This window comes from Miniopterus natalensis, chromosome 1 (assembly GCF_054644295.1).
Source record: "Miniopterus natalensis isolate mMinNat1 chromosome 1, mMinNat1.hap1, whole genome shotgun sequence".
Lineage (NCBI taxonomy): Eukaryota > Metazoa > Chordata > Mammalia > Chiroptera > Miniopteridae > Miniopterus > Miniopterus natalensis.
Genome location: NC_142081.1, coordinates 7,186,024 through 7,330,202, shown reverse-complemented (window position 1 = coordinate 7,330,202; position 144,179 = coordinate 7,186,024). Strand labels below are relative to the sequence as shown.

The 144,179-nt window shown below is 48.2% G+C and overlaps 2 protein-coding genes and 1 pseudogene across 9 annotated transcripts in view; 1 reads left to right on the top strand and 2 right to left on the bottom strand.

The window, feature by feature from the left end:
* Positions 1–41,574, bottom strand: part of DICER1 (dicer 1, ribonuclease III) — a 67,851-nt gene extending 26,277 nt beyond the window's left edge. Inside the window, exons 1-12 of one of the 8 annotated variants that reach the window (XM_087818403.1) lie at positions 41,554–41,574; positions 20,998–21,061; positions 19,972–20,072; positions 15,501–15,663; positions 14,534–14,664; positions 13,117–13,251; positions 12,537–12,697; positions 10,537–10,705; positions 8,843–9,315; positions 2,704–2,836; positions 1,301–1,543; positions 559–713 (exon numbers count right to left, since the gene is read on the bottom strand). In XM_087818403.1, the coding sequence (XP_087674529.1) occupies positions 559–713; positions 1,301–1,543; positions 2,704–2,836; positions 8,843–9,315; positions 10,537–10,705; positions 12,537–12,697; positions 13,117–13,251; positions 14,534–14,664; positions 15,501–15,663; positions 19,972–20,025 (1,817 nt within the window). In that variant the 5' untranslated portion in view covers positions 20,026–20,072; positions 20,998–21,061; positions 41,554–41,574. Of the gene's footprint in view, positions 1–558; positions 714–1,300; positions 1,544–2,703; positions 2,837–8,842; positions 9,316–10,536; positions 10,706–12,536; positions 12,698–13,116; positions 13,252–14,533; positions 14,665–15,500; positions 15,664–16,294; positions 16,483–19,971; positions 20,073–20,997; positions 21,062–41,396; positions 41,497–41,553 lie in introns of those variants that run through there. The other 7 variants (XM_087818387.1, XM_087818397.1, XM_087818383.1 and 4 more) reach the window with 7 other exon arrangements.
* Positions 41,575–60,765: 19,191 nt separating this feature from the next.
* On the bottom strand, positions 60,766–143,810 carry CLMN (calmin). The gene is made up of 14 exons (XM_087818380.1): positions 143,718–143,810; positions 93,168–93,229; positions 87,874–87,969; positions 85,664–85,747; positions 81,804–81,896; positions 79,828–80,018; positions 77,765–77,958; positions 76,830–76,912; positions 72,627–74,255; positions 68,303–68,484; positions 63,967–64,027; positions 63,308–63,378; positions 62,823–62,919; positions 60,766–61,329 (listed from the first exon to the last, which is right to left on the bottom strand). The coding sequence occupies exons 1-14, from the start codon at positions 143,797–143,799 to the stop codon at positions 61,165–61,167; spliced, it is 3,090 nt and encodes a 1,029-aa protein (XP_087674506.1). The 5' UTR covers positions 143,800–143,810; the 3' UTR covers positions 60,766–61,164.
* On the top strand, positions 92,186–92,823 carry LOC148094008 (cytochrome c oxidase subunit 7A2, mitochondrial pseudogene; annotated as a pseudogene).
* Positions 143,811–144,179: the final 369 nt, after the last annotated feature.

Below are 144,179 nucleotides of genomic sequence, written 5' to 3'. Positions count from 1 at the left end.
AGGAGACTAGAGGTGACCAGAACAACAGGTAACCCCGTGATCTCGGATGGAATTCTTTCCCTACAGAACATTCTCGTGAACCTGACTAGGTCTCTCTGGGCAAACGGTACATGGGACTTCTTTGTAGTATTCTTGCGACATGTTAAAGTTTAAAATTGTTTCCAAATAAAAAGTTAAAAAGGGAGATCTTATGCTGGCTGCTCCTGTACTTTGCCTCTGCATGAACATATCCAGGTATGTACCTGCTCTTCTTAGTTCTCAGAAATGCCACTACCAACTCAGGACAAAGTAAATTAGAACAGACTCAGAAATACAAGTAACTCATCATAATCCTAAATTGCTGCTGATGCAAATTTCAGTATCTCCCAACATTTGAGGCATAAAACATTTCAGAATTCAGAAAAAAATTAAATTTATTTCTCTTATCAAAATATTACAAGCAATAAACAGAAAGATTGGTGATTATTTGCAAAAAGGAAACAACAATGCAATACTTATAGGTTTAGACTTAAATCTTGCAATGCTCAGGTTTTCCATGCACATTAGCTTGTACTGTACCTATTGATGTGTCCAATGGCCGTGTTGATTGTGACCCGTGGGCCGCCATCATCGGGCCTCAACACGTAGGGTGGGAAAACGTCATCATCATCCACGACAGGCTCGATATCAGTCTCACTGGTATCAACTGACTTGGAACATTTGTTTCTCAAGATCTGAACATTTTAAAAGCAGAATCTGTGATGAGAACAAATGCCTTCTTTGCCCCATGTGTGCTATGTACCTCTGAACCTATAGAAAAAGTTCCCTTGACATGAAACCTTTCTCTTCCAAACACACTTCCATCCTCCAAAGTCACCTGCTGCAGGAAAATTTCTCCCAATGCACTCCTCCCAGAATCGACCATGGAGACACTCATCATACAGGTACAAGGGTTTACAGTGTACCTGTACCTACACACACATGATTACCAATCTCTCATTAGTATAGGAGCTATGTCATCACTCTCAAATCACTCCACCACTCAACAATCAGCTGTCGCTACACTGTCCACACTAACAGCAGCGCATACTTTCCAGGCATTCTTCCTCAGTGATCCATATACAACCATTTTCACTATTCTATTGTAAGCTTTCAAACACTTTATAAAATGCCGCTGGCTCTATAATTATGTTCAACTTTCTTATCATGTACACACTGCACACACCTACTGCGGCCATTCTCTGTAGATCGACCAGTTTTTATCTATTTCTATGCACGTAAGAAATAAGTTCACGGTCCCGTGTTACCTTTTGGATCTTACCTTTTCGATAGCTTTGTATGTTTTAAGGTCCTCTTCGAAGCTTCTTATTCTGTCCGTATCTGCTAACATTATGTAATTGGAGATCGGTGCCCTTGCTCTTCCCTTAGACTGAACATAGGACCGATACTCTGTGGGCAAATCAAAGCGGACCACCAAGTTGCATTTTGGTATATCAACACCCTCTTCCACAATACTTGTTGCAATAAGCAGGTTGGTCTCATGTGCTCGAAATTTCCTAAGTACCTGAAAAAAAGCCACCAAAAAAAAAAAAAAAAAAAGAAATTCTAAAAAAATTTTCAAAAACACTTCTGACACATGAACCCTAAACACACTAATTTTAAGGCCAGGCTGAGGAAGAGGGCGTCGAGCCGAGCCTGCGCTGCATGAGCGCGCAAGCAAGAAATGGCTTAAGGGCAGTTTTTCACTGAGTGTGACCTGAAAACCAAAGTGCCTTTCAAGTTTATGGAAATCTGTACAAATCACAGAGAGCCTTCTGGCTGAAGGCGCTGGCTTCTTAGTTAATGACCACAAAAGAATCCAGCCAACAGTGACCAAATGAATGCACCTCCCGAGTCCTGCTGACACTCTGACCCTCCACAGTGGTATCTTGTCTGTGAGGCTGTGCCAACATTCCTCAAAAGTTGCCAAAATTCACTAAAACCCCTAAATCAGCTGGAATTAAAAATTACAAGCAAGGAAATCAGAACTAATTAAAAAATAAAAATTTTTTTCTTCCTAGATTTAAAATAACCATTTCCCAATCCAGGATACACTGAACAATAAAGTAAATTGGGTTTTAGACAGATCAGACTCTGGCTATCGGACTCCCCAAACTAGGAATAGTATCAAAAAGCTATGACATACAAAAAGGCATCAATGTGAATTATTCTGCTACTTTTAAGTTAAATAACAAACTTTAAATAAAAAGATTACACTCATGAGCCAGAACACAACATTAGGCTTTCAAATCTTTACAATGCTATTTCCTGTATTAAAATCTTAAAAAACATGAAAAAAAATTAAGCCAAAACCTTTGCTGAAAACATAACAAAACCCGTTGTAGGAAAAACTTCCAATTGTTGCTTCCGAGTCATCCAGAGTCAACAGGAGTCGTGGTCACACATGCCGTTCTTTTATGAAACGTGGTTGTGTGCCATCCGATAAAAGAAAGCGATATGGTTGACAGCAATTAAGACACAAAATTGATTTACCAGACAGCAATTCTAATCCTGAACTTAAGTCACTACACGGTGCCTCGGAGGAGACAGCTACTCTAGCTGTGTTCAAGTATTCTATACGCACGAAAATGCCGAGGAACCATGAAGAAAGGGAGTTCCTGTGGGCTGAGTGTGTTCGCATGTGTTCTGAAAATGTCACTGTGCAGCTATTTTAGCTTGAGTTACCTCTTCCTGCTTTCTGAACTCTGCCTCCATCTGTTTGGTGCGGGGCTGGTTCTTGCCGATGCCGTGTCCAGTTATGAAATTGCTGCTGATGTATGCCAGCTCTGGATCCTGTTTGCCAGCTTCCTTTATCAATCTAAGGAAATTACATACATTTTGAGGTTAAGCATTGGTGAGGGGAAAAAATGTAGACCTTGTTTGTAAGGTCTCCCTTAAAATGGAAATGCATGTATTTTTTGCCAATATTCCTAACAGCATGGTCTTGGTAATTTTCCCCCAAGTAGCTTAAACAGAAATCACGGCCACTCTCACCGGGTAGATCTGTGGGCCCAATACCTGTACCACCAACTACAGGACTGGCTGATTTCTACTGATGAACAGCGTGGTCACAGTGCCTCAAACCTTTTCATTTGGCAATGATCACTTAATAGAAATGTGGCCCAGGAGGGGACAGAGCCGAGCCAGGCAGAGAGGCAGGAATTCTTCCTCCACCTCAGCTTCAGGCCACACACCCCTCTCTCAGCCTAGGCACAACCTGGGGCAACAGCCAAGCCCTTGTCTCTGTGGCCACACTCACAAAGAGAAAGCACACATGCCTTACACCAAGGGAGAAACTCCACAGCAAAGGAAACCTGAAGTCCAGTTTTGCAGGGAAAGGAGCCTGGTCAGTTCTTTAGCCTCACCCCAGCACCCCGTACCACTGAGGGCAGAGCTCCAAGAAAGAAACGTCTGCATCTATGGTGGGCACCTCCATTCCCAACAGCTTCCTGTCCCCAGGCACTGACCGCAGCTCTGCACACAGATACTGGACTTGGGCACAGCCATGCCAGAGCCCCCATCCATCCCCTGATGAAAGAGCAACACCCCGGAGCTCTCCCGGCCTGCCCCCTTCCTGCCTGCTCCTCTGCATTAACCCACAGTGCTCGTCACCCAGGGCTGGCCTTCTAGCTAAGAAATGGAAGAGCTGCGGCAGAGATCACGTTACGCGTACAGAAGGTGAACAGTTAGTGCTGCCATTACAGTTATTTTGGAAATACCCACGTTCAAACACTCAGCACAGAGGATAAATGGTTCCACACCTGACGTAAGTGATCCCATATGGTTCCTCTGAAGTCATACAACATAGCACAAATTCCTAATAGAAAATTGCATTTTTAAGTCAAACCATTCTTTTTTTTTTTCTTTTCTAAATACATGAAACAGACTAATATCAAAGAGCTAAAAGAAGCTTTGAGTGGGCATCTAAAATATCCTTCTGCCTCCAAATCAGCACAACCCTGGCATGTCCAGGTTAGTCTGAGAGCCTGCCTACAATTCAAGTACTTATGTTCAGAATCAGAACCTTCTTAATATATCCCCAGCTTTTAGTTATTACAACATCTGTAACAGAAAACAGTGCCACATGCAAATAGCATGCCCCCAAATCTAAAATATGAACTATCTTAGAAATAATATGCACTTCCAAATTTTAGTTTATGTAAGTAAGCATTGATTTGAATGCAACAGAGGTTAAAACAATGCATTTCAAGTTACTCCTAATTAGGCAAGAAATGTATTTTACTTTGCCAAAATGATCAGTCTGGCCAACTTCAATTAGCTAGAGATGGAAGCACTAATGGTAAATTTATTTCTCCATAATGAAACTCACATCAGCACTGCAGAGAACAGAGGAGACAACATGCACATTAATAAGCAAAATCTCCTGTGAGCAATAATTAAAGGCTCTATACTAGGCTGACAACATTGAGAGAAAAAACTTATTCCCTCTCATCTAAGTTGAAGGGATGCCAAGTCATGTGCCCAAGACAGAGCTGCAGGCTTCCAGAGAAATGACACAGGTCTGCTGCTGCAGGAAGCGTACCAGTGAGCAAGACAAATGGCCTGGAGATTTCAGGGGACCAGAGAACTGGAAGATATAGTCTCACTTGTTTCTTTTGCCTCTTACACAGAGTTTGAGTGTTGTCCCACAAGCAGGCTGTGGATAAACTACAATGTCCTCCAGTGCACAGAGCTTCTCAATCTGGAATGATCTAGTTATTGTTTTTTCTAATTTCAAATCCAACAGAAACCAATATTTTTATAAAATTCCATGAAAAGTAACTACGAACAAAATGAAACTTAAAAATCATTACTGTTGTATTATATTCTGCAGTCGTTACTTATGTCCAAACGAAGAGTTTCTGGATGCTTCCCCTCCACCTCTGCACCTAATTTACCATAGCTGGCACTGACCCCGGTCGCACTGTGTGGAGATGCATACTGCCTACCCAATTACACTGGAAGCAGCATGGCCCCAAACCGGAGCTACACAGGCGAGATTTCAAAAACTAGTGGATGTCCTACTGAAAACTGTGATTTGACTCAATGTGCTAATTTACATACAGCCGTAAGGGGAAAATCCAAAGATATAAACCCATCATCTGAAATGTCTGCCAGGTACTGAAGTATCTATCAACAATACCTTTAATAATATCCTTGTTCCTTATATTTTATTATCAATGTGAGAAAATCAAATGTAACTGTATGATTGTACCAAAAAAGCCACCACTGACAGTTATAACCCACCAATACTGTATTCCCCAAGTGCCTGCACAAAGACCATGAGGAATTAGCACCTACTGTGTGTCAGGTGAGAACAGCAGCCATTTTTACATCCAATGTCCAATAAGAGAGGGAGCTACTGCTACCATTTTATAGATGAAGACGCTGAGGCTTGAAAAAGTTAAATAACTTTCACAAAATATACCTCTAAAAAGTGGGTAAAAATGGAAGGAATGAGAGCTCCTGGGAGGAATGACTGTTCTATAGCTAAGAGCCGGGCATCCTGCAGCACCAGAAAACAACGTTCTCATAACTCAAGAAGGAAGAGCATCAAAGTAACACAGGAGCTAACCCCAAAGATGTGGGACCACGTGGGCAACAAAATCAATAACCTCAATTTAGGTTACAGCCCAAAGTATAATCTAAACAAACATGAGTCCATACTGATAAAAGAACATGGTTCAATAAATACAAGTAGGTACCTAGGAAGGAGACAGTTCCAGTAAGACACAGATAAGCCCCTTTCCAGGAATGAAGCTAAATCCTGCCCGCGCCGGATAAACTAGACTTGGTCACTTGCTTCCAGAGAACAAGGGCGAAAGGGCAAAAGAGTAACCTGGGAGGAGAAACTGGCAAACACAGGCAAACCACGTGATCGAGTCTGCAGCGCCCATGATGCCTGACGCTGACGCCATGGACCGATACAAGGCAACCCCCACTCTCCACGGTGCTCTCCACATCCTAACACCCAGCCGAACGCTGAGAAAACGCCAAATTCAAACTGAGAGGCATCCTACAAAACACCTGGCTGGACTCCTCAAGACAGCCGCCGTCATCAAAAATCAAAACCAAGGGAAGACTGAAAAACTGTAACAGACAGAGATTAGGGAGAGCTAATGAGTAAATGCAATTTGGTACCTTGGATTGAAAAGGGGATGTCAATGGGAAAACTGGTGAAATTCAAATTAAGCCTGGCATTTAGTTCCTAGTAACACACCAGTGTCAGTTTCTGGGTTATGACAAATGCACCATGATAATATAAGTTGTTAATAATATAAGAGGAGAAACCTGGGGAGGGATACAGGGGAACTCTGCACTATCTTCACAACTTTTCTGTAAACAAAACATTATTAGGAAAATGCAGGGGGCACAGGGCGGGGTGGATGTGAACCCAGGTTTGTCCAATGTCACATAATATCAGTAAGTTACACAGTGAAAAGAGCACTAGACTTAGAGAATGAAAGCCATTTCCTGCACTTAATATCAGTGCTATTTTGAGAGAGTCACATACTGAGTTTCAGTTTCCTCATCTGTAAACACATCTACTACCTTTCATGAAGCACTGTGAAACTGAAAAATACATGTATATACAGATAAATTATAAACCATAAAGCCCTATATGCCTAAGGCAAAAGGAAGTTATAAACCTAAGACTGTACACACACCTATTTTGCATGCAGAAGTTACTGTGATTTATTTTTTAATTAGGAGAGGAGAAAATTGCCCGTGTATCACAATGGCTTATACTCCCATGAAGCTATTCACTGAAAAGGGGGCTTTTCCTTCCATTAAGTTGATGGAAGGCAAGAAACTGGATTTCAGGAAGTTTTCCTAAGCTTATTAAAAAGCCAGCTGGAACAAGAACCCTATTGTGCATTTAATTAGCTGCCCATAAAGTCAGCCCTCAAATCGCTCTTGATCCATCAGCCACCACGAAATGCCGGCCACACTTTATGAGGGTTGATCACAATTAATCTGATCCTCAAAGTCAATAGGAACTGACTGATTTTTGATACACCTTTCAGGGTAATCCTCCTGCAATGAAAACTGGTGCATCTCTACATTTAAAAACACATGTACAGAAGGGTGGCAAGGAAGAAAATAAACCCTCATTTCTTCTCTCAAAATGTAATTCTTAAACCATCCTGGAAGGGGGTGGGAGTATGTCTGCAACCAGGCTTAGAGCCGGGCCAACAGTAAACTCTCCTGACCGCTGACTGCCTTTCCGAACAGCCATCCTCTGGGGCCTGGCTCCTGGCAGCCTTCCCACTCCAAAGCACGGGGCCAGTGTTCCGTGACGCCCAGGGGCACCAGGATTGCAGAAAGAACTGGCGAGGAGGAGGCAGAATGGCAGGAGTCCTGAATTGTCTCTGTCACTGACTAGCAATTTAACTCAGAGCAAATCACTTTTCCTCCTGAGGCCCTTTCTCTTTCTTACAAAAATAAGTGGGTTGGATTAGGTAGTCAGCGAAGTCCCTTCCCAATCTTAAACTCCTGGTTTCAGTGTAATTCACTACCTAACATTACTTTACTCTGTGTTCATCTCGAGGATCAGGCCCAATGACTATGAAAATTACCAGACTGAAAACCACCAGACGGCGGCCCCAGGGTCCAATTTCTCGTTACTCAAGTAAGTTTTCAAAAATCCCAAACCAGTCAGAAGCGGTTTAGAAAAAAAAAAAAAATCCTAAATTACCTCAGGAAACAAAGCTTAATTTCTCCTCAGAGATCACTACTTGCAGAAAAGGCTCTTAGGGATCAACTCTGGCCAATTAATGGATCTCACAGAAAAGTAGATTGTCTGAAGCACAAAATAAGAACCACTTTTTTGGCCCTTACAAATAACAAAGCATCTACGCACAAACCAAAAGCACTAGCCATTAGGTGACCATCTGACACAACCTGAAGTCCAGCTCCTTGGCGGGTCTGTGTCCAGGGAAGATGAGCTGCTACTGGAGGAGGAGAGGGATGCGAATCCAGAGCCTCACATGGATTCACTGTCACCTTTGCCAATATTCTCCAAATGCTTCTCTAATACTTAATCTCTCCTGATTCGGGAAATTTTAATATATAATCTATGAATCAATCCAAATTGTGAATCCAGTTGTTCTAAACTTTTTCCACTACAAACCTGAATCAACACTTAAGGGGGAAAAAAAAGCTAACACAAAAAAATAAGTCACGATAATACACAGAGATAAAACTTACTCAAAGAGCCCAGCTGGCGTGGCTCATTGGTTGAGCATCGACCTATGATCCTGGAGATCCAGGTTGATTCCGGGTCAGGGCACATGCCTGGGTTGCAGGCTCGATCCCCAGCAGGGGGCGTGCAGGAGGCAGCCCATCAATGACTCTCTCACCATTGACGTTTCTCTCTCCCTCTCCCTTCCTCTCTCTGAAATCAATAAAAATATATTTTTTTAAAAAGAAATATGATTGACAGAACTATTAAAAAAAAAAATTTACCCAAAGATTACAGAAAGCTTGCTGCAAAGCGTTTAACACACCTAACACATGGCCACGGAGCAATGGCTGGAGTGAATCTAACTGAACATGAAACACGGAATGCTTCCCTTCAACCTGCCTTTTCCATACCTGCTCCATGTTAGATGGGCTAGGACAGGTCAGCACCGTTTGAGAAGCCTCAGCCACGTAAAAACCCGGCCTCCTGGGAGAGCAGCTGCGCGCACACCCTCCCTGTCCGCCGCAGGGCCCCGCGCACGAGCAGCACTGCCACGGAGCCACAGGAGGGCCCTCCATCACCTCGCAGCACCACAGCTGCCTTGCTCCACTGCGGGGAGAATGTTAACCTTACAGTTACCTGTTTAAGACAACTGCCGTGTATCTTCTTTCCACAAAAATTATGCCGCACAAAATATTGGTAAACGGAGACGGGAAGTTCGCCTCCGGCTTCTCCTTCTCTTCGATCTCCTCATCTTCCTCCTCCTCCTCCGAGTCGCTCCAAGACACATAGTTGTCCTGGTTCCTGTTATTGTACCACTCGACGCTTTCGAACTGCTGTCGCTCGTAGGGTTTGTATTTGCGCAGGATCTCAAGCAGTTTTATCACTTTGGGAGTTACAAATTTCAGGTCAAGTGAGGCAGGTGAGAAGTGCTCTTCACATAGTGCATGTATTTTCCGTAGGAAAGTGTCTGTAAACAATAGAAACTTCCTGTGCAGCTCCTCTTGTTCGTGTTTGATGTATTTCTGCAGTTCTCTTACCATCATTCCAGCTACTTTATCTGCACACCAGGGTCCCAGAACTACCAATACCGCACGACAGTCTGACAGTATCTACAAAAGAATGTAAAGAGCCAAATGCTACACAATAATCAGGTAGCACTTTCCTACAGGATTTAACTGGGGTTTAAGTTGTCTTCAATCTGCCCCTTCAAAATTAGTTTATCCCAGAGATTAATATAAACACTGAGGTTATTACCCTAAGGATGGGGGCAGGGGCCAGTGGTCTTTTCAGGCTCTACTTTTTCATATACATATGTCAAGAATCTTTCGTTTTCCCCAGCAAGGATGATCACATAATAGAAATTCAAAGATGCAATTGTATAAGAATAATAAAACTTAATTTTAGATCTCTGATTAGTTCGGACAACTGAGTCATTTATTTCCAGGTAACTATGCAAGCAATTCAACAGCAGGGTCATTTTATTTTCACTATCAAAGAGCAAGACAATTTCCCTTTCATTTCATGCCCAGAGAACCACACCTTACAACCCTAGCTCAGAGCAGAGTGGAGATCACAGCGAGTGACTGAGGAATCTTCTGCAGGAGAGTAAAAGACAGACTGAAAATTCAAGGGCTGAGGAGAGTCTGGGCATTGCTGCCTCAGAAACAATCAGCAAGAGAGAAATTCAGATGGCAGATGCAATACAGTGTTGGCACCCACGAATGGTTGCCAAGTCCCGGAACAATGGTTCTCAAGTCTTAATGCATCAGGGTAACTGGATGGCTTGTCACTCTCAGCCAGCTGGACCCACCCCCAGCTTTACACTCAGCAGGTCAAAGGAGAGCCCATAATCTGCATGTCTAACAAGTTCCAGGGGGTGCCGATGCTATTGGTCTGAGGTCCACACTTTGAGAACCACTATCCTAAGGAATCCTTCTCAAAGCTGGATCCCACTCAGGGATGACTCGTCATATCCAGTTACACAAGGAAACGGCACAAGAATTTGTTTAGCCAAAGGGTCTGAGCAGGAACTAACTCATCCAACCAAGAAAAAAAAACTGGACTCACTCCTTTTATTCAAATAGCCATGACATGAATCCTAAGTCATCTCTTAAATCAGGGAGACCTATACTTAACAGAAATGTCTGTCAGGTAGTTGTAAACTCAACCTACTATATGTTCAATGAAAAATGTCCAAAGACATAAGAAGGTAGGGCCTTAAGTTAAAATGCATAGAAAACAGCCTCGCTAGAAGCATATTTTCATTTCAATACTAAAAATAAACAGAAGCCTTTTATTATACTTCCTATACTTACTTTGTGTATGCTTACCTGTTTAGAAATTAAAGTCGAATCTCGTTCTTTTGAATGTACAGATATGTTACAGTCATTGACAAAATTAAGTGCTTCTTCTAACTCCATCAGCAGTCGTTCATAAAGCCCACTTCTGTCCATAAATGGTCCGCAGTCTACCACAATCTCATATGGCTGAGTAGTGTATCTTTAACATCAGAAACAACAGCTGTCACTACTGCAATCAATTCACTACTGCATTATGATCCACTACATATCTAACCAAGCAGGAAAAGTCTGTGTTCAGTTTATACGCCCACTCGGGGTAACAGGCAGGCTCAGGAGCCTTCCTGAAGTGGTCCTCGCTTGTGTCTACAATGCGTGTCTGCCTGTTAGGGCTAAGGAATGACTACAGAAAGCTGACAAAGAATTCTGTAAATTCATTATTATCCCAGGTCTTTTATTTTGTTTTTTAGGTTCAGACTTTTATCTTTTGCCCCCTTAGGAATAATGTTGGTCAAAACACTCAAGAAACTCAATAATGATTACTTTCCAGAAGCAGAAATCAGGAATGGGGAGTAGGAGATGGGGGGAAGTACTGTCATTAAATTGATCCATTTCCATACTATTGGAAACGTACAGCATCTGCAAATGTCAACTTCATTTTTAACACCTCCTGACACAGGGAAAGCTCCCCACAACTTTGTCAATTACAATATTGTTCCTTGGATCTGTCATAAAATGACAACTAGAACAGCATGTAACATTCTCAAAGCACATACAACAATTAAGGAAAAGAAATACAGTAGTGACATATTTAAAGACTACAGGTTTCATCATTGTCAACCAGAATCCGTACTTAACCAAAGAGCCACACTGAGAGAACTAGGTAATGCCAAATCCAACAGATGCCCTATCAATTTTACTTAAATGCCCAAATACCTCTACTTTTCTTGAAGACTTCAGTAGTACAGGCTACCAATCTAGTCCAGGTGGAATAAAGGCAAGTTGACTGCTACATCAAAGATCGCTCTGGCTCAGGGAAGTAAAAAATAACGTCCCAAAGGTTGAGATCCGTATTTCATGTGGCATTTGGATACCCAAGTTCCCATAACCTGAAAATTTAGCTTTTCTTCTCATTCTACAAAGAGAACTTTCCCAAAAGTCTACTAAATGACAGGCACACTGCAAGGTGTTTTCTAGGTGTCGATGTAATTAATCATTGAAGAAGCCCCTGAAACCACTGTCAGTGTCATTTTACAGGTGCAGGAACAGTGAATGACTCACTTGAAGTCACAAAGTTTACAATTAGTGGAGCCAATATTCAAAATCCATGTCTGATTTAAATTCATAACCTGAGAAATCAATGTTTTCTATTTATTATAACTGTTATAAGAGCCACCACTTGGTAATCTTTAGCCTTGTTAAAGACTATATCTGAGAAGAATATAAAGGTATTTTACTATGAACTGAATTAGTTACATTTTAAAACCTAATTTATAAAGGCTCCCATCCATGAACTTATCAAAAAGTGTGTGTGTTTTAATGAAACTAAAAATACCAACCTCCATCAAAGAGACAAAGCTAGAAATCACAAACATCTTTCTCAGAAATTCACCTCATTTTCAAAACTACAGGGTGTTTCCAGTTACTTTAAAGCATATTGTAAAATACTGAATTTTCTGAATAATGTTCTTTCAAACCATCAGATGGGACATTTAGGTCAGAAAAACAAAGCACACACAGACAGAAAGGACACAAGTTTACTGCCCATGTTCCCAATCCCTGTCAGTAGCAGCAAATATGAAGGGCCAATCGTTACGCAGAAACACCTCAATCTGCCACTCTCTCTGGAAACAAGGTTAAATCCCTGCATTAGCATGTAACTGTCCTGATAAAGAGCTGCTAGTCTTGCTCTTTCCGTTTAACAGCCACTGGTTTCTCCTAAGCAGGTACTATCTGCAAGGCACTGCAGATACCGAAGGCTTAGAATCAGTTCCAGCTAGTCTGGCCATACCAAATCCATAGGAAGTGCATACCTGTCTAAGACCACCAAGTCAGTTGCAGTTTCAGCATTACTCTTAAGAATTTTCTCCAGTTTCTGAATCTTTTCTTCTAATTCCTCTGGATCACATTTCCCATTTAAAATGGAAGCAGTTAGTCCCAAGATACGAGGGCATGATGGACAACTTTCACAGAGCTAACATGGTAAAAGATACTGACAGTAAGAAATTCATTTTGCAAGGCCAAACCAAAAGAGACACTGCCATATTAAAACATGTCAAAAAGACTGACAAATATTACTTACAGAAACTAAAATATTACTTACAGAATTAAGGAATAAAAATTATGGTAGCTTGTTTAAAAGCTGTTTATTAAAAGGCAGATTTGTTATGTTTAAAATTTTCTTACAGAGTTAGATTTATTATAGTTTTAGTATAGCTTATTATTATAGAGTACAGATGTAAATGAATGTTAATTCAATACTCATTCATTCATTCATACACTGAAACCAAGTTCTCAAAATTGGTAACTAATATCACTGTTTTGGTATGTAAGAACACTGCTTTTACTCAATAATTTGACCTGGATTATTAAGACTGATATATAAAAACTTACCTTCATAATTTCTCGGTAGGGGTGGTCTAGGATTGCAAGATGACACTCATCAAACACCAAAAGGTTAATGTCTGACAGTGACAAGTAGCCATTTTTCAAAACAATCAAGGCGACATAGCAAGTCATAATGAGAACCTAAAATAAAACCTGACATCAGTACAAACAAGTGTACCATCACCTGCATGAATACACTCACATGAAAGGAGATTATGGAGCCACTGTATTATAGGTGCGAACTAAGAAATCCATTAGTCAAAATTAAAACAAAAATTCTGAATGTATAAGCTCATACTTGAGAAACAAGAAGTAGAATCAGAAAAACATAAAACAGACTATGAGAAAAAATTCTTGACAATGGGGACCATGTTTTCATGGTAAATCTCTTAAATCTACTTCAGGTTTTCAGGTTCCTACAGCCATATTTTGACTGATGAGATCTGTCAATTTAATCAAATCACAAAACAATTCACACTGTTTTTTCCCCATTGAACTGACAAGGTTTTCTGGAAGATGACAAACTAAATGTTGTGATTTTTTTAAATTTAATTTTTTCCATCACCATTTATCCCCCCATACCCTCTTCTACCTCCCCCCACTCCCCCCACCCCCACAATCTCCACACTGTTGTCCGTGTCCATGAGTTCTCTTTTTTGCTCAATCCCTCCACACCCCCTGCCCCCCCACCCCACCCACCACCACTGGAACTGTCAGCATGCTCTCTATGAGTCTCTCTATTTTGCTTATTAGTTCAGTCTGTTCATTAGATTCCACATGTGAGTGAGATCACGTGGTACTTGTCTTTCTCTGACTAGCGTATTTCACTTAGCATAATGCTCTCCAGGTCCATCCATGCTGTTGCAAAGGGTAAAATTTTCATCTTTTTTTACAGCCATTAAATGTTCTTTTTATAGCTTATCATTCTGTGGACATTTAAGTGCTTTTTTTAATGCGACTTAACCCAGTACACACTAGCAGACTGTATGTAGACTGTTAAAGGTTAGTTAGGAAGCAGCTCTTAACCACTTCAGATCCACCAAAAGGCCCTCAACACATGCTGGCTGCAGGGATCCGTTAAGTGAGAGGAAGTCTCGTCAAACATCCAAAGAACTCAACCAAGAAATGTCTCCACTTTTAAGACATTTAACTCGAGTACATTTTCTGAAAGCACGTTATCTCCAAGTTGGAAACAGGTAGTTGGAATTTTGCTTTTCAAGCAAGTAAATCACACTATGAAGTAAGAGCAACAGAAATGAGATCCACAGTGAGAAAGAGTGCACGGGGCTCATTTCTGGGCGACAAAGCACAGGAAAGTAGAGTTTTCAAGTCCACCTCAGACAACCAAGGCTACAGGTCATCTTATAAACCAAGTCAAGGACTTGTAGGGATTTATAGAGTGAAACTTCTCTACAAGTCTTACCTGGTGCTTAGTAAACTCTTGGTTCCATTTCTCTTTTGTCCAAGATGCATTTACTTCTAGGTCTGAGTACTCCCCAACCTTGAGATCTGAATGAGTTCTGACAGCTGACACTTGCTGAGCAACCTGGTTTGCTGATCAGAAATAGAAACTCCATGTAAATATGAGAAGTTGGCTCTAGTTGGTTCTCTGGACTAATGATTAAGACAGTTAAGGAAATCCTTATTATTATGTATTATACCTAACCACCTATTATTTAGATATTTCCAAAATGCACTTATTAGACTCACCACCCTGTCTCTGCTACTCACTTCGGAGAACCTTGTACTACCTTCCTTCTTTATAGCTGATTTTCTCCCAACCTAAAAATACAACTTCCTGTTTTGGTCAATAAAGTCAGATCATTTCACCAAGAAACACTACAGACTAACACGTATTTTATAGCACATAGAACTTTACACGCTGAGATCATCTAAAAAAGGAGGGGACTGACATGGTTGTATTGGTACCCTAGCAGCTCAGGTTCACATTTTATACCTTTCATTTTAATATAATCCCAAACCTAAAAAGCAGTATTTTTAACTAGTAAGAAACACGACTTTCTTTCTACAACTGGTATACCAAAATCATAAATCAAAGTTACCTATCTCATAATCAAGCAACTTTTGACATATTTTGTGAAGCTAAAACATCAAGAACAAAATAACTAACACACCTTAGACTATGTTCCAATAGTAATCCATTCAAAAGATATGCAGAATCAGAATTCAATGCAATTACATTTAAAAGAAAAGCCAGTTTTACACCTAACATTTAAAAGAAATACTACAGAGTTAAGAAATAAGCAGCTCTGCGCTCAGAGCTTCAACAAGCACCTTATTCTCTATATTTTCAATAATCTAGCCTAATGTCCACAGAGAATATCTCATCCAGTTTCCTTCATGTGATTTGAAAAAATAATTTTTATTACCCGAGTTGACCAAGAACACCGTCCTTTTCCCATGTCTGTTGAAGTCTCCCCTGATCTGATAGGACAGCTCTTTAGTGAGTAGTACTGCAATAAACGTCTTCCCTGAGCCAGTGTTCAAACAGACTATGGTATTACGATCCAGAGCTGCTTCGAGCAGTTCAACCTGGAAATACAGTGGAAAAAAAGATTATACACTTCTTATCTGAGTACAAAGTTAGAAAATGGGGCTTTCTTTTAATTCAGGAAATTCCACTGTTTTCTAAAATCTTCCTCCACTAAGCTTGCCAAAAAACATACTTTCTGCATCTGTCTATATGAATAATAACCAGAGGCATTAAAATGCCTGTTATATAGAGCTGTGCTGTGTAAACATATATTGAAACTCATTTACAATTTCCTTAAAAAAGATTTTTGCATGGACAGAGTACTTCTCTAGAATTATATGAATGACTATATTTATAATAACCGAGGTTCTGCCAGTTCATAGTTGTTCAACCAACCTCAATTCCTACCCCGCTCATGAGGACAGACACATCCAAATGGATATTAAGGAACAGTGAGGTTTTCACTGGGGGGAAATAATAAGGAACTTCACAAATAAAACCATCAAACCAATTACCCAGCAGATGTTAGAAAAGAAAAGGATTATTAACAACAAAGGTATTTGGAATGAGAAAATTAATCAGAAGAGGAAAGCTTGAAAAGGTAAATGAGTTTTATTAAGTTGTGTCAACTATATGCTAATTTATTCCGTTTTAGTAAAAATGCTCCAGTATTAGTGTTCTCATTAGTACCTGATATTTTCTTGGCGTATAAATGTTATCATGAATTGCTTCTTGTTGCCATGGCAGTCCAAAGAAAGGACCCATTGGTGAGGAAGCAGGGGTCATGAGCTGCAGGCCTGCCATGCTGAGGGGTTGCAAAGCAGGGCTTTTCATTCATCCAGTGTTTCTTTCATTGCATTCTGCTCTAGCACAGCTGACTACAAAAGGGAAAAAGAAGACCATTACACAACCATGCGGGGTTAAAACAAAGCAAGCACGGAAACGAGAGACGCCAGAACATCACTCCCACGGGCCTTTCAAACTCTTCCTATAACTGGTTTAGCTTTTTCTTGATCTAAGAGGATTGTTTTAAAAGTCAAGCCTCCTATTCTCTCCACCCAGCAAGCCTATCCCTAGAAACTTGTCTAAAAGAATTAGACAATTGTACAAACATCTGAGTACATGGACGTTTATTGCTGCATTATTACTAAGAACAAGAAATAACTTTAAATGTATTAATAAAAATTTAGCTAAGCAAATTGTGGTATGGCTATAATGAAATGCGTTGAATCCACTATGATAATACACATCTATATTTATTGACAGAGAACCATGTCCTTAATATGTATAATGTGACGCTTTTAAAATATATGTATATATAAAACATGTCAGTGTATATATAAATATATTACAAATGTTGTTTGTGAAGTCTGTGATGCTATTATTGATACAATGAGGCAATGTGGCACTTAGCATTGTGCCTGGACAGAGGAAAGATTCGCATGAATGCCAGCAGTTAATCATTTCATCTAAAGACCAAAACAGAGGTCTTTTTCTCAACTAACAACCTAGTAGAGATGATCAACTATTTAAATAAGTATCTTTAAAATTATACATATCCTAGGTAAGTTAAAACAGAGCACATAATTTTGTGAAATGATAGTTTTTCATGGTATCTAAGCACTCATGTGCATTTCATATCTTCTTTCCAAAGATAAATTTGGTGTGTGAAACAACAAAATAAAAATTGAGTCTTTCTAAAATTCCTAACCTGCAGATAAGAGGGTTAGGGTTTCAAATCTCTATGTCAAAGTCCAGCATCAGCTTTCCTACTGTCAGCAGAATTTACTTGCCCGTAGAAGTGCATTTTCTCCCTTGTACTGCGCTTTGGAGTGTTCACTGTTTTTACTCTATGAAACTGAAAAGAAAGAATATAGCTCTTTGTTCCTTGGCAACAAAAACTTTGAATCTCCTGACATATGAAATTTATGACCCTGGTACAACACAGTGACTTCAGTTGCTGCGTCTAATCTAACAAGAAGTCTCGAATGTGGTCCTTTTTTACACACAGGCACAACAAAATTCTGATTGCAGAGATTACTTCAGCTGACCAGAATTCACCATCCTGCTAATATAAGTGCAATCTGGAGCGAGTGGAACAGAGGCATATGGCTGCAGGAGCCAAGGACCTCAGCAAGGCACGCACCATCTGTGGACCAGACAGTACAGCCCTTCTCATTACCTTCTCGGAGGAAGACGGCCAGCAAAGTACCCCGGAGAACATTATGAAAACTGCCAAGTCATTATTTTCCCGGGATCAAAGCAACACTCTGCTCCTTCTTCACTGAACCAGAGCCCCAACAGCCATTCCCTTCACCCACACTAAGCGCTCACTTTTCTCAATTCTGCAGGTCCACAGGATGCACACCCTCAGGTTCACCATTCAAGCTTTTTACTCAACACAGCTGCCAAGAATCCAAAGTGAAGAGAGATCCAACAGATCACTCTGAAGGCCAAGGCTGAGATCCGCAGGTACCTCCCACCCGGCTGCATGCGTGGGATCCCTCTACACTGCTCTTTCCTTACTACAGGCTGCTTCCTGTCTCAGATTACGTATCCTTAAGCCTGACACCTCACTCTGCACCCAAACCAATTTACAGACATGGTAGAAAGTATCAGGAAATCAGTCTAAATCCTGGTGGAGGGTGGGGGAAAAAGAGAACAGGGCAACAGTGTAAAACTCCAAATACACCTTCCTCCACCACGTCCTGCCAGGAATCAGCAGGACCCCCGCCTCCCTACCACTGTCACGTCACCATTTCTTCTCATATAGATGACAACAGCACTTATAATAATTAATAACTCCAAAAAAGTGTACAAAAACAAATGAGAAGAATGTTCTATTATTTTTAAAGGGAGGTCTGTATTCTTCAAAAATATATCATAAAATACAAAAAACACACACAAAAACACCACACACAAAAAACTATGAAAATGTTCCAGATTAAAGAAGACTACCAAATGACATGACAACTAAATGCAGAAACTAATCTCAGACTGGATCCTGTATGGCAGAACAGGGCCAATAAGTACATCACTGAGTCCACTGAAAAACTGCAGAGAGCAGCACTGTTAAACTCACTGACGCTGATAACCGCAATGTGACTATGGGCTCTGTAAGAGAATATCCTTGTTCGTAGGAAATACTCACTGAAGTATTTAGTGGTAAAGGGCAATGATATATGCAACTTATTCTCAAATGACTCAGAAAGAGAAACCATGTATATGTAGAGCGAGTGTGTGTGCAACTGATAAAGCAAATGGGACAAAATGGGTAAAGCACATATTCTTTGTTCTATTCTTACCTTGCAACTTTTCTGTAAGGTTGAAATTATTTTTAAATAAAGAGTTGTAAAAAGTAAATAAATTGACCAACTAGACCAGGATTTCCTTGAGGACAGGAGCTGTACATCTCACACACCCCTGTGTTACCACTGTACCAAACCATACCTGGGCCAGGGCAAACAAACAACAGAATGAAAACAATGTCCCCTGAGTGGCATAAAAACCTTCCAGCAGCCTTCCTCTCTGCTTTCCTAATTGGGACCATACCGCATATATTCAGGGACACCTACACACACCTCATTCTTTCACTTGCACACGTGCTCCATGAGAACAAGATGTACGGTCTCATTCTCCGCAGCTCTTAAATTTCCTGGTACACGTACCACATACAGTTAAATAAGTAAATGTCCTATGAACTGAATCAGAGATTCATGAATGTCCACATAGTAACGTATAGAACAGAATCATAGGCAGCTCAAAAACTATTTCTATTTGGTTTGGAAATCCACACCCACCCAGTCCTCCTGGCCTTGAAGGGTGCAGCCAGAGGAAGATTTGCAAGGAAATGGAGGACAGCAACTTAACCCTCCCAGTTACAGTTTCCAGAAGGTTATAACATTTACATGAGTTTTCATTCCTTTAGCATAGAGTGGCTGGGCCCAGTAATATACCTCCTATTTAGGGAAAGCAGATCCAAGATTTAAAAATTCAACAGGTAATCCAATAATGTGAAAACAGAAAGACCTATAATTTTGCCAATTTTTTCTTCTTTTGGCATGTTGAAATACATTTTTTTTTCCCCTCACTTGCCTTAATGAAATGCTCTGAGTCCCTGCTGGTAAGTAAAAGTGCTACAGTTCATAGATGAACTGACTACAGTTAACTGCTTTAGCAGCGCCAACAGTACCTCCATCCACATGACTGTGTTTCAATCATAGATTTTAAATTTCTGGTCAATTTACTCTCATGAAATTGGTGAGGTTGTTTCATAGCTTCCATATATTATTCACTTAGAAACAACTTAGTACAACACACAAATAAACTCTTTTCCACTTTCCACACAGGATAAATCACTGATTTACCGTGTTAATGTTTGAGATCTCTGTGTTGCTGTTGTCTGAACTGCATTTTGACATTGTGATAGCAGTTTATTGGAAAATCACAGCATGCCCATGCTTCTGCTCTAAAAATAAATGCAAAAATAGCCAATTTTAAGATTCCTGTACTGAAAGTGAATATAAACACATGTATAAGAGCGTCTTATTGACATGAAGAGTTGAATAAAGAGCAGTAGTTTTGTATTAAAATTTAAACAAAAGACATTTGAGTTACTTTTGGATATTAAGTTACCCTAAGACAAAGAACAAGAGCAGGAATAATAGCAGGCCTCATTCCAAGAGATGTGGGGGAAAGAAAAAAGTTCAAGAAAAGGTTCTAAAATAATACAAGGAAATGAAACAAAGTAAATAAATTCTAAAGATAGCGACTAGGAAAATGGAAAAATAAAAGGGTAAGTGTGTGTTACTTCCTAAATCCACATACACAGAAGAAATAATAAAGGTCACCAGAAGAGGTAACTTGGCTGAAAAATCCAAATCACCTAGTAAATAGGTCTTCAATACGTGTATAAAATGTTATCAGCAATTTCAATTTCTCAAAATGAAAATAAAAACACAAACTCAAAGAACAGTTAAATCAATACTATAAACTCTTATAGAATTCATTTATGAATAAAAGAATTCAGGAACACAGTTCACCAATGTTAATATTGTAGAGAAATTTAAATTTAGGGGTGGCTCTACTAAGAGAGATTATAAATCGAAAACTAAGGAAGCACAAAATATTGAGATGAAAGCTTAATTTAATCAACAAATGTTGACTCTATTAGATCTGACACCGGATTTCATGAACTTACAATGCCTCTACTAGCACAATCAGGAAGAACTAACTGGCAATGGTCTTCTTTCCCTTATCTAAGTCCAGCCTAGCTGTTTAAAGAACATTCCTGTGGAGGTTAAACCTCATTTCATACACAAATTTACTTTGCTAGAAAGTTAACAAAGCAGGATGGGGAAACCTTAACACTATTTAAGAATGTACATATTTACCTCAAAATGCTGATTCTAAGTTCTTTCAGTTTCCAAGTCTGTATTAATTCATACCCTAGGTAACCTAAAAGCAATCAGAGAGAATATTTTAGAACATAAAACTCATTTTTAAAAACCAACTTTAAGAAATTTCCTACTTAACAAAATTTTCTTATTCAACTTATCAGAATAAGATCCCTGATAAAATAATTTAGTTATCTATGGGAGTCAAGAAAATAGTACATGCCTGAAAGAGTTCCCCTTTAAAATTTGAATTTATTACGTTCTAATACAATCAAAAATTTTAAAAAGCTGTTAGTATAATCCGACATAAGGGAGAATCTTTGGTAGTAAATTACATTACCTCCCGTAAAATCTGGCTTTAAAAACACAACACTGTGGTAAATTGGTGTCACGCTTTACACAAGCATCCAGGCATCCACCTCCCTACCTCCCTACCTCCCAGTTTGTCAGTTCCTGCTTTCTACAGCTACCTCACGCTTTGACTTATAATTCCACTAAATAGTGCCACCTGATAAAATGCAAATTTGGTACACCAGCACCACTCTCCCCCTCTTTTCTAGTTCATATTCACTTTTTTTCTAAAAGCACCATAACTAAAGTAACAAGCTGATAATCCTTTAAAATTCATTGCAGCCCCACTATTACTGCCGAGTTAATGCAAATTATTTCCCTAGACAATTCTGTATAGATACATTAGAAAGCTAACATGCCAAATACAATGAGAACTTATTTTATGTTCATAATACAGAGCCAATAGGTCACGTTTTCTGATTTTGAGGATCATGACTTAAATTACAAACATGCAAACTCCTGTTTGATAGGCCCCTTTGTTGCACATACCAGACACTGTCAAGTTTTAGTATAAACCAACAAACTTAATCCACATTAGCATCTAATCCAGTATATGGCTGCAGCCTTTCACACAAAGGCTAAGTCTCTCATCTGAAGTCTAAAGGCACAGAGCTTCCTGGTGTCCATTTTCAAAACTGGTAACAGAGAAGTTCCACTCATTCATTTTCTTGTAATGTGTCACAGATCCTGATACTATTAACTTTAGAAATTTTAATGTCCAGATTGTATTCCTACTCTGGTGAAGCCCAAATGCACAGCTACCATAAAGTCTCATAGTGAACACAACCAAAGAAAAAAACACGACCACTGATATTAAAACACGGCGAAAAGTACTTCGGTAAACTAACAGATAAAACTAAAAATGCTTGAAGAGCTTTTAGTTCCTAGTAACTGACCAGAAAAGCAATTCTGAGATGTTCTAAAATAAAATTACAGAGGAGAGAGAGAGAGAACAGTTAGCCTGTTAACAGCTCTGAGCCAGCTCTAACAAAGACTGCTCACACTCCTTGGCCTATGGTGGAATTTCGGCTTAATTTCCAGTGGCTATTGCCCAGATTATTCTAAAGAGAGAACAGTCAGGCACCTCAAACCCCAGGAACCTCAGCTTATTTATACCTGAGCTTTCCGAACTTGCCCACAACCTACACAAGGCACCCTGGACTCTGCGCCTACCCCAGAAGTAGCCCCACTTCGCCGTCTCCTGTCCTCTTTGTCTACCGCCAGCGGGAATTCTTTCAGACCGGCTCACATCTCCCTCCCCTCCCTGATGTGTAAAGATGCTTGCAAAGCTCTGGGATGACGAACTTGCTGCCTTCCCACCCAGCCTCGCTGCTGGGGGTCTGTTTAGGTTCCATGCCCCAAGACCAGTCTTCTTTTCTGCTAGCCATGGCCTAATAAACGCTTTCTTTCAAAGACTTTCAGCCTTCCAGGAAGTTAAATTTTTTTGTTTACCATAACAATATGCTATAGCATCCAAGGCATTATTTTAATTCCAACCAAGCCTAAATTACTACAGGCACCCATGGCTCTGGATATAAAGTGACATCTTTATATGGTTGCTTCTATGGTTGTTGGTATAAGGGCAAAACTAAAAATAAGAGGCTTAATTCTCCCAGTTAAAAATAAACTTAAGGGACTCCTTCCTCATCCGTTTTTTTTACAGAATTATTTCTTAGTTCTTTTCAAATGTATGTGAATCTTAAACTTCCAGCTCTTCTCACTCATCAGGAGTGTTTCCTTAAGGACTGAGAGCCATCTCTGAAATGAAATCAAGAGAGATAACGAGCACCCTGGCGGGGCTCCGGTGGCTGCAGCGCTGCCGGAGCACCAGAAGGCTGCAGGTTCGACCCCTGGTCAGGGTGTGTAAGGGATGCAACCAACTGCCGTCTCTCCCACATCAACGTTTCTCTCTCCCTCTCTTTCTCTCCTTCCTCTCTCTCTAAAATCAATAAACATGTCCTCCAATGAGGATTTAAAAGAAAGATTATACACAATCTTCACGTTTCCTAGAGAGAGATGAGCTTAACTGGGTGCACCTGACTCCAAACTGCAACACCTACCTCCAGTGATATAGACAAGAAATTAGCGATGTATCTTGACAGCATGGATGTAATGGGTTGCAACCACAGTCTTTTTGATCTCTTCAGTGCCTAACCTGTGATGCACATCACATTCTGGTTCAACGTTTACATAATAATAAAGCTGTTTTCTTTCCTTCTACCTTGTGGAGAGATTTTCTGGGTTGTAAGGAGATTTTGTTTCTAATTCTATTTCCCCAACATCAGCTTTTAAAAAAATAAAGTCCAGTTCTCAAATAGTATATGCATGCCAAATAACAACATTCCATTTTGTGGAATTAAATTAGAGAAATCCTAAAATATGCTGCCCAACTATACTAGGGAAAGGAGTTTTAAAAAAGAAGAGGGAGCTAAGTGGGCAAACAGCCTTATTAAAAAGAAATCTGCACACAGAAGGGATCCAAGTTGTTTAAAAACAACTCCCTCTAACCTCCCTTCTATATTAAAGTTAGAAAAGAGTCTCAACTGTTTGTTTTTGTGGTTCTTTTAATGTTTTTTTTAATTGTCTTTAGCGAGAGAGGAAGGGAAAGAGAGAGAGAAACACCGATTAAAGAGAAGCATCAATGAGCTGCCTTCTGTATGCCCTCTGCTGGGGATCGAGCCCGCAACCCAAGCCTGTGCCCTGACTGGGAACTAAACCCAGATCGCCTGGATCCTAGGTCGAAGCTCAACTGCTGAGCCATGCCCGGCCAGGCCTTTTTTATTTTTTAACGTATTTTTTATTTAAAGTCATTTGAATGCCAGCAAGGGGTCCAGTGTCAGGAAAAGCAAGGTTATCAGACTCCACTACCTCTCTGGAAGGTTGTTTCCCTGCCTACAAGATAGGAACCCCTGACTATTGTGAGGATCAAGTCAGATCAAGCATTACATATGAAGCTTGGTTGACAAAAAGTGTTTACAACACAGAAAATGCTCACTAAATGGTCATTTTTAAAAACCACACTATCTTTACCTAGAATCATGTTTTCAAACAATTCTTAAAACTGTAAGGAATTTCTTTAAAAAAACCTAAAATGTTTTATTAATCCTGAAATTCAGTAGAGAAAATGTATTCTCATATAAATTTAAACTATACAAGGTTTTATACAGTATTTTACCTGACGAACATGAAAACCCCAAACTCCAAACCACCTAGTCATTATAAATTTACAGGATAAAAATCAAATTTAAATCACAAACTATAGTATATAATGTAAAATAAAGTTAAATAGCTTTGTATCCACTAGTTTACTTTAAAAGAAAAAAAAGTACTACATGCTATTCCTGTTGGTTCTACGGACATCACTGAAAATATTACTTCCTTAGCTGTTTCTTAGGCAATAAAATGGTGCAGATGGGCAAGAAATCATCATCATCAAAATGCACAAGTTTTGAAAACAGAAAATGTAAGAAAAAACAAAAAGATAAGAAATATCCAAAATTTCCATAGCATACAAAATAAGTAATTCAAGGATTTATTAACTGCCATTTGGTGAATATGGATTATGAAAAGACTAAGGTCTAATCAAAGACTGAGACCAAAGAGGAGAGAAAAGGGACACAAACTTCAGGGATTTAAACACCAATATCTTTAGATACTTAATTACACAAATATTTCCATCATTACTTGTCATATCTGTCATTATTAATTAGAACTCCTTGCATATTAATTTAGCCGACAACATTAACAACATTCATACAGAAACGCTCCCTTCAACATTACCAATTACAACAGTGAGAAGTGCCCCTTCCACCCCCACCCCAAATCTAAGCATCTGGCAGTGACTGAGGGATGGGATTGGTAGGCCATGGTTCATCTTACACGATGCAGTTCAACAGGGCCATTAAAAATAGTGAGTTTATAATGAACAAAAATGCTTATGTTCTGGCATCCAATAAAAAAAGCAGAACGTTTTTATTTACAGTAAGATCATGATTATGTCTTCAAGTTAAAAACTAAAAAGAAGAAAAGGGAGGGAAGGGGGAATGGAGAGAAAATATTCACTCAGAAGTTGAGGTTGTGATTACTACCAGGAGTAATTTCTTTTCCTTAAAACTTCTCTGCATTTTAAAATTCCCTCCAATTTGAACATTTTATTACTTTTAGAATTGGAAAATAAACTTTCAAACTGAGAATGATTTGTATAAAGACAATAGTTTAGAGATATATGGTTCTGTTTTAGGTACTAGAAAAGAAAAACTCCCTTCTGAAGCCATTAATTGTGGTAAATTTTACCCCCGTTTCTATAACTTAAACCACAAATGCAATAGCCTTCTTTTCTTGCGCTGCTCTATGAACCAAACAAATTTATGGGTTTCTCTAAATCTATAACATAAATATGTTATGTTTACATTGCAACATAATTATGCCTAAAATTAGATTTGTCCAAAATTGAAGTTGAATGCAGGTCAAATACCATTTTAACAAATTCCAACCATCAAAATTTCCTTATAAAAAGTATCTCTAGGCTGCCAGCCAATGGCCCACTTACTTGGAATACTTCTGAAAAAGACAACACTCCAACTCATCAAAATGGCAGATACCTGCCCGTCCCCTTCAAGTTACCTATAATGACATTTACCCTGCAGTTTTGTTTCAAGAGAAGTAAATAATTAACACGGCACTAGCTCTCAAGGTGAGTTTTAAGGTTAATGTTTGATTCCAAGTTTCTGTACTTGACTCAATAAAAACATTTGTTCTACAAGTGCTAGAATTTTACTCAACTCATGACACCTTCTGCCTATCTTTTACACCACTTAAGAACACCTATGAGGAAAAGGGGCCACAATTTTCTATGTCAAGTGATTTTAACACATTATAACATGGACATTTTATTTATTTATTTATTTATTCATTTATTTATTTTGAAAGAGAAAGAGGAAGGGAGAGGGAGAGAGAGAAACATGGATATGAGAGCAAAACATCGATTGGCTGCCTCCTGTATGCTCCCTACCAGAGATCGAGCCCACAACCTGGGCATGCGCCCTGACCTGGAATCGAACCAGCAACCTTTCTGTGCACAGGACGACGCCCAACCAACTGAGCCACACTGGCCAGGGCAACATGCACATTTTAATACTAAAGAGAGGTCCGGTCCTGAAACAAAATGAGCCTAAGAGACTAGTGAGTATGATGGATGTTTAATCAACGTTGAGTTAGGAAAGAAAACAACTTAAAAGTTCCAGAGCATGTTGTCACTGCTGCGCGCAACACGAGCGCCCACTCATGTTACCTGCTTCCCCTAGAACACCATGGCACGTGCATCCCAACCTTCCCAGGTGAGCTTCTCCTTCTGGGGCCCACCCCTCACCACCACTCCCAAGCTTTCCCTTAAACTTCTACAATTTGACCCCCTCTCTCCCAGTGGACATGTGCTACCCATATCACCCAATTCAGGGCGTCATCCTACCTTCTGTTCCTTAGTAGGTGTTTTGCTATTGCTAGCCCTCCACCCCAAAACCGTTAAATCTTTGAAACGAAAGATAATCTCACATCCTACACAAAATTCAAGGAAAGCTGGAAATATCTGTAAATATATTTTCATTAATTAATTCTATGTTGAGAATAAACTTTATTTATCTAGCCTTAAATTAACATGTATTTTTGTAGGTCAAAGAAAATTTCAGTTGAGATACTGCCTGCTTTTTAAAGACTTTAACTCAAATTATTTTAATAAGTTTAATGCCCCCATCCTTGCCCCCTCCCCTACAAAGAAAAGTTCGGGCTGACCTGGAAGTACCAAAGCTAGAGAGGCATCAACTTATACAACGGCAAACCTGACATCCCACAGCCCCATTCATCCTCCCGGCCCAGACCTTGTGGGTTAACGCCCAATCACTGCAAAATGTCTCCTACATTCATGCAACCTGACCTGACACTAACCTTAACAACGGCTCAGCAACAATTTAAAGCTCTACAGTTTCAAGTACAACTGGGAAAACCCAAAGACTCAAATAATATTTCTCATTAATTTTTCATTTTAGAAACTGTTTTTTATTAGGTTTAAAATCCAGATAAAACTCTACTCAATGTTAGATGTGTAGAAAGAATGACAGGAAAAAAAAGAATCACCATTTTTAACCGTCACATTAGTAAAATTGAGGCAAGAATCATTAATGGGTGCTAAAACTACTGGGTGGTGGTAACAGAAGAATATTTACATCACCTCAAAATAACTCTGCACAGGTTACCTCTTTGACATAGAAACTGAAATTTTTTACTGAAAAAACCTGCCAGATACCACTTTAACTTAACCCAAATGACAAAGTTAACATCACCAATATTGGGACCAACTGAGAACATGCACCTCCTAATGTAAGGAACTGAGAAATATCATTTACATAGAATTCCTGCTAAAAGTACAAAACCTGAATCTAATCATGAGGAAACATGAAAACCAAATCTGAGATTCATTTTACAAAACTGGTTGTGCTCTTCAAGATGTCAGTATCAATAAAATATAAAAGCTAAGAAACTATCAGGTTAAAAGAGTAGAGACATGACAACTAAACACAATGTATATTCCTGGGTTGATTCTTGTATTAGGAACGGAAAACTGCATAAAGGACATCACTGGGATGAAGGGGGATCAGAAAACACTACCTCAAAATACATCACTTTGGCACAAGGATTAGTCTGAGCTGAATGAAGGCAAGACAGAAACAGCAGACACAGGCGGAATGCCCTGCCTCCCCCTCTCTGCCTAAAAGCGGGCCATAAACGTCCCTTTGTGAAGCTGTCCCCTTCTTGCCACTCCAGTACCAGGAAGAGATGACTCTTATCACCACAGGCCCCAGGGACTAGAATCTGCACAAACAAACCTTACTGAAATAGCCTTTCCCCTCCCCTCCTTCCCTCACAGATTTACCTCGCCACCATTTACCAGCCCTAGAAGCGCCAACTTCTCCTTTGGCTTGTCGCTCTCTAGTTTATCACTCTTTACTCTTTATTAATGACAGGTGAGCCCTCAAGCCTAACCACTGCTTTGGGTTTTCACTTCTTCCTATGACTCTCCTGCAGGCATGAAAAAGAAACCTCTTCTCTAGCTAGCCTGTCCTTTGTCAGTTTAATTCAGTCCCCAGCCACTGAACTGGAACACAGACGGGAAGTTTTTCCCCCTCCCTTATAGGAAGACTGGTGAAATTTAAATATTATCAATGTTAAACTCTCTGAATTTAATAACTGTACTGGGATTATGTAAGAGAATATTCTTGTTCTTAGACAACATACCTTGAGCATTCAGCAGTGAAGCGCATCAGGCCTGGAATGCAAATGCACCAAACTGTTAACTACTGGTAAACCTGGGGAGCTCTAGTCCTACAATTCTGCAAGTTTGAAATATTTTAAAACTCTGCAAGTTTGAAATAACATTAAAACCAAAATTCTCCTCAATATTGATAAATCAGTATTTGGCTATCAGTAGAACACAGAAAAATAGAACTTATCCCATTTCATTTCTGAGTAGTATAGAAAGTAATATTTAAGGTGGTTTTCCTCACTTAAAAACCTTTGTTTTACCTCCTGCCCCTTAAATTATTCACTCATTCAACAACTATTTACTGAGCAAGACATCCCTAATACAAGTTTGTACTGTGGAGAAGGTGAGACCTGAACTGGAGATGTTTTATGGACTGAGCAGTAACAGCACAAGTCAGGAAGGGGATAGGAGGACACCCTGGGGACTAGACACCCTGCAGGCCAGGGTGAAGGAATGAGGGGCAGCAGCGCCCAGGGCCCTCGTCCAGAGCGGCGGGGCAATGAGGCTGGAAAGACGAGCAGGAGCGGACGGAAAAGGGCCTCCCGTACGCCCTGTGGGGATGTGAACCTCGGCCTGTCCACACAAGCAAGACTCTGGCCGTGTCTTTCTACTCTCGGTACACACCAAGGGTTCTTGCCTACTGACTTCAGGCCAAGGACAACTGCCTCTGTGTCCAAGGCTCACAGACAAGGACACCTAAACACAACAGAGACTCCTGAACTTGAACTCTTTCCTTCTGAGCAGACATCGCTTTTCCTGTTACAAACATTACCTCTCCTCATACTGGTTTGCCTGAAACTGTCTCTGTGGGCGTGCTGAAAGTCCCCTGTCCTACCACCCACCCACCTACCCCCACCCTGAAAGAACCAAGACAGCTCGAGGCCCCATCTCTAGCTCGGATTCTCTATCCTTGCCTGCCTGTCGCACGTTTCCACCTGCAGAGCCACACTTAGCTGCCAAGGGAACTTTTGGCTGTTCCAAAAATTAAATTAATCTAAAAAGAAAGATGAAGATTTGCTACCGCTAAATACAATAAAAAATTTTTTTAAACCCTCCATTACAGGAACTCAGGAATTCTGGAAGAAAAGCAGCAGCAGCAGCAGAATAACGCAGCCTCCTAAACTAGCAACTCTTATTTCACTCAACAGTGTTACAATTAAACCCAATATATTACAGAACAAATGCAGATGAGAGCAGGAAAGACGCATTGGGCTCAGAGTCAGAGTGGTGCTTGAATCCATTCTTTACCTGTAAGACCTGGGGCTAATGGCCTCACCTCTCAGTCTCAGCCTCATTTCTATAATGGGATCTACAAAGGTGTCCGCACCAGGCTCCTCTTGCTCCCCTACATAATCCACAGCACATACATTTAATTCATTAGCCAAGTCAAACGTGCAAATCACTAAAAAAAATACATAAGCTGATTGGTGTGAAAAAGAACTGCATGTATTAGAGGGAGGAAGTTGGGGCCATTTGAATATTGACTGTCCCCCTCTCAAAATGTTTTTAAGACAATTCTATTTTATACTCTATTTATTTTTATTTTTACTATTACTTAAAAACAATCCTTCAAAGAACAACAAAACATATGTTAAATTATAATTCACTGGTTGGATTAATCCAAAGTGAATTTTGGTCAAAGATTAGAAATTTAGCTTCCAATCTAATTACAGATTTCACATACCAATCAATAGCTTCTTTTAAAAAAATTTACTGATTTGAGAGAGAGAGAGGGACAGAGATCGATTTGTTGTTCCACTTATTTATGCATTCATTGGTTGAGTTTTGTATGTTCCCTGACCGGGGATCAAACCCGCAACCTTGGTGTATCAGGACAATACTCCAACCAACTGAGCTACCAAGAGCTTCTGAATATTACTTTTCAGGTAACTAACTTTGTCCACATAAATCACACTTGTGCCTAACTTCTAAGAATATAAAAAACCTAACTGAAATACCACTGTCTTTCCACACACAACAAAGTATTCTTTATATTACCTAATGATCTCTTAAAAAGTTGTAATTTTCCAAATGGAGCAAAGTTTTATCTGGCTATTTTTATTTTTAGTATCAATTACTTCTTAGTGGTCACTCAAGGAAATACTTGAGATGAAGTGGACAAATTTCTTGAAAAAACACAATTTACCAAAGTTAACATCTGAAGAAACAGAAAATCTGAAGAGGCCTATACCTTTTAAAGAAAATGGATTATTAAAAACCCCAAGACCAGAGGGCTTCACTGGTGATTCTGCTAAATATTTAAAGAATAACTCCAATCTTAAAAACAAACTCTTCAGGACAGAAATAAGAGAAACTACTTCCCAATCATTTCTATGAGACCAGCACAGTCCTGACACCAAAACCTAATAAGGAGAGTAAAATTACGAACCTATCTCTCAAACGAAAAACAAAATTCCTAAACAAAATCCTAGCAAACTGAATCCAGAAATATAAAAAAGGAAAATATATCATGACCAGTTGTGGTTTGTCACAAGCATTCAAAGATGGCTTATAATTAAAAATAAATAAAAATCAATTGATTTATTAGGACTTAATATAAAGCTACTGTAATCAGTGTGTGTACTGGCACAAAAATAGACAATGAAATAGAATATGGAAACAGACCCACATACAGTATATATGTGTATAAATATATATGTGTATATATATATATATATGGTTACTTAATAACAAAAACAAAACTGTAGGTACAGCAGAGAAAAGAATGGTGTTTCCAAATAAAAGCTAGGTTGTGTATCCAGTTAGAAAAGTGAATCTTTACTCCTGCCTCACATCACACACAAAAATGAATGCCAGTTAGACTGTATACTAAATGTATACAAAATCAAACAATAAAGTTATTAGGAAAAAACAAAGGCAGATACCTTCATGTCCTTGGGATGAGCAGACATTTCTTAGACAAAATATAAAAAGCACTAATCAAAAGGAAAAAAATCGACAAACTGTACTACATTAAAACTAGAATTTAGGTTCATTAAATGACCTAAGAGAGTGAAAAGCAAGACAGAGCAGGCTACAAACAACTCCCACGAATCAACAAGCAAAAGGCAGACAGGCAAACCGAGTGGGCAAAAGGACTTCACTGCACCGTAAATCAAAATGGTCAATAACCTTCATAAGCAATTAGAGTAAAACAGATTAAATGACAATGAGCTACGACCACACACCCCTTAGAACAGCAACGGCGAAGAGGACAGGCCCCAAGTTCGGGGAAGACGAGGAGCCTAGAGAGCTTTCTCACGCCCTCAGGCCGCTGGCAGAGCTGCAAACTGGGAGTATCCGCTACTGCTGAGCACACGCACCCCTACAGCCCAAGTCAGTCCATTCCTAAGCGTATACTCAACTGAAAGATGTATACAGTCAGCAAAAAAACATGCACAAGAAGGTTCAGGACTGCACTTTCATAATAAAGCTGAACACAAGCCCAATGTCCATCAACAGTGTGGCAGGCAAGGAAATACTGCCATATTCATAGGACAGAATACCAGATGATGCAACATGGAAGGAATCTCACTAAAAATGTTAAGTGAAAGAAACCCAACACAAAAGCCCAACGCAAAATCATACTGTATGCTTTCCACTACATAAAGGGAAAAATAAGAATAGGTACTTAAGCCAGTATGCGGGTAGTGCCTGGCAGGGGGTATTGGGAGGAGCATATAAAATTCTGGGCATATTTGTTCCTTGAGCTGGGCACTGGTTACAGGTGTGGTGTGTTCACTGTATATCTTTGTGATTTATGCACTTGTTTACTGAAATATATTTAATTTAAAGTTTATTTTTAAAGAGAACAAAGCAATCCTTCATTTACCACAGTGTGTATAAAATACCAAAAGCTCCCAGAGTAAGAGCGGAAGGGAGAGAACTTACCTTTATTGAGCAATTAAATTCCACTATTTGGTTTAATATTATCCTCAAAACAACACTAAGTATCATCTCCACTTCACAGGGACTTGGAATGACTGATCAAAAGCCACTTGACTAATAACAAGAGAGGTGGAATTCTACTTAAAATTGTGTCTGCTTCCAAACTTTTATTTCCACAATGTACAATACACCATAGTATCAAAAGAGATACCTATTTACACTGATTTGCTAGTCAAAGAAACTGTATTTGGATATGTTCCTTTTGATATCCCCAAGGGGTTGAAAAAGAGTGGACCCAACTTCAGATAAAAGCAGCAAAATAACTGAGTATTTTATGTTAACTGAATCTGCATAAGCATCTAAGTAAGTATTGCTTCAAATGTAAAGCCTTAGCAACCAAAATCAGTCCCATGCACTTATATTTCTCTTGGCCTTTCCAGCCAGGAAACACAGGTGCTCAATAAATGCACAATAACTGACTATACATCTCACCACTTCTTCTAGTATCTTTATTCCATTCGGCTGAAGACTAAACATGACTTACTGTCTGACAGAAACACTGCATGACTTCTCTAGTGAAATAAAAAGTTCTACTGTAAGAGAGATTATCATAAAGGGGGTTCAGACATAGTAAAACAAACTAGACAAGTTAATTTTATAGAAACTACAATGTACTGTGTAACTTTTTCTTCGCTAGTAAAAACAACACAGTAAGCATTTTGCCAGAGCATTTGCTGTTTAGGCAAGACAGATTTCATATGTGTATGTATGTATGTGTATTGTCTGTATGTGTGTGTCTATGCTAAAGAGGCTTTAAGAAAATTATTATTTTCCTACTCTTGGCCAAAGTACAGACCTGCTCATATGTTAAAAAAACACTCCCAGAATCCCCTAACGTTCAACAACAGGAAAAGCTAGAGGTTTACAAAGACTGAGTGCAAAACAATATTCAGGGTGGGGCAGAAGGGGGTTTACAGTTGTATGGAAAATAATACAATAATTAATAAATAATACAAAAAATAAACTCTGTGTCTCAAGTATTCTCAACTGTAAACCTACTTTTGCTCCACCTTATATAACAATGGAAACTTTTTACAAACATATCCCAAAAGAAGAACACTGTTTGACAATGCCTCATATTTCACATATTTTATTGAAGAAGTGTTGGAAACCAAAGGCACATATTACATAAGCAGTAAAGAGTTACTCCTTTTAAGACACTAATACAGTAGTAGCACATGGAAATTACTGCTTGCCTACTTCCAGTTCAATTTACATACTACATTTAAATGCCTAATTTAGGTTGTTCTATTACTTGTCCTTACTTTTCTATTAACAAAATTCTGCGTTTTCCTTAAAACACCCAAAATAGTGTTTGGTATAAAATTAACAAATCACTTGAGTTCATTACATTTAACAGGTACATATAAAGATTTAGAAATTGGAGTTTTTTTCCTAATGTTTAGCTATACAATACTGTCAGAAAGGTTAATTAATCTCAGTACAGTGTGATATACAAAATAAAAGCTTTAAAAATTAAAATACCAGGGTGCCTATTGGACACCTTTCTTCTCATTAACAGTACCAGAGGCCTCTCAATAGGTTACTTGGACTTCACCCTACTGATCAGATAGAAGACATTAAACGGTTTTTCAGATTCTCATCTGTTAACAAGCACTTACTAAGCTGTACCAGATGGAGAGAGAGATGAAAAGACTCAACCGTCTCTGAAAGACTCTGCCATCCATTCAAAGCAAAAAATGACTTCATCTACTTTTTAAGACTAATTCCCAAGGTTTTCGCCTTACATTTCCTGCTCAGAACATCTCACAATTCCATCATGTCCTTTCTTTTGGTTACTATACACAAAACTTAATGCTCAGTAAATGCAGTCTCTTTTTCATGTCTGGTATTTAGTACAGAATCTCAGCTTGAAATAGAGAGGTACCTGAATTACAGGGGTGCTTCGAAGATTACTGACTATAAGATATTCTGGAGACTTGTGAATATTCTAATTTTATACTGAGAAAATTAAAACTAAGTCTAGAAAGGCCAACATGACCTTCCCTTAACACACAGCTAGTTATTTAGAAGTAAAAGCAGACTGGAACACAGGTTTCTTTACCACTTGTTATTTTACAGTTCATTCAGTTCCACCAATCATGTGGAACTCATGCCTCAATTATTCAGAATCCTGTTTTTCCTGAGTTAACCTATTACTTGTCATTACATGTGCAGACATAGCCTAAATGAAGTGTCTATGGATAGTGTTCCGCGGGAGTCCCTGTACGTCCTATAATTTTATGTAAGATCACAAATATGTACATTTTTCTGGGGATAAGATTCATATTTTTCATCAAATCAGTAGGCTCCAAAGAGTAAAAACCATTGGCCCACATCAAGTACATGTGACACATATAAAAAGTTTATGCTGGTTTGAAACACAGATTCATGGATGATGTATTTATTCATGCAGAACAGAAGAAGAATGGCTATTTAGGAAAAGCTAGCAATATTTCAGTCACTATTACACTTGCTAGCACTGAAACAGGTAAACCATTTGGTACAGTACAGGCAATTCTCAATACAGATAATCTGTCTGTAAAGTGCTGCTCTCAAGCCCTCTTTTCTTTTTCATTTTCCATTATAAATACAGACATACATGTCAATATCAATAATTTTAGGGGAAAAACATAATATAATCTCATTAAGAACACAGAATGATTTTCTCTAACATATACACTTAAATAAAAAATATCAACTAAATTTTATTAAATGGTAGTTATGTGCCAGAAATCAGCTAAGAGTTTAAGAAACTCATTTTCTCACAACTCAAGAAACAGACACTATTATTATGACCGGTTTACCAATGAGGAAGCTGAGGCTCAGAGAGGTTGCTATATGCCCATGTTTCTCAACCATAAGCCAGAGGAATCTGAATTTGAACCCTGGTCTCTCTGACACCAAAGGCTTGATCTTAAACATCCATATAATACTATAATAAAATTTTAATACTTAATTTTGCAAAGTGGGAAAGGCTTAAAATGCCATTAATCACAGTTACCCATGAATGATGGTTGTGTAGCAGAATGTATATGGGAGAGGCCACTTGAAACTTTGGGATCATCATGTTAATCTTACCCTCCCTAGGCTGTTACCAACAGAAGGAAGACAGAAATCCTGGAATCTCAAAATATCAGATAAGTTACCCGGGCGGTGTGGTTCAGTGGTTGAGCATCGACCTGGGATCCAGGAGATTGCGGTTTGATTCCTGGTCAGGGCACATGCCCAGGTTGTGGGCTGGATCCCCAGTTGGGGGTGTGCAGGAGGCAGCCAGTTAATGACTCTCTCGTCGTCGATGTTTCTCTCTCTCCCTCTCCTTCCCTCTCTCTGAAATCAATAAATATATTTAAAATACATATATATATATATATATATATCTCATATAAGTCTACTGCCCTTCTCTTCCCTTTCAAATAGGGCTACTGATTTAACTCCATAATCAAAGAAGCTTCCACATCAGTTCAAGATCAGTTTTCAAACTGAGATCCTTCCCTCACTGTGCTTTGCTGACACATTCTAATCCCCCAAAGAATTTCCAAATGTGTTTTTAAAATCCTTCCTTTACTACACACATTGAGCTGTGACATAAAAAAGAACCATCACAACTAGGAGGGTTCATCCACGTCAACGATGAGAAGCCTACAATACCAGTAAAACTCCCAATTTTTATAGCAATTTCCTTCTTTGAAGTTCTTAACACTTCTCTCCGTCCACAATGCACCTCACAGATGGAGAAGAACCAGGCAGCCTGATTCGTCCAAAATCAGAACAGTAATAATATATTTTTTAAAAACTTTTTGTTGATTTTTAAAGAGAGAGGAAGGGAGAGAGAAACATCGATGTGAGAGTGAAACATGGGTTGGAGCCTCCTGCACACCCCCTACTGGGGATCAATCCCGCAACCAGGGGAATGTGCCCTGACCAGGAATCAGGCCGGCAACCCCTCGCTGCACTGGACAACGACCAACCAACTGAGCCACGCCTGCCACTGCAGTAGTAATCTTTTTAAAAGCTTAATATACAAGCAGTGTTATTCTGCATAAAACTGTATTAGCTTCTAAGTACTTCAAAAAGTAATATAAACTAACTTATTCCCTAAACAAATCTGAGCACTTTCTATATGCCAGGCACTGTTTTAGTCCATGCTTACTATTCTATAAACCTTAACACAGGCATTTAATGTCACTACGGGTCTCAAAAATTAAAACACTAGCCAGGCCAGGCATGGCTGAGCGGTTGAGCGTCGACCTAGGATCCAGGCGACTGGGGTTCGATTCCCGGTCAGGGCACATGCCCAGGTTGTGGGCTCGATCAATGACTCTCTCATCATTGATGTTTCTATCTCTCTCTCTCTCCAGTTCCTTTCCTCTCTCTGAAATCAATAAAGATACATTAAAAAAAAAAAAAAAATCAAAACACTAAGGCCAAAATTTAAGTATTTCCTGTCTTATTTCTAGTAAGTCTTATAGACATCCTCAGACAATGCATTCTTGTGGCATCTTCTTAGTCATTTATTTAAATGATGCTGAGCTATCCTTGCCCTAAGAAACTTCACATATTAACGGAGAACCAACAATTCACTGACAATTTTAGATAAATAGGAAAGCCATTTTGTACTCAGAATTTGTTTTAAAAAAGCATTCTTACATTACTGAAAATTTCAATTTCACCAGCCAGACGTCAAAAATATAGCTGACCCTCCAAAAATGTAACAAGGGCCCACTTACACGCGGATTCAATAAATACCTGTAGTGTTTTCAACCCACAGCTGCAGAGGGCCAGTATATATAGGGAACTTGAGCACCCAAGGATTTTGGTATTCGGGGGGTGGGCATGGGGGGAAGCCTGGAATCAATCCTGCACCAGTAGTGAGGGACAACCCAAGTTTTTAGAAAGTCAAAAGTTATATATGGATTTTCGACTTGGGGATCGGGGGGGGTTAGCGCCCCTTAACCCCCACGTTTTTCAAGAAGCAACTGTAACACTGACCATATACCACCACACAAGCAGCCCTACTTTTTAGGCCAACACACATTCCTAAAGACTGACAGAAGATTTTGGAAAATCCTCACTGCCTATACTGTCCAGAAATGAGTTCCTTTGTGAATAGATTGCCATTCAGCATCTGTCAAAAGCCTGAATGAGACAATTGGTATTTCAGGGAAATGACCTGAAAGATAAATTAACTGAACTCTAATTAATCAAATCACCAGAATAATGTACATCTGTATTACTAAGCTTTTCTACTATGCCTGAGGCTTTTCTCTAGTTTCTCTAAATGGCATGTGAAAAATGTTTCGCTATCAGTTTTAAAACATTTTGTCTACATATTACTAATGTAATTTTATGTAAGAATTTAAACAATACATATACAAGAGGAAAGTCAGCTTCTCCTGGTTAATTGGTATACTTCCTTTCATTAATCAATGCCAACTGTAATTAGTACTGTTTCCTCTTTTGCTTTGATTAATAATTTAAATTCTTAAAAAAATCTTTACTTACATGCAGATGCTGAGCTATCTTTGCCCTAAGCTTCTCATCTAATTCCCTCCAGTCCCCTCCACCATGTACCCCTCAACCTTCACCATTTTTAGTCCTTTTCAAACACCTATTGGTGTAATACCATTTCAAATTCTGTCTCAAAGAAGACAAATAACAGAACATATACATCCACTGGACTTTTAGAATGAGCTAAACTCTTGAATGTTAAAAAAAGTAGAACATAAAGTAAACAAGACAAATCACTTGGCTCCAACTTACTATTTACACAAGTTAAATAGGACTTTTCCAGGAGCACAACCTAGCTCCACGAATAAACTCAGTTGTTTGAGTATCTACTTGCCAGACACTGATAGGAACTAAGGTCATAAAAATGAGTCAAACCTGGCCCTCAAGGAGATTAAAGTCTTTTCTTGACAGAGGAACTGTTTGTAGGAAAGTGTAACTGTCAGGAACAGCCCTGAGAAAACTCATATTGCAATACATTCTGAGTCCAGTGTTTTGATGATCAAGAAACAATCTGGCCCTATCTGAGTAGCTCAGTTGGTTTAGTGTCAATCCTGTACGCTGAAAGGTCACAGGTTCAATTCCAGGTTAGGGCACATAACTGGATTGTGGGTTTGATCCCAGGTTAGGGTGCATATGAAAGGCAACTAATCAATGTATCTCTCACACTGATGTTTCTCTCCCCCCCCCCCCCCACCCACTTCTGGGCATATACCCAAAAGAAATGAAAGCAGGGACTCAAACAGGTATTTGTACACCTATGCTTGCAGCAGAATTCTTCACAAAGCCAAATGGCAGAAGCAACCCAGGTGTCCCCCTACGGATGAATGGATGAATGCAGTGTGCCCATACACAATGAAGTATTATTCATCCTTAAAAGGAAGGAAATCCTGGCCCATGCTACAACATAAATGAACCCTGAAGAAGTGTAAGTGAAACCCAATAGTCACAAAGAACAAATATTGCATGATCCCACTTACATGAGGTTCCAAGAGTAGTCACACTCACAGAGAACACAGACTGATGAGTGCCTGGGGCTGGAAGAAGGGTGGACTGGGGGTCAGTGTTTAATGGGCACAAAGTTTCAGCTGAGGAAGGGGAAAAGCTCTGGAGACGGATGGTGCTGACGGTTGCAAAACAGTGAGTGTACTTAATGCCACACAACTGCACGCTTAAACATGGTTAAAATGATAAATTTTGTTATGTATATTTTGCCACAAAAAAAGAAAAAAAAATCTGAAATATTCAGATGAGAGGTCACCTGAACATTTAAGGTTACAGTGTTTCCTTCATTCAACAAGTATTAACTTACCCACATGTTATACAGGTTTTTCCTCTCAAATCCACTTAGAACAGCACCACAATGCAATGAAAAGAGCACATGTGCAAGGGCTCTGAAATCAAACCATGACAGTCCTGGCTACGCCCCCTCCAGACTCATAACTCCGGGCAATCATCCCTGAGTCTTCGTTCCGTGCATGTAAAATAAGGACAGTGTCTCAGGGTTGCAGTGAGGGTTAAGTGAGAATGTGTATAAAAGCACCTGAAACATCCTGGCACATGACAAGGAGGCACTTCTTACTCATAAAGAGTCCCCTTCTCTCCTGTGCCAAAAGTAATGACCACAGGATGTTAAGGTCACAAGTGGGAGAGAGAATGTCCATTAAATATCTACCTTCTCAAATGAAACAAGCATCTCACATGTCAGACAGCAGCAGGGAAGAAATACCTCGATGTCATAAAAGTCATCCTTCCTAGAAGGTAGCACTGCACAAAATGTGCTACCCAATACACAGCACCACAAAAATCACTACCAAATTAAACTAAGATCACGAGCCACATCGAAATAAAATGCCTTCTAAAACCAAGATGAGAAGACGCCGCAATGACAAAATCACCTCGCTCTTCAGTTCATACAGCGCCATAAGCATACCGTAGACCTCAACCTTTAACGGCGCGGTGCTGGCATAAAAAGCCAGCCCTTACTAAAATAAGCGAAAGGAAGAGAAAGTCCTTTCCCCACATGCAGCTCTCTAGCTTTAAAGACAGCACTTGGCAAAATAAACGGATTATTCCAGAACCTAGCTCCTGCAGGCATCAGTAATACTAAAATTACCACTCACTAGCCACCACCTCCAGAATCCTGTCCAGCCGTCCACCCTGCGATAAATCACTGGAGCTCTCGGTGAAGACGGGTATTTTCACTTAGAAGCTTTAATGTTTATATCAACGCATCTCTCCATGTAGCCTTTTATTAAAGCACACGAAGAATACGCGATTTCCAAGTTACCCCACTTCTGCCCTTTTCCATTCACTGAGCGCGCTGCGCTTGAAGAACAAGCCGCAGGAAGACAGGCGAGCATCAGGGTCGTCCAGATGCAGAAAATTCAAAGGCAGCAGCACCCTCAAGCAGCACACGCTCCGGAGTGATGCTCTGGGGTCACACGAGTGTTTTTACACCGCGCTGGCTGCGAGAACACGGGGACTTCCGCGGCTCAGTACCGCAGGCCTTTCCCCAAAAAACCTCCGAGCCCGGGAGCGAGGCCGCCCGCTCAGGTCCGTTCCCGCAAACCTCCAGGCTCCCGGCGCCGCAGGAGGCCGCGGGCCAGGCCGCCGGGCGGCTCGGCTCCGCCAGACAACCTACGTGAATCTCATGTGCGAACTTAAAACGTACACTGATTTCCCGAAGACCGGACACCCTGCAGAAAGGCTCCTCGGCGGGGCTCAGAAGTTCCAGCACAAAAACACCCGAGGGGAGGGGCGGAAAGATGGCCTCGGCCACCCGCCCCCTGGGACCCAGACCTGGTCACCTGCCAATAAACACGAACAATCCGCCCAACCCGCCCCCGCGGGCCCCCGCGGCCCGGCTTCCTTCCCGCCCGGCCCTGCCCAGTGTCCACGGAGGCCCGGCCGTGGCCGCCGCCACCGCAAGTCCCCGGGATGCTCCCGAGGCTCCGCGGCGGGTCCCGCACCCCTCGGCGCGCGTCGCCGGCCCTGTCAAGCCCCCGCTCCCCGCGGGCCCGGCGAGCGCCGAGGCGCCCCCGTCCCCGTCCCTCAAAAGCCGCGACTCCGCGGGGCGCAGGGCCGGGCGGGCGCGGAGCCCCGCAGGCCGCGCCATCTGCCCGCGCCGTCCCCGCCCCGCGGGCCAGGCCGGAGCGCGGGCCCAGGGCAGGGGCGCCCACGCGGGCCGGGCGCGGAGGCGGAGGCGGGCGCGGGGCCGGGCGGGGCCGCTCCCCGCCCCGGACACAAAGCGGCTCCGCGGAGCCCGCCTCACCTGCAGCACGGGGCGCCGCGGGCCTTCGCCAACCATCGGCCCCTCTCCGGCGCGTGCGTCACAGCCCAGGCCTCCCGGTGCCGCCCGGCGCCGCCGCCGCCGCCATTTCCTCCCGCTCGCCGTCGCCTCGTCCCCGCTGTCAGGTTACTCCATTCACCTGGGCCTGCAGCAGCCCGCGCGACGCGCGCCTCCGCCTCGACCCCTCCCGCCGGCGCCTGCGGAGACTGCGCAGCGCCCGGCTCGCCCGCAGCCCGCGCACGGCCCGCGGCAACGGCGCACGGCCGCTTGGAGAATCCCACCGGCGCCCACGCCGCCCCGCCCGCTCCCCACGCCGCGCTCGCCCCGCGCCCGCATGAGAGCGAGCCTGTGATTGGACAGCGCGCGCGGTGAAAGGTTAATCCCGGCGCCTCAGCCACTCAGGAGCCGGGAGACGGCGGCGCGGCGGCGGAGGCCGAGGAGGCGTTTGCGGCCCAGCGCCGGCGGGCCCGGGACTCGCGCCGCCGCCCCGCGCCTGGGCGGCCTCGTGCGTGGGCCGCGCCGGGGCTGCGGGCGCTCGCTCAGCGGGGCGGGACCTAGGGGCGCTGGGCGTTCGCCCGCCTCCCTTGTTGCCCTTTCTGGCACCCCCGGCCCCTGAAAGTGGCCCCGTCCCATGCTCGGCGCCCCTCTTCCACTTCCCTCCGTGTTTAAAGGACCTTCCCACTCGGCCGCTTGAGCCCCGCGTCCCCGCGCATTTGGGAGGACAACAGACCCCGCGTCCCACCCCCAGCCCGGGAACGGGGACCCCCACATCCTGAGCTGGGGACAGCGGCCCCACTTATGTAAATTGTTCCTCCGCACTGGCTGCTACCCGCTTCCATACCTCGGAGCTGCGAGTTAGTGTGGAGGCCGAGGGACTGGCTTCAGGAAAATCCTATTCGTTTATCACAACATGTAGACGTCTCTTCCCCAGGACCCACCCGATGAGTTTACCCGAGACGAGGCGTGGTACCAGCAGCCATGCTCCTGCCCAAGAGGAAGCACCTACTGTGTGCTGCGCGCAGGGCGCAGCGCAGAGGCCTTGCCGAGCTCTTACACCAGTCCCAGCAACTGGGACGTGCCGGTCGGAACTCAGATGAGCGTGTTCTATACCAAGAGAGAATGCAAAACGTCTTCCAGTAATTTTTTATATTTTTTGCATGCTGAAGTGGTAATCTTTTTGATACATTGGAATAAATATTAGTTTCATTTGTGTCTTTCAAAATGGGAGTGCTAGAAGAATTGTATAGGAGAATTCATAGGGCTTGCATTATAGTGCTATCGGGCAGGCTGGTGTAGCCTGTGATCTTTATGTGAACCCTGTGGGGTAGACGCTGTAATTGCCCCACCCCCAGGCCCTGTCTATTAAGGTGAACAAAATAGCCTCCAGCAAGTAAACAGCCAACAGGTGAATGAGGGAGACTTGAACCCAGCTCTTCTGGCTTTGAGGCTGGTACGCCCATTCACTACTGTGCGCAAATTTGGATCCTATAGTTACTGTAAATTCACCTAAATGTAGAATGTTCAGGGGTAAAAGGAGGAAAGAGTCCAAATGCTCTTGGCAGACTTCCCTAAAAGTAATGTTTCTTATATGGCAAGCACTGTGGGCAGTAGACCCCCTGGTGATATATGGAAAGGCTTTGGGGAGATAATCCCTTATGGGAAGGAGGGCATCTCAGGGTGGGGATAGCCACGGGGGTCCACCAGCGGAGGGGAATTGGTGGGCGGGTAAAACTTTCAGCCCCTCCTGTGTCCTCTCAATCTGTCACAACTAGCTGGGCTTCTCCGTCAGCTGGTTTGTCTGATTTTCATCAATTTTTTTTTTTAATTTTTAAATAAGTAGTATGTATACAGGGTGTCCCCCCAAAAGGTATACGCGCTGTAAGAGCTGATAGCTCCGTTTTGAAAATGAAATGTATTTTAATAAAGTTGCCTTTATAATTATTTAAAGTGTGTGTATACATTTTTTGGGACACACTATATATGGTTCATCTATCAGAAAGCATTAAAAGGTATACGGTAAAAAGAATCTCTCCCCCACGCCTGTCTCGGTGCCCAAACGTGTAACCACTATTCTCATTCTTCTAGAGAATTTTTTTATGCCTGTAGAAGTCAAGACGTTCCCCAATTTACAAAAATAGAAGTATGACATACACAATTATTACATCTTGCTTTTTATTGCTTATTATATCAAGAAGATATGTCTATAGCAATATATACAGAGCTCCTCACTACTTTTTTCAATTCCCATAACATTTTATTACAGGGATATGCCATAATTTATTTAACCAATACTCTATTGGTGAACCTTTAGACTTCCCAGTCTTTTGCAATTAAGCATTGATCTATTTGGAACTGATTCAGTATATGGGGTGAGGTATGGATCCAAGTTAATACTTTTTCCAGATGGCTACACAGTTTGCCATTTATTGCCCATTTGTTGAAGAGTTCCCTTCTAGACTCTATTTTGTCCCAGTGGTGTATCTATCCATCCTCTAGTTGCTGGTTTGTTTTAAATCTGGAGACAAAAATCTTGTAAGGAATAGTGTTTCATACTTGGTTCAGATCACTAAAAATCTTAGCGCTAATATTTCAGCCATATTAAGCAACAGTACCATGTGGTATGCATTTTCTGCGGGTTAATTTTTATTTCCCCTTGACCCTGACTATATTCCACAATTTGTTTTGTTTTATTTTATTTAGAACAAGCCAGGATATAAATATCCCTTTGTTTAAGATTCTCTGTTTGCAAGCAACAGAAACAAACCTGAAGTAGCTCACCCAAAAGGGAAGAATTTATCATTAGGATGTAAGGGTTTCTCGCAAAAGCCAGGAGCAGGAATGCAGCTACATCTTAGCAAAGGACTAGAACCAGGAGTTGGAAAGCTTCCAGGAACCCAAAAGAGATTGTGTGTCCTTCTGTGATTTTTTTTCTATGTACCTGCATCATTTGTGTATCCCTCTCTACCAATTTGTTCTCTCTGCTTTTCTGCCTACAGAGGAGAATATAGCCACACCCCCATATTCAGCTAGGAAGTCAGGCCAGTGTGGGGGTCAGAGTAAGAGCCCAAACAAGGAAGGGAGGGCAGCCTGCAGAGTCCGGTGGCTGATTATGTAGGGGGGACCACCCAAAGAAAAGCTGTGTTGAAGACAAAGGAGCCAGACTTTCGCTGTTGGAGAAGGGGTCACAAGGGCAGTAATGAGAAAAGCAAGGCCTGTGTGATTGGATTGGAATTAGAGGTATTGATGGGAAGTCAAGGTTTTCAATATCTATAGCTATAAAAATAAGTATGAATGTACTTTAAGTGCCATATAGAGGACCCTCAAACATCTTACTGTGTCAGAAAGTATGAAATGCTCAAGGAATGATGGTGACATTTCAAAAAGACAAAGCACTCATCTTGAAGGGGCTCCTACTGGCCAAATTTGGAGCCATTTGAGCATCAAAATAAATTATAATAGGAGAATATAGCCCACATAATAAAGTATAATCCACAAGTCCACACTGATTTTTTTTAATGAGTAAATGAGAAGAGACAGCTGTTACCCAGAGTAGAACGCAGCCAAGAATTTGGAGGGATAATGGAATTAAAAATCACCCAGTGCCCCAGCCAGGTGTGGCTTAGCGGTTGGGCATCGACCTAGGATCCAGGAGATCGAGGTTCGATTCCTGATCAGGGCACATGCCCGGGTTGTGGGCTCTGATCCCCAGTTGGGGGCGTGCAGGAGGCAGCCGATCAATGACCACTCTCTCATCATTGATGTTTCAGCTCTCTCCCTCTCCCTCCTTCTCTCTGAAATCAATAAAGATATGTTTAAAAAAAAAAAAAAATCACCAGTTGGCAATCATCAGAATAAAATGAAGGAGAAAAAAAAAAGCAGTCAGGGACATTCAGAACATTTTTCACTTTCCCGGGTCAGATCAGACCTCTCTTGACTTGAGTAAAATTAACTCAGTATTTCTTGGCATTTCCTCTTTGGGGGAAACTTTTAATACCATCGTGTCATTGGCCCTCCCATCAGTCCTGAATTCCTGAGGCTCGTCTCACTTAGAACTAAAGAACCCTGACCTTCAGACGACGTGGTATTTACCAGGAAAAGTCACCTAAAACCACGTTCTGCTCTTCCCAGGCCCCTGAATAGCTCTCCGACAGAGTTTCAGTGTCTTTTCACTCCTACAGGGGAAAAGAAAACAGAAAGATTACAGTCTTGTGGTAACCGTATCAGTGTTTCACTATGTGACTGATTTTCCACCTCGATTGGACTAAAGCAATTTTCCAGTATCTTAGTATCAGCTTTTTTTTATTTGGAAAAATAAATACTGCAATCTTAATTTATATTGAATTGTTATTCAGGAAATAACATTCAGGCAGCTTTAGTACTTCTACTAAACGAATCTAAAGAAACTTGGAATTACAACATCAAGTTTGTCCAGATTTTTAAAAAAATAGTTACACAGAACTACTATAGACTTTAAAATTGATTTTAAGTAGCCTTATCATCCATTCCCTCTCTCTTCACCACATTCACCAACCTGTTTTCCTAGACAAATGAAACTTCCTCTAGTTTTCTCTCTTAGTTCTCATGCTCCAGATTTTCTTTCAGGCGATTCTCTGACGTCTCGCCCATGTGATAAGAGCTAAGCAAGTGAGATAAGGCAACTGCCAGGAGAGCTCCCTGCTACGGTCTGAATGTTTGTGTCCCCCCAAAATGCATATGTTGAAATCCGAAGGTGATGGTCTTCTGAGGTGGAGCTTTGGGGAGGTGATTAGGTCGTGAGGGTGGAGCCCTCGTGAATGGGATTAGCGCCCTTATGAAAGGAATGCCCGAAAGCTTGATTTCGCCTTCTGCAATTATAAAGATGTAACTCCAAAAGGAAAAATCACAAATGGTATTATTTCCAGCATGGAGAGAGGCTGGGGGCAAGGTGTGTGTTTGCTGTGGGGAAATGAGAGGGCAGGGAATAGAGGAAACAAAGATAAATTCTTTAGGTGGAGGGCTTTCTAGACTCACCCACCCCCACCCCCCAGCCCTGTAAAAAAAACCCACATCTGTAGAAACCATCTCTGCATGTCCCTAAGACTAGTCTTAGGTCTTCCCACCTTTGCTCTTGATTGACTGATGGCCTTAACTGTGTGTTGCTGTGGATGTCAGCAGTGGACCGGAGGGAAGGGGCAGAGAGTAGAAACAGGATGGGGTCAGGGTTCGAGACTAGGGCACCCATAAGCTGGACTCGGTAAGGTTTCCAGGATCCAAAAGAGATTGGCGGGTCCGGGCTTGGTCCAAGAACACTCAGTCTGTTGGGTAGGACCCAGTAGCAGATGAGGTTCTCAGAGAGCATCATGACGTCACCCAATTTTGCAGTTCGTGATAGGATGACAACTAAGTGAGGATATTTGGATAATAGTTTTGGGCTCCAAGGAATAAGCTAGAAAAGGCTGAGCAAACTATCCAACTTTTAGCCTAACCAGCAGGATTCAGGGCTGCTCTTGAATCTTTGCCTAGAGAACTAAGGGGCAACCAAGAACTTGGGTAGAAGCCCGGAACCGGAGTTTGGGCAAACAAGGCTGGAGAATGGAGGAAAATAGCAAACTGGTGGTCGAACAAGGGCTATTTGACCAACCGCCAAGCCTCAAGCATCACCAGTTACAGCAGCTCGGGCAGGTCCCCCAGTGCCCCCTCCACAGAGCGGTGGCTTCCCCAGTTACCAGTCTTGCACTTGTGGGGGAGGAAAATTAATTTTCCTTTTACCTGCTCCATTCTTGGCTGGGACCCCTGTAATAAAAGACAGATTAGCAAGAGGGAAGCAAATATTTCATTAACACGTGTAGCCCCCATCACGTGGGAGAAACCTGACTCCAAAGCAGCTCCAAATGGGGGCTTAGAATCCCCGCTCCGTGCACCTTCCACACGGAGCGATGCACTTGCAAGGCCCGGACAGGCCCAAGGAAAGCAGCTTCGGGCTCCCGGGCCCGGCCGGGTGGGCCTGCGGGAGGAAGCTCATGGGATGACGTTTGCGGGCAGATTCTCGGGGCTGGGAAGAATGTCTTCTTTCCTCCTGGGATGAGGAGGGTACCCTCCACAGGAGAGTTTTATCTCCTGCTTTCAAAACGAAAAAGTCAGAGTGTTTTCCTTATGCCTGTTTTTTCTGAAGTGCCTGTAGTTCAAAACAATTAGGCCAAAGTGCCATCTTTTGGGGTGATCCAGTGTAGGTGGCTTCCCCAGAGCTGGCTTCTGCAGTATAGCAGTCAGGAGTACCTAGCACCTAGCACCCAGCATCCTCCCCGGGGGGGTTCATGTACCTGTGATGAGATACCTCACCATGAACGGCTTCCCCAGCACCTAGAGGACAGGCTTCCAGCGAGTCCCCGAGCGTGACACCACAGCAACTGCTCTGCAGCCCAGTAAGGACACCCTCGGACAGTTTCTGGATCTCAGCTCTGGGCCTTCCTTAAACCTGCAATTTCGATAGTCCTTCGAGTTCCCTTGTCTTCTTACTAGTCAACCCGCCGCGGCACCGGTGCCTGTTGTGCTTAATCATTTCATTCTTCAGAGGAAAGCCTTCCCTGCAGGCTCCCCTGTGGTTTCTGTTCTCCTTGAACCCTGGCTGGTACAGAGAGTGGACCGCAGAGGCTGGGCACGTCCTAAAACGCAGAGGCTGGGGTGCGGTCACGCAAAGTCAGTGCTGCCACCCTGTCCCCATTCGTCTGAGCCTGTCTGTGGGGTCCTTAAACTAGGCCCACAGACCCACAGAAGCCTTGGAGTGGAATTCAGGGTGTTCATTCGTCAGGGTGAGAAAAGATTACATCTTTGCTCCGACGAGCCTCTAACTGAAATTCAGCATTTCCTTCAATTATGAGTGTCAGGTGATGGCCACGGCGGGGTGAACAGTGCCTGCGACTTTGCCACTGGAAGGAATCGCAGATATTTTCATATCACATCAGTCATGGATAGCTTGACATTTTGTTTACACTCATTTTGACTTTGAAGTTTAGTTATTAGACTTGCTGTCACAGTCATTACTAATGTGGTAAGAAGCACAATGCCAACCATTTCACAACTTTATTTTTTCAATCCTCACCCGAGGATATTTTTTCCATTGCTTTTCAGAGAGAGTGGAAGGGAGGGAGAGAGAGAGAAACATGGACGTGAGAGACACATCAACTGGACCAGGGCCAGGGATCGAACCTGCAACCGAGCTACACACCCTTGGCCCGAATCAAACCTGAGACCCTTAGTCCTCGGGCTGATGCTCTAACTGCTAAGCCACACCAGCCAGGGCACGATTATTTTTTTAACGTAAATATTTTTGAGACTGAGACTTCTGAGAAGCAGTTTCACGAGGCTGACAAAGGGGCCCATGGCATAAGACAGGCTGAGGGCCCCTGCTCTATAATGAGAGAAGTTTTACCCAGGCACGTGGGGATCCAGCTAATCGTTTAATTTCTCAGCAGCCCTTGTAGGGAACATGGCCAGGTTTGGCCAATGAGATGTGAAAAGAAATGTGTGAACTTCTGGGTCAGATCCTCAAAAGTAAAGGAAGATTTCTCCCTTCGTCTCTTCTCCCTTTCCCGGGGCTGGAATAAAGACTCGGGGGGGGGGGGGACTGGAGTCATTTTAGACAACATGGTAGAAGCTGCATGTTGAAGACGCCGGAGCTACTTGGTAGAAAGGACTGGGAATCCCAATACTCTGGAGCCTCAACTCTCAGGTGAGAAACATGACCTTGTATCCTGTTTAAATCACTGGCATTTGGGGTTTTATACTGGTAGCTAAATCAATATCCTAGTACAGAAAGTCTGTAGAGTCTGAAGAAATTCTAAACACTATTAGAAACTGGATCCAAATTGTTTGGGGGGAAACCTGCCGTCTTGGATGAATTTATTTAGCTGAGAAAAGTGCTCTGGAGCGGGAGCATGCAGGGGGCTTACCTTGGGCTGCCTCTGGGCAGGAAGCTGGCCCTTGTTTTTTGTGGATTCCCGCGTGTCTCAGTGTCTGTTAAGGGCTCATTCTACTCACCCTTGGCTGGGTCACTGAGCAGTTTCCAAGTGCGATGCATGTTGTTTCCCACCCACCCATCCATTGACCCACCCACTCATTTATTCCTTCTTCACCAAAGGGCTTTGGTGCACTGGCCATGCTCTAAGAGCCCGCTGGAGGCTGGGGGCATAATAGTAAGTGGTCCGAGTGTCTGACTTTGGAGACGGGGTAACCAAGGCGCGGTGATATCCTCATGCTTTATGGGGCAACACTGAATCGACTAAGTTACAGAGGCTCTGATTGGAGGGCTAATTATCATAAATGCAATACGTGTTTTCTAGCGATCTCTCATATTTTGCTTCATATAAAGAAATCCAATTCTAGAAGCTTCCTAAAAATTACCTAGGAAGGCGAGTACCTGAAAAAAAAAATCACAAAAATGACAATTTTTTGAGATATGTAAGAATAGTAGCAATAGTAATAATAATACTAAATAACGTGAACACATTTCACGTGTCGTGTCCTGGGCCAGCAGGTGGGATCACAATCGCGTGCCTGAGTACTGCTTCTCTGGATGCCCCGTCCTGGTGAAAGATGTCACCCCGGCCCAGTTAGTGGCCGGTGCTGGCCATTCCAAAGGCGAATCGGAACTCCCTCTTGTGACTCTGTCTCCTGTTTACACGGTCCTTGTCCTCTGTTTCTCTCCGACCTCGTTAGGAGGGCCTCCTAACCAGCCTCGCGGGCCCCGCGCCCGGCCTGCTGCCACCCCGGCCGCTCTGCTCCCTGAAGACGGTTCTCTTGTTTCCGCGCTGCTCCCGAGCTCCCCGTGGCTCCCCGGCGTCTGCACACTTTCCGCCCTGGCATTCACGGTCCTGCAGACGCTGTCCCTGCTTATGGAACCTGTCGCCCAGCCATCTCCCTAAGCTCTGCGGCCCCGGGCTGCCCTGTTTCCTAAGCCCGCGGTGAAATTTCACCCCTGTGCAGTTGTCCTTGCTGTTCCTCTCGCCTGAAATGCCCTTCCTCCCTGGCTGTGCCCTAACAAGTCCTCTCTTTCTTCTGTGTTTCTCTCCTCCTTTGTGAAGTCACCCCGGCCTGAGGCCTGGTTCCCCACCCCTCCTGCCCCTCCGCATGTCTTTCTTCTCTCCACTCTCAAGGCATATTGCAAATACCTCTATTCTAGCATTTGTCACGGGCACGGTTTTTACCTGCGTGACCTTGTCATCACTAGGCAGTGGTTGTTGGAGGGTCCTCCCGCTGTGCCAGGCTTAGTGGCTGTAAGTGAATGACCATCAGAGAACAGTCACCTCTGACCATGACCTTTCCCTGTCTTCAAATGCTGGTCAGCCCGGGATGAGTGAGACCCTCGTGGCCTCTCCTTACCTTGCCTTTGGATTTCTCTATCCACGCCCCCAACACTTTCCAAAAGTCCTTTCCCCCTTGTCACTAATTTCATCCCACTCGATGCTTGTGGCTCTAGGTAAAGCAGAATAAATAACTCCTTTCACACCGAATGCCTCAGCCCCCTGAGTCAGCACGGGGTCAGCCCATCAGCAAATGTCAGGCTGGGCCTGGGGCTGCCTTAAAACCGTTCACCTAGGAGGTCCCTAGGGCAGTATCCTCATGTTAATTATGTTAATAATTATGTAATTAATTATATCCCTCGGAGTCTAGCCAAATGCTCCAAGTACATCACTTACAAAATTCCAAAATTAAATTCATTATGAAAGTGAACCAAGATCCATAAAGTACAAAACCCAGAGACAGCCAATTCAAAGTATTTACAGTAGATGGAGCTATATATTTCACTGTGATCCACTACGAATTTCATATATCGTGAAATTTCTAACGTTTTGGCAGTTACTCATTGTATTTTTTTGCTTAACTATATTAAAAGCCATGGGACTCACTTGACCTGTTTATCATTGTTAGCTCTTATTAAAAAAATGTTAAAAGTTTCCTTAAAAATTGTACTGCAGTTAAAATCACTTGGTACAAATAACGGACTTTTTTTTTTAATTGACTCTTTTAGAGAGAGAGGAAGGAAGAGGGAGAGAGAAACATTGATCGGTTGCCTCCCACATGAACCCTGCTTGGGGACTGAACCCACAACCTGGGCATATGCCCTGACCAGGAATCAAACCAGCAACCCTTCAGTGCATGGGACGGTGCCCGACCAACTGAGCCACACCGGCCAGGGCCAAATAATAGACACTGTGAAAAGCCAGAGATAAACCCTAAGGTAAACTCTGGGCTTTGGGTGGTAATGTTCATCAGTTGTAACCAACGTCCCACTCCGATGGGGGACGCTGATCGTGGGGGAGGCTGTGCGTGTCTGGGGCAGAGGATATACGGGAAATCTGTATACTTTCCTCTTACTTTTGCCATGAACCTAAAATTGCTCTTAAAAAACAGTCTTAAAAAAAGAGCCAGAGATACAATGGCATCTTCAAGCCCCCAGTACACGAATTCATTCTGTTCCTTTGTGTCAAATCTCAGTAGCTGAGACATCGCTGCCCGGGGCCAGAGAGAATAGTGCGCCCGTCTAGAACACCAAGGCTGCTGGGACACTTCAAGGGTCATGGTGGTGGCGCAAAAATATCTGCCAATGAGGGACGCCGGGTAGGAGGGGCTCGAGTTCCGTAAAATAATAATTGGAGCTTTAAGGCTCTGTGTAAGAGGCAGGCAAGAACACGCTTCTAATACCGTGGACATCTGTCCTTGGGTTATTTCCTGGGTATTTCCAGACAGTGGCTCATTTCGAACCTCAGCATGGGTGTTACATCCACTTCGCATTTGAAGAAATGGAGGCCTGGGGGAGTGGAGACTCACCTGAGGTCCCAGATCTTAAGCCGAATGCAGGTGGCAAAGGGAGCTCTCGTGTCCGTTTTTCTGTTAGCCCTGTCCGGGGGCCACCGTGGATCCCGGGCCCCGAGTCACGCGCTCTCGGCCATTCTGGGGGCACAGAAGGCAGGCCGATGGGATGGTTATCATTCTCCTCTGCTGGGCAGCACATGAATGAATTCATTTTTTCCTACCTTAACCTTCTCAAGGGCAGGATGGGGCCACAAGTTTTACGGGATGCTGTGAGTTTTATGATCCTGCAGTGGGTCTCCAGCCTAGGGCCTGGGAGAGCGCTCAAGAAGCGGTGGCCATGCTGCATACACACCGCCTTCCTCTCGAGCCACCCCGAGCTCCTTCGGGGGACAGACTGTATCTCATTCCCGTATCTGTCCCCAACCCCTCGCCCACGTGCCCAGTAGGTCTTCCGCACTGTGTAATGCACAAGCTGGCTACCTCTGGCCCAGCCTAGCAGCAGGTGTCACCCAGGTTGCTAGCTGCCTGTCCTGCCTACATCCCCCCCACTATCGGTAATTCTCTTAGCACAGTGTTCACTCTAAGGACGCCTCTCCTGGTTGCCTAGCAGCTGTGGTCGGTGACATCGCCAGGGCAGTGAGCCAAAAGATGAAGTGTCCTGTGGTCCCTCTGGAAGTCTTAAAGGCAGGGGCGGCCCAGTCCTGCCTCTCCTTCCATTCTCAGCACAGTGCATGGATGTGTGGTTTGGATGGACAGACGCCAAACTGCTGAACCAACCCAGATTTGATGGCCTCCCTCTTAAGAGACAAAAATAAAACTTTGTGTTCAAGCCATTGCTCTTGTGGGTTTTTCTGTCGGAGGCAGCTGAAAGTAATCCTAAATGTTAGTGCAATTAATGGAAAGAAGTGTGTCACCCCATCTTCACATTTGAGTTTTTTATAGCATAACCACCCTGACCAAAATAAAACCATGGCAACCAGGGTTACCTGGCAACAGTACTGTTTATCGGGACAAAGGAAAGATAATGTCATTTCTGGTTCGCAGAGACACAAACACACATGGAAATAAAAATTATCAATGAGATGGACAGTTCATGAAATTTATGCTTAAAAATTTTCTTAAGAATACATGTAATTTTACAAGACCATTCATCATAGCACCAATCCTAAAATTCCTTAATAGAAAACAGTCAACAAATACTCCAGTTAATTTCCCACAGGTATAAATTATGCAAATAGTCATTAATATCTTCATTTACAATCATCAATAAATAAGAGTGTACATTCGTACAATTTTTTACAAAGATCCCTTTATACAAAGCTACAGCTATGTATATACTAAGTAGACAAAATAACCCTTGTACTACAAAATAACATTTCACTTTTTCCAATAGTTTTCTTAGAGCTCTCAATAAAAATTGTCATACATTTTCCATTCAGTCCTGCCATGGCATTTAAAGGAACTGTAGCATTAAATCTGATAAACATGCTACTGACCTTGAAAAAATAAACACTTATCACCATCCAATACAAAATGCTCTGAACAAACTCCTGTTTCCAGGTTTAATAATTTGTCCTTTCGAGGTACAGTAGGGGACAATGATTTTTCCTCTTTTACGTCTTTGGCTGATATTACCAGCACCAATGCAAGTGATGCAGGCAGCTATCTTATGGTGTAATTTCAAGGGCAAAGGGCTGGTCTCTTTTCAGGGTACCCCTCCCCACCAGGTACCACGCCCACCCCAGGGACATTCCACACCAACGTGCCAGCCTTTGGCTCAGGGATCTAATGGCAGAATGCAAAGGGCCTCTAATTCCAGAGGACTTCCTGTGTCAAAGTATTTTGAGTCTGCTTGGGGGAGGGGAACAAGATGGGTGAAGTAGGCAGGTCTAGTAGATTATAGCTATTTATTCCTGCAGCTGAACTTCTCAATTGGAAAGAAATCCCCTGGGAAAACACCCCTGATGCTGACTTATGGAGACGAGTTTAGTTCTAGGAGCCCTAGGAAGAAAAAATCTCCCACATTCTACTCCAGATTTTCATTCCCACACTTTTAACAAACTACCTTTTACTTTACCCAACCTTTGTAGGCACCTTTCTCAGGACCAAAAGCAGGAAGCAATGCTCCAAGCTTTGGGATTTGCTTGCCAGTACAGAGGTACACTTATTTTAAACAAATAGGCCACTTGCTGAGATTTTATAAAAATAATCTAACTTGCTAACCTTTGGATTTTTAAAATCTAGGACTTTTCAAAAGAGGTCTTCCAGCATCCAGCCCAGGGAGGTAAATGAATTATTCAAGGTGTCACCACAGGTGGAGCCACAGCTAGGACATGGGCTCCTGGTATCCAAGGCAGCTTGTCCTACTTTGGAACAAAGTCGACTCTCCTGGAGGTTACAGACACTCCGTGTTTCCTTTAAAAAAGTGTTTCAAACCTTGCAGGACACTTAGGAACACAAACATTTTGGGGCTGTCCTTTCTCACAGCATAATTTGCAGAGAATACGCTCATATTGGCTTTTGGTGGGATGAACAGAAGTGGTAGCTGTTGCAAAGGGTATAAACCCATCAAAAGATTTTTGTTTGTTTTTACAACCATGCAAAACTCAAGACCTTTAAACTGAAAGGGAAAATTATGATCCCCATCTCAGACCAACCAATTACGACTTCATCCAAGTAACGCGTGTGTTCTCCATCCCACTTTAGCTGTGCTCTGCCAGACCAAGGGAGCCAACGTTCTCTGAAAGAGGCCTACCTTCCTACTCCGAGAACACGTGTCAGTGGCGGAGAGGTGACTGGCAGGTGGGGTGGGGGGCAGGAGGCAGAATTAACAGAAATCTTCCATGTTAAACACGGAGATCGTACTACTAAAGGTCCCTTTGAGGCATTTGGTTACCAATTTGCAACGTTAGGCTAAAACACGAATTTGGGGCTGCCTCAGTCATTTTTATGTGAGTATGAAGGGGATATTTAAGTAGTTTTGAATGGAGCTGGGGATCAAGGTGTGCAGACCCTGGGGAAGGGGACAAGGGATGCAAGGTGGGAGCCGCAATGTGACTGACGAAGTCTGCCCCCTTCCCGACTCGGAGAATTTCCACCCACCGTTTGCCAAGTAGGCCAAAGCCGCCAAGAATCAGAATGTGATTTGGGCGTAACTTTATTTCCTCCACGGTGGAGTCTCAGGGGAAAAGCAGCGTCTGAAAGCGAGCCCTAGGCTCCCAGCCCTGTGGCCTTAATCTTTTTCCTTCCTGTGTTTCGTGTCCTCTGGAGCGGCCACCTCCCACGATTGTTGTAAGGGTCCGGTGAGTTAATGGGCGCACAATGGCTGCGGCTTCCTCTTGTAAAAGGGACGAGCTGGACTTGAGGCAGAGCAGCTGGCCAGCCGAGGGTGGGTCGGAGAGAGGTGAGGGGCCCCGGGGAACTGAACGTTGAGAAAGGAGGGATGAACCAGGGGCCACTGAGCATTTTACGGCGGCGTCTCGAGCCTGCAAGGAAGCTATAATTCATTCAACAAATCTGTACTGAGTGTCTGCTCCACACAGATGCTCAGGGAGGCTGATCTGCCCACGATCAATCCAGATATCTGGTGACAGAGCTGAGACACAAACCTAGATCTGACTGATCTCCAAGCCTGCCCTCTTTCCCACAAAACCTCCCAGAGGAGGAGGGAGTGACTTGTCTAAAAAACTGGGTTCAGTAAAGAGAGCCCTGCTAGGTGACAGCTAGACTTGATGTCTGAGTGTCAGGGGTTTTTAAAAGTTAGCTGTGGTCTGGCTGGTGTGGCTCAGTGGTTGAGCATCAACCCACACACCAAGAGGTTGCGGGTTTGATTCCAGTCAGGGGTTGGGGCACATGCCCAAGTTGCGGGCTTGATCCCCAGCGCAGGGCATGCAGCAGGCAGCCGATCGATGTTTCTCTTTCATCGATGTCTCTCTCTCTCTCTCTCTCTAAAATCAAGAAAAACATATTTAAAAAACATATTTTTTTTAAAAAGTGGACAATTAAGTTGTTTCCATCTTAAAAAAAAAAAAAAAGCTGTGGGACCAGGGCCGAGATGGCTGCTTTGTGTGTGTATCTAAAAACCATGTGGTCGAACAGCACAAAATACTGGTTGTCTTTTCCCCATAAACAAGAATGTCTTCTGTCTGGCTGAAGCCACAGCCCGGGCTGGGCAGAGCTGCTGCCCTGATGTTTTCTCAGGATTCTCAGCACACACTGTAAACACAGTCGGCCTTCCCAGCACCGAGGGCTCCGGCAGCCCCAGAAGTCGGAGCCACCCCAGGGCTGCTGGCCTCCGCCAACGGGGAGACGCAGGAGCGCTGAGTCTTCCGGCCTGTGCCCCCCGCTCCCCCACGCCTGGTCCCGGGCATGACAGCGGGGAAGTGACAAGACCTGCAGATCACTGTGTCAGGGCACAGAGGGCCGGGGGCTCACGAGGGTCCCGAGGACATGGTCTGCATGTGATGGAAATGGAAGCTTCAGGGGGAACTCAGACGAAGCCGGTGCTTCTCACGCATTGGGCTCCCCTCCCCGGCAGCTGCCGAATGACTTTCATTCAAGAAAGTGCCCGATGAGAGGCAGAGTGGGGCAGATCTGGGGGTCAGCGCCAGCGGAGGCTGCCCGGCTTCTTGGCTGCTTCACGCCGCTAACTGCTAAGGCGAGCCCCCCACAGCGCCTTCAGCAAATGAGACCGATGTCGCCCATGCCAGCTCTCAGCTCAGCACCTGGGCCCTGTCATCCGAGCAGCCCCGCTCATCAGCTGGACGGGCCGGAGACGTGACCTGCGATTTGTGGGGCTCCAGATGGCTGTGCAGGCCCCAGACATTCAATCTTCCCCCGCAGGTGGATTCGGCGGCGGTTACGCAATGTTGTGAAGGAATAACCCGCGTGGACCTGAAGAGCTGTGTGTGCTGGCTTCCTGGCAAGAGCGTCACCAAGAAGGTTCTGAGAAGCCACTCTGGCTCGAAGCTCCGACACAGCCCACTTCGCGGGCTTCAGGTCATGAAGCCGACGACAGGCGGGTCACTCGGAGAGGTCCTTGAGGGAGGTCTCCAGGCACAGGGGAGAGAGGCCACGTCTCAGAACTCTGGTGGGGTTTCAGGAGTCCTCCTGGACATTTGAGAAAACCTGAGCCTGCGTGAGAGTTCGTATGACGGCCCTCCAGCGACAGAGCCAGGCGGACCAGTTCGTGCAGAAAGCCACGACGAACTCTGGCCTGAGTGAGAGTCACTCCTCACCTGTCTGCTCGATGGACGTGAGGGGCGAGCCCCGGATGCTGAGTCCTGGCAAGGAGGGGAGTGCAGGTGAGCTCCCGCGGCTGGAGGCCGCAGGTCTGTAGAAGACCCAACTGGGACTCAAGATGCCCCCTGGAGGGCACCACCCAGCAGTGGGATGGTTGGCTCTCCTTCCCGATCTTCAGTGTTTTCATTTCTTAAACAGGGTTCTGGCCCCATATGTATATGATCCCCGAGGCTATCGAATAACCTAAACTTTGTGAAGATGGACTTGACACACAGCCTCCAAATGTTTCTGCCTCCTACCCCCTCCGCCTTCACAAAGAGCAAGCAGGCACCCCATGGAGGAGAGACTTGGGGGAACCCCGCTAAGCCCCAGAAAGGGAGGTAAGACCTGCACCCACAAAACAAGAACAGAACACTACAAAACAGAAACAAGAGACAAAACAAAATCATCTGAAAGTTAAAAATTAAATAAAATATTCATCAGATGTATTGAGAAGATAAAACTGAAAACTCTCCCTGAAAGCAGATTTAAAAAATAGAGAGATGAGAAATGGAAAAGGTAAAAAATATTAAAGGGTTAACCTGAGAGGTCCAACATTGGAACAATAGGTGGTCCAGAAAGAAAGGTGAACGACTATAGGAAAAATTGAGACACTTCCCAGGAGAGCTAGCACAAGGTCCAGCACCAAGGGTACCACACCACGGGACAGCTCAGGACACTAACAATGAAGGGATCTTGAATGTTTCCTGGGAGGGATGCCCAAGCCACACCTAAAGGCTCGGGGATCAGAATGGCATCGGAAATCTCAGCAACCACACTGGTGGGTAAAGAGGGGGCATTAGTTTCTACCTGCAGTTCTATACCCAGCCACACTTGGGTAAGGGCAGAATGAAAACATTTTAAGTTATGCAAAAATCTCAAAATATTTACGATAGTTACTTCCCACGTTCCTTTTCTTGAGAAGTTACTAAAGAATGTGCCACACCAAAAAAAAAAAAAAAAATCAAATCAAGGAGAGAAATGTTGACAAGAATCTGTAAGCACTGTACACTACTTGGTTCAGGAGTAAAAACAGTCCTTATATAGCCACACTATATAACAGAGATACACCAAACAATATAATCAAACTATACTGGCCAAACAAAGCAGGGGATGGGTAAGAGTGAGAGCCTCATCTGCCATAAGGGCAAGTCAGTGGATGCTTCTAAATTAATTTAAAAATATATATAAATAGAAGCATGTTATGTAGAAAAACAAAGATAAATATTAGAAAGAATCGAAAGTGTTACTTCTGGGGAGCAAGACTCAGGGGGCTACTAGTTTTCATTAAAAGCCTTACAGCATTTGTTTCTTTTTAAACTATGAACATGTATTGCTTGGATAAGAGTCTAAAAGAAATTCTTTTTTTAAAAATTGAAATCCATGGGGTAGTTTGTCCTGCAGGCTTCTCTATCCACCTTTTATATCCAGCTTCTTCCATATGACCCTCTGCTCAAATAAGACTTTTTTTTCCTTTCAAAAAAAACCAAAAAACTCGGTTTGCTGCCAACCTGAACCAAATGACTTTTAGGCATCTTGCCAGTGGATGGTTTTAAACAATATTACAAGTTGTAACGGGTGAGAGGAGCAGCCTGCAGAGATTTTTCTCAACAAAGTCTAGACCGTAAATGAAATGATTTAACGTTTGGGTCAGCTCTTCCCTGGGTCTTCGAGCATCTAATTTAGGTGAGCACGGCATGGTGTTCAGGGTTATAAAATATCACGTGCATAATCTTTATTATCTGTGCCTTTGAGCTTTCAGTGATGCCAGGGTGCTCGTTAATTAGTTCATTTTCCATGGGACACTTGGCCTTCAAGATGGAATCACTCCAAGCTCCCAACAGCGTTGAGCTGAGAAGGCTCAGATCCATGGAGAGAGGGCAGGCTCTGATCAGAGCGGGTTAGACGCCAGACTTCGGCTGTCGGCTTAAATGTGCTATGTAAATTCTTTTGGCCGTGCTGGAATTCTGTAAACTTGAACCTCACTGCTTGAAATAAACGAGTTTTTGGCTTGCTAAGAGAGAAACGTGCTTCCTAGAGGGAAAGCAAGGCTGGTATGTCAGTGGACAAGCTGTTAGAGCTGTCAAGGGTCCCCAGAAAGAATAGGGGTTGAACCTGAAAGGGAATACAGCTTCCTCATGGGAAAAATCCAAGAACAAACAAAGGTTGAAAGTTGGCCTAAAAATTCTGGTTTTGTTTAAATGGGGTCATTTTTATCTAATCATTTTACCTTCCCCGTCCCCCCTCCGGGGCATTCATGGGCACAATGGGTGTTCCCTAAAAGGCTGGGCCAATGGGGTGGCTGGGTGTGCTTGAAAGTCTGTTCCTGGTGGGGTGGGTGACCCTGGACAAGCCACTCTGCCTCTCTGGGTTCAGCTGACAAGATGCTGTCCCAGGTCCCTCCTGACCTAAGAGTTTGTGATTTTGCAAGTGTCACTTAATTCACGCTCTCCGGGGGAGGACAATGGGAAGCGGAAGCCCTACAGTCACGGAGACCTGAACCTCCGTAGGAAACAGGGTGCACAGGGAGCCTGGGTTGGGAGATGGAGGGGCAGATGGGTGCCTCTGCCCTCTGCCAAACCGTTTGCCCGTCCTGATCTGCTTCTCGGGGTGCTTTCTAGAAAGGCTTTTCAGGAAAGCCACTGTGCAGGACCAGGAAGGATGCCGGGGCAGAGACTGCGCTCCCGGGCAGGTGCGCACAGGCTGTCTCGGGCAGGACCCTGCTGGGCCACGTCCAGCCCTAACAGCGGAGCTTGCTCTTAGTCCGGCCTCCTCTGTACTCCTCCTCGGGCTTTTCCCAGGGCTTCTGCAGGGCCCGGGGGGCCTTGGGGATTAGCACAGGTACCTCAGGAGCCATCGATGGAAGTCAGGGGGCTGCCGAGGCAAAGTGGGAGGGATCCAGACTGCCCTGTGCCAGCCAGAACTCTGCTTTTATCTACATACAGACTGCCCACGCCCTGCACCAAGAATTCATTTGAAAGGAGGATTCCATTGGTGGAAAGGATTTGAAAATCCAGCTTTACCTCAATTCAAACAAAGCAAAAGTGAATTTAAAACGCATCCCACCTTTCCCACTCAAAAACAAAAACCTAGGGTGAAAAAGAGCGCCCTGCAGCTCACAACACAGCCTTCGTTCGCTCTCCTGCTTGGATCTGCCATTCCCAGATGCCTTCTTGGAGTTGGCAGCTATATGTCACCCAGATGTCCCCCCACCCCATCACCAGCCCCCGCAAGTGCAGGGACACCAGGCACCTTCCCTCAAACGCCCCCTCCTGGAGAAAACCGTGGCAGTTCTCTCCCCAGTGGAGGCTCTGCCTGGGGCAGCCCCCCTCTTTCTCATCAGGAGAACTCTCCTCGGAGAGGTAAGTAACTGAGTCCACCCAGGACCTTAAGAACCTGCCCGGGACGGGCTACGACCGGGCTACGGTAGATACTAGTGACCGACAAAGCGCGGCGCGCAGGACAGAGCCGCCCAAGGATCCGGCACACCGAGTGCTGAGCGCGCAGCAGAGAGGAAGCATGCTTAGGACACACGGGAGGAAAGGAAACATGAAAAACCCCAAAGCGAGGAGTCTTCGTCTCCTGGCGGATCCTCAGCTGCCTGCAGAGGTGCCCGGCCCAGAGCCCGAAATACAGTGGAGCAGGAGGAAGTGCCATGGCCGGGTCCCGCGGCGCCGCCTCAGAGCCTGGTGACGTCCAGCTGGGGGAAGAGCAGCAGGCAATACACCAGGAGCCAGAGCAGGAGGATGAAGTACATCATGTCGGGCTGCTGGACGAGCTGGGTCAGGGAGTCGCTCTGCGGGCTCCGGCTCTCCCACTGCGTGGCTTCTCCGGAGTGGCTGGCCTTCCTGCAGGAGGGAGGAAGGCACAGGCAAAGCTGTTACAAGGGGGACCCCAGGCGAGCGGTCCCCACTGGCTCCCCCTGCTCCAACCCCATTGCCCATCTGGAGACTGAGAGCAGCCCAGGGAGGCGTCCAAGGGCCCCGACATTGCGTGTATGGGCCCAAGGCAGGGGTTGGGGGCCAGGCGTCCCTGTGAGTGTTCATAACGCTCAGTTCCTCTCCACAGCACAAAGAAGGAGGAGCTGTTAGCCCATTCCACAGATGGGCAGACTGAGGCTCACGGGGTAGAGTGCCTTGCCCCAGGCCATACAATGACTGTGACAGAGCCAGACCCTGGCTGGGGTCTAACTCTCAGGCTAGGACACCTTCCTTTCCACTACTGTGCCCTTAGCCCAGTTAGATACTGACAACTCTGTTATTAATGACAGAGGAGACTTCATGAGTCATCTAAAGGAACAGAGAGCTCCCCAATTACAGATCATTTGAGAACAGCCATCAGAAACAAAAAACAAGCAAAGACAAAAACCACCACCAAGTTTGGTTTTTGGTTTTTAAAATAATTACTAGGTTTGGTTTTGGTCAGATTGGTCTTTTTCTTTCACAGAGGGCAGCATTAAAGTGATATTTAGCTTTTTGCCTGGTGGATAAAGCCCAGAGGGTACTAAGTGGCGGTGACCAACTGCAGTTCCAAATTTCCACCAAGGAAAGGGCTGGGGGACACAATCTGATCGGAAGGGGCATCGGGAGCCTCTGCTTGAAGCTGCATTTCCAGAAGCTGAGAGTGTAAGCTCTTTGGGGTCATCTGGGGCTTGTGACGGAGATTCTGAGAGGCGAGCATCGCTTCATCCCCATACTGTGTCCTGATACAGTGACTGGCCAGGCCAGGAGGGGACCAAACATCTGCCTTGGTCTAGACACTGAGTGATTCACGTGCAGATAACAGACAACGGACAGAATTGCTTTCTCTCTCTCAAAACTGGTTTTAGAGAAAATTTAAACTATATTTTTTATTGCGAAGCTAATAAGAGCTCGAAAGCATGGGAAACACGACTGCACGTCTCAACCTTGCAGGTTCCATTTTCAAAGTTTCTATCTCGTAAAAGCTAACAGTCCTATTTTCCTAGGAGTGTGTGAAGCCTAATGGAAAATGTGAATTCATATTTCCACTTTACGGCAGGGGTGGGAAACAGGTCTGGCCTCTATTTTAGGAGCCGGCAAGGTGGAATTCTAGAGATTACACTCCTGGGTGTTGGGCAACATTCAGGCAGAGGTTTTCCATTCCAGTAACTGAAGTCCTTCCAAGCCCACTAAATCCGTGGCAAATATGAAAAAGATCAATAAAATTAAGCGATTCAATAACTTTAACAGGGGTAAGGAGCACGTCAGACGTGTCATTTTAGAGGTTTCTCTGGTTCCCTGGGTCCTACGTGGGCCGTGTTCCAGCGGCCCAGCAGCCTTAGACTAGGTCGTCTAGTTCTCCCACAGTAACAGATACTTTCATGGACATCCTGGCATGTTTGCACTCCCTCTTCATGTCTGCTCTGATGCCATAAAACTGTAAAATCAGCTCAGTGAGCTTCTGAGTATTGTACCTGCAGTGGCGACACAGAATGAACACGGTTGTCAGGCGTGGGAGCATTCAGAACTCGGGGTGTCACATCACCTCTCCCGCCTGCCTCTTCCTCTCATAGGCAGCGTATGCCCCCCCCCCCCCCCCCCCCCCGCTATTTAAATGCAGTTGCATGACCCGCACCCGTCTCTAAACAGAGTCGTTTTCTGTTACTTAATATCCACTTTTCCCTCCCACTCACATTCAACTGACATTCATTCTCTCTGGAACAGTTATTTCTTTGCATTATCTCGGGCTCTTAAATCTTGCTATGGACAAAGCCTAGCTGGAGAGTAGCCCCCCCCACCCCCACCCCTCCGAAGGTAAGCTCCATAATTAAAAAAGAAAACATTTTTTTAAACCCCACCAACCTGGTTAACATTCGGTGTCTCCTGTCATCCAGATCGGCTGCATTCCTCAACTGAACATAGCTAGAATGATCCTACGGTGAGATTCATAAACAAAACCCCCCGCAACCCAATTAGTAAAGATGAAATCTCTGAAACGGAAAATAAAACAGTTTTAAACGCACAAAGCCGAGCATGCCATGCTTCCCTCAATACTGTAAACATCTAGTTCCCGAGTCAAAGTGCTAAGCAATGTTCCAGGTCATCCCACCCCCTCCCCGGGCCACCACGCACGGGTGGCCCCAGCACCGGAATCGGGGCTGTGGGACAGGGTGCTTCGGTCCCCCGCACAACCAGAGCTACATTGTTGCAAATGTAAAGCGGGACCCTCCACTCCTGTCGCACTGGTCTTTGAATGCCATCTTTCTGGGGGGGGTGCGGGGGGGGGGGGCGTTGGATGCATTTTTTTTTTTTATATAACAAAGAGACCTTCGGGCTTTAAAATCACTTTATTTACATCCCCTATTGCCCAAACTGGACATCCGACTGGACTGTGCTTAACAACAAGATTTCAATTTGCTTGCCTTCCATCCAAAAGTATAGCTGTTGCATGCTGGGGAGGAGGGATGGAAAGGAATTGATTAGCAGTGGCGCTCGGAAGAAGAAGAAATTCGCATACTAACCGATTCCAAAGACCTGTTAGTATGTCGTCGAATGTAAATGCTGGAGTCGCTGTGGCTAGTCCTGAAAAATAAACACACGTTTTGAGTTGGTGCCACCAAGAGCTCCTTGTGGCTCAGCTGGGTGCCTCCTTCCCCGCCCCCTTTTGAGGCTTCTGCAAACTATGGCTTCGGACCCAGTGACGGAAATGAGACATTTTACCCACTATGTCCCTTTGGGCTGGAGTGTTCTTACAGATATTAGGATGGATATTAGAGAGAGACACTGGGCCTTCGTCAACAAGAAAACACAGTGAGAAAGAATTTTAAATAGAAAGCAGACCACATAGTCTTGAAAATCATAGGATTTCTCAGCAGGAAGGGATCTTTTTTTCCAAGCATCCCTGTCTGGGGACTTGCCGGACACCCTCTGCTAGCTAAGGCCAGACCTGGGCCAGGACGTGGTGTCCAACCCCCTTTCCAGGACAGGGCTGTGTCCTGTGCACCATGCTGCAGTCTACTTGTCTAGCTTTTCTCATGTGCGAGAAGGCTAATTTTCTGGCCACGTCTTTGAGGCTGGTATGGAAGAGATCTCTGACCTTCTAACAAAGCTGGCTGCCCAGGACTGAGGCGAACGAGAACCAGCCAGAGGCCTGGGCAGTCATCCTGGCTCCTTGATTAAGTGGAAACCTTAGCCAAGTACTTCATCTCGGATCCACTTTCCTCATCTCTAAAATGGATCATCACCCCCCACCCCCCACACCTCACTTCACAGAGCTGGGGTGGGGCGTGATAACAGCGTCCTGTAGGTCAAAGTGGCCTTGCCTCGCTGCTCGACAGGAGAACTAGGTGTTGGGTACGGATGTGCCCTGGTACAGAGACAGTCATCTCAGTTTCCTCCAGGGAAACCTACTATGTGGCATCCTGGGGTCCAGAAAAATGGCATTTGATGCAAGAGTTTATCCCAAAGGAATTCACCATCGGCAGTCTTGGTTTCCCCGCCCACCACTGTTCTGGAAACTTCAGCCTGCTCTTCTGTTGCACTGGGCACATTCCAATGAATAGTTACTGGGCACCTACTCTGTGCCAGGTGCTGGGCCAGGCCTAGGGGAAACTTCAGTCCTTGCCCTCAATCCAAAACCTGTGCTAGCGTTTGCTGGCTGGTATCACGGCATAGAAATGAAACAAGATGTACCCACAAAGAAAAAAGAACCCCGGTGCGGTGTCTGTAAGCTGACATGGCGCACTGAAGAACCTGGGGGGGGGGGGGGACTCTTTCCCTGTGTTTGTGATGTGTTCTAGCAAAAAGCGCATCCCCACGAGGAGGGGTCTCTCGCTCTTCCCTCCGACCCTTTTCCCAGCATGCTTTTTTTAGGTGGTGTTTGTGTTAGAGTATAATCAGCGGGAGACTTATTCAGGTTTGTGTCCTAACTTCATTCTCTCAGCACCATCAAGAGCCTATTGGGTGCCAGGCACTGCGCTATGTGCCAAGGACCCAGCTTCCCAGGAGCCAGTCACAGACTGAGAGCGCACATTCATTCACTCATTCATTCACCCAAAGGATTTATCCTGAATGCCAGCTACAGCCAGGGGCTGTGCTAAATGCTGGGGCAATGCTGGTGTGGCCTCCCTGCCTCCAGGGCACTGGCTCACCATCCAGGTGAAGAACGCATGGTAAATACGTTCTTACACAAATTATTAGAGAAACTACTGTTTTGATAAGAGCAGAGGCTATGAAAACATATAAAGGCGGGTCAAAAATAGCCTGGAGGAATCCAAGAAGGCTGTTTGGAGGAAGTGAGAGTGAAGCTGGAATCCAAGGGAGTGAGGCAGGAGACAGGAAGGGGACAGAGGGTCCTCAAAGGTGAAGGAGCTTGGGTAAGGGGTGGGCATCCAGGGACCTCAACTAAGACCAGGGTGCCTGGGGCACTGGGGATACGGGGAGAGGGTCACTGAGGGTGGATGGAGATGAAGCTGGGAGACAGGTCACGAGGGGTCCTGTGGACTGTGGAACAACGGCCCTTTCTGCCGAGACCAACGGGAAGCCACAGGCGGTGACAGAGTCAAGGTGCAGCCAGGAAGAGATGCTCAGAGCGAAGTCCCATTCAGTAGCCTCAGGCCAGGTACTGACTTTAAACTCAGCACCACCCACACTGCAGGGAGCAGGTGCCGTGGCCTGGCACCCGGGAGGGGCTCCTGGGCTCACCCACGCCGATGAGCGCATCCACGCCCTCAGCCTCCGAGTGGCACGCAGCTTTCACGGGGCCGCACTGTTTCCCTCTAATTACAGCTCTGCCCTCGGTGTGCCGGGAGGGGGACCTGGGGAGGGAGCTGCTGCCTGGTCCATGCTGAGATCGAGAGAAACCTTTGCAGTGAACGGTCAGCCAGGCCTCTTCCCACATATGCTGAAACGTGGTCTACTTTCCCCTGCCTCCCCCCGTGTCTCACCTCCGTGGGGACGGGTTTTGCTGGGGCCTCCTGATGCAGCACCAGCCCAGAGGCTCCCTTGCCCCCCACGTTCCCTGTTTCTCCTCCCATCCTTACATCCCACAGATATTTACCAAGTGCCCGCAGCGTGCCAGCTGCTCAGGTTCTTTCTTTCACTTGGACTGCCTTCCCTTCTCTCCCTCTCCCAGATCCAAATCCCACTTAGCCCTCAACGCTCACCACAAATGACAGGTCAGCCCCAGGCAGCCCTGACCCTCCACCTGCCTCTGAGCTCTAAACCGTGAAATCTCCATTTGCCTCTTGACACTTAAGGCGTCCCCTCCAGTCCTAGTCCCGGCAGACTGGACGGAGCCGTCTTAGAGCCGTCTTCTCTCTCTGTAGCTACGAGGCCCTGGGGGATGGAGCTGTGCCTGAATCACGCCGTGGTTGACCTCCTCGGAAGTCCCCGAGTTCAGCAGACTCCATCGCACCATGGCTGCACAGATTACTGAGAACTGACTTGCTTAGGGAGACGCTGAGTGGTCTGGCAAGTGACCAATGGCCCCTCCGCAAGCTGTGATAAAGTAGGTGACAGCCCTGGGCCACGTGCCCATAAGTGTTCACCAGCACTTATAGCAGGGTCCAGCTACACCCTAGGACATAGATGTCTGCCAGGTAGTCTCGAAAGGGGCAGGAGAGGGACTCTGAGAGTCCTGGCCAAAGTTGGCAGCAGTCTCCCACTCCCCAATCCAGCTCCAGACGACCCTTCCTTTGTGCCTTACCTCTCCCCAGCCCAGCTCCAGACGACCTTTCTTCTGTGCCCCACAGCCCCGCACGGAGGCAAGGCAGAGGGGAGACGGCAAGCTGGGCACCCGCCAGCTCCTGCCCGGCTCTCCCTGTCTGGGCTTCTCCTCACTCACTCCCCAAATGCAAATCTCAACAACTTCCCTTTGCAGCCATTCTGGCTCACCCACCGCAGGCAATGAGGGGTCAGGAAAAGAAAGCGGGTGGTGGAGTCCGACAGGTCTGAGTCCAGGACCCCAGCTCTGCCACCTCCTAAGCTGAGAGGTGCCCCAAGTCTCCTCGTCCACCATAATGATGCACGATCCCACCTCCCCGCCGATGGAGGTGCCCGTGAGAGTTGATGAGGAAATGCATGGGAGATGCCTGAACACACAGGGCTCGTACACAGTGACTACTGTGACGAAGAGTGACAATGGGGAGAAACCAGAGACTTCTGAAAGTCAGCCATTAAATATTTTCCCTGGGACAAATCCGGCCCATCCGGTGACCTTGGAGTGACAGAGCAGATGTCTGCAACAAGCCTCCTATTGATCAGTTCAAGTTCACTATCCTCCCTGAGCTAAAGGAACCATCCGTAGTTCTTTAGAACCAAACTCATGGGCGAAGCCATAATATGAAAGTCCAAATTCCATGTGACAGCGATGAAATCTCCCCTCCGCACACATGCAGCGGGTCCCTTCCAGGTCTGGAAGACGCTAATAATCAGCTAAGTTTGCTCTCTAACTGATTTTCCAGGGGCCGGCGTGGCCAGCAGAGTCTCCAAGTCTATTGCTTTTCGCACCCACACCTACCTACGGTCCAGCCATTTCTCTGCTCACTGCTAGTTCCCACCCAAGGGCACCTGGAGGGAGGAGACAAGGCGAGCGTGACGCCTTATCAGCAGGTCTGGGCAAGGCGAGGTCGGGTCGGGGACCCAGGTGGAGAGCTGAGGAGGCATCTGTGTTTCTGACTCTGGCCCATGGCCACCTTGCCAGGTGACCTGTATGAACCTGTATGAATGTTCTTACAGTTTCCTTTGCTGTCAGCCCCGCCCCTGAACCCCAGTACATCAGAAACTGACAATACAACGGGTTCGGAGAGTCCCTCTCTCTAGCTGGGTCTCTAGGGTGAGAAGAGGGTAATAAAATACCTGGAGAGGACCCTGTGGGCACCAGGCTCGTCTTCTAGGTCATCTGAGGATCGAACAGTTGTAAATACTGAGCTTTCCACGTGGTCCACGTGTTTTTTCTTCTCCTTCTTCTTACTGCTGACCGATTCTTCCACCCCCTTTTCTTCCAGAGGTTTCGCTAAGTTTTCTGAGTTTGGGGGTTCCTGGGATTTAAGGACAGGACAACCAAATACAAGTGAGCATTTCACGCTGAAGACATCGAGTGGGTGACACTGCCCAGCACATTGACTCCAAGGCCCAGCGAGGGCATCCCTCTCAACTCTGCATCCCCTGGGAGTCCCGCCCAGCGCAGCCTGCCGTGGGAGCGAAGCCCACCCCAACTCCTGCCCCTATGCAGAGTTCAAGTGCTCTAGACGGGTGGAGTGAAAAGGGCACGAGGTCTAGAGTCCATAGCATCTAGTTTAAAACCCTGGCTGAGTCAGCTATCTGACCTTGAGCAAGTAACTTTCTCTCTCTGACCCTCAGTTTCCTTGTCTGTCAAATGGGTATAGTAATTACCAACCTCTTCCCACAGTACTAGTGTTTCCTGTACAGGATGTCCCTCACAGTGGGCGACCATCGGGCCCTTCGGACAACCATCATCCACTTAAACAGAGAAATGAATCCTGGAAGCCGGGTGGGCCAAAGGGTGCAAAGGTGGCCCGAGTTTGGAGAGGTACACACACAGGCAAACAACAGGGACACACACAGGCAAACATATAACTGGTGGGATGACATTTCACTGTGTCTCTGGCTGGAGGTGGATCACAGGGCATCTCCAGCGTTTATCTGATAAGGAACATCCTTTGACCACTGTCCACGCCAGACACTCTGAAACCCGTCAGCTGTGCTCCCGGGTGAAACCAAGAAGCGTGGGAACCGTTGGAGCCGCCTCTCAGGAATTCCTTCAGGGGCTAGAAGAACCTGCTCAGCGGGAGCCGGACAAGAGGATTACAATGGCCAGGCCCTTGAGCCACGGAACAAAGCTCTGTGCAGAAATTAAAAACGCTCTCGGCAATTTGACACTCCAGTCCCTCCCCCATCATCAACGGTATCTTTTCTGAGAGGGGAAATGAGATGACTTTTTTTTTTTTTTTAAAGACTAGAAGAACCTGCCATTTTCCAGTCTCTTTCGAAGACATAGTTTTTCTCTTTTCAAGGAGGGCCAGGTATCAGAGAAAAGCTCCACCCTGTGTTCTCCTGTCTGCCACGAGGCAAGACTAACAGACCTCGCCTATCATCCTGAGCTGCATCCACAGGGATCGAGGCCAGGGCTACACTCGGGAGCCGGTTGCAACGTGGGCCTGAGAGCAGGGGTGGCTGCTCGGCGGACGGGCGAGGCCTGGGGAAGCCGATCAGAGCTGAGGGGCAGACGGCACAGCACCGCTTCCACACTGTCCCGGGCGCAAGCTTCCACCCCAGCTCGGTGTGAGGGGACTCAGAGCTCGGCCTCCTGCTTCCATGCCCAGCCCAGGGCTTTTCAGCCCCGCCCCAAATCACCTGTCCACATGCTGGGCACACGACAGGAGCGCAGCCCACTTTTGGAAGTGATTACAAGGAAAGCAGAAGCCATCCAACCCCCACATCTGCGGTTCCAGGGGCCACATTTGGCCAGCCGGGGAGAGGGACCACGCCCCTAATTAACCATTTCAATTAACACCGAGGAACAGAGATGCAACTGAGGCTTTCTTCCCACCACCCACTTGGTCCCCTTTCTTTTGTCTTAAACGAGTTTTTTGGCCATAACAATCCAGAGAATCGCCCCAGTGGCTGTCATGGTCCCCAACCTGAGGACCCCAAGACCTGATCTCACCGAGGGACATTTCTAACCCCTGGATCTTGGGGTCTCTGGCAGGAAGAGCCTTCTCGGGCAGGGCTGGCTTCCGACTAGCCAGCAGACAGCAGGTGGGATGGGGTGGAGGACTGCGATCAGGTTCCTCTACGTGGGGGCAAACGGGGAAGATGGCAGGTGGGCCCCTGAAGAAATCAGCTCTTTTCTCCATCCAAAGACGGATACAGAGTAAGTGCCCCCCGCCCCAAAGGGCCAACTGGTCCTGCCACACTTGCCTCCTAGGCTGTTATCACGTGAGACTTCTGCTCCCCACAGCACTCTTGGAAGCTATGTACCACTTTGTCCAGAGTTGGCAAACCGATAAAAGCAAGCTACCATGGCTGGCCTGTCTAAACCCTAAATGTCTTACAAGGCTACTCAGATTCCCCTTTCTCCTGTGGGCCTCCCAAGCTGCAGGCCTTCTCAGTCCTCTGGGCCTGTCCCTCAGCCCCAGCTCTCCACTGCTGTGGGCCAGAGCATCTCATCTATCTTGGTGTCTGACGAACCCTACCTTCACCATATGCCCCCAAATTATGCAATTTGCCTTTGTTTCCTGCATCGCAGGCCCTGTCAGGCTGGTCTCTAGAGTCCAAACCTTAACAGACAAATGCTCACCCTCTCCTGGGAGACAAAATCACAACCCACCAAGCTGGACCGAGCCCTGGAGTCGGGAAGGTTGAGACTGTCACTGGCAAGAGATGCGAGAACAGCTGCTCTGCCTGTGGAGCGGCCTGGAAGGCTCCTGAGAGGAGGTGCCATGTGCGTGAGGCTTTGAGGTGGATAAGTGCTTGCCAAGTGGAGGGTGGAAAGGGCGTTGGGATCAGATCAAGCAAAGCCTGGAGGCAGAGGAGAGATGGGGTAACTGGGAGCCAGGGAGGAAGCTCATGTGGCTGGAGGGGAGGGAGAGAAGGGGGCCACAAGGGGTGGGGGCCAGATGGGAGAGGAAAGAGTCTCAAAGATCATGCTAAGGAATGTGGACTTTATTCTGGAGATAGGAGTAGGGGAGGGATGAGATTTGTGATTTAGGATTCACTGCCAGATGGGGGCAGGCTGAACTGGGGAGGGGAGACCGGGAAGACTGGGAAGAGCCAATGGGGTGGTGTGAGGAGCCATTGCAGAGGTGGTCGAGGCGATCTGGAAGAGCTGATGGATGTCCTCACCAGGGCCCCCACTTGCCCACCTTGCTTCCTATGCTCAGGCTGTGCAACCCCCACCCAGAACTCCCTCTGCAGCTCTACAGGCCTCCACACATGCAGCCTTTCTGGATCTGGGGGGGGGGGGGTCTACCCCTGGTGAACTCCTGAATCCCTTGGCTGGGCCCCACCTCTTAGGTCTAATGCCAAATTCACTCCTAGCACAGTTATTAGGGACTTGGTCTCCCAGCATCAAACACCGAAGGCAGGATCTCCTTTCGCCTGGTTCTCCCTGCATGCTACCTGGCACAGGCTGGACGCAGTGGGCAGGTGGGCTCACCTGGGGCCCTTCTCCTCCCAGGCCATCTCACCCTGGGTGCTCCATCTGCCCTGCACCTGCAGGGGCCCAGTCAGCATGGATTTGGATCCTGGATTCCCAGTATTGCCTCAGGAGCACTTACTAACAGGGCACCTGCAGGAGGGCCCCTCCCTGCCTTGCCCTTGTGGCCTCACACCAGGGCCCCTGCACCCTCTCCTTGCGTACTCCTCCGGTGTCCTTCTTGAACTGCTGGGCCAGAAGAAGTGAGCACCTCAAGTGCCAGATGAGTGTGCGCCCAGCTGCTCAAGCTCAGAAGTGCCTGTCCCCTCCTTACCCTGTTGACACAACCCCCTTCAAACCACTGGGGCCAAGTAATACCAGTGCTGAACAGGCAAAAGGCCTTTAAAAAAAATATCAAGGCTGGTGTCAAACACATGAGGTCTCCCTTTGGTTTTCCCAGGCTGCTGCAGGAAGCAGGGGCTACGATTCGCTATGTGCATCTAAAGTGTAGCTGTGTGTGGCTCACCGGTGTGGCTCAGTGGTTGCATACTGACGCCATGAACCAAGAGGTCCTCAGTTCGATTCCCAGTCGGGGCACATGCCTGAGTTGCGGCTGGATCCCCAGTAGGGGGTGTGCAGGAGGCAACCGATCTATGTTTCTCATCGATCTTTCTATCCCTCTTCCTTCCTCTCTCTCTAAAATCAATAAAAACATATTCAAAGCGTAGCTGTGAGTACTATTTCAAAAGGTTACTGGTTCCACTATGCTGGACCTCAAGCATGACCTTGCTGGATCCTCTTAGCAGCCCCGTGGGCAGGGCCAGGGCCGGGGGAGCACAGGGAGGCACCCAGGCTGCAACATTCAAGGGGCGATCACTCTCGAGTGCCAGCCTGCCCTTGCCGGGCTCCCGAGTGAGCACCTCCTTGACCGTGAGCCCTGGGACCCTGCGAGGGAAGCTCTTCCCTGAAAGCAGCAGCTGAGCCCCAACAGGGCAGACCTCCCCGTGGAGGGCGATCAGGTACCTGCTGGCTCTCCGCAGGGGCACTGTCCGCGGCGTCCCTCGGCTGGGGGTCCCGGGCGGGTGGGGGAGCGGGTTCCGAGGCCGGTTTGGCCCCCTGGGCAGCCCTGTCCGGAGCAGGCTCCTCCATGGCCGAGTAGGGGAAGTCCTCGCCCAGCCCCGAGAAGCTCCCGCTGCTCTCGGAGGCCTCGGGCTCCTCGGGCTCCTCGGGCTCCTCGGCGGCGTCGTCTCTGGGCTCCAGGTCGTACAGGAAGTCCTCCGGCTCTTCAAAGTCCATCTCTTCGTTTTTAAAATCCTCCGTGCCTTCGGCGTAAGCCTCCAGCACGGCGGCCAGGGGCACCTCGTAATGCGGGTAGTAGAAGAGGTCGTGGGGGATGACGGAGACCTTGGAGAGGGGCGGCGAGGGCTTGAAGTCCAGGCCCTCCTCGCTGTGGCTGCCGCTGCCCAGCGTCTCCAGGCTCACCCGGCTGCTGGGCGGCGTGGGCGGCAGGTCTGCGCCCAGCTCCCCGGGCGCTTCGGCCTCCGCCTCGTCCTCGCCGCGCCCGCGACGCGGGGACTTGCACTTGGCCTTTTCGTACACCTCTGGCTTTTTATCCGCCGGCTCCTCCTCCGGTGCCAAAAAGTAGTCTTTGTCTTCTTGCCCCGGCGCCCCCGGGGGCCCGTCCGAATCTTCCTTTTTGTGGGCAGACTTACTTCTGCGTTTCCCCGGTTTCTCGGCGTGCTCCTCGGGACCCTCGCCCTGGGCAGGCTTCTTCTCAGGAGCAGAAGGGTCCTCACTGAAGGCCTGGCTGGTTGTGGCAAAATCGACTAGGTCACTGTTAAACTTGGAGGCTTTTAGCGGAATGCCTTCAAAATCGTCCTCTTCGTCCAGAGCGTCCACGGTCTGCAGCTTGACCTTGATCTCCAAGGAATCGGCCATCACAGTATCCTCTCCAAGGGGCGAAAGGGGACGGTTCTCTTCCCCCTGGCTGGCCGCGCGCTCCGACACCCCATTCCAGGGGGGAGTCTGCGAATGACCGAGCTTACTGTCTGCCAAGCAAACATCACCCGGGGTCTTCCTGGGAGCTGACTCTTGGACCTTGGGGGCTTCCTGTTTGGGCTTTTCCTCCGTGACCTCCAAGACGTGTCCATCCTGCTTCAATAACTCCTTCGTCCCTCTCAGGCTCCCTTCGAAGCCAAAGTCTTGACTGTGGAAAGGGTCCTTGCTGCATGAAGCATCCTTATAGGTGTCAGCCTCAAAGTGTACCGTTTTCTTGATTGACAAAGAATTGGACCTGTGGTTGTCCTTTCTGGCTAAGATGGAAGATTCCGGAGACGGCTCACTGAAGCTGCAGGTTTTACCTGGGACCCCCTGGAGGTCCTGGTCCGTAAGCTGCTGTCTGATCTCGGTGGAGCTGACTGACAGCGGGCGGCTGGAAATGCCGTCCAGGGAGGGTTCCTTCACGCTCTCAGGCTTGTCACAGACAAAGACTTTGGAGGGTGGCGGGTGGCTGGTCTCATGGTTCACCGTGTAGGCACGCTCCCCGTTTTCAGCCAGAAAGAAGACTGTGCTCTCCTGCTCAGAAGGCGTTTCTTTAATGCGGACAAAGGTGGATTCAATAGGGGCTTCTTTGTCTGAATCCATAAAATCCTCCTGCAAAGAAACACAGGGCGACACAAAATCAGAAGCGTGTTGAAGGACAAGGTATGCCCTTTTCTCAAAGGACAAAACCCGAAGCCGAGAGAGCCACCTCCAAACTAACACTAAGCATCCTAATTAACTTGGAGATTGTTGCAAAAGACTGCTGTTCCTGCCAAAGTAGTTAAAAATTACTATTCTTTTCAAGGTATGGATACAAAGAAACCTCAATGAACTAAACGGTAGAGAAGGTGAGCCCTTCTAAGTGAGTGGAGACTGTCAGCAGCTTCATCCCTGTGGGCCACTGCCTTGTCAGGGACACAGTAGGAGAGCTGACCCACCTGACATAAGGAAAGATCAACTCTTCATTGATTGTGTGGGTGGGTATGAGAGATTGGATCTAAAAGGGCGCCAAATGCAAGACCAAATCTCCTTATCGAATGCTAATTCCCCCCCCACACACACAGTGACAGGGATGTTTGCTAAGGAAGAAACAGCTGTGGGCAGGGCTGCAAAGCCAAGAGCGATCTTGGAGTATCGTAGTGGTTGGCTCCCAATGTACTTGGTGGAATCAGTGTGGTGACCTCATCCTAAAATTATGTGAAACCAGAAAGCTGAAATTCAATAAAACTGCAACATATCCTTTATTGACTCCTGAGAAGGCCAATATGATTAGTTCCTCATTGTAAATCCTTGTTTGGGAAAGAGGTGTATTCTCGGGGGGGGGGGGGGGGGGGGCAATGTTCATTTATACACCAGGTCTGGCATAAAATAAAAAATTTCAAGATACCAAGAAGCAGGGGAATGAGACCCATAATGAAGAGAAACAACAGTCATTAGAAATAGATCCATATATGACCCAGGGTTTAGAACTAGCTAATAAAGACTTTAAAATAACTATTTAACCTGTGCTACAAGATAGTTCTTTGGGCTGATGAGAAATGATCATAGATGGAAGCCCGGATATGAAGGAGGGAATGAAAAGTACCTGAAATAGGTCAACATAAAAGACTAAAAAGCCTCCTGACTGTTTAAAGCCAAACTAGAACAAAGTACTGGGATTAAAACACATGAGAAGTGAAGTAAATGACAGTAAATAGCACAGAGGAATGGAGAGAAAGTGGGTGGAATTAAAATTTTGCATATATAAAAATAAATAAGATGTGCATTTTACTTGAATTCAAGGTAGATTGAGGTATGTTCAAGATGAATATTATAATCCCTAGAACAACTACTAAAAAGATACAACAAAGAGATGTGTCCAAAAAGCCCATAGCAGAGCCAAAATGGAAACCAAAAAATAACTGAATCCGAAAAAAGTTAGGCAGGAAGGACAAAGGAGCACAGCACAGATAGGACCAATGGAAATCAATAGTCAAGATGGCAGAGTAAATCTCTGTAAACGGACAAAAACCACACTAATTAAACGACACGCTGTTTCTTGTCAGAATGGATAAAAAACGAGACCTGACTATATACCGTTTATAAAAGACGTGTTTAAAAATCAGCACACACTCTGCAAGGAGAAAGCTAATCCTGCAGACAGTGTGAGAAAGCTGGCATGGGACTGGGATGAAAGCCACAGCAGGGACGACCCCGTCTGGCTCTCCTGAGCTGTACCAAATGGGGCCCAGTTTCAGCCTTATGCTGGGAGGGATCGAAAAGCCTGAACTTTGGAACCACAGAGACCTGCGGTCACAGAGCTCCGTAGCTGGTGGCCGTGTGACCCTGGAGAGTGCTTGAAGCCTCCAGACTTCTCATCTATAAGCTGAGGACAATGACGCTGAGCCACAGGAATGGCAGTGAGTCACCTGACCGGCCTCCAGCTAGTAGAGCAGCCCTGTTCCCTTGCTAGCATTAGCTCTTTATGCTTATTTTTTCTATCACTTATACCTACTTGAAATAATAATGCGTTTGCTAACTTGTTAACTGTGTTCTCTATTAGAACAAAGCTACACAAGGTCAGGGGCCTCACCCACCTAGTTTACTGGCGAGACCCCCGAGCCAGCACGAGGTGCTCAGTAAATTAGCAATGCATTCAAGAAAGGGCTATTGCTATTGTTATAATCCCCATTATCATCATCACCATCTCTGGGTTATGCACGGGTTGGGGGGAGGGTTCATGGAGCCATGACAACCCCTTAAAGGTCTCATTTTGATAAAAAAAAAAATCTGTCAGCAAGTACAGTCTGAGATTCTGAAAATAAAAAGGTGTGTTTTGAACATTGCCTTTTATCATTTTTCACACTCTGACAGAATCTGGTAGGCAGCTAAAATGTTCCATCTGACATCTAAAAAATCGAGTAAGTGCCCCACATTACACGCAAGCATCTTTTATAACTTTAATAAAGTTTGGTCTGGGAAAAGGTTTACGAGGGGTGCGGCTGCCTCACTTCCCGACCTGCTTTTAAACATAATGCCCATTATCTGTGATGGGAAATTAGCACGTGTCAAGGCAACGCACAGGGGCCTGGGATCAGTGTTTCAGTCACTGCTCCTCGAACAGCACAGCACAGCCCCAGCGTCGCCTGATGGCCAGCTGCCGGAAACGAACACTTTCAGAAGGAAAGGAAAGGAAAACCAACATACTGCTTCCAGCTCCGGGAAATGTTCCAGAAACTGCGCCACGTAAGTCACGACAGACTGCTCGTCCGGTGTGTCCACCATGATGTCTGTGAAGAGAGACACAGGCATTAGGAGGACACACGAAAACGGGGTCTTGGGAGACGACCCCACAGGTCCCTGAGGCTTTTTCTCCTTCTTCCATCTGAGCAAAGTCAGGCCCAGAGAGGGTGAATCACCTGACTGCAGGCTGATGAACAGAGGGGCTGGGATGTAGAGTCCAGGACTCCTGATCCCCAAGATCGCCCGTTATTCCATCTCAGTCCCCCCACTGCGAGCGGCTGGCTCATGGCCGGCTTCGTCAGTGAGCCTGGTGACCCAGGGCCCTTACTCGCTGCTGGAGGGGGTCCCCAACGAGCCTGACCCACGGGGAAACCAATCGGACAGAGACAGCCAAGTGCCCCGAAAAGGCGTATCCTTTCCAACTCTGTCGTTACCCTGATGGGGCCTGGTCCTGAAGGAAATCATCTGAGGAGCGCCCTGGGCTGCATTCAGTGCGACGTTCACTGCAGCGCTGCATATAAACATGTTTCTGAGACACCCTCAGTGGCCGCCAGTGGTGGCAGAGCCTAGTAAATGTCGGCATGCTATTCACGCAGCCAATAAAAATATATAATGAAAGCATTATAGCTACATGCAAAATATTTATGTCAAAATTAAAACATTAAGTAAAAAAAGAAGAGACAAAACTATTCATACACTGAATGCTCTAAATTATGTTTAAAAATGTAATTAAATGCATAGAAAAATACTGGGAAAATTATCTCAGGGTTAGGAATATAGAAGATATATAAATGTCTTCATTGGATTTTTCTGTATTTTCTAAATTTTCTACCTGGACAACACTGGTGACACAGGTAATAAAAAGCATTAAGAGGGGAGAGAGAGGGAACTGCTGCTACCTTCGGGCTCCAGGAGCCTGGGGATGTGAAGGGCGTCGTGCGCAATGCTGAAAGCCTTCTCCAGGTTTTCCCGCATGGAGTCCTCCAGGGCTTGCTTCATGTCCACCAGGCTGGGGTCAATGGCCTTGATCACAGCCAAGAAGGCCAGCCCACTCCTCCAGCTGCCTGCAAAGTCCTGCACGGCCACGCCATACCTGAGGAAAAGCAGTGGGGCGGCCACATGCCTCTTAGCAAAGAGAATCAATGATAAGGGGTCAGCCCCCAGCAGCCTCGTGGGCCTCCAAGGGGGGCCGGGAGCTGCTGACCCCACAAGGCTAGGGCGCCCCGGGCCCCAGAGAGCTGCACAGACCCATCGCATTTCCCTTTCTGGGTGAATGGGAGAGGAAGGTATGCGTCCTACAAGGAGGCCAAACAGGACCTTGTGTTCCCTGATTTCCAGACAGATAAAGGAGCAACTTTATACACTGATCATCTTATCAGTGATATTCAAAACAGCAAACAGGATGTGCTGTGCAATAAAGTGGAGCCAGAAAGTCCCTGTGCACACCTGGCTGCCCCCTCTATTCTTCCTGTGCTGTGGCCTCGGGCAAGCCCCGTGCCCCTCTAGGCCTCAGGCGCCTCAACGATAAAACAGGGATCTCCAGGCTGTGCCCTCCTGGCGGCTGTCGTGAAGTATTAGCTTGAACCCACAAGAATGGCCACAGCAGGTGGACAACCAAATGTGCCACGCAGGCAGCACACAGAAGCCACTCACTAAGTGGCAGCTAATGTCATATATGAGGGATGAAGATCTGATCCTGCCAGGCACCAGTTTCCTTTAGAAACCATTCTGAGACCTGCCAGTGTCTCCACGGTGATCACTGAGTTCTCTTAAAAAACAACAACAAAAAAACTCAACGTTTTTAAATTTAGAAATTATTTAAGATTCATAAGAAGTTGTAAAAGCAGAGAGCGTCATACGTCCCAGAATGTGTTACCTAAGCCAGGACACTGACACTGGGACAGACTATTAATTAAGCCCCAGACCTCACTCGGTCTCACAGTCTCCTTTTCACAGTGATGGTATATGTACCACGGCATTTTGTCACAAGTACAGAGTCCTGGAGCCACGGCCACAATGGAGAAACAGAACTGTCATCACCCCAAAGACACCTCCCCTTCCTTAGTCACCTGGCTCTCTTTTGGTTGATTTTTTTTTAAACAACATGTAATGACTGTTCGCATTAATCAACTCCACCACACTCTGCCCCAAAATCAAAACTCCAAAGATCCAGTCTCTCTCCCACCTTTTTTCTCCCTTCATCTTTTATTTCTACATCCGATATCTGTGAAGTGCTTTTAACCTGCAGGTACGGAGCCAGGCGCTTTCGTGGGGTCTATCTAATCTCACCCTAACTATCCTGCAAGGCAGCGAACAACAGTAAGTCACCATCCTGCGGATATGGCCAGTGGGAAGTGACTCACCAGGATCTCACCCAGCATGAACGTGGCAGAGCTGAGGTGGCCCTGAGTTGGTGTGGCCTGGCTTTCTACCCATTCTTGCCCGCAGCCCAGAGGCCCAGGGGCTGTCGGCCACTGCCAGTAAATAAAAGGCCTGATACCAAACTGCTAAAAGGCCTTGCCTACTGCACAGGGTCAAGCGGGAGGCCAGGAACTTTGCTCCAGCTCATGGTCTAAGTTTGGGAAAGGCCAAACCTAACTCAGACACGCTACAGCCTTTATCGCTATTAAGTAGGTTGAAAGATACCCTGGGAGAACGATGTTTACTCATCAGGATCCAAGAGACAGCCCCGCTGAGGGGCTGAGCACGGTGGAAGCCCTTTGATTTGATTCAGATCCTCTCGTGAGCTTTCTGCGAACCAAAGATTCTGTGAATACAGTTTTCTGTGCACAAAATGTGAAAAACATACACCGTTCCCTGCTCTGACAGTCTACATGAAGAGGCAGGCACGTAAGTGGCACATAACTTAGGAGGTGTCGATGCCCCCTCTCCTTTGCCCACCCAGGGAGGGCCCTCCTCCCCTGCCCAGCAGCAGCCTGGGGGGACAGGGTGCCAGGCTCACTTCCTCGTTTTCCTCTGCACCCACGCCAGCAGGGTCCTGATGGCCTTCCTCTGGTCTTTCACGGACAGTGCCGCGCTCCTCTCTGCGGTGGGCGTGGGTGGGAAGGAAGAGTCTGAGTCTGTGCCCCCTGAGCCGGGTGACAGGCTGGAAGGTGGAGAGTTTCTGCTGAGGTTGCCGGTGAGCTCCTTGATCTGGAAGGAAAAAGTCCATTTCAGACCCACAGGCAGACCCAGGGCAAACCCTGGTCTGACCAAATGGACCACCTGGACCCTGACCGGAGGGACTAGCTCATGCAGACAGGGTGAAACCCCTTCCCAATGGTCGTGTGTCAGGGGACAGGGCCAGACCCATGACAGCCTGACCATTTCATGTGGCTTGTAGTGCATGCAGTGACACATTACGGGGAAGGTCATCTCTCCCCGAGTCTCTCTAGCTCTGGCCAGACTCCGCACACAGGGTCTTCCTGACCTGACTCCACCTGCCCCCTCCTCTCATGGCCTATCACTCCCAGAATGCATCATGTTGTTCCAAGTCCCACTGCCTGTGCTCATCCTGGTCCTGCTGCCTGGATGTCACTTTTCTGCATCACTGAATTCCTGACCACTCAAAATACGGCTCTTATCATGGGCACTTGTGAGGAGTGCAGAAGCCCAAGCCCTGCCCCAGACCCACAGAATCAGAATCTGCATTTCAACACCACCCCCAGGCGAACTGTGTGTACAGTCAAGCCTGAGAAGCACTGGTCTAGCGCACTCCTACTCACCCTTCAAAACCCAGCTCTGATGTCACCTCCTGTAGGCAATTTTCCTCACTCTCCTCCTCCCCAGAGGTAACTGCCTCTGCTCAGAGCTCTTACAACACTGCTCATACCTTGATCATGGCCTGCATCACAGAGCTCTGTAAGAGAGGACTGACCTATCTGCGATCCCAGAGTCATGACTGCAGGACTTTCCATGTCCAGAGCCTGGCACATAGCAGAAACTCAATAGGCATATACTAAATCATTGAAGGAAGATCTGGGGTAGACTTAGGCCTGGACTTTCTACACATTTTCAGGATGTTTCCAGCATCTATCAGGGAGTCTCATAATGACCACCGGTAACCGAAGCCCGACTATAACACTCCAGTTGACCATGGGGTTTCCCACACAGCAGCTCATCATACATTATGACCATGGCCCCCTTTTCCCAGATGTGGAAACAGGCTCAGAGAGAGAGCTTTGGTTTTTAAAGTTCAAGGCTCACCTAGAACTAGATCTATTGTCTCCAAACTTTGTTTGTCTTCGTCCCTCCCTGAAACATAAGCATTGAGCCAAAAATCCCAGCAAATCACCTCTATGCAGATAATTTTTACTCTTGGGAGGGCAATTAAATAATGAGCCATGATGTTCTATTTCAAAAGAGGGGGGTTTGAGAAGATGAAACAGCAGGTTACCCCCTTCTACTCAAAGAACCTGAGCACGATTTTAAATACCACCTTCATACCCCAGCCATTGCTCCTGCTCCTTCTCTATAAAACCTGTTTCCAAAGAGAGGCTGATGTTGCTAAGGATGGAAAAAGAAGTTCTCACCTGTCACACATGCTCCTTCCTAGAGCTATCTTTTGGACAAGCTCTTTAATCATCTCTGATGAACAGCAGTCATTTTAGGAAAGTAACTCTACCAAGTTCAATTTTTGGAAGTATTTCCCCAGTTCTGTGACACTTTAAAATAATTTTTCCAAGTAAATTTTAATTCTTCAGTTTCCAAGAGGATGGAGAGGCTCTTCTGGAGAACAGAGCTCCCATCACTTTTAAAATCACAGTGACTCAAATCTCTGGCAACCGGAGTCCTCTGGTTCTTGTTCAGGAAACCGGAGAGTAAAAATCTCTCGGAAACTGAATCTCACTGTCACCTTGATCTGGCCCCACTCTGCTCTGGTGGCCCTAAGCAGATGCAAGATCATTACTGTGTGTTAAGGGAAGGAAATGATTTTACCTGGAAGAAGAGAATTATGTTCCATATCAGCCCAAGAACCAAAGAGGGGTTGCCGTCTGCTATTTCTGCGGCGTCGATGCTAACCAGTTTTACCTGCAAGAAGCAATTTATGAGCTTAACAGGGTGGCCATATACACTGAAAACAGGTTATTTTCTGATGCCCTCATGGGCCTGTTTCTCTTTATCACCTGTGCTGCCCAGTGTTACCCAAGGCCACCTCTCAGGGACCCCAGAATGCAAAAGTGTGCATATGTGTGTTTAATAGTCACATACATAGAACTTACCATGCGCAGACACTATTCTAAGCTCCTGACCAAGTACTGATTTCACCATCACAACAACCCCACCATGTAGGTACTTCTATTATCCCTGTATTTTAGGTGAGGAAATGCCAGAGAGGTCAAATGTGACTTGCCCGGGGTGGGACACTAAGAAGGTCTCAGTCATCTTTTCCAAGGACAGATGGTAAAGTGCCCACTAGGTCCGTCCGCGTGCTACACCACCACCCCCAAACCTGCAGACTGGGCATCTCCGGACAAACACAGAGCACTGACATTGGCAATCATGGACCACAACGGGAATGACGGTTATCTATTGCTAATGAGATGCAGCATCTTGAATACGGCTGGCATCCAGTTTCTGCATCATTACAAAATATCCTACGGACTGGTTAAAATGTGTCTATTTGAGGAACCCTTAGGACATTTTCTACTTATTTAACTAGGTTCTGACCACAGGAAAATGCTCTCAGCAAGTCCAAAAGGCAATGGTTCTCAAAGTGTGGTCCCTGGGAACCCCTTAGAAATGCAAAGTCTGCCCAGACCTACTGAACCAGCGGCTCTGAGAGGGGGACTCCAACGTGCACTTCAACCAGCCCTCCAGGTGATGCCACTGCCCACTCAGGGGAGAGTGAGGACCCCTGCCCTAAGTCCTTTTATTCTGCAAACAAAACCTGAGTCCGCAGATCACAGAGTTAATACGTAAGACTTTGCAGGCCACCACTGCCTCTGTCACATTCTCTTCTTTATTCTTTACAACCCTTCTTAAATGTAAAATCCATTCTTCAGGGGAAAGCAGGGGGAAAGAAAGTCAAGGCAAACTTTCAAATCCACCCGGCAAAATTCGGCAGGGAGACTTGGGGAAGAAAACAGGGGGCCTCAGACGAATATTCCATTTTCCCTTCCCCTAAGGGCTTTTAAAAGTGTTTGACAAGGGTCTCTGATCCTATCAGCTGTCACAGTTTTCTGACAACACCCATCAGCAGGGCCTGGGCTTTCCTAACCTGGGGAGAGGGTAACTCCATAGTTCCCTGGCTGAGGGCGTTAGCAGGCTGATGACAAGAATGGGATTCAGATGGCGTGAGCTCATCACCGGCAGGCTGGATCCAAGAAGGGAGCTGTCGATACCGTGAAAAACACGGCCCATCAAATTCAGGTCCATGCTCCACCCACATCTGTCACGGCCACACGCCCCACGTGATGAAATCACCTGTGAAACGTGGCCTGCCGGTCTCCCGACCCTCTGCTGGGAGGGCCCCCTCCGTTTCCACGGCTTACTGAACTCATCCCAGTCCAGGGAACTGGAGCAGTGGGTCAAGTTGATGATCCCTCCTGGAGGAAGCCCAGCGCGGCCTCCGAGCTGAAGTTCGTGGGAAGGTGCCAAAGTGAGATGACAGGGCTGCGTCGCAGGGACTCGGCGAGCAGGATGGCACGCCATCCCAGGAGAGGCGAGGCTGGAGCACCCGGCGAGGGAGGGTGGTGACTGCAGCTAGTCCAAGGCCCAAGGAGTGGATAGTCCCAAATATCATGGGTGCCCAGCCACTGCTGGGTCCTCCGTCGTGAACAGACCATGGAATAGCCAGACGTCAGGCAGAAGCTTCAGGGACAAAGTCCTCCTACTCCTTTCCCCCATAGCTCAGCTATTTTTGACAACAAAGGGATCAAGTGGCTTATGGGAATATACCTTCTCCCCCTCTGGCTGCTGCATAGAGCACGAGGCAGCAATAGTGGTCATCATGTGGAGCCCGACTTCCTGCTGAGTGGTTTTCAGGGGTTAATTCATTCCATGCTCATGATATACCCATTTCGTAGCTGAGAAAGCTGAGGCTCAGAGGTTGGCAGTCACAGAGTTGGTCCCGTGGAGCAGCTAGTCTCTGACAACAGAGTCAGTGCTATGCTCTGTGACGCACAGTTGTGAAGGAGAGAGGGAAGGACACTGCACGGCCGCATCTAACAGCATCTGAATCCTGGAGCAAACGAACCCGCCCACTGCCCCTCCCAGCACCTGCTTGGCATTGATCACCCAGGTCTGGGCACTTCTTTGGCTCCACAGAGCCACTGCGGCCCGTCCTCCCTGGAGCTGGGACAGTAGGACACGGAGAGGCCAGTGAGGGCCGGTGAGTGGTCTGTGGATCCTGGGAGTGGGACAGAGACTGCATCTGAAATGTCTGTCTCCTGTCTCACTCACCTGTGCTCACCATTCCACCATCCCAGGGTCACTCACCGGCCTTACCTGCCTGGAAAATGGGGCACAAAACTGACGAAAAACATCCACACTTGGAACATTTCCAGAATTTTAAATAAAAAATAAAGGGAGAGGGGAGCTCGAATGTTCTATTGTACCACAGGCAGCTACTGCAGACGGTTTGGGAAACATTTAAGGAGGGATAAGAGCAGGCCAGGCTTTCAGTGTGTGACACCTGGGCACGGGCCAGCCCTTCCTGAAACACCCGCCCACCCGTTATCACAAAAACGAGGCCCTCTGGAATTCAGGTGTAGACACTGCTCAGAAGACACGCCTGGTGCTCCCTCCAGGAGCAGGTGAAGTAGTAAGAGCCTCAGCTGCACATCCAAGCCTCAGCGGCACTCTGCGCGAGGCTGTCTTCCCATGCCCTCTCTTTTACAGACACAGAAGCTGAGGCTGAGGCTCTGCATCCCTTCCCTTTCCTCGCCTGCCTCGGAAGCTGGGATGCGGGCAGGGATCGAGGCTCGGCAGCCCAGGCCTTTGAATGTGAATGGACACTGAGTTCATTCCAGGGGCTGTGATGTCCTCTGAGTGCAGGGGTGGCTATGCCCACAAGGTCCTTGGATTGGGGCGTCGGGAGCTCTGCAGTGGGCCTGGCATCCCTGGGTTCCATCCCTGGTCCCCCAGCTTTTAAGTCACTCTGTGTACTACTCAGCCTCCTTTCAACAAACCCCTCTTCTGCTTAAGTTAGCCAATCTGGGCTCCTGTTGCTGACCACCAAGAACTCCAAGCGAATCGCACTTTACAACCAAGTTTTACTGTCGGGCAAGCTGCAGTGTTTTACCCAGATTGACTGGGTAAATGTCATCCCTCTAGGGGACATAAGGCAGAGTTCAAAACACAGAAAAGGCAAATTAAAGTCTAGAAAGTTCTATCAGAGGGGAGAATTTTGTAAGTTTCCTTGGCTCACTTAGGTTTACCTTTCCCCCTGTGCTTCTCCCATATTCTGAGCTCTAAGAGCTTTGTACTCGGACATGCTCGCTGCACTCTTGTCAAAGGAACAAAGAAAAGAGTCAACTGAGTCCTGAAGAGACGAGATCCAGTCAGTTGTCCCTCCCTTCCCGTGACCAGGTGTCATGACTTGTCAGGGGACAGATTTGTCAGGTTTTTGCTCTCTAACCCGGCTCCTGGCTTTTGTCCTGATGGAGATGGAGGGTGGGCTGGGGGTCAGGGCCTGTATCGCCCACGGGCACGCTGGCCGAGTTCCATTCAATTTAAACTGAGTCTAACTGGCCATTTTAGCGGGGTCCCTTTCCACGCGTCTCCCGTGACCGGCACTAAACGTCAAGTGCTGTCCTCAAAGGCCTGTGTGAACCAGATGTGTTTCAAATACTTACGTTGCTATCTTCCAAAAACTTAAGTGCTTTCGCTATGTTGTTCAACCGAAAGATGCGGTGGGAGGAGGATTTGTATTCGTGGAGCTGTAACACAAACCAGACAGCGAGTCACACGACACAGGCCTCGGGGCCGCGGAGCCCGCCGGCCGCTGCCGGCTCCGCCGTCTCACATTCATCTCCGCAAAGTCGGGCTCCCAGCTGAAGCCCGCCCCTTATTTATGTTCCTGGGGCTTCGCTCAGTCGCGCTGGTGAGTGGGGGACCCAGGGGTTAAACAGGGGGCAGATCTGTCAGGTTTTTTCTCGCTGACCCAGCTCCTGGCTTTGGATAGTCCCCCCTCCCCCAGAGCCCTGCAGCGACGTGCTCTGCTCCCGGCCCACGGTTCCTGCCGGAGCGGAGCCTCCTCCAGGGGCGTCACCACGCAGCTGCTAAATCACCCGCGAGTCCCTCCCTGGGGCGGCAGATGTTCCTGTTCGCCGGCCAAGAGCTTTGTGAACAGTGATCCCGGGTCAGACAGAGACTGAGACGAGGGAGGAGAGACAGAGAGGAGGGGGGGAGACAGAGTAAGAAAGAGACAGGCGGAGAGAAGGGGGGGAGAGAGGCAGAGAGAGAGACCGAGGCAGGGAGACAAAGATAGGCAGAGAGATACAGAGAGTGAGATAGAGAGAGACAGGAACAGAGAAAGAGAGACAGAGGAGATAGAGACAGAGGGGGAGAAAGAGAGAGGGGGAGACAGGGAGGTGCCTACAGAAGCTCCAGCTCCAGCCATGCAGCTGACACACTGGGAGCACCCTCAGAATGAGCTCTTACACTGAAGCCCATGGTGCCCCTCCAGGTGGGTGGTTTCCATTACGAGGCAAACCAGTGGGTGTCAGTCACACCTGGCATGAACTGCCAGGCCAAGCTCATGGGTCATTGCTGCACCTCTGTATTTGCCACTAAGAGTCACTCAGCGCAAATCAAACCCTGACATGAGACGGCGTTTCTCAGCGTCAACATTACCACATTTTGGCCAGATCGCTGCCCCCATCCCACCCTCACCCCCACCCCCACCCCCACCAAGGGATATCTGGGACTGTTGTAGAGACATGTTTGGTTGTTACACCTGGGGGTACTACTGGCATCCAATCCAGTGGGTAGAGACCAAGTTGTTGTTAACCAGCCTGCAGTGCACAGGAGGCCCCACCACAAGGACCGTCCCACCCAACACGCCACCAGCACTGAGGCTGAGCGGCCCGCTCTGTGAAGGGGAGACGGGACCGGCCTGCACAGAGCAGACACACACCGCACGAAAGGGGCTGGCTACGATCCAAGTGAAATAAACCTCGAGATCAGCGGTTCAATTCCATTTTGGTCATACTTTTGGTTATACTTATAAGAAGGTTCTAGAAGGCAGCAGTTCTAGCTTTAGCCTTGGGATGGAGACGATAGAATTTGGCTGTAAGATGCCTTCCCCATCACCTTGATTCTTGCCTATCATTCTGGTTAATATAACGGCTGGCGAGTTAAACCATAATGTTCTAGTTCCAATCTTTAGCCTTAACAGACTCACAGAAAACACTGGGCATTTTTCATCTACTTACTAAAGTAAATACTTGCTAAAAAAAAAAAAAAAAGATACTGCTTAGTTACCCATGATTATATCAGTCTTAGTCACTGAGAAAGGAATGTCACCTTCCACAGTGTCATGTCATAGGACTTATGTATGGCCAGGTATGTGTATATACATATATAGGGTGTCTCAAAAAATGTATACATACTTGAACAGCTGATAACTCACTTAATTTTCACTCCTTTTCAGGTATAACTGATTTGAAATAATAGGTGAAGCCAGACTAAGCTCTGAACAAAGAATATTTAACCTAAAGTGCCACTAAGGCACTAAACCTAAAACTGGCAGCAGTTGCTGAGTTGAGGGCAAACAAATACAGAACAAAACGATTCTTGCTGTTTGAGATTCCATTGCTTCGTGTTATCAGCAGTGCCTGGACCAGTCATCAGTTCGAAAACAGGCATTAACAAAAATATTATTCATTTCTGTAGATTCTCTTAAATTTTGAAGATGAACTGAAGCTAATAAGCACTGGCTTTCTAATCATTCAGAGTGCATATGCATTTTGGGGGACACCCTGTAGATCTGTATTAAAAAGAAACCTTCAGTGCCGTTTCCTTGGTGTTTTATTTCTTCCTGACCCTTCTGTGCCATACGTACCAGATTTCGCCCAGACAGGACTTCTAACAGAGCCATGAGGATTCTGCCATCTTGTATGTCAATGAACAAATCTTTAACTTCCAGAGGAGGGTCGCACTGTGGAAGAGGGGAAGACAGCAGCCGATCAGTGGCCTGTGTGAGGCACAGAACTAGTTCATAGCTGTAGGCTTCACTCCAGAGAGAACATCTGGACACCCACATCTGTCCACAGGCAGCAAGGCCCGTACACAGCGGGCATAGCCCGGCCCCTTGGAGGTGATGCCCGGGTAGCAGGTGTGCTGGGGAGCTGTAGAGGAGACAGGGTCAGAGGACCTATCAAACAGGTGACCCTTGGGGACCCTTCTAATATGAGATCTCCGACCTCAGAATCACATTCCATCCACGTTTCTGCTTAAGGGTAGGAAGAAAAGGCATGTCGTAATCACAGCCTTCCAAAGAATGAAATGATTCTAGATGGAGGTCTCACATAAAATTACTGGGTGCAAGCCCTTCACCTCAGATCTGGGGACCCCGAGGCTCCAAGAGGCTGGTGATGTACCCAGTGTTTGGATGAGTCAGCTCTTTGGTACAGCCCGGGTCCTCATCAGGACACGCTGGTTGGCCACAGGTGCAGCTGGACCCACACGGTGACAGCGTAACCCCGGGTCAGTTACCCTCTGGGCCAGGGCCCAGGTGTCGGCAGGGCTCCCCCATCTCCCATACTGCTCAGTCCAAATATGCGCGCCTTCCTGAGGTGCCCGTTGTCACATTATTAATATTTAGTCCAAAGTCTGGAGCTGGGGTGCCCTTGGCAGAGGAAGCCAGGAAGGAGGCTGGTGTGGGCACCTTGGTTGGGAGGGACACAAGCTGGCCTGCTGAATGCTGGGTGGCTGGGTGAGGGAGAGAAACTTTCCCTTCACCCCCACGTCTATAGGTCTGTTGGGATCTCAAAGTTCGAGAGGCTGGTTTATGTGTATGTGTTGATGTACATTTATACGTTTAGATATACATAGTACATGCTCATTGTAACAAATTAAAAATTGGACTAAAAAGTTAATCCGTGAATGTTACTGCCTCTTTCCTCCACAGCATCCAGGCTTCCTGAGATAAACGTACCTCCCACCTGTTCCACTAAGAAGCAAGGGGGTTAGACACACCTGAGTTCAAATCCAGGTTCTACCCTCAACAGGACTTGGCCTTGGGCATTTTCCTTAACCTCCCTGGGCCTGAGTATCCTTGGCTATAAGGTCAGGGTTAGGTTTCTGACTCACCACAAAAGAGGGAACTACAATGGGTTGAGATCATGCAGGAAAAGTACCTGGCACAGCACCTGCCCTCCCAGTAAACTGGTCAGTCAAACCAGTTTACTCTAAAGTGGCTTCCTTCCTGCAGAGACTTGGGGTGCCCTCTTTAGTAAGGCACTACACCCCGGGGGTGTACGCCTCATGGTTATGAGTCCCGAAGGGGAGGTGTCCTTAGCCGATGCCCCTCCCCAGGGAACTACCCTGAAGCATCGGTTCTCTGTTTCACTCGCTTCCCATTCTGGGTTCCCTGGGTCAGTAAACGGCACCCTCAGCCCCAGTTCACCCAGCTCTTCCCTCTCCCTGGGGAAAGACAGCTCTCCACACAGGACCTGGAGTGTGAAGGGGCCTGGGTGGGAGGAACTGAAAGCTGCCCACCCCCTGCCCCAGCGTTCTTCTCTGAGCCTAGTCCTGGAGAGGTCTAGAGTCTGGGTGAGCTGACACTGTGCCCTGCCCACCACGAGTTTGGCTTGAAGTGGCAGAATCCACGTGGTCGGCTGAACTTGTTGGTCAGATGGCCCAGCCCAGGGATCTGCAAACTGGGCTCCCTGGACCCTAGGCTTCAGCAGAACAACTTCAGGGCACCCTATGGGGGCCAAGGGAGCCAAGAGGGAGGCCGGTCCATTGCACCCCCTTCATCAGAGACACTCAGCTCTTATGGGCCTTTGTTTAGAGTCTCAGGTCAGACTTTGCTTGAAGAAAAGTTTCCGTTTAGTGCAGCCTGGTGAAGACTTAACTACAACAGAACCTCCCGTAACAGGGTCCATAAACCTACATTTCTAATGAGCCTCCACCCGAGCCCCGGTTCCATTTACCTGTCAGTATTGGGGCCTTTGGCAACATTAGGATAGTTAGGCTGGGTGCTCTCTGCTCCTGGGTACAATGAAAGGGGATGTTCACAGAGGAGATGAGGGGACATTTAAAGGGGGTGGGCAGCTATAACCAGCAGGAGACCTGGGGTAAGGAAAGCCTTGGAAACACGAGGGAGCTGTGGCCCAGGCACCCTTTCCTCCGGGAAGGCCTCCTTCCCCAGGCAGCCTTGGAGGGCCCGTGTTTTCTATTTTATTAGGGAAGGTGGCATTTCCTCAGGCCTCATAAGAGCCCCTGACCCCCCGGTGAGTCCAAACACAGGGCGATTCCACCCACAGGTGCGCAGAAAAGGGCTTCGCCTCAAGGGCAGCAGTGACTTTGAACCAAAGGGCAGATTATTTTCTTTGCAAACTCCCATGGCTCCCTGGGCACATTCCAGGCCGAGCACGAGGGCATCGGGTTACAGAGACTCTTACGGAAATATTATTCCTGCTAATGGGAGGCAGAGATCACGAGGCCAGAACAAAACACCCCCGATGGATGGACTAACAACATTTCCAGTGACCAGCCCCGACGGTGGCCAGGGATCGTTTCCATCAACAGTGTCTGTGGGAGCCTCGGAGGCAGCAGCAGCACACGGGGCCTCGGCCAAGGTCCACTCCGCGAGAGGGCAGGAGGAGAAATTGAAACCGCTCCAGAGAAAACAGTCCCGGGGCCCCGAACGTTCCATGGGCTTCATGAGATCGGTATGGCCGAGTAAACAGCACCCCCAGGGCTTTCTTCATGATCTAACTCCTTCGGTAAACGAAGGAATTTTTCCAGGAGCCAGAGCCTCGGTAAAGATTTCTGACAGCCTTCAAATTGCAGTTAAGCCCAGTTCCCCGAGGACCTCCTGGGTTTCCTCTACATGAAAGGTTGCTCTTGAAAGTCTCAGGGTTGGAAACGCGGCTGTTAATTTTGCCCTGTTTATTAGGCATGGGTTTCAGGTGCTGTCTGATTTATCTTCAGAGTGGGTGCTGCCCACCTGCCCGGCGGAAGGAGCCGGGGCGCGGCCAAGGGGAAAATCCCTGATAGGATAAATGCTAAGAGGCTCGTTTGGGGCCGTGAGTGAGGGACGGGTATTTGCTGTATTACCCTCTGTACTTCCCTGTATTTATTTTTTAATTAAAAAAAGAATGAAAGAAAGAAAGACAGACACCACGGCCACATGCTGTCCACCAGGAGGGATCCAGCTACCCAGACACACATCAGGCGTTCATTTAGGAGTTCAGTGAACTCAGGTTTGGGAAACGGTTCTCCTTTTCTCCAGAAATAACATTTCACTTTATGAGCCCTGCCGAAAATGCACCCACAGTCCAAATAACTGGCAATGATTTCTCACACTTCATCCACGATAGGCAGTCTCTCACCTGAAGAGTTCAGGAGCCTCCTGGGTCAAGTGTACCCTGTTCTACAGGTGGGGGACAGAGGTGTGGGTGGCCCAGTGCTGCTCGGGAAATATCACAGGCCCCGAAAGTCAACTCTGTGAATGGGAATTACGGGCAAGGGCTCCACTTCCTACAAACCACATTTATTTCCTCTGCTTTCTAATCATTTTGATGGTTCCCTCTAAGAACCTTCATTTTGGTTAACTCTAAGGACAGTTACTCCTGTGCCTGTGAGAGGACAGGAGAGAAGGTAACAAACCTGCCTGAACTAACGTGGGCACTGGAATACCTCCAGGTTTAAAAGGAAATGAGACTGCTGGCTGGGTCTGTTTGGAGAACCAGATAGCAGGATTTCAGAAGAAATGAAATGAGTGGAAGGAAGCCTGATCCGCCAGCTTTCTTATAAAGAAAGCCAGCCCCAGGCAACACTGAACGTTCAGGGACATAAGGAGGGCTGGGATTTCTCTCTGGAGCTGCCTGCTGGCATCCCTGCCCCTCTGGGGCTCATCCTTCCCTCTGCTATGAGCAGGTGAGCGGTTCTGCTGCTTTTGTCTTATGCTGTGCCTGCCCGAGGGGACTGCAGACAAAATGCAATTGAAAACTGCAGGCCAGAGAAGGTCAGACAGAAAGAACAGGGGAAAGGAAGGCCACAAAGTTGAATCCTCAGAAGCCACAGGGAGAGCGTCCCCCTTGGTGGTGGGACTGCAGGAAGTCATTGCACCTGCTTCCTTATTTATAACAGGTTGGGGAGGTGGGGGTAATAAGGGTCGTCATGGGGATTAAAGGAGATATGTGATGCCTGGGGCACCCAAAGGGGCAGGTAATGTTACTGATCAATAGCAACATTACGTGGTTAACGGGAATCTGGCTTTGTGAGAAGGTGTCAAGGGTTCTTGCATAAATCAATCCAAATTCCTACAAAAGTCTTAATGAGAGCCCCACCCTCCGCCTGCAAACCAGAATTCAAGATCCCCCCTCGTCTCTTGTCCATGGAAGTGTCTGGGTTGTACAATAGCGAATGTCTCCTAACGTCTGCTCATCTGTTTAAAGACAGACCTCCTGGGTGTGGCGACATTCGCTCCCAGCGTTCCGCTGTGGCACTTGGTGGGCAGTAACTGAGTCGACGTGCTGCGAAATCTGCCGGCTCTTTGTCAGATTGCCCAGAGGACCATTCGCACTGCTACACGCGGGCAGCTTGAAAATAAAGTTCCAGGGAAACAAATCATATTTCAGGAGGACAGTGGAATTCCAGTGCCTCTGAAGGGTGGGGTAGCTGGTGCCTCCTGTATAGAGCTGCCGTGATTCTTACAGTTGGTGGCACAGCAAACGCCGTATATCAGCTGGCTGTGGCTTCACTTCCCAAGAAGCAGGACTGACTTCAGTTATACTCCCAGCAGTCAGCTGGGTCGGTTTCACTCAGCTCTCTATGGGCCAGGAAGCTGATAAAATACCGAGTTCTTCTTTGGGGGTCAATATCTATTGACTTGTACTAACTGCCACCCATAAAGCAGTCTTTACCATGGAAAAAAAAAAGGTAGACCTTTCCTTCCCCAAGTGGACTAACAGCCCCAAGAGGAGAGAACAGCGCCTTACTTACCTCCGTGTTCCCAGCCGGAGCTTGATACCAGGCAGTGAGCACGCACTGGATAGATGTTTGAATGAATGAGTGACAATAACAACAGAGAACACAGAGCCGCCGTGTCCCCTCCCCAGGCTACTGAACTGTACACTGAGTCACAGATGAACCCGTCAGTTACCAACACCCAGCGCCGCTTACCTTCTCTAGATGCAGGTTTATCCACCGAGTGAAGGTCCTCTTCTGCACATTTTCCCGCTCCACTGCAAACAAAGAAACGCCATTAGCCGGGCAAAGAGAAATACGCACAAGATCCCACCCTCCTCTTCCCCAGGGGGATCCCAGGCAGATGGCAGACAGAGCCCAGGAGGGTCCCGGGTACGAATGAACGAACGCAAGGGGGTTAGCAAGGGGTTGGGTGGCACCTATAATCCGTTTCCCCAGCCGCACCGCACTCCCCAGCATCTTCAGTAGATTAAATACCCAAAATTCAGACACACATAACAAAACGTCCTACACAACCTCAGGTGAGCATCTGGGCATTTGACTCTCTCCAGCTTAAGGAGCGCTGGTGGTGAGATACAAATTAACACAAATTAATACCTGCCTGGCAGGGGCGACGGGCCCGAGGAGCTGGGACACCTGAGAGACAGGGCGTGCGGAGGCCAGCGATTAGGAATTGGGATGCAGGCTCCGGAATGCGCCCGAGTGTGGCGGAAAGAATTGACAGTCCTGGGTGGGGCTCTCGGGCCTTCACCTCCCAGCTTTTTGTCCTTGGGGCAGTCGCCCATCTCCATGTCTATCTGCTCACTCCCAGGCTGCCCTAAGATACCTGCGATCCTGCAAGCCACCTCAACACAGTGCCTGGCACAATGGCTGCTCTTTTTTTTTTTTTTAGTCACTATTATTTCTAGAGTCAAGAAACACTCAAGCTCCTTCAGGAAGGGCGCATCCTGCAGGAGTCTGCAGAGCCTCAGAGAGCCGGAGCCATAAACCCACACAGGCTTCTTAGGAAAGCTTTCCTCTCCGAGGGTTGCTCCCTCTGGCCAGCGCTGACCGCGTCCTGGACACTTTGTTTCCGTTCATCTTTAACCCTGACAACACTGCCTGTGGAGTAGAAACTTATTTTACAGATGAACAGGAAGGGGCTCCGAGAGGTACCCCGACTCGCCCAGGGCACCTGCTGGACAGTCAGAGCTGGGCATTGCCCTCTGGTCTGTCTGCCCCCCATCGGCACAAGGAAAATAGGGGTCTGTGTTTGAATCCCAGGTCTTGCAATTATAGCAAAAACATCTGCAATAATAATAATAATAGAAAAATATTTACCAAGCACTCACTATGGGGCAGGTACCCATCTAGGCACTTTATCCGAATTCGCTAATTTAATCCTTACTACCACCCTTGGGGGCGGACGGGAGACCTGGGGCACCTGCCCAAAGTCACGCAATTGCTAAGGTTAACGCTCCTACTTTGCAGGTGAAGAAACTGGGGGTCACAGATAGCAAATAAGCAGCCGAGTTGGGACTCGGAGCTGGATTCTGTGCTTCTTCCACTCCCTCCTGAGCTCCGTGGCATTCGCTGGACGGGGGTCTTAGGAGCGGGGGAGTTTTGAGATGGGTGGTGGGTGCCAGTCCCAGGGTTGGGCCCACCAGCAGCCCCACAGCTCCAGCCGCCACACCTCTCAGGAAGCTTGAAATGCCGGCATCGGCTGACTCCCCGCTTACCAAGCTCTGGATTTCAACATGTTGGAAGAACACATCACACGTACTTAAAGCCATTTCCCATTTCTTTAGCAATAAGAACATGAGAAGCAATTCAGCTGCGGGAGGGAAAAGGCTCCAGTTTTCTGTAACGACTGCGGTTCCTTTTTCCTCTCAGCCTCATTACTGGGCAGATAGTGGTGCCCATAAATCAAATTTTAATATTGTGCCCTTCAGTCTTTTTAATTGAAGAGCCAGCAGACAGTAATGATGCTTTATGTGGCCGATTCTCTCTCATTTCCCTCCCTTTCTGTTAGGGAAGGTCACTGGCAAGTGGGCACAAGGATTACGTGTCTAATTCCAGTAAACTGTTTCTTGAGGAGGGAGAAAGGAAAAGAAGTGAGAGAAATGAGGTAGGGAGGGGGCGCATTTGCTGAGTGACAGTCTCAGAGCTTTCCTGAAGGTTGGAGACACCCTGCCCCAAGCCCCGCTTGAGACCTTTCTGCCTCTGCAGTGCTTCCCATAGGAAGGGTGTCCCATAGTTTAGTGGCCGTCCCTCTGTCGCTGGGCACTTAGCCGTTTCCCGTTCTCACTGTTACGAGCATCCCTGTGTAAGCATCTGGGCGTGTGGTTCTTTGTGCACAAGCCTGTGAACGTATTTCTCATGCCTGACGACTAAAGTGAAACTGCTGGGTCTTAGTGGTAGGCACATTTAAAATTTTAATAGCTACTTCCAAATCGCCCTCCCCAAAGGCTGCCCCAGTTTATACCTTCACCCCCAACTGTCTTTAAACAAGTTTATGGGGATTGTAAAGTATTTACACACACATTCAAACACCCAGGCTGGTTTCTCCATATGGCTTCGGAGAGAGCAAAGTATGAAACAAAGTGCATTCAGGGAAAGCTTGAGAGAACGTGGGTGAGCCTGCTGGTTTAATTGTGCAGAAAGATGTAAACAAGGAAGTGGGTGTCCGTTAGTCTATATGTGCCCCATCCATCCATCCATCCATCCATCCATCCATCCATCATCTTTCCATCCAACCATGTATCCATCCATCCATCCATCCATCCATCCATCCATCCATCCATCCATCCATGTATCTATCCACCCATTCATCCACCCATCCATCCATCTACCCATCTTTCCATTGAACCACATATTTATCTATCTATCCATCCATCCATCATCCATCCATGTATCTATCCATCCATCTGTCCATTCATCCACCTATCTCTCTATCCAACCACATATTTATCTATCCATCCATCCATCCATCCTTCCATTCAACCATGTATCCATCAATCCATCCATCCACCCACCCATCCTACTAGTTGATACTTATTCAATTATTACATGCCAGGAACTATGCCAGACCCCGTGAGCAAAATCAGATAAAGAATTAAGCAAAGAATCAGCATTCCAAGAATTCACAGCCAAGCAGGAGAGAAAACATGGACACCACAGAGCACACATGTAAGGAGAAATGAATGAGAAGTGTCCAGGGCTGAGGGCATGGGAAGAGGTGGTTTCAGACCCCAATGGGTACTCCTCCAAAAACTCTAAGAGGATCCCACAGTACATGTGGGACACGGAGGGGTTCCTGAAGGCAAGGACAATATTTCTCACTGTGCCCTGATCCAGAGCCACCCTCTGGGAGGCTTCACTTTCATTCTAGCCATGGCCCGTGGGTGAATCTGGGCACAGATCAGCCTCAACAGCAAAGCTGACCCAGGGGGCGGGGGCAAGGTGGTGACTGAAGATATGAGGGGATCATGAGATGAAATCACAAATAACAGACAAGTCCCAAACTAAAATCGGGCACAGAGACCACATTTTCTGGACCTGAAACTGGGACACACCATTTAATCCACAGGAGAGAGAGTGCGTGAATTTAGCCTGCCCCAGAACATCCACGTGAGAGCCACACACCATTAGCTGGGCGACCTTGGGCATGTTCTAACTTTCAAAATACTTTGCCTCAGTCTCCCCTCTACAGAGGGGGGAAAACTGTGCTCCCCTCACAGGCAGGCTGTAAGATTCAGTGGGGTCACCCCCGAAGGCATCCCCAATAGCTGTCCCATAGGCCACTTCCCCACCCCCACCGTCCCACGGCATGCCCCGGCCTTGGGCTATTGTGTCTGGTGTCCGACACAGAGGTCTGACGCCCTTTCATGGCTCTCTCCATTCCGAAGTGCCCACCCCCCTCCTGCAGGCCTTTTCTACTTCTGGCTTGCCAAGACTCCATAAACTTTATATAGTTTCCATAAATCCAACGGCCCCTTTTTTCCACCGCACCTATCACATTGTAAAGGTGTAGGAAACCGTTTCTCGGGCAGGGTCTGGCCTTCTCACGCAGTGTTTGTGGGGCCCGGTGTGGGTTTACTGGGCAACAACAAAGTAATAACCGTGCTGTAAAATCACCCTCCCTGGCTCTGCCTGGCTGGCCGGGGTGCCCGGGTGCTGGCCAGGAAGAGGAGGAGCGCACCGGGCCCGGGGCTCCCGGGACAGAGCTGGGACGGGAGGCCCAGCCTTCAGGCTCAACTCCACCATCTCAGTTCCCAGCCATGAGTCTGGTCGCTGCTTTGCCAAAAACAGACAAGGTGAAAATGAGAAGTCTGCCATTCCTTTCTTCTGTAGGCCATCCGCGCAGGCTTGGGAGCTGGGAGTCACAGAGAGAGGGGCACAGCTCTGAGCGCAAATAGTTTCCGTTACACATGTGGCCTTTTTTCCCTCTGTCCACATTCCCCTCACACCTACATCCTATGTCCTATTTCCTCTATAATTAAAACCATACAGGAAAGCAGAGAGAAATAGATCTAAAATATCTCGAAATCTCATCCTACCCAGAGATCACCACTATTGACATTTTATAGACCATCCTTCCAGAACCCCCCCAACATGCATGCAGCTAATGCATATAGATAGATACCACTGCACTTAATTTCAATGTGATCAGTGAACAACTCAGCGTTTCTAAAGCAGGGCCCACGGATCACAGTATCAAGAGCTTCTGGGGTGACAGTTGACACGCTAACTCCTGGACCCCGTCCATGACCTACTGACCCACTCTCTCTGGGGCTGAGGCATTTTAACCAGCTTGGAGGTGACGACGGTGCACAATTTGAGATGCAGGGTGTGAACTGGGAAGAGACAAGTGGCACAATTCCTTGGTCACCCTTGGGCGGAGTAGGGAATGCAATAGGAATGTCACCTGGTGCGGGAGAAACATCAAACAGTCTGGAGCCAGCACACAGCTCCACCACAGACCACAGGACACAGGATGGGGAGAGGACTATGACCCCCAGGCTTGCTACCATCACATGTGATATCGCTTACTGACCCTGGGCAAGAAAAGGTCACTTCCTGTCCTGTGTCCAAACGGTTCTTCTGGTAGTGGCTGCAGTCACTGAATTCCTACAGCTGGGAGGCCTCTGAGTCTCCTGAAAGATGACTCAGAATTCACCTGGGAGGACTGAACTCCTAGAGAGAGATGGGTCCTGTGATGTCCGTCCAGGTGAGTTGGTGGGAGCATTTGCTTCCAGCTTCAGGGGTGCTGCCTGGCAGGAGGAGGGAGGCAGATGGGAGAACTGTGACCCCATTGCTATGTGCTCATTCCTCCAAGCCAGAGGGCAGGAGGCTACAGGTGTGGACTGGACAGATACCCAGTGGCCCACCTGAACCTGACACCAGGACAAAAGCTCAGGGTGAGCTGCAGAAAGCTCACCTCCCTCCACCACTGAAGCGGATACACAAAAGGAGACATGCAAATTAGGGCGCCCACCCCAAGCAGAGGCTGTGAGGCCTTGAAAGCCGCAGCCAGGGGGCCTGGCAGCAGCAGCCATCACTTCCTGCGCCCAAGCACCACAGGCGTCATCCTCTATCTACCGATATTCCTGTGAAGCCCGTCTAGAGCTGCCCCCATTTCACAGAGGAGGAGACTGAAGCACAGAGTTTAAGTAACCTGGCTTCTCACTGGAAGGGCAGGATTTGAACTGGGCTCCAGGGTGACACCGCCCGATGTGCCTCCCACATGTTTGCAGGGTCCTCCTGGCGACCTCAGTCGGCTTCTCCCATGAATCCCCTGGGGCTCTACTCCTCAGACAGGCTGCTGGTCTCAGTGTCCCCATGCTAGGAATACCCTGTACAGGTCAGAGCCCTCCTGGCCAGGCTCTCGGCCAGGGGTGCTCAACCAGGGGTGCCTCTGCCCCCAGGGGACATTTCGCAGGGGCTGGAGACAGCCTTGATTGTCATGACTGAGGGGACATTCTACTGGCATCTAGTGGGTAGAGGCCGGGGACACTGCTCAACACCCTGCAGTGCCCAGGACAGCCCCATGCAGCAGCTATGAGTCCTTGAAAGCAGCAGACTCTTTGTCACCTGCCACAACACAGAGGGACCAGGCCTTGAGTGTCAGCAGCGCCAGGGCTGAGAAAGCCTCCAGGGAGCCTGTGTGACCGCCTCAGGTTGTTCCTACCTCAGCCTTCTCCCCACAGGACACAGAGAAGTTTCAAACAGGAGGGCCTGGCTCTGAGGGAACTTGAACACAGGAGGTTCTGCTCCCAGGGCCTCGGTTCACCCATCTGTACAGTGGGAATCACTGTACCAACTTCAGTGGCCTCGAGGCTCAAATACATTAGAGCTGTGTTTGCCATACCACATGCAGGCAGGCAGGTGACAGAGTCCACCAGCTGACTGTCACCAGCCCGCACATGGGCACCCACTGCCGCCGGCCCTCGGGCGGCCCCCGCCTGCTGGGCTCCCGGGGCCGGGGCCACGTCTGGACGCGCCAGGCCCTGCCCGGTGGTTTCGCTCCTTTCCCATCTTTCAACACCTCCCAGAAACACAACCTCATTACACGGCCCCATGCTGGTTCACTTGAGAAATAAAACTCAGAAACAAATTAAACGGCAATTTCTTTTCAAACAGGAGAGGGGCCAGGCTCGGGAACAGCAGGCCGCCGTCCCTTGGTTCCGACTCCTGGGGACCACCTCCCCCACCGGCCCGGCGCTATGAAAGCCAGGCCTCCACGCGGGCCGCACCGGCGCTGACTTTTGCATTTAATTTCCTTTGTTTTTCCTCCCCGAATGTTTGCTCTGACCCAAGTCCCTTTTATCGAGACTTCGGTAATAAAATGTAAAACCCTCCTTGGGACCACAGACCGAGCCGCGTGCAACTCCTACAAATAAATGTGCAGAGAAGTGGCCGCCGGGGCTGGCGGCGCCTCACCCCCTGCTCCTCCGAAGCCTCCTCTCCTCTGTCCCTTGTGCAGGCCGGGGATGCGGGGACCCGGGGCTTGAGGACAGAGAGGGAGCAGCCTGCTCAAGTCGGCACAAACCGGTGGTCTCCCAACCCGCCCCCATAGAGACAAATAAAACTGCCAAACTCATTCTAACTGGGGACTTAAATCCAATTCTCTCACGGGTCCCAGAGGCCACCAATTAACAGACCACGCTCTGCACCGCTCTGCCCTGCTTCTCAGCTGCTCCAAAACACATAACCCAGGGCTCCAAAGGGCTAGTCCCAATTACACACCAAATTAAGTTTTAAGCTATATATATAGGGCTGGTGCCTGTAACTAAAATAAAAAATAAACCCGCTCCAGTTTTTTTTCTGAGAGTGAGTCTAACCTCAGTGCTAAACCTCAGCCCACCTTGATTTATTTATGACAGATGACGCCAGCCAGCCATAAAAACCCAAGCTCAGGAAAAGGGATTTTTAACATCCACCCAGATGGGCAGACCGGGGGGACAGGACCAATCCCGGCAGACTGCCCGGACGCGAGCAGCTGCAATTGAGACAGGGCTCAAGGGGTGTTGTACAGGTCGTGCCCATGCCCATCCAGGCAGCACACAAAGAGGACACTCAACCACAGGTAATAGAGGGGGACCCTGTCCTCATGGGGTTCCTTTGCCAGGTTCCAGAAGGAGGGATGGAGAGAGAGGGAGGAGGGAGAGAAGGAAAGAGGGAAGGAAGACAGGGAGATAGAAAAATATTCTCTTCACACGCCGGGAAGTCTTACCTCTTGTGCCCCTGAGCCCTTGGGGGACCGAAGTTTCTGTTGAGGACCACAAATTTTGGTGATATTTTTATACCAGTGTTTTCTTGAAAGTATTCTGGTTTCTGAATATAAACTTGAGTAACTTCTAAAGTAGTGTTTTCCAAATCATATTCTGCAGGGTACCGCTTCTAAAAGACCTCTCAAAAGAGGAGCCCAACGTCCTGGATATTTATGATCAGTATATTAAAGGCTCTGAGAAGTTCTGCAACAAAGACATTGGCTTAATTTGTCTAAACTAAGCTCATTTGAAGCCAGACCCCTTCTCTGAGTAAAACTAATCACAACTTCCTTGTAAGAATTCTGCTTTGGAAATTTAGAGAGATGTTCGTTAGAGGGCTTTGTGTTGGGGGAGATGTCTCCATGGGAGGGTCCACACAGCCACTGAATCAGGCAGCCACACATCCTGTGACACAGACGACCACATGCTGGCCAAACCCTGTTTCTTCTTCCTCTTGGGCACTCAGCCAAACTACATTTCCTAGCGTCCCTTAAGGTCGCAGGGCCCAGAGTGTGGACAGGTGGGTGCGACCAGCAGTCCTCCATGCCTTGTGCCACTACACAGGGGCAACACAAAGGACGCAGAGGAAGACAGAGCCACAAGAGGGCAGGAGTCCAGACTCCCGGTCTCCCTTGGGCTAGGATGGCCCAGCAGAGATGCCCATGAGGGATACCATTGTTGGACCACCGGGAGAGTAAGAAATACACCTTCACAGTCACTTTGGGGCTGTTGCTATAGCAGTTGTCCGCCCTGGCTAATGCCCATCTTGGGTGGGAAGCAGGCCCCCACTGAGAGGGAGGAAGGGAGGAAGCCCACGTCCACCAAGCCTCTTCCAGGCAGGGAGAATCCCTCGACACCCGCCGCAACCTCGGCAGGCAAGGCGTGATGAGAAACTGTCTCAGAGAGGACGTGACCTGCCCCAGCATTTGGTGGCTTAGCTCAGACAGCCTAGTCACTGTGAGCCAAGCCCCTCTCCCCGGTGCCACGCTGGCTGCTGACCCCTGCAGAGCAAATCTTACTGAAGAACCTTCCTGAAGGTGTTCCACGCCCGGGACAGCTCACCTGCAGAATGAAGGCTGCCCTGGCGCTTCGTCCCCTAGGAGTGGAGCTTAACAAGCCTAATAGGGAGCATTAGCCCAACCTCTCGGGTTCAGCTGTTTCTTAAAAAGGACATTAAAAACACTCGCTTCATACGAATGACCTTGATCTGCATTTTTAAGGACATCTGTCTAAAACACACATACCTTTGAATACTAATATTTTTGTGCATGCAAAGGCCAATCAGCTGCTTGAACCTCCAGGATTAGGGTGACCAACTGTCCCAGTTTGCCCAGGACTAGAGGGGATCCCAGGGCACAGGGTGTTCAGTGATAAAACTGGGAAAGTCCCACACCAACTGGGATGAGTTGGTCATCTAGCTAACAGACCCCGGAGTGTGTCCAGGAGAGCAGGCCCTCACGGGACAGCAGCCGGGAGGAACAGGAGGCCCTGGGATCCTCCTGGGAGAAAAGACATGAATGGAACATGGTTAATATTTGCAAGGTGGTTAATATTTGCAAGGTGGTTAATATTTGCAAGGTGGTTAATATTTGCAAGGGATAAAGCAAACTGTGAAACTCCCATTTACAACTTCTACCTGCCAACAAAAAGCGACACCGGCGTGAATTTAAATTCCTATCCTGAGCAGGAGAGGTAACGACTGGAAACTGTGATGGGGAAAGGCAAGAGGTGTCAAATTCTCCCGGAGCTTGATGTGTCACCAACATTTCACGTTAATTAACACGAGAGACCACAGGTTGCCGGAGCCGGAGCCGGGGGACTGAGCTGTGCCAAGATGACAAATCCGAAGGCTTCACACACCACTGGTCCCTTTGTGAAACACATTTGTTTGAAAACAGACAAAAGTTATTACTTACGTAAATCATCCAAATGTACACACTCATGCATGCCCATGCGTGTGCATGCATATACATACAGACACAGACAGATGCACACACACACACACACACACACACACACACAGCCCTTGCGGTAATGTGGCTCACCTTCATCCCTCTTCAGGGACACGAGTCCTTAGGGTCACCAGAGAGAGTCATCATTACAAGGTGTCCCTTAAGCTGAAGCCCAGTGGTTCAGACCTCAAGGGCTACACTCTGACACGGAGGTCAAGGTCGGGTCACTGTCACTGGGGGGAACTCTTAGAATGCCAAATTCCAGTTCTGTCATCTTAAAAAACTCACTGAGACTAGACCTGTGATTCTCAGCCCTGGCTGCACGTGACAGTCAGTCACCAGGGGAAACTTTAAAAAATCTGCCTGGGCTCCACTCCAAGCTAATTGAATCAGTATCCCCGGGGGCAGGGCCCAGGCCTCTGCATTATGTCAAAGCTCCCTGGGTGATTCTGACACTGAGCTGGCACCTGGAACCACTGCTCTAGGCCAGGAGTTGGCAAAATCTTCCTGTCAAGGGTCAGACAGTGAATGGCTTAGACTCTATGGGCCATATGGTCTCCGATGACTAGTCAACTCCACAGCATGGTAGAAAGCAGCCAAGGCAATACATAAACTGCATGACTATGTTCCAATAAAACTTTATTTATAAGAACAGGCAGTGGGCTGCAGCTTGCCCAGCCACACTGCCAGATATGAGCAGCCTTTCTAGGTCTTACTGATGGCTACACTCATCACAGCCCATCTTTGAACATTCAGTTTCAGGTTCCAGGAGCGGGGTTTGTTTGCTTTTTGCTCACTCTCTTCAGAAAATCGAACAGGTAAAAAAACAGGTTAAAAAAAAAAAATCAAACAAGGACACCTGTAGGTAAAATTTCGGTGTAGATCAAATTTTGCTTGATCTCCCCCATTTTCTTAGCACCATGAGGAACCCAGAATTATTCTGTCCAGCACAGCACTTGCAATCCAGTTTTCTGATTGGAGAGATCTTTAAATACCAAGGGTAGCTCCCATGCAACACTGCCATCAAGGCAGTCATTCAGAGTCTGCTTGAATGCCTCCCAGGATGAGGAGCTCAGTACCTACCCTAAATTAGGCTTCCAATATCTCAAAGCTTGTCTTGTGGAAAAGGGGATGTTTCAGTGGGTACAATTAGGACCAAAAGGAGGTAGGGACAACAGGTTTCGACCCTGCCACGCCCTGGCTTTGGGGTCCGTGGGACCCCCGTACTTCTCCTAAAGTAATTGCAGCTTTTTAGCTTAACTGTGCTCCTGTGGGTTTCTGTTGGTTACAGTTAAAAGCACCCTCACTAATTTCTTCAAAAAGCAAACTGCAAAGAAAAAAAAAGAAATGAAGGGAAACCTGTATTTTAGGGAAGGCTTAGGGACGCCAACAGATTGCAATACATGGTCCTTATTTAGTCCTGATTCAAGCAAACGATCTAAAAAAAAGTAATTGAATTCTGAAAGTTTAAAAACATAACTAGATAAACTTTTAGGAAAATATAAAATGTCAAAAGGGGGCAAGAAGAAATAAAGAATTTAAATACATCAATAAATGTTAAAAACAACAACAAAGAATCCTTAATAGGAACAGTCCCGTTTCCCATTTTACAGATGCACTAACCAAGGCAGGGACAAGTTAGGTCGCCTATCTAGTAGGTGGCAGAGCCAGGTTTCACACCCAGGCCTGGCCCCAAAGTCCACGTCCTAACTGTGACACAGCACTGTCTCCTGACCTCGCCTGTGACGGGGACACCACCTGCCACGGTGACTCACAGACTTCAGTAAACCAGGTCAGAAATGGTTAGCAGAGCTATTCTTTCTTCCGATTTAGGTCACTGTCTTGTGCAACACTGCCTGTCACCTGGGCAGGAGCTCTTCAGGTGGACACATACTTTCGGCAGCTGTGTTATTAGCAATTTCACATACTTCAGTCAGTCCTCCCTCTAAACTACAACTTCTGGGAGGGGCTTCCTGTGGAAGCGGGCCCGAAGGTGGGGAGAGCTGGGGTGAAGACTATTACTTTTATTAGCAGCTGGCCTGTAAATTTTATTTTTTAAAACTATGTGCATATAATTAATAGAAATTTAAGTTTTACTTTAAAAATTACTATGTATTCAACCCTGTGCATGGTGCAAGATTTCTGATCTCTTATCATCAACACCATCGGGGGAAATATTTATAAAATGTAATATGTGAGAAAGGAATTTTCTGTTTAGGAAATTAACAGATGCCTATAACAGAAAACCTTGGAACATACAATAGAAAGAAAAAGTCACATGGATTAAATTATTCCAAGGCAGCTTATTTCCTTCCCTTCTTTCTTTTACATGTTTTTAAATGTTTTGCTTGCTTGCTTTAACATAATTCCAACCATATTACATATGCAATGTGGTATTCTGTGTGGTGGCACTGCTGGTTGCCTGCCCAGATCTTTTCTCACCTTTCCTGAATGGCAGTAGTTTGTTATTATTTTATTTAATAATAAATAATTATTATTATTTATAAATGTTTAAAATATATTAAATATTTAGAAGCTGCTCCTTCTCCATCGCTGTGTTGGGGTTAGGGGGCAGGTAGCTTGTCTTTTAGTTTATAGGCACAAGGAACCAGACACATTCAAACTTGACAGGGAAACTGGCACAGCCCATCATGATCCTGGATTTTGAGCACTGACTACAGCGACTTGAATCAGGACTAAATAAGGACCATGTATTTGCAGTGACACTTTGTGACTGTCCCCGGGGAAGAAGGTGAATGAGTTCTCATATGAAAAGAAGGTATGCATGGACGTTGGGTAGCCAAGGGGCAGACTGTGGCAGACACTGCTGGTTGGCTCCCCAACATCCATCCTTCCCTTCCTCTCAACTAACAGGATCCTAATTTCGAGTGGGCATTTAAAAAGGACCATTCCCCAGCACCCCTGCAGGCGGGGGCAGTCATGGGACAGAGCCCAGCCCATGAAGGGGAGAAGTTCGGGGCAGGGTTTCAGGAGTGCTCTGTGAGAGGGGGCAGGGACCGCTGGTGTGGGCCCCTAACCCTTTAACCCTCTGGCTCCCTAGAATGGGGCTGTGAAGCTGGAAAACCAACCCCACGGCCACTGCTAAGAATGACTGAGCAGTGAACAGGTGTAGCCAGTACCTCGACTGCCCCGCTGGGACCCAGAACCGGCCCCAGGCTGCTCATCTCCAGGCTTCCTCGTATGAGATAAAGAAATCCTCTTGGAGAAAGTCACTGTAAGTTGGGTTTTTGTTACTTGCAGCCAAACGCAATCCTAGTTGATACAACACCCATCTTCTTGCTGTTATAGGCCCATCGTTTGTTAACAGAACACGTACTGAACCTTATCCCTGTTGCTGGACGGCCAGTTCCATTTTCTTTGCCTGCTATTAATACTCCAGTCATAAGCACTTGTATGCATAAGCCTGCGGGCCCTGACATTTCTACAGCACTTCACACTCTGCAGAGCTCCTTCCCCGCATTCTCTCATGCAGCCAGAGGGAACGAATGATCACGATAAGATGGCTCAGCAGCCAAATTATGGGCAACGAGCTCTCCCCGGTGGCCTCTGTCTCCTTTAGGTCCCCCCAGCATCTAGGTTCTGCTCAAAAACCAACCAGCTTCAGTAAATAGCAGCTGCTGAGTCTAACCGAGAAATAAGAAACAGTGACAAGTCATGAAGATCCTGGTTCATGTCATCCAGGCTCTAAAACCCTGCAGATTGGTCCTACTGGAGGTCACCAGGGGAGGCCAGGAAGCCTGCCTCTAACCGCAGGGTGCAAGGAACGAATGAATGTAAGAGACAGAGGCACAAACAAGGGATCGTCAATACTGCATATTGCTCGGGGCCTCTGGGCAACATGGGCGGACTGGACAAAACCCTCGGAGATGAGACAACTGTGTGTGTCAGGGGGTGGGCTGGTGGAGTGGGGGGAGATGGGGAAGGACCTGCCTTAGAAAAGGTGGCCAGGCCGAGGTCTTGAAAAGGCATTAAGAGGGGGTTGCTCTTAATGGCGATGCAGGAAGTCTGCTCCGGGGACCACCTGGAACCAGCATCACCCCCGCTAACCTCTAGGTTTCCTGAGCGTACTTTTTATTTCCCATGTGGCACCGCACTAGCGTCTGCACACAGTGCCCCGTGTAGGGGGGGGGAGAGCGCCAAGGGCCGAAGATAATGTCCACCTTCTCGGCTCTCGGATGATGATGGTCCAGCCACCACCAACCGCCATGCGTTATGAAAAAGCCGGGGCCCTGGCGCCTGGGGTCAGCTTTGCGACGGGGTCCAGCCATTCTGGCTGGAAGGCAAACCCTGTATCCTCGCTGACCGACCCCAGAAACTCAGAGATGTAGTAAAAGAGGCTTGTTTCACACACAATGCATTTAAACACATTTGCTCCTCGCTTGTCCCATTCTGAATGTCTCCAAGTCTATAAATGGAATTCATTTATTACAGAATAGGAAGGATGTGGCGTCAAAGTCACAAAGGTAATCTGTGACCCTTGACTGTGGAAACTAGGAACCTGTACTTATTAGGTGCTGGACACTGTGAGGTGGGGGTTAGTATCCCCATTTTACACATGGGGAAACTGAGACTCAGAGAGGTGAGGGATGTAGTGCTCAGGGTCACAGAGAAAATTAAAAAAAAAGGATTCCAAATGTCTCAGGTAGATGGGGTCTAATCCTGGAGCCAGGGTGTCACAGAAAGAGTCGGGGGCCCTGTTGTTGAGCACCCCCCCTCCCAGGCTCAGTCACTTTTTCATAAGCTGCAGTTGGCACCCTCCCGGGCCCGCTGTTTTTCCGAGACACATCCCTTTGCTTTTGCTTCTCAAAGCTGCAGGCCCAGGTTGTAAGCCCGGGTACGAGGCCTCGGGTCTCTTCACACAGACAGGGTTTCTGCCCTCGGCCCCCGCAGAGGGGATTAGCGAGGCAAAGCCCAACTTGATTGAAAAATAACTTCCCTCCAGGCTGCTTTATGGCTTCCCGCCTCTTCCTTCCAGCTCTTGCTGAGCCTGGCCCCAGGACCAGCGGATTCGGGTGGTCGTCCCCTCCCAGGGGCCGCAAATCACCCAGGAGCACCGGGGGGGGGGGGGGGGGGGGGCAGCAGGCCATGTGCCAGAGAACAGCAGCTTATTAATTAAAAAGTCTAAAAACGGACACAGCCAGCTGTAAGGGGTCAGGTATCCCGCTCCACCATGTGCCAGCTCTGTGATTGTGGGCGACGTGCCTCCCCTCACTGTCCCCATCTGTAAAGTGGGGAAGGGGACAGTCCACAGCACCATAGGGTTGACGTGAGTATAAAATGACTGACATGATTCCAAAGTGCTTAGAAACTGACACTCGGCAGTGACATCAGATGGGCCAGCCCTGGTCCTGTGCCCCAGTGGACACACATTCATCAGACCAGCCAAAGCCGTTTCCGCCACCAATTCTGGGTGGAAATTTGGACACACAGAAGACACCAGAGCAGTGTGCACACAGAGGACCATGTGAGGACACGGGGCAGGCGGCTACCTGCGAGCCAAGGACAGAGGCCTCGGGAGCAGCAGGCCCGCCAGCACTTTCAACCTGGGCTCCCAGCCTCCAGAACCGGGAGAAACACGCCTGTGGCCGAAGGCTCCCGGGGCCTAGGGTAGCCGCTCTAGCAGCCCGGACTTACTGAGACGCCCTGAGCCCATTTTCCCGCCTTCCCGTTTCTGCATCACTGGGGGATTTTTAGGAGCGAATATGTCCTGTTAGAGCAGGACCGGCTGTACTCTTCTGAGCATTTCACTTAAATGCATTATTTTAACCTCTTAATCCTGTGAGGCAGATACTATTATCCCCATGTTAGAGATGAGAAAGCTGCCGCACAGAGAGGTTAGTTAACTTGCCTACAGTCACACAGCTAGACGTGGGCAAAACTGCAATTTGAGGCCCAGCGGTCAGGCCCCAGAGCCCAAGTTCTTGCCCACCGGGATGTACTGTGATTAGTTATATGGGGGATGTACTGTGGTCATATGGGGGGATGTACTGTGGTTATATCCAGGGGGGACACATGGGCACCCTCCACTGAGTCCCCACCACTCACTCCCCTGCAATGGCTTAGGAAGGACTTCCCGGCTGTCATTTTAAACCCAATTCTATTCACAAAACAGGCTCGTGAATGTTTCTGGGAGGGAACTCTGTTGTGGCCTTAGCCACAGTGAATCTCGCCCGAGGAAGTTGTTAACTAGTGGCTCTGTGATTGAGCCGATGGTCACAGAGCCTAGGTGTCATGAGCACAGCTCTCTTCATGAGCACGGCTTCCTCCCAGTGAGCACATCCCCTGGGGTGCCGTGCACCCGCTGAGTATTCCCAGGAGGCCCACCGCTCTCTTCTCAACCATCTCTTAAATGTTCACTCAAGACCCTTAAGTGACCAGACAGAAGACCAGGTGGCTCCTGGCTCAAAGTCCTCTAATTTATTCATTTAAACGTGGAACTGAGCAATGCACTGGACACACAAGGTGAGTCTGTGCTGGTGCAGGGGAGAAACCGCCAAACGCAGGGTCCCAGGCCGCACCTTCCAGGCAAACAGACACAGGAGACCGGAGGGCAGGACAGGGCTCTGGTGTGGATCCGGGCCACCAGCCTCAGGAGCTTCCCGGGTGGGTGGGTCGGAGTAGGCACTTGTAGATCTGCGGGACATCGTGGGCAGACAGGGAAGGGGGACAGGGATGATGACAGCGGAGGCTGCAGGGTGACTAATAATAAACAGTGTGTCCTGACACCTGTTAAACCCAAGCTCCTTGGCAGGGAGGGGCGCTGGGAGAGCTGGGCGCTGACAGAGCCTTGAACGCCACCCAAGGGGGTCCCCTTGGACCAAATACACAGTGAGGCCATTAGTCCCGTGGGTTCCTTACATTAGAAGTCGTGCTCCACCCTGGGCTGCAGTTTAAACAAGTTAGAATCTGAGGAGTCAACCGAAGGCAAGAGTAAAACATCCAACGACACTATGGCCCAGCCCCTGCTGCCAACGGCGTCCAGACGAGGAACTACGTGTCGCTCTTGACGCTCTACAGACAATGGGTCTGAAGTCACTCTCTGGGATGTGAAGGGCGCCAACTGTAAATGAAAGTGTCTCTTCTTTGCCAAAGACGCAGCAGCAGCCATGTAAAATATTGCTAATGGAGCATCTATGTGCTTAGCGTTAAAAATATTTTAACCACACCTCATTCATTTATATTAATCTCTTTCAATTAGCGTGCACGACACAGGGGGTGGGGAGGGGCGAGGGAGCAAACGTTTCTGGAGGCAGGCAGTGGGCTAAGAGCGCTCAGGATCGCCGAGGTGTTTAGCGCCCGCACCGACGGCTCCGAGGGGCATGGAGCTACCACACGCCGACCCGACCCCGGGCCAGGCGTGACCCTGGCACACTCAGGCCTCTCTACAGGGCAGGGAACCTCTCTTTACTAAAGGTCTGCTCTTCTTACCACCCTGCAGTGACCCTGGGGAGCCCCCAAGGCACTTTACCCCACCCCTAGCTCGGGATGTCCTATGTGCCCCAGTCCCCTTTCTGCCTCTGACTGTCGTACGCGGGGCCCCGGGCGCACGATAGGAAACGGGGTTGGCTCTTGTCAACCCGCCTCCCGCTGACGGGACTGCTGGGCCGGCCTACGAACCACACAGGCACGGCTCATCCCAGAGGGGGGTGCACGTGCGTAGGTGCGCCAGATGCCCCCAAAGGGGATGTGCGGAGGCGAGGGGCGGCCTTGGGCTCAGTGAGGTGCCATGTGGGTGACATTAACAAGAGCTGGCCAGGAGCCAGAGGCCCAGGGGCCCGCAGTAAAGAGCGAGAGCCAAAAGGAAAGCGCTGGAAGGAAATGCCTTGAGGGAACAGCGAGTGTGGGGCCAGCACTGCAGCCCCAGAAAACAGCGCATCTCCTGTGTGTGTGTGTGTGTGTGTGTGTGTGTGTGTGTGTGTGTGTGGTGACTGTGGTGTGTCCAGGCATGTGTGGTATGTGACGTGTGTGTGTGTGTGTGTACAGTGGGTGTATTTATGTGTGGTGAGTGTGGAAATATGATGTGTGTGGTGTGCATGTGTATGGTGTGTGTTTATGTACATTTATATTCGTCTGTGGTGTGTGTGTATGATGTATACAGTACATGTGTGCTACATGTGGAGGATGTTTGTGGGCGTATGATATGTGTGGGTATTTGTGTGTGTGTGTTTATGTATGTGTGTGGTGTGTGTGCAACATGTTTGTGCACGTTTGTACGTGTGTGTTTACGTGTGTGTGGTGTGTGCGATATGGTTGTGTGTGTTTGTGTGTGGTATGCATGTTTGTGTGTGGTGTGTGTGCACGTTTATGTGTGTGTTCATGTGTGTGGTGTGGTAGTGTCTGTGTATGTGTGTGTATTTGTGTTTTTGTGTGTGTTTTTGTGTGTGATGTGTGTGTTTATGTGTGTGGTGTATTGGTATTTGTGTATATGTATGTGTGTGGGGTGTGTGTATGTGTGTGGTGTGTATATAGATGTGTGTGTTTATGTATGTGTGGTGTGTGTATTTATGTATATGGTGTATTTGTGTGTGGTGTGTATGCATATGTGTGTGTGCTTGTGTATGTGTGCGTGCGCTCAGGGGACTGCTGAGCCCTGGAGGCTGAACTGAGGAGCAGGCCTGCTAACCAGGGCTGGGACAGGAGACCCAGGCAGACAGCGCCTTCTGTGGGCAGGAATGGAGCGAGGTGACACGGGTGTGTACGTTGTGACACAGGGCAAGCCTGGAAAGCTTGCATGCTGGCTGGACCCTGCCCATCCACCGGCTCCCCCCATACCAGGCTTGACTTCAGGCACAAGGGCAGGAGGAAATGCCTTGTGGACAAGCCTGGCGGTGCCACAACATGTACTTAACAAGGACATGGGAGGACACCCCACCCCCACCTGCCTGGGCCCTCTGGGGTTTCAAGAAACATTTGGGAGGAAACGAAAGGCTGCAGTTCCCACAGAGCTGCTGGGAGCAGGCCAGAGAAAGGCGATCTTGATCTGCTTGGGGTTCCTGTTTTCATGCCTGGCTGCGGGGCTGGGAAAGGAGTTACTTATAGGCTCTCGCCCACCGCCCCCTCCTGGGCGTGACCTCCCTGAGGACCACAGGCCGCCTTATTCCCGAGAGCCCGCCCACTGGCCAGCACAGGGTGGAGAGCTCTCCCCAGTGCCTGCTAATTGTTGAGCTAATTAAGGACAAAAGCATTGTCCAACCCCTCTTCATAACCCAGGACTCCTCAACAGACAAACACGTGGCCCCTGGGGCCTGGGCCCACCATTGTCCATGCGCTCCGTCCTTTCCGCTCCCCACTTCCACCCAGCCCTGCCCTTTGCTGCTGCCCATCACGGTAGCTCTGAAACAGGCCCGCTCGCCACGCCTGCGGGCCTTTGCACATGCTGTTCCTACTGCCTGGAACACAGTCGTTGCTCTTCTCCACCTATTGTCAAATCCCCTGGATGCCCGCCCTGCCCTTCCTAAGACGGCGGGGGCCTCCTCTCTGCCCCCTACTCTGCAGCACCCGAGAATCTCGGATGATGACTTCCTCACCGTTCCAGCTTTGCTGCCCCCCATGGGCGCCTGGCATTCAGTGAGTACATCACTCCTTCCTCCATCTGGTCTCGTATTTATTTGTTCATTAAAAGAACAAATCCAATACACGAATCAAATTAAAGAATCAAATGTTTGTGGAGTCACACACTTAGTACATTGCCTGCTATAAGTAGAGTTCAAAGAATGAGACACGTGCCCAGCCTTCAAGGGGCTCCTCATATTGTCGCCTCAATGAGATAAGCATACGGGGGAAAATGACTGATGTCTTGTGGTGTCTGTGTCATGTGTCAAACCAATGATAAGCATAATCCATACTGTGGGCGAGACGAGGGAGGGGAAAGGCTGGGCAGACCATGGGAGGCTTCCTGGAGGGGGCGGCTGTAAGTGAGGTCTTGAATGACTACATGACCCAATTTTTCCCTATTGGCCAACGGTAGTTGAGTTGATTCTTGTTATTGACAGTAGTTGTGATCTAGAAGGTCACCGCAAACAAGAATTAGCAAAAACTAAGCTATTGCTCCCCGGGGAAAAGGGGAGCCTCTGGACACACCATTTTTGTCAACTGATCACACATACCTTGTTTTACATGTGTTTCTGTCTAAAGACACCTTATTTAGTGTGTACTCTTGACTCACTGACATTAAACTCATGGCCAGTAGCCCTGCAACTGACGCCTCAGTGAAGCTCATCTAACAAATGTATTTCTCATCTAACGCATGTATTTTCTCTGAAAGGAATATTGCAGCTCTTGTGCTTTCTAGTACCGTGTGTGGAGTAAACTCCGAACTCACCGACAAAAAGCACAAAAAATGCTACAAACGCAGCACTAATGAACCTCAAAGAGGACACTTGTTTACAGAGCAAGAGCTGACACAAGAAGCCAGATTGTCTCTGTGTCCCATAGCTGCTGGGGACACGTGCACTAGATAGCTCAAATGTCTCGCCACTCTGTGCCTATCTGCAGATGACTGCGAAAGCTCCTCAAGTGTTGATTTTGAAGTTACAACTAATTTTAGCGAGTAGGGGAACTGCAGATATGGAATCTATAACTAATAAGCACTGACCATAATTGACAGCATCCCCTATTTCACTTTCAAAAATCTAACAGTCACTAGGTCTCAGGGACCTGAGCCTTTGCAGTGGGACCCGGTAGAGCACATAATTGCTCTCAGGCAGGGTGGCTCTTCCAACCCCGGCCTTAATCCTAAGCAGCCTGCAGATGTGCTGTCTCCTCCCACCTCCTTGTGCCCCAGACAACACGGGGATCCCCACAGCCCATCTTGCAGTCGCAGGAAGAACCTGGAACTCATCACCACCCTCTCACGCCCCGGCCGCTGAGAGCATCCGTCAACTGTGCTCTGAGAAGGAATGAATCCTGACAACCTGCAGGCAGCTCCGTCCCCCAGATGCTTTCCTGGGAATCTCTCCTCCCGGCAGCAGCTCCCCGGCTCAGGGCTCAGGAGAGCCAGCATCCAAAGCCTGCATGACAGGCACTGGGGCGGGGCCAGCGTCCACCAGCGTCTGCATTCCCAAGTGTCCAGGACATCAATCTGAACTCTCCACGTGTCTCCCCACATCGCGTGGGGTGTCAGCATCAGTGTCATCACCTGTTGCAAATCATTACAGCCATGCTCAGCTGGGCTCCAGAGACAGTTCTGAAGTTCACATTTCCTTGGAGCCCTGTACCTGCCTGCACTTAACCCAGATCTTGGCCTGGCTACTGAACACTAGCTTTTCCCCAGCTGCTCTACTCACCAGAACTAGCTTCAGCTCCCTCCACAAAACACAAACAAATACACTCCAGTGACCAGGGGACAGCTCAGCAAGCTATGGCCTGAAAAATAATCTAGAACAAGCAGAGTCAGCCACTAGATACCGGCTTGGCGTTTATTAAATGCCTACTAAAAATAGAGACCATTTCTTGAGCACTTGCTGTGTGCCAGGCAGGCACTGCACTACGTGCTAATGCTTTCGAGAGATTATCATCGCAAATCTTGCTGAGTTCGAGGTATGGGCTATTCTTTCCCCCATTTTCCTGATGAGGCCAGCAGGTGTGAGGACTCAGGGAACATGCTCCAGGTCACACAGCTTGTCCTTCTGGGAGGCAGAATGGAAAGCCAGACCAGGATTCTGGGCTCCACTCTTCCACTCAGCAGCTGTACAACCCTGGGACAGTCCCTTCAAATGCCCTGCCTTGGACTTGGAAAGAATCATGAATCTACCCTGCTCAGTCACAGAAGGGACTCAATAAGTGGCCAGTATTTTAACAAGGCCACAGAGGCTCAGAGAGGTTGAAATTACACTCCTAGAAAATTCAGGAGGGAAGATTCACACCCAGGCTTCCCAGTGTACATGCACTTTGCAGGTCAGCCTGCTGCTTCTGTGAGCACATCTGGAATGAACCCGGTCTGACAGTCAATTTTATATGTTGATTTGACTAGGCCGTGCACCCAGATCTTTAGTCAAACACTATTCTGGATGTTTCTAACAAGGTGCTTTTGGGATGAGATTAACATTGAAATCAGTTGACTTTGAATAAAGCAGATTGCCCTCCAAAATGTGGGTGGGCCTCATGCAATCAGTTGAAGGTCTGAATAGAACAAAAACTGAGCTCCCTCGAGCAAAAAGGGGTTCTGCCAGCAGATGGCCCCTGAACTTGAACTGAAACTCTTCCCTGAATCTCCAGCCTGATGCCTACCCAACTCTTTACACTTTGGACTCACCACGCTCCATAATCAAGTGAGCCAATCCCTTAAAATACATCTCTCTCTGTACATATTCTGTTGGTCCTATGTCTCTGGAGAACCCTGACTAATACACACAGGTATGGACTGCGGCATGTGGGAGTGCAGGAAAGGGGAGGAGAAAGACACTACCTGTGAATCAGGCCTCCTGTCTGCAATAATTTGCAACTGCTCCAACCATGCCAATGTTTCATTTTCACTTCCCAGTGAATCACATTTCGAGCAGCTGGCTGGGATCAGAAGGAACAAGGCCCTCTTTTCATGCTCAGCCCCACACTGCTAAACATTTGCCTCTCAGCAGCCTGAAGCAGGCAGAAGGAAGAAGGGCCTCCCCATGACATTCTCCAGCCCTTCAGGAAAAAGAACATTCTGACTTAACGAATTTGAGCCTGAATATAATCAGATTTTCTCTATAGCAACAGCCCCACAATACAATCCTCTTGGCAGCTGCGAGCAACAAGCAGCCATCTCCTGGCAAAACCCATCTCATGCACAGGCCACGGGAGAAGCTGCCACCAACACACGAGACACCAGAGCCCTGTGTGGGGGCAGCCACACTTAGACCAGAACAAAGTGGGATAAGCAAGAAGCGCTATAGTCCTTTCATCTGGAAGTTTACAGGTGTTTGTGTAAAAACATGCTTCCCCTCCAATTGGTAGATCTACTGAAAGGTGGTCAGAAGAACTGATAAACATCACAGAGCTTTGTGTTCAAATGTTGCCTTTCAGCTCATCAAAGACCTTGCTATCCATGGTCCCAGTGGATAATCACGTGGCCCCTTGACTGTGGTCAACAGGTTCTGCCAACTTGAGCCCTCTCCAGGCTCCCCTCCTGGATCCCCAAGCCCGGCTGCCTGCCTACTAAAGAGTCAGGCTCCCCTCCTAAGTGTTAGATATCCCCGAGAGGCGCCTGCATCTCCAGCCCCTGCATCTAGGGGGGGTCCTGTGACAGAGTTCTGGTCAATGGCATCAGGTGGAAATGCGTGTCACTTCCGGCCATTCTCCCTCCCACACGCTCCTGCCCTTTCTCTCTCCCATTTATGACGGATCCACGAAAATCACACTAATCCTGCCCTCCCTAGGCTCACAACCGAGCAACTGAATAACCTTGAATGTCTCAGCCTTCCACCAGGGGAGGGGAGGGGTGAGCAGGGAAATGTGAGTGTACATTTGACCCACGGTTCTAAAAATACTGCCTCTGCCCTCACCTACCTGGTCTCGACTCTGACGACATGCCTTAGGTTCACAACATCCACAGCAATAACGGGCACAGTCCCCGAGTCCTCTCCTACCCTAAAAGGATTATTTCTGATTCCCACGAACCTCTGCAAGGCCTCCCACCAGCCCCGCTCTCACCCGGGGCCTCTGCACTCAGCTGTCCAGCTCTGAACCCTCGCGCCCTTCGGTTACCTGGGGAACAGGACCTTTCCCACGTGGTTTGGGGGTTGTTTTAACTCCTGTTCTTTGTGCCTGTTTGAGGCAGAGAGAGGCAAGGCCGCGCCCTACCCGTTTACCTTCCCGCTTTCCATGTCTGGGCTCTGGCTTACCGACCGGTTCAGGCCCTCCTTCGCTGCGATCCTTGGATTTCCCGGCTGGGGTCATCTTTCTTTCCCGAATGCCCTGTCCAGCCCCTGCTCCTGTTGCTTTTTCCGTTCCACCGTCTATCCCCCTGCAAGTGCTCGGCCGTGAGATGACCGCGTACCCACCCACAGGTCCCCCTTCCTCCGCCGGTCATCCTTTCCATCGCTCTGCTTGGGAAAATTCTTGCTGTCTTCCTTTCCCCCCATCAGGCCCCACACGACACAGACCACACTTATGAAATTCCCAGGGCTACGTGGCATCAGGATCATGAAATCAGCGGGTATTTTAATCGCCACCCCTGCCCGAGCCTGGCAGTCATGGGCCCGATTAGCTGTCATCATGCCATCGTGTGGTCAGCAGCAAGTGCACCCCTGGAGAGCTGCCTGCCTCTCTGCCCAGCAGCAGCTGCCAGTGTCATGTCCTGTCAGGTTCCTGGGCACCTGGGTACAGGCGCCCGGCCACGGATTGGGAGGGAAGCATGTCCTGAGCCCCAGGGAGCTGGCCACACCCAGCATGCTGCCTCAGGAGGTATCTCCAAACTGTGCGGCTACAGGCAGGGGGGACCTTGACTGTCTTCTTCCCCGGGTGTCCTTCAGTATTATTGGAAGACAGTCACTTGTTCATTCAACAAACACTCACTGACCCATCCTATGGGCTGGACAGTGGTCTAAGCTCTAGAGAGGCAGCTGAGTGTATTATAGACAACACACACAAAAGTCCCAGACACATGGCGCCTGCAGTCTGGTACAGAGCGGCCAACGATCGTCTGGAAAAATATGTCAACTGTCTAGTCTGTTAGCTGGGTATAAGGACTACCGTGAAAAAGAAAAAAGGTGAAAAAGAAGAGGAATGGAGATTGTGGGTGAGGGAGGGATGGGTGGAAAGTGGTGATTTTTATTTCCCCCAATTTAAATTTAAATCAGTTCTCAATCTGGGCTAATTTTGCCCCCAGGGGACAACTGGCAATTCCTAGACTGCGTTTTGATCATCGCAATGGAGGGGAGGGTGCTACTGGCATCTAGTGGGCAGAGACCAGGGCAGCCCCACGGCAGGATTATCTGGCTCAGCGTGTCCACAGTGCTGAGGCCCAGGAACCCTGACTTTCATAGAGTGGCTGGGGAAGGCCTTACCAAAACGGTGACATTTGAGTAAAGACCCGAGGGAGACAAGGGATGGCAGATTTAGATGATCACACACACACACACACACACACACACACACACACACACAATCTCACACATGCACATGATCACATACACAATCACATACACACACACAATCACACACATGATCACACACACGGACTCCAACAGATACCCTTACTGTGTATCTTCTCGGTGAGACTCAGCTCTCTATCCCTGTGTCTAGCTCGGTGCCACAAACACCTGGGGTACATTTAGGACACAATGAAATACCCCAGGAGTAAGAAGGCACTGTCGCATGAGGCGGCAGGACAGACAGAAGCAGAGTGACGTTGTCCTGCAGAGCTCCAGGGGCTCCTGCCGGGCCGTGGGCCGGCGGGGCGGGTGGGCACCAACCCCTCTCAGCTCTCCAGGAATTTCCAAGCCTCGCCCTTTGCTTAAAAGGAGACAGACAGAGCAACCAGGTGCACCGTGTGGCCTTGATCGGGCCTCGGCTTCAGCAAGGGCAAAAAGCAAAACCAAAGACTGTTCCTGAGGCAACCGGGAACCAGGAGCAGTCGTACCTGATGCCATTAAAGGAACGTTTTCCTCGTGGGATACGTTGTGGTAGTGTGTTCAGAACACTGCTTCTCTCTTCGAGCTCTATTCTACGGTAGCTGTGGATAAAACGATGTGATGTCTGGGTCTGCTTCAAACTAATCAGGGCAGGCGGGGAATAGGCTGGGGGCAAGGGTGACAGAAGAGCGGCCACAGCTCCGTCGCTGCTGTGGCTGCGAGGGGCACAGGGTCATGACTGTCCTATTCTCTCTACTTTGGTGAATGCCTGAAATATTCCATAATCATTTTTAATTCATGGAGATTAAAATATACAGTTGCTCTAAGAAAAGGTTTGGGGGGATCATTTTCGCCCTCAGTCGCTTCTGCCTGCCGGGCTCTGTCCTGAACTGGCACTTCTCAGTGCCATGAATACGGGGACGTAAGGAGAGACAGATGTCACAGAGCTCAGGCCCCTGCTGCTGGGGCCCTTGGTTATCTCCCCGCTGAGCAAGGCCTTACCCAGAGGCTGGCCTTTCGGACAGGCTGCCTCAAGGTGCTCTCAGAATAAAATGAAGTTTGTGTCCAGAAACTGTCCCCAGTTCCATGCCACCAGAGTATCTCACAGACAGGGACCTAGGCCAGGCCAAGCCAGAAGAATAAGCTTAGACGGTGGACTTCTGATTAATTTTCATCCTGGCTCTGCGAGCACATCGGGAGCTCCCACCCTTGACCCGTCTGACTCCTGACAAGGAACAGCGGTCCCTGCAGGCGCCACAGCTCATCGGAACAGCTGTTCAAGCGGCACAGGTCAGACAACCAGCGCTTATCTCTTGACCATCCAAGCTCCTTCTGATGGAAATCTCTGTAAACTCCCTTCCTTCCTGCTGTGGCAGGCACTTGGGTTTAGCAGGTCAGGGCAGTGTTTAGAGAAAGTTGGCGGGTCGAGAGAGGAGACACAGAAAGTGAACAGATGAAATGGGGAGATGAAGACAAATCCCAGAGAATCGGGGTTGGAGGAGACTGGGGCAGGTCTCCCCCAGATCCAGAACAATTGAGTGGTTATTTATTCATTCATTCAACAAATTGGAAGCACTAACTCTGAGCTCAGAGACAGACACAGGAAATAACAGGATGGGCGTGCATCGCCCCTGCCTTCCAGGAGCTCGTGGGCTAAAAGAGAGTAAGCTTGCGCTACAGTCTCCAGGGCAACAATCTCCTCCCCCCTCCCCAGATTGGGAGGAATTGAGGGGGGCTCCCTGTGGAGGGGCTGCCTGGTGGAGCTGAGCTTTAAAGGATACATAGGTGCTCCGGGTCTGAAACTGCCGGCCATCAGTAGGAGACCACAGGAGGTGGGAGACCCTCGGCCTTGCGAGGGCAAAGCAATCTCCCTGTTCAGAGATCTCCATCAGGACCCAGGCAAAATAAGTGGCAGGGAGTTCAAGGTCACACGCGTATAATCTATTAGTACACGGAGCCAGAACCAAGTCCTTCAGGGGGAGCATTTCTGAGATCTCTTGTAATCTGCTAGGACAGCATTTCTAGACGTAAAATTAAGAAGACCCCATTCAATTCCATTTTTAGCTGAAATCTTTCTATCCACATGTGGAAATTTGGAAGCAAGCCTTAGGAAACCCCTGATGATTCTTTATGTCAACATGCTGTTTTCTTGCACAGAGAGGGGCAATTCCAACACTCGCAGATGGAGAGAGAGAAAGAGAGATGGAGAATGAGAGAGAGAAGGGGGTGTTTGCTTCACTATCCCCCAATATGCCACAGAACTGCTCCACCTTCATCTGCTGTGGGCCACACCTTCTGGACTTGGCTTTATGTCCCTGGTCATAGTCGGCAATTTTCCTCAGAGCATCAGCTGCATGAGAAGGTGAGAATATGTGAATTGGGTTCTGAAGGATGAACAGGAGTTCACCAGGCACAACTGCTAGAGAAGAGAATGTCCAGAACACAGCATTTGCAAAAAGCATGAACAGTTTGATTTGGCAGGAGCAGAAGATAGGCAGAAGGCCAATATCATCTCTAAAATGGTTTTCTTGCACTAAGATTTGGATTTCTAGAGAACCATAGAGAATAGCCAACTCAGACTTCATTTTTAAGAACATAACTCTGGCAGCATAAGGAGGAAAAACTGGAGTGGGGAGCAAGTACAGGTCCAGAAGCCCTTTAGGAAGCTGCATTAGTCCAGGCATACATAATGGGGACCTGGACAAGAGCAAGAGCTGGGGGTGGGGCGGGAAGGGTCACATCTGAGGAAAGACCCAATGATTTGCTCAGAGATGACCATGAGGCAGTGGGAAGGGAGGTGGGGAGGTGGAATAGGCTTCAATGGGCAGCTGAGTCCAGTATGGAGAGCCCAGGCAGGCACTTAAGTGGACCTGGGGATCTGGGGGGTGGGCAGGACCTCACAGCAGCACAGGGTACTACAACAGAAGAGGGGAGATGTAATATCCACACCATGGAACAGCATTCACCCATAAGAAGTACACCTGCTACAACAAAGATGAACCTAGACAATATGCAAAATGAAAAAAGCCAGACACAAGAGGTGACATGCATTGTATGAGTCCATTTATATGAACTACCCAGAATAGGTAAATCCATAGAGACAGAAAGGTTAGTGGTTGCCAGGAGTGGAGGTGGTGGGGAGTCACCGCTGCTGGGTGTGGGGTCCACTTTAAGACGGGATGAACACATGCTAGAACTTATGAGAGGTGATGGTTGGGCAGCACTGTGAACGGACTAAATGCCACTGAATGGTGCACATTAACATGGCTAATTTTATGCACTTTAGTAATAAAAAAGTCCCCCAAAATAAAAATGCTGCTTTTCCAAATAAAAAATAGTAAAATAAAATGCATTAGCATTAAACAGGTAAAGACAGAGAGGCCGGAGAGGGACGTTTTCCTCTAGGAAGAGGGGAACAGCAAGTTCAAAGGCCTGGAGCGCGTGCAGATCATTCAGGGATCATCGAGGTCTCACTCATAACCAGCCTTGGCTAGCCTCTGCTTGCCACGCGACCCCACAGAAAGTCTGCACACAATTTTGCGGACAGCCAGCCACCTACCACAAAGGGGCATCTATGATTTGGGAAGAAGGGGAAACATAAGTAAAAAAAAAAGGCCAGTGGCCTTACCTAAGCGGCCTCCAGGTCATGGCCCTGTAGAAGCCCTGTCTTCTAAGGCAGGGGCCTTACTCACCCAAGGCCTCCAGGCTTAGAGGGTGTGACCCAGAGCGGCGACAGCTATAATCCAGCTGGTCCAGGGGGCAAAGTTGCCCAAGGAGGGCACCCAATGAAGTTCTGGAATCAGAGAAGGCTTCTTGAAAGAGAAGAACTTTGAAAGAGAAGGAGTTAGCCAGAGTGAGATGGCAGGGCTGGAGAGGGAACAGTGTTCTAGGCAGAGGGAACAGCCTATGCAAAGGCCTAGAGGCAAGAGAGAGCAGGAATGCTTGAATGACTGAGACTAGAGAGGCTGGAGCATAGGGTTCTGCTAGGTGACAAAGGGCAAGGTTGAGGAGACTGGCAGATTCCGTGCTTAAGTCACCTGAAGAAGTGTGAGCTCATCTCCCACATCGCTGGCAGGAGCATAAACTGGCACAGCTTTGGAAATTATTTGGATGCATTTACAAAACGAAACATTATGTCGAGTATAAACCCAAAGAAAAAGTGCTTAAACCCACCTGTTTTACTTGTCAAACGGGTGAAATTACACAGGGAATACGCCGAGCTGAAACTAGAGGAATGCCATTCTGCAGTGCTGGGCCTGTGAGGGGTTAGCATCCTCGCCGCGTAAACGTTTACAGGCACAGGAGAAACGAACCCAACAGCTGAGGGAGGCATGAAAAACCTTAAGGCAAAGCTTCCACTCTTTGGGGAATGTCTTTCAGGGATTATAGCTTCACAATAATGAAACCTTCAGAAAAGAAAAGCTGGTTAATCCTCTCATTAAAGACAGGTTGCCTCAAATCCAAGGCTGTGCTTCTCGGCTCTTGTAGTTGTAAAAACTCCACTGAGCAGGGTCTGCTGGATGGCAAGGGCTCCTGACAAACAAGCTGGCACTGGTCCCATAGGGCGTCCTCAAGACATTCCAGGTCCTCAAGGACCCCTCCCCACCCCCACCTTTCAGCATCTGAGCGCATCACAATATTCTGTTAGCAAAGAAATCGGGGTTTTTTTTTTAATGTTTTTATTGATTTAGAGAGAAGGAGGGAGGGAGAGAAAGAGAGAGAAACATTAATGATGAGAGTCATTGATCGGCTGCCTCCTGTACGCCCCCTACTGGGGATCAAGCCCGCAACCAGGGCATGTGCCTTGATCGGGAATCGAACCTGGTTCATAGGTCAATGCTCAACCACCAAGCCAAGCAGGCTGGGCAAGAAATAGGTTTAATATAGAGACATCTACAGAGCCCTTGACATTTGTAGAGCCCCCTAAGCTTGCAAAGCGTCTCGTGTATGACAGACGCTACTGCTTGGCCCTGACAATGACTGGCTCAGCCCAGTTTACCACTATCTTCTGGTTGGTCATGCTTTGCAACCCTGTCACCTTCTGTAGCCCCACCAAAGATATCTAGATACTAAACCTAGACTCTGTGACTATTACTTCTATGTGGCAAAAGGGACTCTGCAGGTGTGATCAAGCTGAGCATCCTGAGGTGGGGAGACTTTCCTGGATTCCCTGGGTGGACTGGGTGTAATCACAGAGGAGGGAGGTTGGACCCAGCAGAGGACAAGAAGCCAGTGATGAAAGCAGAGGCAAAGATAGAAGATGAGCTGCTGCTGGCTTCCAGGCCACAAGCCAAGGGACACAGGTGGCCTCCAGAAGCTAGAAAAGGCCAGAAACAGATTTTTCTCCTAAAGCCTCTGGAAGGAATGCAGTCTTGCACGTACCTGGGTAGAGAGACCGCATCAGATTCTGACCTCCAGAGCTTATGTAAGATAATAAATGTGCATGATTTGAAATCACCAGGTTTGTGCCAATCTGATCCAGTGGCCACAGGAAACTAACACCCTCAGCATGACGCTCTGAGGCACTGAATGTCAGAACGGCCTTGCTGTTCACAGAACTGCCCACGCCCACTAGTGCTCTGGCATCCAGTGGGTACTCCATCGACACTGATGTACGAAGGAAGCATATGGTGGAGGTTAGAAGCACAGGTCTTGGAGACAGACAGACAGACCGACCTGGGTAAAGTCCTGGCTCTGCCACTTCTCAGTTAACCTCCCTGAGCCTCGGCATCCTTTCCTACAAAACAGGTATTGTTTTACCTGCATGTGTTTGGTTTTATTTTGCTCAGGTTCTAAGAGCCCATGGACAGGAGTATTTGGCAAAGAGGCCGGTAAGTCTCAGCAGCTCAGGAACGATGATGCAGAGACATGAGGACCCCTGAGGCTGTGGCGCACGTGCTGGCAGTAGAGGCCACATGGACATATGCTGGGAAAGCGCAGGGGTCCCTGAACTACCGGCTACAATCTGCAGTTATCATTATTATTACGGTCCTCCTAGCCACCTGTCGGGCACTGACCTGACCAAGCTCTTGTGCGGAATTCTTAATTTCCAAAAGAATAGAGACAATTTAAAAAAGAAGGGAGGGAGGGAGACAGGGAAGCAGGGAGGCAGGGAGGCAGGGAGGCAGGGAGGCAGGGAGGCAGGGAGGCAGGGAGAAACCACCTTGCAAAAGGCTTTAGCTGACTGGATGGTAGCCGTGAAAGTGTCCTTGGTTACTGATGACAACATTCACTGGCTGAGCAGGAGGCGTGGCGCTTCCTGTCTGCCTGGGGCCCGGCTGCCCATCCAGGAAACCACCTGTTCATGGGAGCCAAGCAGCCTGGCGACAGCTCTGTAAACAGATTCCTCCTCCTGCCCATGCAAGTCCGCGTCCCACAGCTCCTACGGCTCCTGCCATTCTCAGAGCTGACTAATAACTGGGGCTGCCTGCTGCCTACGCCAGAACAAAAAATCCAGACAGCCGCATCCTCCCTGGAGGTTGGTCAGAGCGGCCCCTCATCCCCTTAGGCTCCCAGTTACAGGCATGGCCAGCGCTGAGCCCTTTTTGCAAAGAAGCATCAACCCCACCAGAAGGTAGGTGAGAGGGGCGCGGGGTAAGACGGTCCTAGTCCCAGCAATTCTGGCTGCAGAGCGCAAAGTAGCACCACCCTCCTGATAAGCAATCTGGTCTCATGTTACCCAGAGCCTCGGAAATAAATCCCTATAGCCTGGGGCCAATATCTTTATATCTCGGTATCTGTCCTAAAAGATCATCAGAAAAGGGGATGAGAATGAATGGGCGAGGAGCCCATCACAGCAGGATGTATCCCAAAGCGTGAAAAACTGGAGACCGGAGCAGTACACAGTGGCTACATAAATCAGAGGAATTCTTACGCAGCCACAGAAACGGCGTTTCTCCGACGTTTAAGGCACAGGAAAATTCCAAGATCATAACACAGGAGGGGAAAAGGTAGGGTCCAAAGTTATGTACACACGATTGGCTGAAATCACTAACGGCGATGACCGGCATTTATTGAGTGCTTACTGGGTGCCTGGCACTGTGCCAGGGCGTGACATGTATTCACATGACATCTTTTAGCTTCACTGCAAGCCTGTGAAGGAGGTCCAGCTTTAGGCCCATTTCACAGATGAGGGGATTGAGCCATGGAGAGAATAAGTCATCAGCTCGAGATCACCTGGCCTGTCAGCAGTGGCAATGGGACCAGATGGCAAGTCCAGGTGACTGTATGTTACACTCCTTATGGTAAAGCCATCAACCCATTTACAGGAAAAAGCCTAAAAAGCAAATGTATCTAAACATTAATGGTGGTCATTTCTGGGAGGGACCACTTGGGATGATTTTATTTTCTTCGTATTTCACGTATTTTCCAAATTTTATACAGTGGACATGGACTACCTTTAAAACCAGAAACAATGCTATTTTTAAAAGCCTTCAGAGAGTTCAAAATAGTTTAAAATAACAACACAAACAAAGACCAGTAATGAGAGCAGGCCTACCCTCCCAGGACTGCCCCCTTCCCCACCCGGCACCTACCCCCACCCTGGGCGGTGGGAGCAAAGCTCACTGTCTTACACATGGATTTCCTTCCTAGGAGACCATGCCCTTGACTTCAAATAGCTTCATGTCAAAAGCCTGAGAACAGCTCTCCCCTCCCCCACTCTCAGGGCGCAGAGGGGACCCGCTGGCTGCACCTGCTCTCTGGACTCCCAGGCCTGTCTCAGGGCAAGTGGGGATCCCTGTGCTTGTGCATCCCCCCCCAAAAAACAAACCCACACCAGCTTTGCCAGGAGCCAGGATTTGCTGGGAGGCAGAGAGAAATCTTCAAGGATTAACACAGACAAGCTTGGAAGGGCGGGCCTGTGAGAGCACAGGATGCCTGTGGAGGCGTGGGGACAGGAGGCCCCCCGAGTCTGCTTCTCCAAGGACAAGGACATGGCCAATTCAATCCCAGCACACCCAACTGGCCACCACCTATCCTCAGATGCGGGGGCAGCAAGTAGCAGGAAAGAGAAGTAGGTAAGTGACACGCGCAGAAGGCGATTGTGCACATGGCCTTCCATGGCCGCGAGGACAAATGTAAATGGACTTGGGAGAGGATCAGAAATGAAAAAACATAAAAGTGACAATAACTACGCCAGAGTGGATGGGCTTGAAGATCATTTTCTTTCTTTCTCCGCCCCACCCCCTTTTCCCAAGCTTTCTCTAATTTGTTTTTAAATAAAATAAACGGACTTTGAAGCCCTCCTGGGCGTCCCGTCCACCAGGCTCATTCTTCACTGCTCTCTCTGGACCCAGGAACAGTTTCTAACTGAACGCCTGGCCCGAGGGTAGGAGTGAGACCCCGAGCCCCAGCCCCAGCTCAGAGGGGCAGGGCCAGGCTGGGGAGGTGCCCCCCATGTGGTCCTGTCTGTGGTGTGAGATGACGAAATCAATCAATCCATGCAATGACAAATCTCTGGGCTGAGCTGTCCCTGCGAGACTGAGAATGGGGTCCAGGCGCCTGTCCCTCCCTCCCTGGGGCCACCAGACAAACCTGCTGTCTGTAGAAGCCAGGCTTGGGTTTGAAATGACAACGAAGGAGGCAGTGGGGGAAAAAAGAAAAAAAGCCGCCCCATTGCCTCCTCCGTCTCTCACCTAACACTCCAGCTAATGCTTGCTGAATGCCAGTGGGGACAGCGCCAGTCCCACACCCGCCCTGACAACAGACCAGGGGATGCTGAGGAGGAGGGGGAGGAGGTCAGAGCTATCTACCATTCACTCAACAAACGCTGCACCTCCTGCATGCCAGGTGCTAAAGGTAGAGGGCTCAATAAGAGCCAGCCTCCGCTCCTGGGCATGGGCCAGCAGAGGTGACAGGTGTATAAACAAGTGACTGGGGCACAATGGGATAAGCATGATCCGAGCCAAGAACTGAAAGTGGTGGTGGAGGGGAGATGTTAGTCCGCATAGGGGCGCTGTCTGGAGAGGCTTCTCAGAAGAGACATTGGGCTGGGCCTCCACGGATGTGTAGGAGTTCGCTGGCGGAAGGAGCACCCAGGGAAGAGGGAAAAACATGAGCGAGACAATGAGAGGAGAGGTCAGTGCTGTCATGTTGACCAAAGGACCAGGTCACTTAACGTGACAGCTGGCCAGGACAGAAGAGCGACCCACAAACAAATCCCACCTCAGGACCTCCGCACACACACTGACCCTGCACAAAGCTGTGGGAGTCTGCAGCACATGGAGGGAAAGAGCCCAGGCCACCCCCACACTGCCTGGTCTCAAGCCCACCTCCCACTGGCCATGTGACCTTGGACAGCTGCCTAAGCCCCTCAGTGCTCAGGCTCCCCCTCTGCCAAGCAGGCATGATAACAGCACAGTTCCAGGGCACAGAAAGGCATGAGCTCGGTGCCCGCTGCAGGGCAGCTGGTGGTGACACTAGTGTATCAATTAGTGGCTTGGTCCACAGGCCTATCAGAGGTAAGTGTTGAGTAAATATGGCTGGATGACTGGATCTCGGGTATCTCCAGCATGTGTCCTCTCTTTATGGTGTTCTCCACAGTGCCCGCTCAGCCCAGACATTAATCACCAGAGGCCACTTACAGATAACACCCTGGGAGTCATAACAATGGTTACCAGGGGAAACTGAGTGCCCTGAGGGCTATATAAACATCAGCTCATTTAATTTCCATAACAAGCAAGAGAGGAAGCAGATACTGTGCTCATTTTACAGACAGGAAAACTGAGACCTAAAGAGATTAGAGACTTGTCCAAGACCCCAGAGCAAAAACATGGCAAAACTGGGTGTTATAGCACACTATTGGCTCTCTCCCCCACCCGAAATGCCTGTTCTCTCTTTCCTTCATTGAAAGAGAGCCACCTATTCTTAGGTGTGCACCACAGACTATTTCTTAGCCTCCCTCACAGTTAATTGCAAGTATATGACCAAGTGCTGGCTGATAAGATGTTAGCAGAAATGTCATAGGCAGTTTCTTGAATCGTCCATTAGCAGAGCTAGCATTCATCCCCTGAGCTTTCTTTATTGTCCAGTCCTCATTCCTGCTGCCTGAAACTTAATGTAATGGCTGGAGCTCTAGCAGCCATCCTGGGCCATGAGGTCATGAGCTACACAGGGGGATGGCAGTACTATGAGCTAGGGAGCGGAGTCCCTCAGATTTTGTGGTGCACAGTTGCCTCTAGCTTTGGACTGCCTGTGCATAAATGCATATGTTTACAACACAATTATTTGGCACTTTCTGTAACTCACAGCCAATCCTAATCAAGACTAATTCAGAGTTACTCCCAGGTCTGTCTCTCAGAGGTGGAGAAAGTAAAGGCAGGCCAGCTAGTGTGCTCCCAGGGAGGGCTCTGGGCTTGGTGCCTGCTGGGAGTCACAGTGAAAGGGTGGCTGTCAGACTCCTACCTGTGGCTCTCCCTGCAGGTCTCACTTTACTAGGCTTGAAAGAGGTCTGTAAAGTCTCATTTACAAGGTAAATCTATGCCTGGGGCTCGGTGGGATTCCTGTGGCTTTTATGAGGAAGAGATTGCAAAGATCAGTTTAGAAAGTACTGACTCGCATCAGTGGTCACAGAATCACAAAAAGGCCACTTTTGTGCAGGCCTGTTTCAATGGATACGCCAGTGTCATGAAAACAACTTTGATAAGGAGATGCCCAGGTCATTAAAGGTGTCTCTCCCTCTCTCTGTGTATCTCTCGTTAGATTTATTGAGGTGTAACTTACATATACTAAAATTCACCCTTTTTTGTATATAGTCACATAACCACCACATTCAAGATATAGAATATTCTCTCACCCAAAAAATGTTCCTTTGTGCCCCATGGCAGCCAATCCTCGGCCCTTACTCCTCAGTCCCTGACAACCACAGATCCATTCCTTTGTTCTGATCATTTTGCCTTTTCCAGAGTGTCATATAAATGGAATCGTATGCAGAACCTTCAGAATCTGGCTTCCTCTACTTGGCATGTGTTTTCGATCCCTCTGTGTTGTGTGCGTTAGTGGTTCTTTCTCCTTGATTGCTGAGCAATGGGTGTCCCACTGCACGGAGACATCACAATCTGTGCCCACTCACCAGCTGGGGACACTGGGACTGGATCCAGTGTGGGGCTACTGTGAATGAAGTTGCTGTATATATATACACACACACATATATATATATATTCCCATAGAGTTGTGATATATTCCCATAGAGCTGTGTGGACAGTCTCAGGGGCAGACTTAGAGACATGGGGAAGTAACTCAGCAGGGGGCCGGGGCTCAGAGACACCACACAGGAAGAAGGGAAACATGAGCACTGGGGTCTACGAATTAAGCATTAAAAGGTCCTTAGAAATCACTGTCTAACCCAGCCCTGCTGAATGGGAAAAAGATGCGAGCCACAGGTGTGATGTGACATTTTCTAGTAGCCATATTATAGAAAGCCAAACAAAGCAGGAGAAATTCATTTTAATAGTATATTTTATTTAATCTACTATAGCTGATGCATTTTCACTTCAACATGTAAGCCATGTATAAACACTATTAATGAGATATTTTACATTCTTTTGTTCACAGTAAGTTTTCGATTCCCGTGTATGTTTTCCACTCACAGCACATGCCAATCTGGACAAGACACAAGTCCTCAACCGCTACAGCGCCTGGTGGCCCCTGTAAAGAACAACACAGGTCTAACCCCTTGGTTTGCACATCAGATATCAAGGTCAACTACAGGACTGAAGGAGGCCAGAGCCTTGCACTTGTCAGTCACAGTGCCAGACTCCATGTTGATGGGGGATTGGTGTGGCTTAGAGGATAGAGCACGGGTTTCACAGTAAGAAAGATCCAAAACCAGTTTGGACCCAGCCACTAACTAGCTGCATGGCTATGGATCATGTACTTGACCTCTCTAAGCTTTAATTCTGTATATGAAAAATGGAGGTAATTTCCCTACTCCTATAGTTGTGAGAGTAAAATATAAACTACCCAACAGAGTCCTTGGCACATAGTAGGTCTTCAATATGGGGACATGCTGGTGATACAAGTGGGGACATACTGCCATCATCATCTGCTCCATCACCCACATTGTAATCATCCCCCACCCACAAAAATCACGCTGGAAGGGGGTGGTCCCTCCTCTCGGGGGGCAGAGCTGCCTGGACTGGAAGGAGGGGGCAGGAAAAGGAAATGAGAGAGGTGGGCATGCGGGGAGGAGAGGGCACACCCACAGGGCACTAGAACTAGAGCCACAGTGCCTGCTGCACCCTACAGCACGCAGAAGATGAAACAGGAGCCCCCCCAACTGCATGGGCCAGCGCCAGAGCCAACCCACATGCCATCAGTGGCGGGGGAGTGGGAGCGCTTCTTCAGAGCTCGGCCTGTTTCAAAGGATGCGAGTCATAGACATTTTGGTCCCTCTGATAATGGCCCAGAATCCCAGTCTATGGTTTGGCTGAGTGGGGAAAAATCCAGAAGCTCTACCTCCAACTCCAAGCCTTTGTCAGCTTGAGTCCATGAAGCCGTGTCCATGAGCCATGCTCTGCCCCCCTCAGCATCTGGGCGAGCAGTTCCCTCTGCGTGGCATGTGCCTCTCCCCCTTCCATTTATCCTTCTCATTTCAACCGAAAATGTCACCTTGTCTGAACGTCCTCCATGGCACCTGATGCAGGGTTCCCTTATTAGACACAGGAGCCGGCCACCCCGGCTGTCACTATATCTCAGTGGGCCCATGGGCACTGACTCCCTGCTGTGGCGCAGGGACCAGGTCTGCATCTCACCGGTGCCCGGGGGGGACGACGCCGAGCACACGCTCGGTAAACAGCTGTTGGAAGTGGCTGCTGCACGAAGGAAACTCAAGAACCAGACGGGCTCCAGTGGGTTTGACTCAGGGAGCAAAGAGGGAATATTCTGGAACAGAAATAAAGGCCGCCGCATCTGCACCTGCTACATGAAGTAATTTTCTGTGGAATAACACAGAGGGGTCACGCACTGTCGTGTCACTTTGCCAGATTCTTCTAACAACCAGAGAGAATTTGGTTACAATGGACACAATTCACAGAACAACTATTACATCAACTATTGATTTCCTGGAGCCGCAAAGCTGGGGCTTCACATCAAAGAGCCTTTTGAGAGGGGGCGCACGTCGTCATCGCAACTCTTCTGTGTCGGAGAGCGGAGATGCTCTTTGGGGGAGCCGTCTCCCCCTTTCATTTGCATGCATGGTACCCTACTGATCCTCAAAGGGGTGGTACCACTCCCAGGTAGAAATGTTGGGGAGACTGAGATTGTCACACGATTAGTGTTTTGTGGGCTCAACCCAGGTTGCCGCACCTCCTGTGGCACGGGGAATATCCCACTCAAGGAAGCCCATCCTGCTCCCAAAACCAAGCGTGTCCCCTCAGTACTCACTGAGGAATCCTGGCCGCAAGCCAGCCTAGGCCACATCCCCAGGGTAAAGTGGCAGCAGGGGGCAAACGATCAAAAAGGTCACGTCATTACTAATAAGGACCCACTAACGCCGCCCCCTCTTGGCCCTTTCCCCACCTTCTGAACACTCCAGCACATTCCTGTCTCTGTACCTTGGCTCACAGAAACTTGCTCACTCACCGGCCAATCCACCCCTGCCAATGTCCACCTACCCCCATCCCCACCCCGCACCAGGCCCTGCTACACGACAAACTGCTGGGTGGCTCAGCCCCAGTCACCTCTCCTACCTCCAATGGATTCCAAGCCTCCCAACTAGACAACCCACTGAAGGCTCTTCGACCACTGCCCTGTGGCCTCCACAGTGTGATCCCGAGTGTAGACACCAAACCTGAACTCAAAATGTTGGCTAAGTCAGCCCTAACCAGTTTATCTCAGTGATTAAAGCATTGGCCCGAGGACTAAAGGGTCCCGGGTTCGATTCCTACCAAGGGCACGTACCTCAGTTGCAGGCTTGATCCTGGGCCCCGGTCGGTCCGCGAGTAGGAGGCAACCAATTGATGTGTCTCTCTCACATCGATGTTTCTCTCCCCTCCCCCCCCGGCCTTCACTCTCTCTGAAAAAGCAATGGAAAAAAATATCCTCTGGTGAGGATTGAAAGGAAAAAAACATACTGGCTAAGTGATCGATTCATTCACATCATTCAGCTGAACCTCTACCAAATGATGATCACCATACCAAAAAAATCCGCCTTCTACTTTAAATAAAGAAACATCTGTTCCAAAGGTCCTGACTAGTATTGGACACTCAGCAGTCACAGCTTCATTTAATCTCCAAACAACCCTGGGAGGGTGCTGCTATTATTAAAAGTCCCATTACACACAGACAAGATCCAAACTACACAGGGCCCTGTCATTCAGCTAAAGTTCCACAACTACAAAGTGAAGGCGCTAAACTTCAGTCTCCCCCTGGCTTCAAACATCTTTTCTCTCCTCCGCAGCCAGGCAGGCTCTCCTGTGTCTGGTTCTGTTCTTATTGATCCACTGTGTTTACTTGCTAAAGCCTTCAGGATAAAAAGGCATCATTTCAGGGAACCTGGAGGGTCATAGATTGATTCCGTCTCAACTAGAATATAGAAAGGGTGTGTTCATGGTGCTCCTCCCCGCCGGGGGATCCAACCCACTCAAAAATCTAGAAGATCGAGAAAAGTCAGCCTGGCTGGTCTGATGGCGGCTCAGGCAGGATAATCTTGAATCTGGCCCCGAAGCACAGCTTAACTTTAAAAGCTCGGCGCCAGCCAATTCTGCCCCAGGTAGCCTGTGGTTTGGGGCTGGGGCAGGGCCCCAACATCAAACAGTGTAGACACCAAATGACCCTGTTCCTTCAGCGATTTGGTTTTTCTTTCCCAAGGAGCCAGGGCACCCTGTGGGCGGCAGAGCTGAGGCTTTAAAACAAAGACCTGGGCAACAGGTGAACGATGATGCTTAGTGCGGGGACCAGTTATGTACGACTTGGAAAAGGCAAGGGAAGGGGAAACAGACTCTAATGAAGACGTGTGACATCACTGAATGTTCTAACAACCAAGAGAAGTTGGAATTATCCCTTTTCACTAAAAAGATGTGGTTAGGCTCAGACATCTACAGCTAGTCAATACTTCAAAAAAGGCTAAAACTAAATATCCAGTTCTGCCAGACCTCAGAATCTACCCTTTCCCTTTGAGTGTATATTTGTATATTCAACAGATAAACTAAGCACACACTGAGCCTGAGGCAGGAGGGTAGCCTGGAACACAGTGGTGGACAGGACAAACCCAGGACCCAACCCAAGGAGGCTTCTGGTCTACCAGGGCAAACCAACAGTAAATAGCAAACCATCGCTAATAACCAGTCCCAGTACAGCAGTGCCCATCTTGGTCAGTCACAGTCCATCAGGGGAAACACTTGTCTGATTCCTGTCCTCCTCTGCTAGCCCATCACTGGTCCTGTGGCTTCATGGAGCCTTGTCCCCTTCATCCCCTCCCAGGTGAGCCATCACATGCCACTTCATGGCACTTGCCCACAGCGCTTCTGGGAGCTCAACAGGTTATCACCCCAGGCCTGCCAGTACCCCACTTCCAAGGCCCGGGGCCCTCAGCTTTGCTTTGGAAGGTATCACGTTTTGTTTTGTTTCAGATCAGAGTCAAGCTCAAAGGCCAGGCCGGCTTTCCAAAGAACTCCACACTGTCCCTGTGCACATGAAAGGCAAGGGCATGCCTGTACCGGCCGGCCCCCAGCAAGTGCTGGTGGGTGTGGAGGGGCAGGGGGTCCCAGACACCAGGGTGCGGAATGGAACCTCAGCTGTCCACTCAGTAGCTGTGGGACAGGGCAACGTGGCTGAGCTCTTCTGGGCCTCTGTGTCTATCCGCAAAGTGGGGACATGACACCAACCGTAGAGGGTCACGGTAGACTCAGATGAGGCAATGGAGATGACCGTGCTTTTTAATGTGCCATTGTCACCATATGACCAAGGATGAGAATGACAGGATGGTTTCCCATGGCTGCCTCCAGCCACCTCTGTCATAATTCAAGTTTATGAGGAGTTCATCTTGTCAGCCTCTTAAAATGGGATCTTTGTCCCCACTCTTCTCAGATCTGCCCCGGGAATCGCTAGTCAGGAGTCATCAGTTAGGAATTCACTTTATTTTGTCACAGGGTGAAGAACCTGGTATATAAGTGACTCTGGACAACTGAGTCATTGAGTCTGCTCTGATAAGGCTCAATACCCAAGGCCACCTGACTTCTTGCCCAACACCCCTTTAGCCTGGCGCAGCTGTCTTCGTGGTTTCCAAGTCAATTGCCCTCTCCACAGCCAGACAGGCATTGATAGTGCTCACCAAGTCTCTCCTCTCCCCCAAATCTAAGTCCCATTAGCCCCCTCTTCACACCCCCTCCCCCCAACTTAATCCATCTTCCCAGACTGCATTCTGATTCCTGGTCCTACCACTTATTAGCTCAGTAGCTTGGCATTTGTGATGCTCTAGCTCAGCCTTAATTTTGCGGGGACAGGTAATACCCAACACGGGGTTATTTGGAAGATGTGGTACAATGTCCAGTAAGTGGTCACCGCCCCATCCCCCACATTCCCCATAATCCGGACATCACCGCCTATAACCAGTTAAGATGCTCTCTGACTTAATTGATTTTTACACAGCCTGTACTCTGTATTATTCATTTTCCAACAATAGCATCCCAAATTATCTACTGTCACTCAAGTCGAGACTTTGCTAAGTCAGCCTGACAATGAAGGGGCCCCGCTAAGCATCGGGGAGCCTTTTCACCCCATTGCCATCTTCACTGTACTGCACATTTGGGAAATTACTGGAACATGTGGTTGCATTTCACCCTTGTCTTATAAAAATAAGTAGAAACAGAAAAAAAATGAAAGTATCATTATCAGTGATCACTGTTGTTTTCATAAACTTAATACCATGGAGACAACCCTGGAACCAGAGCAAGGAAGGTTATGGGTTGACCTTCAGCTAAGAAGGGAGGGGAAGCTCGTAAAGTTATATGAGATGAGAGAAGTACAGTATGGTGCCATTCAACCTCACTAAAACAGTGAGGCACCATGAGGGTTTTTCCTCTGTTCTCTGGGAATTTAAGATTCTCACAACATGTATGCTGAGCCTTTTAACTCTTGATGTCATGTAACCAAACGCTGGAACTGCCTGTAAGCCAGTACTCTAATGATGTTCTCCTGCATTCTAAACAGACTTTCACATTTCTAGGCAAGAAGAAGGCTATTTGTCCAAAACATCCAGGACTCGACTGCTCCAGGTCAAGAGCATTTCCAGAGCTCGCGGATGTCAATGCCAAAAGAACACAAGGGTTAGAATGGAGATGTTAATGCTGCCAGAGCATCTTGAGTCCCAGGGTCCACACCACAGGATATGTACCTAGAAGCTGGTGTGATGTCACCGTCTTCGTGCCAGGACCACAAACTCAGTGGTTTAAAACAACAAAAATTGATTATCTTACAGTTCAGAAGTCCAAAATGGGTTTGACAGGCTAAAATCAAAGTTATTGGCAGAACTGCATTGCTTCTGGAGACTCTAGAGGAGCACCGGTTTCCTTCTCTCTTCCAGCTTCTAGAAGCGGCCCACATTCCTCGGCTTGTGGGCCCTTCCCATGTGGCATCACTCCGACCTCTGTCTCCCTTGTCACACCACCCCTCCCACTCCGCCCCTCCTGCCTCCTTCTTATAAGGATGCTTGTGATAAACGGGACACCTGGGCAATCTGGGATCATCCCCCATGTCAAGATCGCTCACTTAACTGCACCTGCAAGTCCCTTCCACCAAGTCAGCTACCACGTCCCTGGGGATTAGGATGTGGACATCGCTGGGGGGCCACTGTTCAGCTACAACAATTTGGCCAACAGTTGAGAAGACCTACTTCTCTCAGGGACCTACTCAGGGATGGGCCCCACAGAATCCATAGGAGGCAGCCGTGAAATCCACCCAGGCAGGCGCAGGCTGGGTTCCGGGAGGCCGCCCTAGGTGCAGTCATGGTCATTCTCTGCAGGAGGAGCACTGCAGAAAAAGGTGCAGGGGTGAGAAAGGGTGTGGCCTGTGGGGGAAACAGGAAGCCTTCTGGGTGCAGCTGGGTCTCACTCATTCCTGGAAGCCAGGAGAAGTGAGGGGCCAGAGCACACAGTAGGGCTTCTTCCTGAGGGCAGAGGCTTCTTGATAGAAGACGGATAGGGAGAGAGAAAGATCTCTGGGTTGCAGGGCTGAAGCAGGGGTGGAGGCACTGAGGCAGGAAAACAGAGGTCCCAGCTACTGACGGCAAGGATGTTCACAAAGCGAGCAGGAATGGAAAGGCCCACAGGAGAGACACACTCAGGGCCAGGACTGATGGGAAACGGAAGGTGAGGGAGGCACAAGTGGAGGATGCCATCTGAGGGTTAAGTCATTTCACCACCAAATTGGCAGGTCATCTCTGTGCCACCTCCCCACCCCCCGCCCCAGTTCTAAGCTAGAAGGCCCCAGAATGCTGCTTTTTAAGTATGTCATACCATAGAGGATTGAAAATAGTTTAAAAGAGAAGAGGGATATAAATATCGCAAAAGATCCTGCCAGCATGGAGAGCCCCCCAGGAGAAGGAAGCAGGAGCGGGGCATGATGTCATCAGAGCCCTAAAGGACCTTCTGATTAGACCCCAGTTCTACAGGAGCCGAAGGGCCTGCTGGTTGACACCAAAATGATCCCAGGGCTTCTGCAAATGCCCCAAATCCTGCCTGGCTTTTCCTTGTCTTCAAGGGCTTTGAACTATAATTTCTAAGAAGCAGACGATCACAGGGCCCAAGAAGGCCAAGAAGGAAAGGGGAATGTCAAGTGCACAGGCTACCCTCCTCTGCCTCCAGGCCTGCTCCCCAATCCTGGTCACAATCCTACTGAAGAACCCCCGCACACACACTGGCCACCGCACACCTACTCCCTGGTTTCACACCGTCTGCCTTTGTGATTACAGATTTTTTCCTGTCCGGTTTCCCCAACTCTTAAGGCTGAATTGGGCCTCCCTGCAGCACCCACCCTGTGCACCCTCAGTCCTAACACCCTTATCACAGGTTGCCGTAGACAACGCGAAAACGAATGGACACATCTGTGTCTCAATAAAACTTTATTCACAAAAACAGGCAGCAGGCTGGATTTGGCACAAAAACTATAGTTTGACAATCCCAGCTCTGGTTTTTTAAAAAATTAAGAAAACAAGACAGCCCAGCCGGGTGTGGCTCAGCAGTTGAGCGTAGACCTTTGATCCAGGAGGTCGCGGTTCGATTCCTGGTCAGGGCACATGCCTGGGTCGCGGGCTCGATCCCCAGTCAGGGGCGTGCAGGAGGCAGCTGATTAATGACTCTCTCGTCATTGATGTTTCTCTCTCTCTCTCCCTCTCCCTTCCTCTCTCTGAAATCAATAAAATATATATATATTAAAAAAAAACAAGACAAAGTGAGGGGAAAATGGTAAACGTTCTTTAAAGCCAGACGTGTGACTTTGGACACTGCCTCTAATTCCTTCTGTGGCGCACAATTTAAAAAAAGAGGTACAGGGAGGGGTAGGGGCAATCAGAAAAGGTTTCCATGGGAACGGGGAGTTTACTTTTAATGGTCAACCACTAAAAAGACAATTACTTTATTTTTCTCTCTTTCCCTCGGAGGCAGCGCAGGCGTGACCTATGGTCCGGCAGGAGGACTCTGCCCAGGGCCTCAGCTGTTCAGTCAAATTTAAATGCCAGAGCGTTCCAGGGGTCAGGGAGGGCAGTGAGCACAGTCTGGGCCTCTCAGCAAAGGGCTGCTGCCCCAGGGCACTGGATCTGGTCAGAGGTCCAGCCTCCCCCCTGAGGTCGCCCAGTGCTGCTGGCTGGAGTCAAGGCCAGCAGGAGCCCGGCCACTAACAAATGATTCCGTGGCGAAACCTCTTCCCGGGGCTGCTGCCCCTGGCCCGAGGGCCTCCCTCTCTACAGCTACAGACCGTGTAGCACTGGGCTTCTGTTTCAACTGGCCCCAAACGAATGTGCACAGGTGAAGGCAGGAACCCCGCCTCCCTGGGCACCGTCGACTGCACCCAGCTAGTTCAGAGCAGGGGTCCCACACCTTCCCTGGGCTTTTCATAGGAGCCTTCATTGATCCAGAATAAACCATGAACCCACATTATTTACCGACGTGTAGGTTTACAGCAAAGCTTATGAACTGCAACCTTTTCTGCACAGGACCCTGGTAGGAGCGAGTCTCCTGCATTAGCGGTGAAAAGAATCCAGGAATACAGCCAGCTGAGCTCAGCGGTGCCCAGCGTCCCACACCGGCCGCCCACCGTGTGTCAGGACTGGAACGCGATGGCTTCCGTGGGCAGGTTCTGTCCTTACACCACCTTCCCGGGACCTGTTGGAGCCCAACAGTCCAACTGTCTCATTTTGTAGATGAGGAAACTGAGGCACAGCTCAGGGAAAAGACTTCCCAGGGTCCCACAGCAAGTGAGCAACGAAGCCAGGACCCAGACCCAGGACTTAAGCTGTGTCTTGGCTGTGGCTTCCCCACCTGCACGACGCACTCCACCTGGCGAGTCCCCTCGAGAGGAATCCACAGCCTGGGTTACGGATGGAGCAGGCCTGGAACAGGGCTTTTGTGGGCAAAATCCAGAGTTAGCTCAAAGCTATGACCTGCTTCCAGCTGGGGCCTGAAAGAAATGCTCTACATGGTGACTCATCCTTTGGAGCCCAGCACACAGCCCGGGGCAGGGCCCTAACAGGCAGCAAGTTCCTGGAGGACATGAAACCTCTGCATTTGATTTTCTTTGGTTTTTATCCAAAAACCTCCAGTGTGCTTCTGTGCCCTCCAGGAGCCAGGGGAGGAGAGGGCAGGAACCAGCCCCCTTGGGCTCCTTCTCACTCTGGGTGCTGGATACCTTTGACCACAGCAACGATACTGATGCCACCCGCTGCGTGCACAGGATGTCAGGAGGGATGAAGATTGAATGGGGGGGGGGTTGGGTGCCGGGAGGGGGTACGTAGCTGTGTGAGAGGAGGCTGGTGTGGCATCCCCAACCAGACCACAGAGGATCCGGCATGCCAGGCTGAGGGGCTTGGACTCGATCCTGTAAGTCAGTGCAGCCCAACCTTTCTCCCATCACAGGACAATGATGCTATTAGTCCTGGGATGGACCAAGGGGCTGCCCGGGGTTGGCCACAGACATCCAGTGAAGGGATTAGCAGGGATGTGTGTTGGGTGTCTGGGTGGCGGGTAGACTGGAGGAGGTGACTCAAGGGCCAGAGCCATAAAGAGGTCACTAGGGAGTCGAGGCAAGCGTGAAGAGAGCCTGCGCCCGGCTCTGAGCCAGAGGAATGCAAGGAAGAAGTGTATATAGCCAGGGCTGATCTTTCAGCCACACAGGCCCTGCTCTGCCCCAAGTGTGCCTTTGGGCTTTCCCAACCACCTTCCTCCTACGGGCAATGTCGAATTCCTGCAGTCAAGTTTCTGCTCAGCCTCAAGGTCTACTTCTAACAGCCCCTCCTCTGAGAGGCCTTCCCTGCTCCCAGCCATGAGGCCACCAGCTCCTCAACGTGATTCATAGAGCGAGGGATGCATGGGCTCAGTCTGACCTGGTTTCAATCCCAGCTCCACTCACAAGTCCCTGACCTTGGGCAAGTCCTTCAACTCTCCACTTCTGCAACAAGCACCAGCCTCAAAGGCCAGTGGGCAACGTTAAAAGCAGTTAGCACGGGGCACCCAGGCTGCAATCAGACAGGGTAACTGTTACCACCTCTCTGTGACAGTCAATTCCAGGTGCCCCAAAACACCCTTCCTGCTCACTAACCCTGGGCAGTAGGGCTTCCTAGCAAACTCTGAAGGAGACACTGAGGCAGGGGTGGGGAGGCTGCTCCTGGAGTGCCAGCCCGCAGGGCTCAGGGGGCAGTAGTGATACCCCCTCCTGGCTCCTGGGAGCAGTGGTGGGAACAGCCTTGCCTGCCTAGCCCCACCCACCTAACTTCATCCACCTACCGAACAACGAGGTCGAGGTTCACAGCATCAGACCACAGGCCCAGGGCAACAGGAGACAGCCCCAAACTGAACTGCCATTTGTGCTGCCAGAGGCAGAAAAGTCAGCCCCAGTCTGGCTGGGTGCCCACGATGGCTTTGCTCCCTAAAGGCAGGGAAAAGCACCACTTTGGGTTCTCCAGTGTCTGCAGGATGCTATATGCTCAGCACACATTTGCTCAAGTCCACAGAGAAGGACTGTGGATTTCTGGGGTGGCAGAGGCTTTTTAAGGGAACAGGAGCATCTTCCAAGTCCTGGCCTGACATCACCCTTTGACCAACAGTCAAGTGACCCCAGAAGGAGTGGAACATTCAGATGAACCCTAAAGCGATGTCGAAACGGAGAGGAGACGGCCAAAGTGCCTTGTCATCAGAAAGGTAATGCCCTGCCGCCCACAGCACAGACCCATTAACCAACTGCCTCTGTCCTCAATTCAGCTCCACATGGCTCCAGGGAAGTGGGGGCCACCAGGTGGAGGCTGCCCACATCCTGCAATTCCATTTTCTCCTCTCTGCAAAGGTCAACAGCTTGGGCCACCCCCGTTTCCTTGCAAGGGACACTGTGAGGGTGGCATAGCAGCCTTTGCCCAGAGGGACATCCAGTGCTCTCTGCCAGAGAGTCACTCGTTCACAGTCATTTTTATGAGGCACTGAAGTGAACATGTCAACAGGGACTGCATCTGCCCATGTGTCAGTAAGTGGTGCCACATGCCTCCTGGGAGAGGCCGTGTTTTCTGTCCGGCTCACCCAACCTCAGGCCCGAAGGTTTTCATTCTAACATCCCCTGGGGGCAATCTGGCGGTGTCACAATTGTATCCTCCTGCATCCCAGAATTCCACAGTTCAGGGCCATAGAAAAAGCTTCAGATGAGCAACTGAGCAGAGGGCAACATGCCTCCTAATTAATGTAAAATATAGATATAGAGAAAGATATAAGATATAGGTACGTTACTGAACCACTTTCCCCTGAAATGCAGTGTTCTTGAGGCTGCCCCTAGGAGCATCTGACCCCAGGACTGTGGGTCAAGCTTTCTGAAAAGAATCAGGACCATATGACCATGGCAGCACATGGAGGCTGGGCGTCCTCCTCAGTCCCTTTGATTACAGGTTCGTGAAATCCCTCAGTGTCGACCACGGAGACTACCTGTGCCCCAAGGAAGCACATAGCTTTAAAAACAACCCTTCTGCCTGGACTCCTCCTGCGTCTTGACTACCACCCACGCGGAGTTCAGGTGCACAGGGCCTCTGCCCGTGGCCTGCAGAGCTGATCATCCAGACCATCCAGGGCCTGCTGACACCCAGCAGCTGGTTTGGGCAGATGCTCTAAGCATGTGGTGGGGTGCCTTCGGGACTTGGCCCTTTGGTTGGGACTTCCTGAGTAGCACAGAGACAAGGAGAGAAAGTATCTGTTAAATATCCAGTCAAGAAACAGGAAAGCCAAGGGGAAAATGGAGATAGAGAGAAGATTCCTGCCCCCTCCTCCTCTCCCAGCCTCTTCTCAGTGATGCTGGGCAGAGCAGCAGAGCCAGAGCCAGCAACCCTGCAGCACCACCACCCCCCTCCCCCAGGACTAACAGCTTCTTTCACGCACAATAGCCTGAGCTGCAAACAACCCAAATATCCCTCACTGATGAACTGTGTATACAACGGACGGGTCTTCAGCAAAAACAAGGAACTACCCACTGCCTGGTCCAGGGCTGGGAGCTGAGACCAAAGCATATGCTGGGCACTAGGGTTCTTTTGCAGGTAATGAAAATGTTGCCAAACTGAGTTGTTATGATGTTTGCACAACTCTGTAGATTTACTAAAAATTATTGAATTGTAACCTTAAAACAGGTGAATCTTATGATATGTAAATTATACCTCAAGTGGTTTTATACCCCCCCCCGCCCCCGCCAAAAAAGTACTGAAACAAGCAAGGACAATTGCTCCAACATAATGTGGAATTTAAAAGGTCAGTTTAAAAGAGTACGTGCTAGTCAATTCAATGTAATATGAAGTTCTAGAGGCAAAACAATAGTAATAAAGATCAGAATAGTGGTTGCCTTAGGTGGGTGTTGGGGTTGCTACTGACTGGGGAGGGAGATGAGGCATCCATCCAGGTCGCTGGAGATCTTCTACATCTTGATCTGGGTGATGGTGTATCCATAGGTAAAAATTTGTTGGGCTTGTCCTTAAGATTAATGCATTTTACATAAATATATGTAATCATATAAGATATATATGTCATATATCCATTAAAAAGTTTATTTTTTTTTAATGGCAGAGCTTTTGATGCTCAAATTGTAACTGGTACTGCCTAAGAGCAAGGAAGTTCACTGGGAGCTGAGAGACAGGAACCCACTTAGTGAACTCCTACCCAGCCTTCAGGGCCCATATCAAATTATCTCCATTTGGCGAAGCCTTAGCTCACAAGTTTTAGGTGTGGCTAACTGCTCACATTGTTGAACATCCCTTCACAAAAGTTGATCTCCCTTACATGGGGCAGCTGATCCTTGAGGAATGCAGGAAGAGGCACCAAGAATTGGTTAGAATGTGTTTATTAAACACCCACTAATTAATTGCCTAACACACACACACACACACCCCAACAGCCCAAACCAGATGCCATCTCAGCAAAAGATACTAACGCCAACCCCCAAATAAGATGTCAATTCTCAGGCAACAGGATCCAGGCATGAGACTTATTATCAAAAGAAATCATTTCCCCCATCTCCAGCGGGGTCCTCCTCTTACACAAAATCACAGCCAGAAGAGGTCAGGGGAGCCCAGAGCAAACTGTTTCCACTGGCCCCTGCAGTAGGCTCCCTCTCCACTTGAGGTCACCTCTGCCTGCACTGTCCTTGCCCAACCTGGGGGCGGAGCAGGTCCACGTGGGCTCCCAGGACATTCCATCGGGTGTAATGTTTAAACCTGACTGCTCAGCCACCCCCTGGACGGCACTCTGCCGGCTGGGGCTCCCTGTCCCGCCCCCCAGCAGTGAAGTTATGTCAACTGCTGGGGCTGGGGCTGGGGCTGGGGCAACAACAGCCCCGTCGCCTCTCTGTCGCCCTCTCCCAACTCCCTCTGAGCCAACCCCTACCTTGGAATCTCTAGAAACCCAAGACTGCAAAAGAAACTGCTAAAGAAACTTCCCCTGCCCGGGTCCATGTGCACGACGAGGGGCGGCAGTGGAACTCTGTCCAGTTCTGCGAAGTTCACAATTAAAAAGTGAGAGGTTGCAAAGACGCCTCCAGGAAAATCAGCCTTGTTTGGGGGGGTGGGGCAGGAGGTGAGTGTGGGTGACTTTTCCCCTTGATAGATTTTTGTGCTAAGTTTCCACGATGAATAAACTCCTGTGAAAGATAAAGACACTCCACCTGTGGCGGAGCCACTCCTCGCCGGGGTCAGAGGCGCGGGCCACCTAGTTTCGCTTTCGCCGCGTCTCCAGGTGGACGCAGGTCCGGGCCCCGCGCCCCGCGCCCCAGTGGGCGGGGCCTCTCCCGCCCGCCAAGGTGAGCCCGGGGCCAGGGGAGGGGCCGATCCTGGAGGAGCGCGGCCGGCCAGGGCTGGGTGCCCTTCTGAACCGCAGACCTAGCCCCCGGCCCCTGCTCCCCAGCCCCCCGAGGCGCCGCCCCCACTCAGCTCCCCGCGGCTCCGCGGCGCCCAGAAGTGCGCGACCCCCACCCGCAGCGTAACCGCGCGCTCCCCCCGCCCCGACCCGGCCGCCCCCGGAGCGCACTGCGAACTTCTCCAAACTCCGCTGTGGCTGCAGGAGACTCGTGACGTCCCGCAGGGAAAAAAGAGGACGCCCCCCCAAACACACACACACGTGTGCCGCCCTACCCCCCGGGGCGGGCGACGCTGGGGTTCGGGGGCGGGTGCCCCAAGCCCTGCTCCCAGTCAGTGACAGAGACGGGGTCAGGACCGGGCGGGGGGCGGCGGGCCGCCGTTGCCCAGCACGGGAGCGGCTCCCGGGGCGACCCCGGCCCGGCGTCCCTGTCGGGGAGGCTGGGGCGCGTTACCTTGCAGGTTCTGGACTCGGATGTCGCTGATCTGCCCGATGAGCTCCTCGCGTTGGAACCAGTCCCATTCCTGAGCAGCCATGAAGCGCGGGCGGGAGGGCCGGGGCGCCGGGCCGGGCGCGGGCGGCGGGCGCGGGGAGCCTGGCGGGCGGGCGCGCGAGCGGCACGCACCCGGCGAGGGCGCCGCGGAGCGGGAGGAGCGGCGGCGCGGGCGGGGCTCGGGCGGGGCGGGCGCGTTCGGGCCGCCCCCGCCGCGGGCGGGCAGCTGGCGGGCGCGGGGCGGCGGGTGCGGGGCGCCCTGGCTCGCGCTCACTCCCCCATCTGGGGGCGGGGGCCCCGGGGGGCGCTAGGAGGAGCGGAGATGGAGGCTGCGCTCAGGCCGGTGTCCTTCTCCCCCCGGGTGTTTGTTGGGTGGATTATTTGGTTGCAGACAGGCGCTGATGAGGCGTGGGGGTCCCGGCC

Excerpts from the sequence above, each read along its gene's own strand:
- CLMN (XM_087818380.1), bottom strand. The coding sequence starts at position 143,799 with ATGGCTGCTCAGGAATGGGACTGGTTCCAACGCGAGGAGCTCATCGGG. Across the intron at positions 76,913-77,764 it reads CAGGCTCCTGGAGCCCGAAG|ACATCATGGTGGACACACCG; the intron begins GTAGCAGCAGTT and ends CTCTCTTCACAG. Across the intron at positions 68,485-72,626 it reads CCCCTGCGGAGAGCCAGCAG|GAACCCCCAAACTCAGAAAA; the intron begins GTACCTGATCGC and ends CTTAAATCCCAG.